A 144179-nucleotide genomic window follows, 5' to 3' on the forward strand; every position below is an offset into this window, starting at 1 on the left:
TGTAATCTATGAATGAAAGCAAAATAGAGAACCTTCACCACACGTAACTCAGTATTTTTAAAGATGTCTAACTCTACCCCTTCTGTTTCAGAGGTAAATTCACTTTGAACAGCAAGAAATCGCTTATCAAATGAATTTTTTCCCACTTATGTAAAATAAATCAATAACAAGTCTTGAAAGGAGTAAAATCTTACTAGAAAAAAAAGAAAATAAGGAAAAAAAAATTTGGTCTCAGTGGGGCTTGAACCTACCCCCCACTGAAAATTGCAGTCAAAGTAGGTTTATGGTAGGAATTGAATACTCTTCAGAAAGGAGGTACTCTATTATGGGCCTAATACCTTAAACACCAGCATCAACTTCAGCCGTTGAACACAGCATGAAAAACTAAATTTTAGATGATGGCATTTGTACTTACATATACAATACAGTCAAACCTGCTTAAGAGACCACCTGTATTAAGCAAAAACCTGTTTTATAAGACCATTAGGCTTAGGTCCCTCTATAGTACATTTCATATAGATTGAACCTGTATTAAACAAGAGCTGTCCGTAAGACAGCAGGCTCGACTTTTCTCAGTGCTTGACTCTGAATTAGAGCTTTGCCAGTAAAAACTTTATACCAACCACAATGGCGATGCCGGGGCGAGTGCAATAGCTCAACGTTTTCTTTGAAACATCGAGCTAAAAACAACAGTTACTGTCTTATGCCACCAAGTTTTTGCTCCCCCTTAAAACAGTTTTCACCTGTACTTCAAAGACAGTTAAACAAATTTGACCTAACGCTAAAACTGCCTTCAGTGGAGAAGGTTATACTTGTTGCCGACTTGAATGTGAAGTGTACAAAGGTGGTATAAAACTCTATACATTTTTTTTAAAATCATGTTCAATATATTTAAAGCTCCTACGCTCTTCATGGGATAGATGACCAGCATCATCCCATGATATTTTCATCTAACCACATCACATGACAAAGGCCATGACCTTTGCTTAAGAAACCTCAAGATCAAGATGGTTCATAGGTCAAGTCATTCGGAAAATATAGAGTGGAAAAGTCACTTTGACCTGGAAATTTGATCCACTGACCTCAAAATTAATAGCATTCATCTACTACCCACTGGCAAAGCGCCCTTGAAGTTTGTGGGTAGAAGGTCGAGTTGCTCTCAAAATACTGAGTGGAAACATTTTTAGTACTTGGAGTCAGTCCGACCTTGACCTCTGACCTTATATGTGATGCTTAAGCACTTGTATTCACAATAGGGGTAAAATGACCTCAAGAGGAGGGGTGCGGTCATGACTTTTTGTTACAATAATGCTGTTATTATTATAATTGTCATTTTTCATATTAATATATTGATTATTAATATCATTATGTACAATGCCATTGAATATATCATTGTATAAAAATAGGCGTTTAATCAAATTATTCAGTTTCAGTTCTTTTATGCCCTTAAAAGTGATTATAGTAGTCATCAACTGATAATGTGTTTGACATGCTAGATGATCGTCAGTCAAGGGCTTTTGAAGATATTGAGCAGAAATGTTTTTCTGTGCTAACAGTCACTGAAACCTTGACCTTTGACCAGCTACGTCAAAACCAATAGGGATCATTAACTGTCACTGAGCAATCTGCACATCATGTTTTAATGAACACGGGTCAAAGCATTCTCAAGTTATTGAACAAAACTGTTTCGTATGAACAGTAATTGTGACCTTCGACTTTGATGTACTCAACTCAAGAGTCAATACCTGTAAAACATTGCCCATGAGCAATGAGCATATAAAGTTTGGGGATCACAGTTTAAAGCATTCACAAGTTATAAAGTGGAAATAGATTTATTTTTTTGTTAGGTTTAACGTGGCACTGACACAATTACATGTATAGGTAATATGGCGACTTTCCAGCTTTGATGGTGAAGGAAGACCCCAGTTGCCCCTCTGTGCATTATTTCACCACGAGCGGGCACCTGGGTAGAACCATCGACCTTCCTTAAGCAAGCTGGATGGCTTCCTGAGGCTGACATGAAGACTTTAATGCCCTGAGTGAGACTCGAACCCACATCGATGAGGGGCAAGTGATTTGAAGTCAGTGACCTTAACCACTCGGCCAGGGAGGCCTCTGAAGTGGAAATGGTTTTTGTACTAACAGTCACTGTGACCTTGACCTTTGACACTCTGACCTCATGATCAATAGCGATCATACACTGCCCATGAGCAGTGTGCTTATCCAGTTTTGAAATTACAGGTTGAAGCAGTCTCAAGTTACTGAGAGGAAAGGAGTATAAAGACATACATGTACATACAATGTATACAAACAGTCAGACAGCCTGCACCATCACATAACAGGCATATAACATGAAGTGTTGTACACTGGCTTTTTTAAAGTCATATTATAGTTTTATAGTCATATTTTCAAAGGCAGCCAACAGGAGTGCTTTATCACAGCAGAATAAGACATGATATATGTGATAAATAAAAATACCAAATAATACAATTATCTTTAAGGGTAGTCAATCTCATTTAAACAATATTTTATTACATTTTTCACTGTCATATATTCTGTTGGTGACATATATTTAATCATTAAGGCCAATTACATGGAACTAGATCCTTTTAAAAACCTTGATTTTATTGCCTTTTATTTTTCTACAATAACCCTCACTTTTCTTTTGATAGTTCAATAAACTAAGATATTTTCAATCTATCTTGGTTGCAAGACAATTTAGACAAAAAGAAAGCAGTAATAATTTTAAACAAGAGCACCGCCTTGCGGGTGCTGACGCTCATCTGATTTTTTTTGTGTAATAGAAATATTGTCCTACCCATGATTTTCTAAGTCTAAAAAGGGCCATCATTCTTGCAAAAAGCAGGATAGAGTTATGTTTCTTGATGTACAGTGTCCACTTATGATGGTGAAAAACTGTTGCAAGTTTTAAAGCAATAGCTTTAATAGTTTATGAGAAAAGTTGACTTAAACATAATACTCAACCAAGAAAATGATTTTCTAAGTCCAAAAGGGGCAATAATTATTGCAAAAAGCAGGATGGAGTTATGTTGCTTGCTGTACAGGGTCAGCTTATGATGGTGAACAAGTGTTGCAAGTTTCAAAGCAATAGCTTTGATAGTTTAAGAGAAAAAGTTGACCTAAACATAAAACTTAACCAAGAAATCTGATATTTTCTAAGTCAAAAAGGGGCCATAAATCTTGCAAAAAGCAGGACGGAGTTATGTTTCTTGCTATACAGGGTCAACTTATGATGGTAAACAAGTGTTGCAGGTTTTAAAGCAATAGCTTTGATAGTTTAGGATAAAAGCTGACCTAAACATAAAACTTAACCAAGAAAACTGATTTTCTAAGTCCAAAAGGGGCAATAAATCTTGCAAAAAGCAAGATGGAGTTATGATTCTTGACGTACAGGGTCTGCTTATGATGGTGAACAAGTATTCCAAGTTTCAAAGCAATAGCTTTGATAGTTTAGGAGAAAAGTTGACCTAAACATAAAACTTAACCAAGAAATCTGATATTTTCTAAGTACAAAAGGGGCCATAAATCTTGCAAAAAGCAAGATGGAGTTATGTTTCTTGCTATACAGGGTCAGCTTATGATGGTGAACAAGTATTCCAAGTTTCAAAGCAATAGCTTTGATAGTTTAGGAGAAAAGCTGACCTAAACATAAAACTTAACCAGGCAACGCCGACGCAGACGCCGACGCCGACACCGACGCCGACGCCGACGCCGACAACCGCTCAAGTGATGACAATAACTCATCATTTTTTTTCAAAAAATCAGATGAGCTAAAAAGCAGAAATGCTGCTAAATATGTAAATAACAACTATACATCTGATTCCAAATAAAAAGTAAGTGCAGCGTATTTGTAATTCTACTTCGGTTTAGATTTTTTTTAAATGCCTTGAATAAAAGTCAAACAATAAAGCTGACTGCACAGTGAATATAAATAAATGTAAATGATCGGGTCCTTAAAGTTTCGAAGAAACGACTTACACCATCACAAAAAATCAGACTGACCACCTTTAAAAAGCAGGGACGGATACATGTATACAGAACTAACACAGTCTTCTTATTCTTTCGACAGATCTAGAGTTTTTTCATACTCGGTAAGCTGCTCAACAAATCCTACATTTGGTTTTGCTGACGGACGTTTACTTTTCACATAAGCAAAAGCGTCTTTGAATGTCATATTTTCTGTCTTCATTAAATAGCCTATTGTGAAAGCAGATGCCCTGCTAACACCTGCATTACAGTGAATAAACACACATCCATCCTGCCTACCCTCGTCTATAAACTTGAAAGTCCGATCAAAGTGTCCGAGGACCTTTGTGTCAGGTGTATCATTGACTTTTACGTTTAGGTATTTGACCTTGTTTTCAAAGTAGTTTTTGACATATGTCCCGATGTTAACAATGTGCGTTACACCATATCTCTCAAGTATACCCCATTCTGCTGCCACATCTTGAGAACCTGTAAGAATGAGGAAATGGAATTAATAGGTAACACAAACTATTACTGTTAAATCATTAATATTCTTGGGGTGGGGGACTATTTTTGGTTGATTATGTACGTGTTCAAAGGAAATAAGTGAATTCATATCACTACAAAATAGTCACTTGGGGTCCTGGTTCAAACGGAACCATGGTACTGTATTAGCCAATTAAGAGCATTGGCACCAGACTGATTTGCTTTCTTTATTTAAAAGCATTGTTGAATAACCAAAACAAAGATGAGCTGCTTGTATAACATACAATTATGTCCCTGGTCTGTAATTTCCAGTCTCTATATCCAGTATGCTGTGAGCTTGATCTCTGACCTTGTGTTCTCTGCTGACCACAGACATTCATATATGAGCCGTGCCATGAGAAAACCAACATAGTGGGTTTGCGAACAGCATGGATCCAGACCAGCCTGCACATCCACGCAGTCTGGTCAGGATCCATGCTGTTTGCTAACAGTTTCTCTAATGCCAATAGGCTTTGAAAGCAAACAGCATGGATCCTGACCAGACTGCGTGGATGCGCAGGCTGGTCTGGATCCATGCTGGTCGCATACCCACTATGTTGGTTTTCTCATGGCATGGCTCAATTATGGATTTTGATGACACAAGCATTCCCCTGTTACAGATTCTAAACCTCTCATTGACCTCTGACCTACTGACCCACTCAACAAAATGTTTTATCCAGTGACCATAAAAAATCATCCTATGAAGTTAGACCAAGCACTCTTCAGTTACTGACCAGAAACCAATTTTGCAGTTTTGAGGTCACTGTGACATTTACCTTTGACCTTCACAGCACTTGTTTCCCACAAGTAACAACTTCCAGACATAAATCAGAGGAGAAGGGATTCACTTATAAAACTTATTTACAATTCACACACAAGAATCTAGATAAAACGTGTAAAGTTAACCCTTACCAAGCTAAATTTCAATAATGGACTGGTCCATCTTCCATTTTGGGCAGTACCATTTATCATTTGAAGGGGTGTTTACTGAAAATTTACTGACTGAATAGCGAACAGTGCAGACCATGACCAGACTGCATGGATGTGCAGGCTGATCTTGGTCTACACTGGTCGCAAAGGCAGAATCAATCGTGTCCAGCATGGTTAGGATTAACATGCAATCATAACTTACCGAATATAAGATTGTCCCTAATTTCTCCAACTTGAAAATCCATAAGCACATCTGGGACAAACCCATACTGTTTTTTATTTGTGACCTCTGTTCTACAGTTCCCTGAATCGTCTCGGAACTCTCGAATTATTTTACCATCCTCAGTTTTTATAGCAGTGTCTATAATAAAATATTAAATTAAATTTTGTAACATTTACTCCATATTATTAAAGATAAACAGATTTGACATAATGAAAAACAATGCTGAATGCTTATATGTAACACTAAAGACCACGTATAATACGTTTAAGTGTTTATTTAACCACTTTGAAGCATGTTTGAAGACCTATCCTGGAAAAACTTGTACATGCAGAGAATTAAAAAAAAGTGCTTGCATGTTCTTAAATATTATATAATAAAATGAAAAACAAACTTTATAAGTATCAGTTGCCATGCTAACTTTTGTACTTTGTCTATTTTTAGAACATCTAACAGTTGGTATCTCATTAAACAAGAGGGTCATGATGACCCTGGATTGCTAACCAGAGTAATATGAGCTACATGTTTCAAATGTCAAACTGATGATTTTTAGAAATTTTTTGGAAAATTTTCCGATGTACAATCAAGTAACCCCTGGGGCAAGAGTCAATTTTACCCTGTGGGGTCATGATTTGAACAAAGTTTGTAGAAGTCTAATAGGCAATGTTACATATCGAATATCTAAGATCTAGACCTTCTGGTTTATTTTAAGCAAATTTATGAAGATTTCCCTATGTACAATCAAGTAACCCCTGGGGCTGGGTCAATTTGACGCTGGGGGGTGGGGGGGTCAAGATTTGAACAAATTTTGTAGAGGTCCACTAGGCAATGCTACATGTCAAATATCTAAGCTCTAGGCCTTCTGGTTTATTTTTAGAAAATTTTGAAGATTTTTCTATGTACAATCAAGTAACCCCATGGGGCGGGGTCAATTTGACCTCGGGGGTCATGATTTGAAGAAATTTTGCAGAAGTCTACTAGGCAATGCTACATGTCAAATATCTAAGATCTAGGCCTTTTGGTTTATTTTTAGAAATTTTTTGAAGATTTTCCTATGTAAAATCAAGTGACCCCTGGGGCGGGGTCAATTTTGACCCTGGGGGTCATGATTTGAACAAATGTTGTAGAGGTCCACTAGGCAATGCTACAAGTGAAATATCTAAGCTCTAAGCCTTCTGGTTTATTTTAAGAAAATTTTTTGAAGATTTTCATAATTTATGTAAAATCAAGTGACCCCCAGGGCGGGGTCAATTTTGACCCCGGGGTCATGATTTGAACAACTTTAGTAGAAATCCACTAGGCAATGCTACATTTCAAATATCTAAGCTCTAGGGCTTCTGCTTTTTGATAAGATTTTTTAAGATTTTCCTATGTAAAATCAAGTGAACCCTGTGGCGGGGTCAATTTTGACACCGGGGGTCATGATTTGAATAAATTTTGTAGAGGTCCACTAGGCAATGCTACATGTGAAATATCTAAGCTCTAGGCCTTCTGGTTTATTTTTAGAAATTTTTTGAAGATTTTCATATGTAAAATCAAGTGACCCCTGGGGCGGGGTCAATTTTGACCCCGGGGTCATGATTTGAACAACTTTAGTAGAGGTTTGCTAGGCAATGCTACATGTCAAATATCTAAGGTCTAGGGCTTCTGGTTTTCGAGAAGAAGATTTTTAAAGATTTTTCTATGTAAAATCAAGTGACCCCTGGGGCGGGGTCAATTTTGACCCCGGGGTCATGATTTGAACAAAATTGGTAGAGGTCCACTAGGCAATGCTTCACACCAAATATCTAAGCTCTAGGGCTCCTGGTTTTTGAGAAGAAGATTTTTAAAGTTTTTCCTTTCGGTTGCCATGGCAACCAGAGTTCTGCATAGAATTCAATTCTTTGAACAATTTTTAAAGAAGACCATCCAAGGAACATCCCTGTGAAGTTTCATCAAAATTGGCCGGTTGGTTTAGGAGGAGATGTTGTTTAAAGGAAAGTGTGGACGGACGGACGGACGACGGATGGACGGTGAGTGTTCACAATACCTCACCCTGAGCACTTTATGCTCAGGTGAGCTAAAAAGGGCAAACAAATATTTGTTACCCAATTATTCACATAAAGAGATGTCAAGTATTAATATCAGAAATCCACGTTATATGGCCATTTAAAATTATTTGCAAAATTTTAACATAATAAATTCTAGGTACATGTACCTGTTTTGTTAAGACTTTTCTTGTTGAAATGTTGCAGCTGTGACAAGAGGCTGGACTTACCTCCTCCCTCTGAACTACTTGGTGATTCTGAAATTGAATAAGCAAATTACTGTAAGTTTAACCTAATCTCTTCCTTCTTTCATTATCTAGTCTTCCCACTTCCTACTGTAGTCATGCTATTCCATCCATTAAATATATGATAAATCATAATCCAGTTTGAAATTACTGTAATTTTCTCAAGACTGAAATCCAAATAATAGTTGCCATCCATTTTTTCATCCTATGAAGTTATGCTGAAGCATACTTAAGCTATTGGTCAGAAACCTTGTTCATTCTGAAGGTTGCTGCGACCTTTAACTTTGACATAATGGACTCAGCAACCCAGTTTTGACTCAAGATGATCAAGTTGCGATCTCGGCCTAGATAACACATACACTTGTAACCATTTTGATCTAGTTTCATGCAGATAAGGCAATAACTAGAGCTGCTTTTGAGAAAAGCGCATGTCTCCCACAAATGCAATTCCCAATCAGACTTTCAGCGCTTTATCAAAAACAATGTTTCAAGGGCCATAACTCCAAAGTGCCTGGGCCGATTTGGCTAGTTATCAAACCTGCCCGAGGACTTATTGGCAAACCCATTTTGTTCAAGTTCAGTGAAGATTGAATGAGAACTGTTCCACTTAGAGCGCAGACAAGATTTGTGACAGATGGACGGACACAGAGACAGGAGTAAATCAATATGTCTCCCACCACAGTGGTGTGGGAAGCTAGAGATATCACAGGAGTGATGAATTATGCCCCCATAAAATGGTCTTGTCACAGAAGTAAGCCAATGTCAAAGTTGAACCTCAAAATCAATAGGGTCATCTGCTGGTCATGATCAACCTCCCTATTAAGTTTGGTGATCCTAGGCCCAAGCATTCTCAAGTTATCGTCTGGAAATGGTTTAAATATTCCGGGTCACTGTTACCTTGACCTTTGACCTACTTGATCCTAGACCCAAGTTTTCATGTTTAATTGTTCTGGGTCATAGTCAAACTTGACCTGTATTTTATGATGTTACACTTGTATAAACATACCAACGCGTGAAGCATTCTCAAATTATCATCTGGAAATGGTTTAACTATTCCGGGTCACTGTGACCTTGACCTTTTGACCTCAAAATCCATATGTTTCATCTGCTGGTCATGATCAACCTTTCTATTAATTTTCATGACCCTTGGCCCAAGCGCTCACAACTTATCACCTAAAAATTGCTTAAGTGTTCTGGGTCACTGTGACCTTGACCTTTGACCTACTGACCTCAAAATTAGTACGGGTCATCTGCTGGTCATGATTAACCTTTCTATTCAAATTCGTGATCCAGGGCCCAAGTATTCTCAAGTTATTGTCCGGAAACGGTTTAACTGTTCAGGGTCACTGTGACCTTGACCTCTGACCTAGTGATCTCAAAATCCATAGGTTTCGTCTGCTGGTCATGACCAACATTCATATAAACTTTCATGATCCTAGGCCCAAGCCTTCTCAAGTTATCATCCGAAAATGGTTTAACTGTTCCGGGTCACTGTGACCTTGACCATTAACCTACTGATCTCAATATCAATAAGAGTCATCTGCTGGTTATGACCAACCTCCCTATCAATTTTCATGATCCTACGCCCAAGTGTTCTCAAGTTATCATAAGGAAACCATTTAATTTTTCCGGGTCATTGTGACCTTGAACCTTGACATACAGACCTCAAAGTCGAACTTGACCTGTCTTTTATGATATTACACTTGTGTATCAAAATTTATGATCATATGCCCAAACAATCTCTAGTTATCATCTAAAAACCGATTAACTGTTCCGGATCATTGTGACCTTGACCTTTGACCTACTGACCTCAAAGTCTAACTTGACCTGTATTTTACGATGTTACACCTGTGTACAAAAAAAATTATTTATTATTAAATCTGGCAAGCCTTTCATGAGTTATTGTCCGGGAACCATGAAAACCAACAGACAGACCAACCGACAAGCTCACTCTTATATACCTCCCCAAACTTCGTTTTGTGGGGATACAATAAATTGTCTCAAGAGGGGGCCTCCGTGGCCGAGTGGTTAGAGTCGTTGACTTCAAACCATTTGCCCCTCATCGATGTGGGTTCGAAACCTCATTTGAGGCGTAGAATTCTTCACGTGAGGAAGCCATCCAGCTGGCTTACGGAAGGTCGGTGGTTCTACCCAGGTACCCGCTCATGATGAAATTATGCACGGAGGGGCACCTGGGGCCTTCCTCCACCATTAAAGCTGGAAAGTCGCCATATGACCTAAAATTGTGTCGGTGCGACGTTAAACCCAACAAAATAAATAAAATAAAATAAACAAGAGGGTTTAAATGGCCTTTTCTATGATTTAGACTCAAGAGATATGCTCATGTTGGTAAAAACAAATGTGATATTTCAGTATTACAAGCGATTTTGTGAAATGTGCTTAGTTTGTGTGCTCGAGTATAGCAGAAATAATACAAGTATAACAAGGCAGTCTGAACGACAGCTAAATCCCCCGCCACTGCTATGGATAGTGAAAGGGTAAACCTTTGATTTTAGCTGTGACCTTGACCTTGAACTGACACGGCTGACTCATGAATTCTGCACAACGTCTTGATGAGGTGATCATTTGACCCAAGTTTCATGAAAATCCTTCAAGGGGTTTAGGAGATACAGAGCTGAAACCTTTGACCTTCAGTTGTGACCTTGACCTTGAGTTGACATGGCTGACTCATGAGTTCTTGATGAGGTGATCATCTGACCCAAGTTTGATGAAAATCCTTCAAGGGGTTTAGGAGATACAGAGTGGACACCAAATGGAAGACTCAAACCTTCTACCCTTAGTTGTGACCTTGACCTTGAGCTTGCATGGTTGACTCATAATTTCTTTACATCGTTCTGATGAGGTAATCATTTGACCCAAGTTTTATAAAATTCCTTCAAGGGGTTTAGGAGATATAGAGCGGACACAAAATGGAAGGCTCAAACCTTTGACCTTCAGTTGTGACCTTGACCTTGAGCCGACACGGCTGACTCATAAGTTCTGCACATCGCCTTGATGAGGTGATCGTTTGACCCAAGTTTGATGAAAATCTTTCAAGGGGTTTAGGAGATATAGAGCGGACACAAAATGGAAGGCTCAAACCTTTGACCCTAAGTTGTGACCTTGACCTTGAGCCGGCATGACTGACTCATGGGTTCTGCACATCGTCTTGATGAGGTGATCATTTGACCCAAGTTTTATAAAATTCCATCAAGGGGTTTAAGAGATATAGAGCGGACACAAAATGGAAGGCTCAAACCTTTGACCCTGAGTTGTGACCTTGACCTTGAACTGGCATGGCTGACTCATGGGTTCTGCACATCATCTTGATGAGGTGATCATTTGACCCAAGTTTTATAAAATTCCTTTAAGGGGTTTAGGAGATATAGAGCGGACACAAAATGGCAGGCTCGAACCTTTGACCTTGAGTTGTGACCTTGACCTTGAACCGACAAGGCTGACTCGTGGGTTCTGCACATCGTCTTGATGAGGTGATCATTTGACCCAAGTTTGATGAAAATCCTTCAAGGGGTTTAGGAGATATGGAGCGGACACGAAAGTGTTACGGACGGAAGGACAGACGGAAGGACGGACGGAAGGACGCACGGAAGGACGCAGACCATTCCTATAATCCCTCCGCCACGGCGGGGGATTAAAAATAGCCTTAAACATAACAGAGAAAGATGTGTGCTAGCCAGAGGAAATCACACCTTCACGAATGTTTGGGTTTTATTGCCTGTTGTATCAGACTGGAGATATTGAAACTTGGTGACTTACAAATGTGAATTTATTGATGTATGAACAAATTTATCACACAAACAAGACATTTATCATCTGACATTCATTAATTAATCAATTTACTAACCGTACGATTTACCAAACACGACAAGCAGATTACAGATATTTATAGTAACATTTGTTATTTGCGATGCGCCTTTGGTAATTTGTGCAGGGCAAATTTATCCTGTGCAATGAATGATAAATTATTGTGCAGATAACCAACCGACAAAAATTTGTTATATGCGCTGCCCGTTTAGTAAATCATGCAGACTGTTTATTTGAGCTTAACATAAACATATGGCTCATGGACCCATATTGTACCTTAGATATGTTACTTCCACCTGTGTATTACTTCACTTGTTCTACGCAAAATTTACTACTCAAACTACATAGTAGATTCTACAGGATAATGTAAATAATATTGGAACTACTTGATTTGATAAAGCTATGGCCAGTAAGATGCTTGGGTCTAAACCCTGGGAGAGAAAATACCAAGGTCCATGCAGCTGTGCCTATAACCCCGGACATAGTGATCCGTAGGCAGACACTAACCACATTGCTAACAGGTTAACCCAACAGCATGGCTGTTGGAAGTGGTCTATAAACCTGCTATCACTACACTTATCCCTGGGGTGTGGAATTCCTATGTCCGACTTGTCAGACTCCGGACCCTTTGCTGGCGGACAAGTGCATTTTTTCATTCCGTTTGTCCGTGGACAAGGATACATTTTCAGGTATAAATTGAGCAAAAAGCAAGAATAATTTAGTGACGTTGTTGCTTGAAGTTAATGGAGGTGATAAAATAACGAAATCCATGTTTTACCAACTGAGGGCCTCTCGATTGCTGCAGTTTTGGAAAAAACAAACACTTATGTCTAAATTTAGGATCTTTTTCTGGGTTCTTTTTGGCTCTTGGTCTCGGTCTTGCGTGATTTTGCACACGATAACTCTACGAATAGAAACCGGAAATGTAAACAATTCTGGCAACCTTTTTGACAAATTCGTTAATAGAACGTTGGTAGTTGATAGACGGGTAATAACAAAACTAAAAAGCATAGAGAGATCGCGAGAACGATTCAAAACAAGTCAGATCATTTCAAGAGTTTCAGCTGGCTTCGCACGGGCAATGTTTCGGCCTGGCATTTTTGTTTTACTGAATCTGTTGAAGGTTCCCCAGTCTCGACTTCAGCCTAGTATAATTATATGCAAAAGTGTTAATAGCTTTTTTTGTCACAGTTACAGTAATACACTGTATTAGGTTTGCTTCTGTTTCAACCTGTAGATAATAAAAACAGTTGCCCGAAATAATGAATAACTGGCAGTTTAGTGCAAGTTTTAATGTTGAAAATCTGGACAAGTAAATTTTGACTGCGGGCAAGTGGACTTTTATATCTCATTTGTACGTGGACAAGTGAAAAATATTGGGATTTCCACACCCCTGTATCCCTTTACTTTTCAGAGCTCACCAGCTCTCTAGGATGACACTCCACGCCCACTGCATGAGACTGATGAGTCCGTTAAACGCATTAATATAAACTCTGGGAGAGAAAATACCAAAGTCCCTTCTGTGGCTCAAATCCCTGGCCTTGTGATTCGTAGGTGGACACTCTAACCACATCGATAACGGGCTAACCCTACAGCAACCCAACAACAAGGCTGTTGGAAGTGGACTAGTATGAAAATACTATCCTCGATATCCCTATAGGGTCGAATAAATTTGTCTATTACACAGGTGGCAGTAACGTACCTAGGATACATTATGAGTCCATGAGCTATGCACTTAAATATATTACAATTAAAATGTTTTCTTAGAAAAAAAAAAGCCAAAAAATCATTTTGAACTTTTTTTGCCCTGTGACAATGAGCCATTAGAAAGGTCTTTATGAGCATTTTGATATGTATGTTGCTTGTAAGTCCATATTTTTTTCCAAAAAATATTTCTTGATAAATGGTTGGCCGTCTTTTGGGTAAGTGATACCTTTAGGATAGGATGATTCAGAACTCTGGTGGAAGGGTGTAAAACCCTTTTTAAGCCCCTCTTCTTATGGAATTGCTGCTGTATGGCTAAATTTGTTTCTTCACAGTGTATTTATTTAAATGGTGTCAGATCTGTTTATACTGTCACTATAGCTGTAAAATCAGTTTACTGCCCAGTGTTTTAGTGTCTTATTTTGTATGGAGTTTTTCCCTGCCAGTGCTTATCTAGCCTTATTTTGAAGTCATTAACAGTTTTCGCATATACTGTTTTTATACAACATACTGTGGTAATTCATTCCATAGTTTGATAACACAACGAGAAAACTGGCATTTCAAGTTTTAGGTTATTCACCATATCGACATTATTGATAAATCCCATTTTCCGGTATTTCCGTACATCGTGGCCTCAACGTGAAACTAGTCTATCTGCTTCTATTTCTATATACACATAGACTAGTTTCGCGTTGAGGCCACGACATAGGGTCAGGGGGGTCGGCGAGATTAACCGATATAAAGACCGTGTACACTATGAGCGATTATTTTTGCCAGAAGATAAGAATTTATGAAAGATCTTACTTTCTCACAATGGAAATACTATTCTACGACTTCGGCAACATTGTTTTTTGCAAAAATAATCTGTTTATCTTGAACAATGCAAAAAATTTCACACCTTCGGTATCGAGCCACGGAAGCGGCAGTGTAGAATAAAAGATAAAATTTCAAAAATAAAGTAAACTTTGAGGATATTTTTGCTATATCTTAAATACAACAATGTTTAATGATAATCTGCAATACTTTTTTTATTCATTTTCTTTGTTTAAAACTTTAAAAAAGGATAATCTAAACACTACCGCCATGTAGCGTAATGGCCGATACCCCCCTCACCGTGAAAACGGGAACGGGCGTTTATTAGTGGTTTATACCGGAAAACGGGATTTTATCTATAATGTCGATATCGTGAATGACCTCTTGTTGAAAAATCTCTCAAAAGGTCAGTCATCTATTCCTTTAACGATTTTAAAAACCTGTTTTAAGTCACCTCTTAATCTGCGATGAGAAAGACTGGGTAATTTCAATTTTTCCAACCGGTATGTACCGTATTTTGGTGTGTATAGGTCGCACTTTTTCTACCCATTTTGCTGCCTGAAAAAGTTCCTGCGACCTATACGACAGAACATTGCCAGCAGAGTTTTTTTTCGGGCCAATTTTCTGACCGTAGCTCTCGCAAAATTACGTGCATCTGTCACGAACGAACAAAATGGATAAAAAATATCAATTAAAATTAAAATTACGAATTGCTTTAATTCAAAGATGTTTTTGCAATTTCAGTTACGTTTGTTTCTACTTTCGTTTTACTGGACGCCATTGACATGTACTCCGGGTTGGATAAAATCCGGACAGATCCGTCATCCATTCCAAACATTGTTTATACTAATTCTTAGCGTATTAAAAAACTTAAAAGATAATTTTTTACTTTTGATTTTTAAATAAAAGAAAAAAATCCAAAAAGAGATATTTTGTTAATCTCAGAATCAAAAGAACGCGGTTAATTACATGATGCGGAAAGGTGTTATAATTGCTGTGCAAACAATTCACATTTAAACTTGCATAATTACAGAATATAAACGCAAACCGTCTGCTGCCAATTAGTGTCAAAAAGCCGCTTTTCTTTGATGTAGTCTGTTACCGATACTACTGTTGGTATAAAACTATTGGGATCGAAAATAACACAGTCCGATTTCCACCAATCAGGTTCTGATAATAATTCAGTCCGCGGCATCAATATGGCCGCCGCCATACTTTTTTGCCGGTAAATATTAAATATTGCTGGGTAAAAAATCCGAAACTTAACTGCGACTAATACGCTAGAACTTAAATTTTCCGACCATTTCCAGAGCAAAAATTAGATGCGGACTATACATTACCGCGACCTATACACACCAAAATACGGTATGCCCTTTTCTCGTTATTCCGAGCCCCTTAACCGGTATTTCAGTGCTGGTCAGTAACAGCTTTAAGTTTCAAAAGTGTTTTTGCTATAGTTTGATACTCCAACATCTAAACTTAAAAAATCCCCATGAAGAAAAATTCTAAAGATTGTCGTAAATGAATAATCCAGGCTTTCACATGATGACCCTAATCCTCTGAAACAGCCAGATTCTTTCTCGTTGAACCGAGACTTGCGATCATTTGTACTAGCTCTGAAAAAATAAGGCTTTTTTTGAAAAAGTTCTTTTTTAAAATTAAGAACAGATACATTATAGTGTTTGTGGACAAAAAAGTTTTAAAATATGTGGTTTCTGTTTTCTGTAAGAAGGTTATATATTACCCCAGTGATTTTAGATAAGCAAATTTTGTGCCAAAATTTTCTGTTGTGTATATTTCTATTTTAATGCAAGTAATACTATTTTCTTTTTGTTTAATTGTCTTATGATTTGCCACAACATACATAAAATTTAGAAACAGGAAATAGCTGCAAGTGCAAATTTTCCAAAGGCTCGGATCAATGAGAAGGCTCGGAATTACGAGAAAGAGTCATATATGTTAATTCTTTCAAAGATTGAACAAGATTTGTTGCTCTCTTTTGAAGTCTTTCTAGACTGTCTATGTTCTTAAGTAAATATAAAGACTCTTCCAGAAAATTCTTTTGGGTTGAAATTTTTTGGGATGGCAACATACCTGTCATTTTAGTTTTGAACAATAAAAACTAACGAAATAAGATTAGTTCTATACAAATGGCGTTTCTAATAAAAGGGAGCTAATCTACACAACCGAATATAACCTGACTAACTCCCGTATACTCAGGTAAAATACCGTATTTCTTACTTCCTGACCGTAAGCTAATATAGCTTTCTGTTAATTCTGTAAATTCACAATGAAAGTGGTCTTGATCTTTCTCAATACAGTAAGCAATATAACTAGACCAAAATATAACTTTCACATGCTTATATGACTCATTATTCCATATTCATCAACAGCAACTACATTTTGGACTACTTTACATGTAACACTGAGTTTTTACTTTAATTGTGGTGTAAACAGTCCTATTATTTGGAAGAGGGAGCGGTGGTCTAGTGGTTATTGTGTCGACTGCTCAATCCAGTGGTCGTGGGTTCGAACCTCAGTGGGGTCACGACCATGACTTCTCATATAAAGGTAAAGGTAAAGGTAAATTTTATTTACCGTCGCTTTCTGAAACAATGAACATAAGCTCTGTAGAGCTTTTTGAGCGACCTATTTTAAGAACAGTTAAAACCAATTATACCTTACACCAAGAAATTTGCTGGTACCCATTTACAGCTGGGTCGCCTGAGGCAATCATGATAAAGTACCTTGTCAAAGTGGGAGTAGCCAGGAATCAAACCAGGGGCCTTCACCTCCGTAGGAAAGCGTCTTAGCCCTCTCGACCAATGCGTCCACCAGTATACTGGGTTTTCCAGGAAGCGGACTCGAGAGTGGTTCAAATAAGCTAAAAGCTTTCATCACAATCGAGCTAAAATAAATAGTAAAGTAATATTTGGAAGCGTTTGATGGCGATGACACTCTGACAAAGATAGTTGTCACGGTAAGGACTCGGTCGGGTAAGGGGAGGATATGTGTCAGGCAGCCGGTTTGCTCGCTTGGTAGGCTCACTTGCCTTGTAAGCGAGGGGTCCCGGGTTCGAGCCCTGCACTGACTTCACATTTTTCCTCTCCCTCTGACATTTGGCGCCCAACAGGGGATCATAGCATTCTTAAATTGTTTGGTCTGTCTTACGATGCTTGCATTTGTATGTGCCTCCAGAATTCGAGGACGAATTTCTAGTTTGTGGGATGTGATGTCACGGTACGGACTTGGTCCCTTAAGAGGAGAAATGTGTCAGACAGACTGTTTGCTCGGTCTGTAGAGCACTTGCCTTGTAATCGAGGGGTTTCGGGTTCCAGCCCCAGACTAACTGCACATTTTTCTCACACTGTGACATATTGTTCGCTTATATCTTAAGTTGATGAATCGGCTAGAATTATTTGCCTTAATGTAATATTGTTAATATGGTTTGGTCAATCTATTTCTTTTGATATTGAAACCCAAAGTATTAAGCGGCATCGGTCTTGTTTAGTTTAATGCCACGTAAAATGTTGTCAAAATACGATTTTTTTTCAGTCCTATCCACAACACCTCATAATTATCTAGGTTCAATTCCATAACCATATATCTTGTTTTCACCACTCATTGGTCATTTTGTAGGATTTGGAACTCTGATGAAGAGTCGACGGTTATACAATTAAACACCCTGTGAACAACATTGCTTTACATTTTATTGAATCAGGAGGCCGTTTTGTAATCTCTCACACAGCGTAGAATAAATTTCACTTGTTAGTTTGAAACACGGACATGGGCAGCGTCACATTGGATACGTCAGTGATCGCAAATGTAGTCATATACAATTCTTCGACAGCGTTCCCTTATGGAATACTTTATCTACCAAGATGCCTGCTAGAGGACGGACTCCCAACTTATCAAACTTACAAATTAGTTATTGTGACACTAAGAATGTACTGGAAAAGTTTGCAACATTAAAGAACGTTTGCGATATCTTAACTTGATTTATTGAATTCTATAAAGTTGTCAGGGTGAATCATTTAATGAATGCAAGCAGCTTAGTAAACATTACTCACTGAGTGAGTGCGGATAATCCCACGCTTTTAGTGACTGATATTCAGTTAGCATTTCTCGTAGAACTGAAAAAACTTTTAAATGTTTACAACTTCTTGCCCCGCGTTTATCACAATCATCAACCTCTTTACAAATTCCAGTGACTAATTTACGAAAACAAATATTTATAGAACAAGTCAAAGCAAAAGAACTTAATATGAATGCATTTTTGCCTGATGGTACAGATGTATTGCGTATTACTAAAAGCACAAAGAAACTGGAATTAGATTGGGTCTTTATAATTTCATCTCATTTTGATAAAGTAAAGCACTTTTCTACTTCACATTTGCAAAAGGCTTCAAGGCTAATGTTACATTATACATGAACATATTGTTGTTATTATTAAAGCTCTTAGACACATATCCTTTCTTTGAAAGAACTGACTATAACAGGTATTGTATAACCCATACGTACGTTATATTTACCTAAAGTTCTTGCAGAGGTTCGTTGCAGCCAAACAGTTACGACACCTACAACCATTGACAGACGTTTATATCATAGTTCGGACATATGAAACGCCGTCAACTTTAAAATGTTAGTACACCAGTGTAATATCAAAAATTCGATATGGCGTTATTTCAATCCTACGACTTCAAGCATGTGATAAACCTAATTCTATGTGGGTTAAATGTTGAAAATGTTCGTACCTACTACTGGATATGATTTGTTAAAGCTCCACATAATTATTGGAACGAGAAACAGTGTAGTTTTATGAAATTAATTTGCTATTATTCTATTAAATGTACTGGTATTATGAACAACATTCTAGTCACTAGACATACGACTCGATAATGCAAGTTTCAAAATTAATAAGTTTATCCATTTTTTAAAATTACATTTATCAATATTGTGTATTTACAATTTATAAACACTAAATGTCTGCAAAAATATATTAATATGTTTCAAAATAGTCTATATGTGTTTTAAACAATTAAAGGATGTAATAACTAAAATAAATACAGAAGCCAGTTTAATAATATATAAAATACAATACATAACATCATTTAATTTTAGTGACAAAAACTGCATAATTTAGCTTCTGTCAGTTTTCAAAACACACTAAGATTTCAAACACATCAACAAAACCCATAATTTAAAAAAGTACATTGTCTACTTCTCCAACACCAATATGTACATCTGTATATGTTTTTATCGATATAGAACAAACAAACACATACAAGTGTTGAAATTTAACTTCCATGAAGTGTTGTGTTTTTTTTACTGGAAGACATATCCCAGCTGGCACTATTTACAATCCTATATAATACGAAAACGCAATTAAAATTATTTATGCCTCCTGCCTTTTTCCTTAGAAACAAGGTAGAGCGAAATTAAAGACGTCATACTTCAATACCGAAGATACATCTTTTTAAAGTCAAATTTGACGGTTATAGACGGAAGAAATTCGCTGTGACCGATGCTCATTATGATAACTTTTCTGGACATATTATCAAAAGCACCTTTTATCGTTTAAGTTTTTCTTATTTAAGACAATAAACGTCAGCTTTATCTGAGCGTCGCTCCGTTAGTACAAGGAATGATCCATCATCCCGGTTTGATATATGAATGTGTTGTGGGCGTGTCAAGCCTAGATCACGTGAAAGTATCGTCATCACTGAAGCTCCACCTTCTGACAACAAAAGGACGTTTGCTGAACGAATGGCGGTGACGTAGACATTATCCTCTCGGTCGACAGCGGTGCTATAAGGACGGTCTAGCTCCTTGTGCGTAAAGACGTACAACACATCGCCTCGGGTTGACATTCGAACAAGAGATCCTTTTGTTCCAGATTGTCCTTCACAGCAAATGTACAGCACGTGGTCTGTCCGGGCACGAGTAACTGAAACAGGTCTCAATATATTTGGATTTTCTCTGGAAGCAAAGTTGATTACTTGAAGTTCTCTACCAGTGTCATCTAGGAATGATACCTGATTTCCGTCATCTTTTGTCGTCACGACAAGATTTCCATCGACAATAGCAATTCCCCAACATTCACGCCGTGTTACTATGCATCGTTGTGTACACATTGACGATCCCGACACGCGGATAATGTGGATGGTTTTCTCAAGCGGAACTGTCACGGCTATTTCACTAGACGATATACTCGCTACATTCCATGGCTCCTTAGCCATATCCAAATGGCAGACATATGTGAAATCGGCATTGAATAGTTTTATACGGCTATTATTACAGTCCACGAGAATAAGCCTTTTGTCTGGAAGCTCGACGGAGCCTGTAATTGTGCATTCTCTTGAGTCACCTTCAACCTTTATAACAATGCTCTTTAGTTTTGTGCATTGTTTCGGTGTGGTGTTGCTACTAGTTAAAGGTTCAAAAGTCAACGTTTTGAAATTTGATTTATTCTGAGAAGAACTGGCTGAGCACATTGATGAGTTTTCGTAGACTGGCGAAGGAGAGTTTTCTTCGGTTTGTGGCTTCCTAAATATACGGGCAATTTGACTGACGGCAGAAGATATGACTGGTTTACTTTCGGGACTGACACTTGACGCAGATGAAGATCTATGCCGGAAGAGGAATTTCATGTTTTCTTGGTTACTAACACTGTCCGTATTTTCTGAGCTTTCCGAGATTCGTCTATTGCTAGATATATCCCCAACACCCGACATGACGTTTACATAATGCCAGACGCGGTTTTTAGGTTTTTCGCTCGTTGGTGGTTTTGTTGATGTTCCTGTAAAGGTCTTTGTCGCTCCATCAACTAAAGTCTCACTCTCATTAACATCGCCAGCACCGGGAGTGGATTTTCCTTCGTTTTGAACATCAGAAAATACGGATCCATCGTCATCGTTCAAATCAACAGCATTTTCCCTTATTTCGGTTTTCGACGTTTCGCCTCGTTCGGTAGTGCCATTATAATCTTGACAACGCACCGGGCTGGAGCAAGATCTCGGCAGAAAATGACGTATTCCATGGATATCTGGGCGTTCGGGACGCGGGCGAACAACTGGTGTTGGGGCAGTAGATTCAATTGGTACGGTTTTTGGTCGCTTTGGTTCTTTCTGAGTACGCTGAGGTCTTTGCTCCGTATTAATCCCCGACTGGTTTGCAGCTGCTTCATTTAATGGAGGGCGTGTTATGAGTATTGCTCTTGGTGAGACGTGACGAATGGGAGAACGAGAGAGAACATCATCAGCAGAAACGTCCCTAGGCGACGGAATGAATGATTCGTTTAGTGTATTTCCCCTTGACATTAATTCAGGAGGTTCATGTAGATTGGACTCAAACTGGTTGACATTGACACTGCCAAGTTTACTAAATGAATTTAGAAAGGCAAGAAGCTGATTTTCAATGGCGAATTCTACTTTGATTACTTTGATATTTGAATGGCATCCATGTATGAACGAAGACTGACTTTTGATATCATTTTCAATCGTCGTTATCATCTCAAGAGACTGTGAAGACACCGGAAGTTCGCTTAAAGTTTTTCCGGAAGTTTCAATCTCTGCCTTAATACGTTCGTATTTTTCACACTGAGCTTTTAAAACGACAACTTCTCCGTCATGCTGCACATTTACTTGATCTTTTATATCAGTCTCGAAGGAATTCAGCAACGCTTCTACTTTTCCACGGAAATCTTTTACTTCCGTCATGATTGATGACTTTTCCGTAGACAACTGCTCTATGTTTGACTTCAGATGCAATATAGCCTCATTTAGATATCCTAAAAGATTTTCAACGTCTGTTTTCACTATGGTGAATCTGGACGTGAATTCAACATGCTCTTCGATGTCAAGTATATCGCACTGTCGGTGGCCATTCTTGAAGCATTTACTGCATAGCTTGACATTGTGTTCAACACAGAAGAATTCAATAACTTTACCAGCGTGTTCTGCACATCTCTCAGTTGTTGAAGGTGTTTCGCGCTTTTCGAGCATTTCATGAAAGCTTGAATCTAGCAAAGAAACTAGAAGATGGTTGAGAGGAAACAAACTAGACCATGTGTCTATACGGGTAAACGCACGTGGTGCGGGTGTAATGGCGCGGCACACTGGACAGGGAAAATCGGACACCAGGACCCTCTCGCGGGATTTGTTTACGATATACGAGTGAAGGCAGGATTCACATAGCGTGTGTTGACATGGTAACATGCGCGGTGTCTTGTAGATGTCCATACATATTGGACAACACAGTAGGTTGTCTTGCGGAGATTGACTCGACTTTGTGGTAGCCATCCGTACAAGTTCTGTGTCAGGTACTTTACTGCATATCACTTCTTCATAGGACTTAATTGGTGAACTTTACAAGGCACCTGAAAGAAAATAAAAGAATGAGCAGGATAATATAAGAATTGTACAAGTCCGATAGGAAACTATCAAACGTGTATGCAGACATGCGGTCAATGTTAAAACAGGCATGAATGAATAGCGCTTAGGCCGACGACAGTGTTCAGTATTATGAAATAGCAGCTTGGGAAGTTTGAGGGTATATATTTTAGCCATACACCTATCTTGCGTGTAATGTCAGCTATGTTGGTCTATTGGCTTAGTTTTGAAAATACGTCGATGAATTAAGTTTTATTTTTCGATTAAAATGGACGGCAATATCAACAATAATAATTATCCAACCTGAATATAATGAAAACAACTCCATAAGCAAAAGCAAACAAAATAAAGATATTTTGTTTGTATAATCATCGGGAGTGTGGATTTTTCCCTATTCAGGCAAAGATTACATTAATATTGCAACATTGAAACATCATAAATTGATTAAAATAATTATGATTGTAATTGTAAAATATCTAAATGAAACAGTCATTTCTTAACTACCTTCACAACAATTTCATGTTTATCTCAATAATAATTGAGATCAAATTATCTGATAATAGCACTTTTTGAGAATTAAGTCTGCATCCCCTGCTCACTTATCTACTAGTTTATCGAAAGTAATTTTTCCTAATCTGACAGATAGGCCATCGGTAAGCATTCTTTAAATATCTGCGGTCCTCCAAGCAGCTACTTCAGCACGATCCCCACTGGGATTCGAGTAATCGACCTTCCGCTCCCGAAGCGGATGCCTTAAGCGCTAGGGGATAGGGAACGTTACATATTCAAAATACTTAATTCAAAGTCTTACATCCTGTAAATGTATTTATCTTTATATATACACACACATATATATATACTTTTTTTTATCAGACTCTGTTCTTTACGGAATTCCGCCAAATGTTATTATGAGATTCTCCCTCGGCCTTAATTCCTGACAAATATCGATTTTCATAACAGACAAAGGAGCATTTGGTATTCATTAATTTTTTTTCAACAATCAATACAGGTGATTTTATTGCACGCAGATGTGTTTTCATGACTCTCTAAAATCCTTTTATGTAATATGAGGGCTTTTTCCGTTAAAGTATTATTTTATTTCCTTGACAAAACTATGAAATCATTATCGTGTGCATAAAAATTGGTTGTTATGCCCAAAACGGCTATTTATTTGGGATATGCCTTCGCGGAATTTCACTAATCAAGATAAAAAGAAGAAAGGGAACTTTGCTTGGTCGTTTGAATTGACTGACGCAACAACGAAATGTGCTGGAATTTGTCAATGAATTTGCAATTATAGAACCACCACTAGCCCTCCGGCAAACTATACGCATTTGCAGACACACGGTCAATGTTAGCATAGCGAAAAAAGTTTTCAATTTCAGCCGACGACAATGTTCAGTGCTGTATAATAGTAGTTTTCTTGTAAAAGAGCGCTAAATCAAAGCGATATAACTATCTTGAGTGTAAAGTTATGTTTTAGTTTTGAAAATAAGCCAATGAAAAAAGTATCTTTTTCGATTATAGACGGCACTATTTACATTTATTTCCAACCTAAATATAACGAAAACAACACTCTTACCAAACACAAAAGAAAGATACAAATTTGTTTGATTGATCGAAGTGTGATTGTATCTAGTTCAAATATATCTTTACATCCCGTTTCGCTCGATTTTTTAAAACCATATTCAGACAAAAATAACATTAATTACTGCAACTTTGAAACATCATAAATTGATTAAAGCTGTTAAGATAAAACATGCAACACTTATCTCTTAACTAGTGCGCAGCTCTTTGATGTTTAATTCAATTAATATGGACATGAAATGATCTGATAATAATAATCTCGTGAGAATTAAATCTGTATCCCATGCTAACTTATCTATTATATTAGTTTTTCTTGTTGACGATATCGAAAGTTATCTCCCTGTTAATGTAAAAGGATAGATACGTTAGATGAATTACTAAATTGACTAAAATTTAACTTAAAATATTACGAAGTCTTAAGCGACAGTTAGATAACAGTTTCGCATTTAATTTAAGAAAAATAAAATTACACAAACTTGCTTTGAACAGCGAATTTTTACGAAATGAGAGTCAAATAGGATTATGACTATGCCGTATAAAGCATCATAATAAAAGTTTTAACGATAAAAAACTTGTGTATTTTATCATTTAGTATAATAGTATTTTCAGTTATCAAAATGGGAAAAACTTACGCTGTAATCCAACTATAACTTCAACTACAAATATAAAACATGTAAAATGCATGCTACTTTTACTATATCGTGCGCACGTGACGCAACGTAGTCTGCGAGTAAATGTGAGATATTGTCCAACTTTGTCTCTTGGCTGATCTCTAGAGACACGAGAAAAAATTCCAATAATTTGCATAAAACCTAAGGAGCAAATTGTGCAGACGAATGACTCACTATTAGGGGATGCATTGCATGAAATTACGTTGACTTCCAGCATGAAAACAAACGCGAGTAAGCTCTAAAAATAGCACAGAATCATGGTCGATAGACAGAAGCAGTTGCCAGGCCAGAGCAAACAAAGACTTGAAATAATGGACAAGGACAGGAGATATATAACTTATTTTTTGGTTATTGTACCTTTCGAAGAAATGCAACAACTGCGTTTGTTTCTAATGCAGTTATCTTTGCTAAACAGGATTAAATTATGTAGATTTATTTTGTATAAATCAAGTATACTATGTAAATAAGTAAAAAATACCCGGGTATATTTTCTTTATACTGTTTCACGCACTACTAGAAAGTATTTATTAGTTGTAATTATTGATTACTTAGGTTTACACTTTATATTTTATAAAATCTTTTCAATCTTACAGTTTTATCACATTTAGCATATTTAAATGACAATCGTTTATAAATTTACTTTGCAAAGTCGTTCAAATGTTAAAATATGTGCTTTTCTAACGACTGTACTGTGAATAATTACGACAAGACTACTGTAATTGATGTTTCCTCTTGGAAAAAAATATAAAAGTAAGAAACAGCATTACTCAACTTTCGCTTGAAGAACCTCATTCGAGGCTTTTGCAGTTTGGCCCCATACATTTACATCACATTTTTAGCCGTTTCCTAGGTCACTGAATCAGTCTTTTGTCAACAGGTTCAGGTTAACTGTGTGGTTTAATTTGCACTCGAAGTTTAACATCGGCATAAGATAATTATAATGGTCAAATACAGATATGTTTCATACAGCAGTTCAGAGAAATTAATGTAATTAAAATTGTTTTTGAACGTATATTTCATGAGTAAAAACCAAACATGTCTCCATGGGTATTGACCTTGAATTTAGACAAACATGATAAACAAGAAGCAAACATTTGTCCTCGGTTATTAGCAACTAAGCCTGCCATTTTCCAAATGATTCATTTGCTGACATAAGAATTAAGAAGCAAAATGATCCGGTGAATGCAAGACAGGTACCGACATCAGAATCTCTAGAAGGACAAGAACCGCACATTTGTCCTCGCTTATTAGCTACTAAGCCTGCCACTTCGATTACTTGTTTTTCCAAATGATTCATACTTGCTGACATAATAATTAAGACGCAAAATGACCCAGTGAATGCAGGGCAAGTTCCGATATCGGATTCTCTAGTACGATTATGTTATTGTTTTGTTTTGAAACTGATATTTTCCTATTTAACCAACGTTGATATGATCTACAAGGTTTGTCTATTCATCCGCGTGTTTAATGATACTAAACAATGCAATGTTTATATAATAGTTGCTTTCATCTGGATGATCAGTTTACTTGAAGTTTCAGAAATACAGGGAATAAATAAATGGATGTACTACCGTAATTAACTTGATAAATTTTAAAGCGCTTGTATGCACACGTTTTCTTCAAGAAGGATCAAACGTTTGAACATTTCTGTCGTTTTAACGTTGACGTTATTCTTTACAAAATATTCACTTTAATGCAATGAATTGATTTTAGTTTTAGCGGAAGTCCAATGGTTTTGCTACCCGAAGGATTTTTAATCGAATGCGAATCGTTTACATGATCAGCCGACACAACTGAAAATACATAATTGTCAACATCTATGAAAATGACATTTATCTCTGCAACTGCGCAGATGTTATGTCCGCCTATATGAACATGAAAGTAACCTGTATTGAGCAGCATGCGTTCAAATTCATTGAGATGATATTGATTGATGAGTTAGAAAGTATGAGACTGTTTCAATATATGTGTATTGCAATTATTTCTACAGTTACATCCCTTGTGATTGGAGAGAGAGAGAGAGAGAGAGAGAGAGAGCAATTGTTTTGAAAGATTTGCATTGCGAAAGTGCATTAATTCATAATAAGTAACATTTACCTCTTGAATAGCCTTCTCAAAAATCCAACTCTGCTCTTAACATTTTGTCTTCAACAAATGGTTGAATATATCTTCTTTAGATCCAAACAGAGGTATTGATTTGTGACCCAATATCTGATAAATTATAAACATAAAGATATACACTTATTTACTTGTTAAAGCGATAAAGTGGAAAATAAAAACAAAAAAGAATCATAAACAAATACAAAAGGTATGTTAAATCACAACATTCAGCTTGGTCGGACAAAATTGATAATTATTTTAAGTCTTTTTGAATACATGATCACACATAAAACCCGTTTACTTATGGGTCCCTTTGTAAGTCCGTGTGCATAGGTATCACTTTACAGTATCGATACATGTATTGAATGTCCCGAGCAGACTTTAATGTGTTCAATATCTTAACTGCTATGTTTGAAAGTAATTTCATCCACAATATTAAGTATAAAGTGACTGAAAAGTGTCTCGACACATTTTTTTCTCTCATTATTTAACGTCCTGTTCTTTTCTACTATACTCCCACAAAGACGTTTTTTTATACCACTAGACATTCATTCATTGTCTATATAACTATTATAGTAGAATTTAATACCTCATATTGAATATCATGTGTGCAGTTGTATTTGCTCTAACGTATGGAAACTATTGTACAAATGTTAAATGTTAGCAATCAAAGCTTTTATGACTCATGATAATGAACATAAAGTCATCATTAATTAATTAATTGAATGAAATAATACAGTCGCCCAGAGAATTATACAAAAAGGCGAAATATCTATTATTCAACTATATATATATGCATTTAGTATTTTTATTACACACGAGGATTCTTTGAATATACAAAAACAACAATTACACTAATAATGATTATGATAGTAATAATAAAGTATCTATAAGAAAACACAATTATTACAAAATATCACCGATTCAGTAACATGAATATGGAAAGCATGAAATCAATAAAACGTGCTTTGCAGAATGACAAAATGCATTAAAAATTCATAAAGCTTAATAATATTTGAAATGTGACCACCTTCTCCCTCGAAATGGAAGAAAGAAAAACACGACGAACGTTCTAAGTGGCGGCGTGTCAGCTAGCACACTCGGATTTTACTACATGTATATTTATGTATATGGACTTTTACGGAGTTATACGTTTTAAAACTTCGTAAGAACAAATTTTTCGCTAAATTGTTTTTCAAGATGGGCATCCATGATCTATGGTTTATGTATATACTACAGATTTTATAACGTTAATCTATAATACTTAAGGTATTAGGTCACTAATAGTAATGTTTACAAAATGGCCTTTGCTTGGTATATTCTGAAAGGTACAACTTTTACCATGCCGTTTTTTATAAATTTTGAATAACTTATGGTATCGCCTCAAGCTCAAGTAGAGACAAATTTCAAAGTGATAGCCACTATCCAAAACGTTTGCAGAGAACTCATTTTACCATTAATTTCAATAGAAGAAACATCAAACTATTGGTAAACAATTATAAAACACAAAATAAAAATGTCAATATCATTTTTTTCTATGGTGCCTCAAGTAAACGGATTTAATGAGACAGAATTCATACTTTAACATTGAAAAAATAAGGTCGAATGATGTGTTTCTGTTTTGAATTTTGCTTACTCCATTTAAAATTAACCTTAGGGAAGACGTAAATCCTACCTAAATTTCTTCCACAATATATAATCTAAGAGTGAAAGCAAAATAGAGAACTTTCACCGTGCGTAACTCAATATTTTTAAAGGTGTGTAACTCTACCCCTTCTGTTTAAGTAGTAAATTCTCTCTGAACACCAAAAAATCGCTTGTAAGATTCATCTTTTTCCATTTTTGTACAAAACATCAATAATAAGTCTTGAAAGAAGTAAAAACTTACTAGTAAAAAAGGAAAATAAAGAAAAAAAAATTTGGTCCCAGTAGGGCTTGAACCTATACCCCACTAAGAATTGCAGTAAAAGTAGGTTTATTGTAGGAATTAAATACTCTTCAAAAAGGAGGTTCTCTATTAGTGACCTAATACCTTAACACAAAAAGCGTAGTGTAGTATTTCCCTTTTTTTTAAACAAAATATTTGTTCACCGTTTAAGTCACATAATCAGATTTATAAAGCTTTGTGTGTCATAAAAATAGAACATGTGGGTCAGAGCGACTTTCGTCATCAAAAGATTGTCATCATGGAATATTTGAGAATGAATAAAATGGTATTCTCTTTAATTTTAGTCCCGACAAAATGATTACGGAAGAAATCGCGGCAAATGACAATAGAAAAATCTATTAATTAGTGTCCTCCTTTGAGGGCGGATACAAGCGTTTTTTCTCTTTTTTCCGATCTGATTTTAGCGTCTAACGCCGCCACAGATGAAAGATATCATCGACATTGCTATGCTAAATCTATCTCCCGCTTTCTCATGTGAGACCTCTTGGCAGCATTCATGGAAGCTTCTGAGAAAATTTGTTAACAATCCAATTAAGGTTACACCTCCTATTTTAAAGATTTTTGAGTCCCTGAGTCTACTTTATGTCAAGAGCTATAAAATGACCCTTTTACCTTTAGTGATGCACGGGAAATATTAGCATTCACCTATTCGAAAAGACATGAACCTTTGTTATTGCTGGAAATACTAGCCAAGAGAAAAGTCACTTTATGGTTAAAATATAAGGCTCTGATATTCTAATTATCGTACACTGTAGGTAAATATCGAAATACATATCTAAATTATTGGGGGTTTACTGGAATATTTATATACAGTCAAATCCGTCCGTAAAGGACTCTCTTGGGAAATGAAAATATTGGTCTCTGTTGACAGGTGGTCTCTTAAAATGTTTTATGACTTTTATTCGGAGGTTTCTACAGCACAGTTTTGACTGTTCATGTTTTTGAAAAAGATATGCTCCACTGATATCTGATGTCTCAGCCATGTTTTAGGTGTGGGAGTTAGTTAAGAGGAGTTCGTCACTGACTTCGTAGGACACAACTGAATTAACAAATAGCATAACAAATAACCAAACAAGAATATGTGGGGTAAGACCGTGACGTTATTATACATTTTAAAATGAAAATAATGGCGTTTGTCAATATACGTATAACATGGTATATTGTGAAAATAATGAGAAAATATGAAAAACATTGCCCCAGTGAAGATGCTTGGAAGCAACATAGAAACGCGAAAGTGGAGAAAACTGATAATATACGCAGAATACACTAGGCCCATTAGAAAATTGAAGGTTCCAGATATTCTGAATATAGAGTAAACGAGGGAATATGGACTGTTATATTAGACTGTTGAGCATCTTTTTTCTTCTTTTCTTGTTTGGTTTTTGTCGCACCGACACAGTTATAGGTCAATTATAGGAGGAAGACCCCAGGTGCCCCTCCGTGCATTATTCATCACGAGTGGGCACCCGGGTAGGACCACCGACCTTCCGTAAGCCAGCTGGATGGCTTCGTCACAAGAAGAATCCAACGCCCCAAGTAAGGCTCGAACCCACATCGGTGAGTGATTTGAAGTCAGCGACCTTAACAACTCGGCCACGGAGGCCCCTGCTGAGCATCTTTGTACAGAGCGAAAGTTAAACAATTGAAACAGTTAGTGTTTTTGAAATGTATAGAAGAAGTACTGAAAAGTCGCTTTTGTGCAGAAAAAATAACACCCATAGAGAGATAAATAATACTTGACCTTCATATAATCACAATGCATTCTCGCTACAAAGTCTTTGTCTGCAGGACAACAACTGATTTTCTGAACTGTATGTGGGTGTAGAGTTGTTATATAGAAATATAGTACACTTAATATCAGATGTTATTAACAATTGTGACAATCCTTTCGAAAGAGAATATTGCTGTCTAGCAGATCTGTTTTTGTAATGAAATTAAAGGCTAGCGCCTGGTAGTCTCTCCGACTTGACGCTTTGTCATAGTTTGCTTGTTTCCAACCAGAGATCCCGAAGATTTTGTATTGATTTATTCATTCCTGATCAGATTCTGGCTTATCGCCTCTGCGTTGTTGTTGGACGCGCAAACCCGTACGATTCTGAAAGGTTATCTCGCAACTGCATTTTACGTTTATACAGTAAATGTCTCTCGTGTCCATGTACTAGTATTTCCTTAGGGCCACCCATATTATCAGTACCACCAGTATCACTATCATATACCTGTACCTATACTGAGGAATGTTATAACATACAAATAATTACCTTGGCGATTTGTCCGTGTGCTGATATTAGATATACAAGTAAACCTGTCGCTGACAATGGAAATGATTCATCTAAAAGCAAACACTCATTCGTATAAGGCTTAACAAAAAAGTTTATTTTCGATAACATGCTAAAAAAATTAGGGTTGGTAGGTCGGTAATTTTTTTGAATATTTTTTTTATTAAGTGGTACTTTCCGGATATTTTTTGTGTCAAAAAATGAATACAAACAAGGGGGTTATACCTCTAGAGCATCAGTAAGTTGATTTCTAACATCAATGACCAGGTTTTAAGCATAAAAAGTGCAGTTTTGCAATTTTTTGTTAAAAAGTCTCCAAGGCCATAAAACATTTTGGGTGGGACAAAAATTTAGGATAGGTCAGGATACCGGAAACAAACAATTGTTTAGGCCTAAACCCTTTAGCAGAGCATAAATTGAAAAAAGCAGAGTGTGCTTTTACAACAGCGTTTTCATTCTGTTTTCATCATGTATATATGTTCATTTAAATTTACTCCAACACCTTCTGACTAGGTATAGTCAAAGGTTAGTTAACATGATTATTGATCTTACCAGATTACCAATTGCAGAAGGCGGTATATTGTTTCTTTACGTCATTCATTTAATAAAAACCATGGAAACGCGCTTACCTAGTTAATCTTGCGATTTATTTGATTAATCATTGATATTGAACAACTATCTTTAATCAAATTAAAAGTACTGCGAGATGGTATCTTGTTGCTCTGCAAATATTCTATTCAAACGTGTTTGAAAGTGTTTACTGACTGCAATTTGAGCGTGTTTGTGTAAAACACTGAAATAAAGAGGCCTTTAAGCACGAACATATTTGAGAGCCTGCGAAAGAAAAAACAATGTTAAATAATAATATTATTTGGACTGAGCGCAAAACTTAACATATATAGATATTAAAAAAGAACACGATATTATACAATTGCTTCGCGCTCAGCCCTCGAACTGATATTTCAAAACAAGGTAAAGCATGAAATATACAGTAAAGGAACTCAAAGAATTGAAACTCGAACTATTAAAATGAAACTCAAGTAAGGAGGTTTATAGGAACGACGGTGTAGTAACATAGGTGTCGGTCGCTCAGTGCGGAGGTTGTATGTTGGCGCCGCATGTTGGTACCGATCGCAACGTCTTATATGACACTGGTACTGGATTTCGACAGTGCTTCAGACAACTTGATAGCTCTAATCAAAGTCAAGCCATCAAGCTATCGAGCAAGTTTGAATTGATATAAACCTAAATAAGTAACTATAGATGCATTAATTTGATTTTCAACGGAGATATGCGAAGAGTATATTCCTCAGCTGCAATCGTGTAATACGCTCTTGTCCTGTCTACTTAGCATGGGCACTTGATAATTGGGCTAAAAGTAACATGTTACATAAAAGCCTCCTTTACAGGTATTAGTTTTCAATAAATGAAGCTACTTAAGTCAATATATAATCAGTGCCGTGGACATTTACTAGAGAAGTCAGATTAATGCTCGTAAAACAGAGAGAACACGGGCGACTTATAAAAGCAGAGCATGTAACAGTGATACAATTTATTCCACAATTTCACATTTTACCAACGGTATTTCATTCAAAAGGAAGAATTTTGTACAACAATACCTCAGTAAATGTAAAATACCAGCAACGATTGCGGTTGAAATAAATGTCATGCCCATATAGTGATATTTTTTCCTTGAGTATCCGTTTTTCGAAAATGGACCTATGGATTAAACAGCCATGTTATACAGTTATGAAAAAAAGAAATAATATATATTCATGAAAGACAAGGTAGGTCCCTTTATAGAAGAAATTTATACTTAATTTAAAAAGTTTGTGATGTATTTTATATTATTTTATAATTTTCCTTTTAAACAGTTGATCCGTTAAATGCATAAATCGGTCTCTTTGTAATTTTACAAATATGTTAAAACAAAAGGAACTAAAATCTAATAGGCTTATAGACTCAAACTGATACAGACAATCTCATTTTGAAAATTACTGGACGGTTTAAAATTTTGAAACGTAGTTGCCTAATATCTGCGACATTGCATAGATATGCTGTTAGTATTATGAAATATATTGTCATACCCGTGAATTTTCTGTTGGAAGTATCGAATTGCGTTTGAAAGCATTTGAACTTGATTTAATGATAATGTAGCCGCAACTACAAAGTAATTTTACGAGGCACAAGAGCATACGAGGGAATAAGGTTTGTTATGGTGTGTTTAGGTTTAGTCAGATAAACACCAGACAATACTAGCGTTTATATAGGAAAATGCATATTACTGGAAATATAATATTGCTTTAAAGAATCGACGTAATGCCATGTTACACAGATACCAGAGATGCAAAGAGAAATTTAACGCAAATTCCTGGAGTTCAAATGTAAGTTAGTGTCGCACGGCTGTTGATGTTTTGTAAAACTGTTGATGTTTTGTAAAATTGATTTAGTGGCTGTGAAGCACAGTTTGTCATCACCTATATTCGACTTCGAATTATCTAGAGTTTAAAGTAAACTTTTCACCAGTGTATAAATGCATTACATCTTGAACTTGGTTTTCATTTAGAACAACAAATTGTAATGCAAAGTATGGTAGGATTTATCAAGATAAAACCCCTAATGCGGAACATTTATTTTCCCTACAGGAAACAAATCGCATTTAAACTATTCAGTGCGTGCAGATGGTTTTGAAAGTTGATAATAGTCAGTATATTAAGTTTAAACGATCGCAACTTCACAGGTTGTATGTTCCTAGATAAATATCAATCTCCTAAGCCGTGTTCTCCTCTTACAGTTAAGAGACCACTGCATTCACAGTGATCGTTATCGAATTTTGATAATTCGTTTCTTTAATATTTAATACGAGATTGTAATTATTGCAATAATGGGAACTTAATTTTAGTTATTTAAGGCTAATTTGGTTTGATGGTTCGATGTATATCAGATAAAATAAAAAATAAGTAAAACAAGTTTTGGATTGCAACGGTCATGTATTTCCCATGATCCCATGATATGCCCCTATTTGTAACTGGACAATGATTAAGGGGAAGTAATTAATACTGGATTCTATTTTTTAGGGAAATATTGTTACGTTTTGTATAAAATCAAGTAAATATTACTTCATTCTTTATCAATACAGGTTTTCCAGCTATGTGTATCCCAACCCGATTTATGTCTACACCATGTACTGTTAAAATACCTTCACATCTAAAGGTAAATGTAGGTAAAAGTGAATTTTATTTACCGTCGCTTTGTGAAACAATAAACATAAGCTCTGTAGAGCTTTTAAGCAACCCTATTTAAGATTAAAACCCTACCCCATCTATCTATTGGTACGCATTTACAGCTGCGTCGACTGAAGCAAATGCAATAAAGTGCCTGACTTACACAAGGACAAAACGCAACGGGAGAAGCCAGGAATCGAACCCTGGACCTTCACCTCCATAGGAAAGCGTCTTGGTTCTCTCGACCAATGCGCCTACTACATCTGAAGGATATTTGACTTGAATTTGAACTATAATTCTAATGAGCTTTCCGTGAAAATGGAAATCACATGATAACACTACATAGCTTTAGGGCAGAGACTTAAACTCGTTTTAATGTAATAAAGTAGTTTTGTATTTCAAAAACATGTCTTAAAAAGTAATATTTGGATTTAAATTTAACGTTACCGTCATATTTTCTCGTTCTTTGAAATCATGGGCTCCATTCTGCTATCTGTAGATTAATAGAATTTCAATATATGTATATTGTAATAATACTGAGAAAATATGAAAGACATTGCTCGAGCGAAGATGCTTGGAAGCAACAGAGCAATGCAAAAGTGCAAAAAGCTATGATAAAAAGTGCAGATTACACTAGACTTATTAGAAAATTGAAGTTCTAGTTATTCTCACTATAGAGAAAACGACGCGAAGATGCACTCAGAGATCCCTTATATATAAGATGATAACTATGACTGGTAATTTCTAGTAAATTGCATTTTAGAGCATTTCTGTTAAGATGAGGATCCGAGCAAACCAAGATGAAAAGTATAATATAATATAATTATTATATTTTACTGTTAAAAGATAAAGATCTCCGATATTCATCTTTTGAAATCGGAAATAAATTGATGCACAAAATGACACTAAATAGATTGAAATAAAAAAAATTAGCAAAGTTTAAAACGGTGCTTAATTGACTGATATTTAATATGTTTGGAATTGTTGTAATAACTCCTTTGAGTTTGTAGTTTCGTAGAACGTAGTCTTCACTTTTTATAAGTCCGTATCAATTGTATCATTAGAAAATGCTCAGTCATCATTACATTATCACTTTACATCTTTTTTTTCCTCTCGCTCTGGCTGGTTATTTTGATAAACAAACATTTAGAATCAACGTTGTATAGAAATGGCTACCTGGTTCATGCATGTTAACCCATAAAAGTCAATACCTAATCAGGGCTCTGTGTAATTACCGAAGATTCATTACTGCTTCTTAGGAAATTGGATTTTTATCAATACAGATTAAATTCAATTTCTTCTGAAAGCAGAAGGGCTTCTTCACAGCATCTTTTTGATATACTGAAAATGACTTGTATGTCTGTTGAGCTGAATTTTTGTTTTGATATATAGAATTAGTACTGCAGAATCGCTTGTTTACAGAAAAAATAAGCGTCTAGAGAAATAAAGAATATTTGACCTTGACCACAGTGCATTCTAGCTACAAAGACTTTTTCTGTTATTAGGGTGTAGAGTTGTTTTTATCAAAATGTTATATGCTGAATATCAGACGATATTAATTTGTCTAACATAGATGAGATTTATTATGACAATCATTTTGAAAGAGAATATTGCTACATCAGTTTTTGTAATGAAATTAAAGGCTGCCGCCTGTTCGTCTCCCCGGTTGTCATTATTTTTTCTAATGTGTAGTGCCAGGCATTTTGCGTTATTGATTTCAGATTTATACCCAATAAAAAAATCTAGGTCAAACAAATTTTCACTAAATCCTCCTATCTGAAGTCTTTGGCAAGTTGATAGTTGGTTTCCAGTCTTTTCCTGCCTTGTTGCATTGGACATTTTTATCTGCTGACACAGGGTCAGATCAACTTAATTGTGAGCAAGTGGCATAGAGCACCGATTGGCACTATGCCATTATTTGCCTGCTTCGAAAAAGAGATCCCGAAGATTTTGCACTCATTCATTCCTGATCATGATTCTTTCGCTTTTTGCCATGCTTAACGCATAAGCTGTGATGAACTCGAAAACCCGCACGATTCTGAAAGCTTATTTCACATTTGCATCTCACACATTTCTACAGCAAGCAAAGGTTTGACTGTTCATGTTTTTGAAAAAGAGCTACATATGCTCCACTGATATCTGATGTCTCAGCCATGTTTTAGGTGTGGGAGTTAGTTAAGAGCAGTTCGTCACTGACTTCTTAGGACACAATTAAATTAACAAATAGCATTACAAATAACCAAACAATGTTATGTGGGGTTAGACCGTGACGTTTTTATACATTTTAAAATGAAAATTATGGCGTGTGTCAATATACGTATAACATGGTATATTGTGAAAATAATGAGAAAATATGAAAAACATTGCCCCAGTGAAGATGCGATGAACTAAATGTATTAAAAAAGACTCACACTATCATAGAGAAACTTAAAGTAAGAAGCTTTAAGTGAATGACGGTGTAGTGATTTAGGTGGGTTAGCACCACATTTGGCACAGACCACACCGTCTTATATGACACTAGTACTGGTTTTCATCAGTGATTCAATTAAGCTGACTGCTCTGATCACATTCAAGCTATCGAGCAAATATGAATTTATATAAACTAAGTAAGAAACTGTTGATGCATTAATTTGTTTTTCTATGGAGATATTCAAAGAGTTTTTTTCTTCCACAGCAAATCGTGTAAAACGCTCTTATTGTCCTGACTACTTAATTAGCATGGGCACTTGATAGATTGATGGTTTGGTGAGAAGAAACATGTTATATAAAAGCGTCCTTAACAGGCATTAATATTCAACAAATGATGACTCCGTGTCTGTGAAGCCACTAAAGTCAATATCTAATCAGTGTCGTGGACATTTACTCGAGACGTCAGATTAACCCTTAGCCTGCTGGCGGCGATTGGTTTTGCCTTTGCGACCAGTGCAGACCAAGATCAGCCTGCACATCCGTGCAGGCTGATCATGGCCTGCACTGTTCGCTATTCAGTTAGAAAATTTTCAGTGAACACCCCTTCGAATAATAAATGGTATTGCCCAAACTGAATGATGGAAAAGTCCATTTTAGAAATTTAGCAAGCTAAGGGTTAATGCTCGTAAAACAGAGAGAACACAGGAGACTTATAAAACAGAGCAGGTAACAGTGATTCAGTTTATTCCACAAGCTCGAGAATATGGTTACTGTGTCACATATTACAAGCTTTTTTGTACAACCAGAGAAAACTTAGATTCTTCAATAAAATACTGGTAACGTCTGGTTTCTAAGTTTGCGTTTGAAAAACATGTCATGCTGACATAGGAATATGTTTTCACTGAGGGGCATATTGATTAAAACAACCATGTTATACAACTATGAGAAAGGAATATATATCAATGAAAGGCAAGGTAGGTCCCTTTACAGAAGAAATTTTTACTGTAGTTATATGATTGAGCTGTATAAATTTTTTATATGATTATTTTACTTTTGAACAGTTTACCTGTGCTTATGCTTAAATTGGTCTCATTGAAAGTTTCACAATTTGACTAGATTGTTGTTTACGTTAAAGAAAAAAACTAAAATAGATTTTAATACGTTTGAATTGGTAAGGACAAATCACTGTCACCAGACCAGAAAGAAAATGCCACTGTACATGTTATACCCTACCCCTAGGTATACTATAAGAACCATGGTCATGAACGGGAAAATATACTTACCCATTTCAATCGCGCATTTCTCACCTAAAACGCACAGTTCGGTAAAATGTACTATGGATATTGAACAAGTGATAATTTATCTTCCATTGTGTACCGGTCACATTCCTTCTTGGATGAACTTCACTAATGAAGTTCCGGTCTAGATTAAAAATTATTCTGATATGAAAAAGTATGTCAGTCGTCGTTTAAGTAATGGTGTACGTATACAAGGTGAATTAAATAAACAATATGTTCGTTTTTTCTGAAAGAATATCTTAGACTTCCTTTGGCAATTATATGCTAAGAAGAATCATAACCGCTTCCAAAGAATCATACCAACACCTACCGAATCATAACACCGAATAACTGCATCATTTCTCTCATAAACTATATTCTCAGAACTTTTTGCGAGGACAAATTGAAACGTTTGTGTATCATTAATCGATTTACGCCGACTAATTACCAAGAAAACTGAACATGTTCGAAAACACTAGCAGAACGCGATAATATTGGTACTGAGTCGCTGAAATGTCACCATGTGTGCAATTTCTAAAATTATCAGGAAGCAAATAGTTGGTCGCTACACGGAAAATCTTATATGGCTGTAGTCGTTGTTTAATCGTGCATCGAATAGCATCCGCTGATTTTTCATTTGCAGTTATATTAGAAAAATACGTAACATTTGCTTACCTGTGTCAATGTTTTCATACTAGACCAATCATAACCGCAAACTACAACAGAAGTATTTCCATACATAACCGACTGGTGTTACTTGATTTTGTTGAAATTTTGATTAAGAAATGATTTTTGTTTTTGTTTTTCGGTGTTCATGCGAAATGAACGACAGAATAGGATCGGCAAATCTACGAATCGCGCTAGCGATTCATGTTTAATTTGCCCGGTTCATTTCGCATGAACTCCAAAACAATTAATTAATTTCTTAAACTTACATTATACTTATACTATTTACTTCCCATTTGTAAACAAGGTTATATTATAAATTGCACACATTTTGATGCATTTACTAGTAACATTAAAATCATCTTCCCTGCTATTCTGTTCAAAAGACGGAGCAACTGCGAAGATATCTAAGGAACGTTCTCGCTGACTATACGCTGACGTCGTTATCATGGAGCAGCGTTGTCTAACTTTGGCAGTTTTCCTTTTGCTGTTCATGCAAAATGAACGTCATAATTTTCAATTGAAAAGGATAGGGTGAATGTAAATATTATTTCTAACGACGTAGTTGCACGGATGTGCTGTATAGTATTATGAAAGATACTGCCAAAAATATGGAGGGGTTTAGATTAGTGTATATTGCCATTGTACATATAAGTGATTTTGACACTTTTGAGTACAAAATATGTATAAGTGCGTGACTGTATTTAGAAAACCCAGCCAAATGGTTGAGATGTTTAAAGCTAAACGAGTATACACTAGTTGACGATTGAAGAGTTTTTTTCCCATTTGGCGCAGACCGAACATACTATTACTTTATTCTGATAAAAGCATTTGAACTTGATTTAATGACACTGCAGCCGACACTACAAAGGAATTTTACGAGGCACAAGTGCGAACGAGGAAACATGAATTATATTATTGTTTTTAGACTTAGTCATTATTTTAGGATCTGATGAACACTAGACAATACTAGTTATTATCTAGAAACGTGCATATTACTGCAAAAATGTAATACTGCTTTAAAGAATCGATAATAATTTTATGCCGCACAGAAACCAGAGACGCGAAGAGATATTTAATGCGAATTCCTGAACGCAAATGTACAATTAGTGTCGCGCGGCTGTTGATGTTTTTGTTTAGTAAAACTATTTTTACTTGAGATTCAGTGCGTGTGAAAGCACAGTTTGTCATTTCCTAGACATTTGTGTTAAAATTTCACTTGCAATAAATCTATCTGAACCCTAAATTACTTTTTGTTTGCCATACAGTATATTTTGTCAGCCTGATTAAAGATTCGTCTTCCTCACCATTTATTTTGTTAGTCTGAATACAACCTAAGTGATTCTGTTTTCTTAAGTTTTGTATCACATTTTAGTTTCGTACTTATATTCGATAGTATACATCTTGGGTCAAAGATCAGCGGCTGATTTAGCTTTTTTCTCCATTGCAGTTAGACATAAATAACATACTTACAGGTTTATATAAAATCACGCCACAAGACACATATTTTCTTCTTAAACTGCCATAAATAGAGCTTGTAGAAATGAAAAAGGATAATTAAAAGATCAGATAAACGTGAAAATGTCCATTTAACAAGGGAAACTACATAAGGAAAATTAAATATCTGGAAGATTTTAGGCCAAGAACACCAACCGAGGGTTTTAGTTTAATTTTTACTATAAACACTAGTCATTCTTTAGAATTATGATAAAACAGTTCGTACTTCAAAAACAATTGTTAATTACTGAAACGATTTATAAGTTACATTTTTGAACTTTACAATCAAGAGCTGAGAAAAATATAATATAAAGAGTACTAGCAATTTCGCTTTCTCCGTCCTTGTGGGTTAAGTCAAATTGAAGATCATTTCGAAATACGAAACATAGCCAGGCAAAATAGTAACAGAGTGGATCTGAGTGATAATGCCCTTGAAAGGACATGGAATGTGCAACATCTCTTATCCCATATACCTTTCATCGGCTTATGTGGAAGGAACTATTTTGTACAGATACATTCAAAATAGACTCCACAATTTCAATTTCAACATGCTTATTGCTGATATAAACACGCCTACATTTCAATGACGTCACATAAACGAGCAATGACGTCAATATTTTTGTTGCGACCAAGAAAGAGCGCTACTATATCTTATCATCTGTTTTAGATAAATGGCATATTAGAATCCAAATAATGTACAGCAAAATAGTGTTTTACTTAAATCAATACACTCTAAATCGGTTATACGCCGCTCAGGCTACGCCCTCGTGAAATTATTCCGCGGACGTATAATTTCTGTTTCGTGTATTAATAACGTCTTTTTTCGTAAGAGCTAAATATGATATACGTATTTTGAATGCAGGCTTTGAAAACAAACTACCTGAAAATAATACAAGCTCTTAGATAGCTCTTGTAGATGATTTATTTTAACGTTTTGATAGACATACTGTATTGTTTATACTAAAAAATCGACTAAATTGCTTTAGAAATGACACTACAGAAATGTTTCTGCCGAACTTCATGTGTTAATTTTTCATGTTTGCCTATTAGCACATGACTACTGTACAATTATGTATTGTTTGGATATTATAACGTACGCTTTAATTCTTCACGTATTTCACTGCGCAATTGCTTTTCGAAGAAAAGACTGTTGTTTATAACATTATAATTCCCGCTAACGAGTAAGTTGAGTTACGGTACAATTTTTACTGTCATTCTTACATTCAATCATCTTAGCTTTGAGGAAATAGAACAAAAGCATTTTAATAGAAACATAAATTGCTACGACAGACATGTTTTATCTCCAAGATGTTATACTGCTGACTTTATAGCCGGGATTATTGCTTGCAGAGACATCTTGAAATATATTTTCCCGTTTGAATAACGTAAGAGAACATTAGTTTTAAGTGATGTATTCTTTTAATACGTATATTATATTGTTTTTAGATAATCTTCAGTCGCATAACTATTACTTTACATAGACAAGACTAAAAGTACTGTCGCAAGTCAAGTCATGTAAAAGTTAATGTTTATTTACAACAAGACAAAACAAGTTTTAAGTGAACGTTTGATACCCCCTGACATATACAGGACAGTGTTAGAGAAGCACACTGGTATAACAGGAAACACATATACAAGATAATCAGTAAATAGGTAGGGTGTCGGCCCAGTACAATTTCTCCTTCTTTGCTGTATAGTAAAACAAGCACTTTTGGACATGGATTGTGAATTTCACAACAAAATTGCAGCATTGACAGCTCTGTATTTCTGAAGAGTAATACTATCCCAGTCAATATATCACAGAAAAACACCACCATCAGCGATGAACTTTTTTACTACACATCAAAGTATTTAGTCCATGTTTAAATTTCCCACTGACATCTGTCATGGTCACCAGTCTGGTGTAGTTTTTTAATCCTTCCGCACAGAAATGTAATCCTGAAAAACACACATAAAACAACTGTTAAAGACATCAGAAATGACAAAAAAATGTACACAGTATCAATAAATACATTTGGAATATAACATGTCAAAGTAGGGATAGCGTTAAATTGGGAACTTCAAAATTTCAAAGAACTACTTTCTACTATACCGGGGTGACACCGTAGATAAATAAATGGAAAAATAAATAAAATGAATAAGTATCATATAACAGTGCACTACTACTTAATAAAAGTTATGTGAGAAATTCAAATTCAAATACAATTGTAAATAAACTGAAACAGTTTTAATCACATATGAGTGTAAAATTGGCTTATCAAGTGTATTTCATGAAAATTATTAATGACCGGTAATGAAACAAAGCAGAATACAGGCAATGACAGTGCTGTAGATGACAACTGTCAGTTAGATCACTACACAGTTATACAATAAAAATATGTTGTACAGAAAACTGAATGTAAATTCAAAGTTTGAAATTCAGAATCAGAATATAAGATGAGTTTATGGAGATATATCACGCACAAGTAGACTCCAAGTATTCGACATGCTATTGAAGATTTTTGTTGAAAGGGCAATTAAACATCAGATTCCACTCAGTAGTTACAGAAACCATGACTGTCTTCTATAGCTCTTACATTCCTTTTTGTGTTTCATATTAACCTACGTGTACACTTAAATTTCAGCATGACGGTGACAGTTGATGGTTTGTCCCATGCGAATTTTAATATAAAGCATTGTTGACATTAAAAGATTTCATTTTCTTGAGAACAGTTTAACAGTTAATATCTAATTTCAAGATAACACTCTTAGAGGTTAAGAATTTTGTTCTTCCTATACACCTTCATCTAATTCAAAGATTTTGATCCAATTGCTGTTTGCTTCTTAACATTATTCCCAAGAGTTTCATCAGCTTTCGTTTCTTCCCACATTGACAGTAAACACATTTAAACTCTAGAAGTAAAACAAATTACTTTAAAAGCCTCTAAAGTTAATTGTAACTGCATCCTGGTGATTATGATTAACGACCGATAATTAAAAATAAAACAAACAGAAATTGTTCAGAAGCCATCTATTTGATACATATCATACGTTTTCTTGTATATGTTTCTATATCTGTGGGATGACATAGTTTTACAAAGACTTTCAACTTAAGTTCTCATACACTTACATTAAAAAGCTCAACAAGTTGTAAGGCAGATTTTCGCAAGTTATATCAAGTCTTCACAGAGAACAAATCCCATCTAAACTATTCAGTGTGTGCAGATGTTTTTGAAAGTTGATACAGTCAACTTATATATTAAGTAACAAACGATTATAAGTTTGGTATGAAATTCACAGGAAATGTTTCTATAAATGGCAGTCTCCTACGCACGTATGTCCCCTTACAGTAAAGAGCCTCTGCAACAACAAGCGTCGTTAGCAAATTTTGATAAATATTTCTTCAACTCTTGATATTAGATTGCAATTATTGACATTATGTGGCTACTTTTTAGATATTTTAGGCTTATTTGGTTGATTTATGAAAAAAACTAAACGAAAATAAGAAAACAATTCATTTTTAATTGCAGTAGTCATGGTCACGTGGTATTTTTAACTTGGTGTTGATGAAGGGGAGGTAATAGTTGCTGTATTCTATTCATTTATGACACTGGTATTACTTGTTGGATAAAATAGATTAAATAATTTCATCTTTTATCAGAACAAGTTTTCCAGCTATATGTACCCTAACCCGATTTAAATCTACAATATACACTGTCAAAATACCCTCACATTTGAGGGAATTTGGAATGGACTTAAACTACCACTGAATAATGAATAATCCCGTTAAACATGAAATCACTACATAGATTGTAAGTAGCGACTGAACTCGTTTAAATGTATAAAGTATTATTCAGTCCAAAATTATATCTTCAAATGTAAGGTCTGGATTTCAATAAAACGTTCTTTATATCAGTGTTTGCTGGTCTTTTGAAATGATGGACTCCATTCGATTATCTATATATCAATAGAATTACTTTTAAACCGTTGCTATGGGAAGTGGGGTTAGAGGAGGTGTTGCATAAGTTTAAAAGCTCTCATAAAGAGACTCAGTAAAATCGGTCTGCTATTATTTTGCTTGGCTGTATTCTGAAGGTGTCGTCAATTCAGACAAGAATATGAACATGCACATCCGTACAGACTGGTCAAGTTATGCCCTGTTCGCCATTTAGTCAGTATCTTTTTGGTAAGCATCCGTTTTAACATGTAATGGTACTGATGGACAAGCTCATTATAGAAATTTAAGAGGCGACCTAAATATTGAAATAATGTAAATAACATCAACCATTTTAATGTTTCTTCTGTGTAACAGGACTTTCTTGTTATTGCGATGCTTACATGTAGGTAACAAAAATACTAAATCAAATTTTATAAACTATTTTGAACTTGCGATTTATCTTCTAACACAAGACGGACGGACGGATAGACGGACAGAATACAATACGGTCATTAACTTTATAACTTTTGTCAAAAATAATATTATAGAAATTTAGTTTGTCACATACGATTGTAAGTATAAATATGTTTTACATGATCATACTTTATTAGGGAGGGTAAATCGTTAAGCACATAACTACTTTTGAAATGTCCAGTGGTTAAGGCAGATCACTACCAAATGAAATGTAAGCCTCCGCTGTAGTCCAAATATAAATGATAATCTTTCTCGCTTTCTTCGTGCCCTTTCTCAATAGCATTGTGTTTTCTTTTACTGTACCACGTTTCAGTATGTATCACTTAGCATTCTATCGAAATCGCATTAAGTTAAAAATGGCGGCGTAAGAATTCGATGTCTCGAAAAGGGAAATTGAAAGAAGCGAAAAGGAGTAAATTCAGCAGGTTGTATTTAACGAACTGTAGTTTTCTTATATAAAAGTTAACACCCCTTTTCTTTTTGTTTTTCTAAAGTCTCCTTGGGAATATAAGTCTCTGAAAATCTGATATGCTAAAAATGTCGAAAAACCGTTATAAAATAAGTGGTTTTTATATGAAATAAAGAACACCCGGATATAGTGGTGTTCAGCCTTAAACTTCAGTGCCTCTTGACAGCATTCTTTTAACAACTGACTACCTAAACTAAAAGGTAGATCGTTATGCACTTTGAAAATGAAGTTGTTTTAAGTACATGTATAATAAAGGTATTCTTAATAACATAAGTCATGGTGAGTGAAGTTTCATAAATTGAATATTACTGAGTACTCCAAATATAACATAACCTGAACTTTCTCTATAATCATCGTAAAAGGTTTAAACAATAAAATAATTCAACGCTGCTACCCCAAAGATACAATACTTTACACTGATTATATAGCCCGCAGAAATAGGTGCGGTTTTTATATACTCTTTACGTCATTAAGTAAAAATACACTTCTTTCACTGATTAATCTTCGATTTCTTTTATCTTTTAAATTAATCAAATTAAAGGTTTCGCAAGCTGTATATACATGTTTAAGAAATTTTCCAGACTGTTGTTTAAACATGGCTATCAATAACTTGTACTAAAGAATATGTCCTATCAGATGCAAAGTGTTGATCATAATAGATAATATAAAATTGGATTACTCGGAATTAACAATTATAAAGAAATTTAATATATGACAATGTGTGAAATGTAAACACAAATCAAGACACATTTGATGCATTTCTGTTTTCGCTCATATCTATTGCACCATATAGATGCAGCAGTCACACTGTGATGAATATTGAGTCTTAACATGAAAGTGTCGTACCAGGCATGAACCTTTAACAAATGTGATCATTTTCTGCCTGTGAAGCTGCTAAAGTCAATATCTAATCAGTGTCGTGGACATTTACTCGAGATATCGGATTAATGCTCGTAAAACACAGAACACAGGAGACTTATAAAAGCAGAACTTGTAACAGTGATTCAATTTATTCCACAAGCTCGAGAATAAATTCAAAATATCACATTATACCAACCGTAATTTATTTCTTGGAAGAATTGAAAAACGAAACGGTTTCACTGAAAACAATATGAAAGAGGTTCAATTCTCGAAAATTTTCAATTCTATCATTCAGATTGAAGTACGAATACGAATTTCTCTTAACAGATTTGAAAAAAATATAATCTTTTATAACAGTGGCATATATACATTTCTATATTAGGAATTCAGCAAGGAATGCTGGTTGTGAAAAATATTTATTTATACCCAAGAATTAACTGATTTCCTGCGGACATAAGATTGTGACTTGATTCTGCCACAGGGACATATGGATAAAATCAGCCATGTCATGTGACTGATTGAAAATAAATATCTATACACTCAAAGAAAAGGTAGGTCCATTTTCTTTAATGATTTATTTAATAAGGTTTCGATGTATAATATTATACAAGTTTTGAATGGCTTGCTAGTCAATAGTCTAAACTCAGTAGTCCAAACTAAGAATAAATAAGGCAAACGAAATTCTTTCTTTGTAGCATTCTGTCTTGTAAGCGTGGAAAGTAAAGATCCGTAAACAGAAATGACTTCATAACGTTTTCAAAGACGCACAACAAAGTTCCTTTTTAAATGTATTGGTTGCAGCGTAGCGTTTATTTCGTATTTTTAAAGAAATATGGTATAAAGAACAATGTCTCTGATTTTATTGAATTTTACATAAACAATATATAACCAATGCATGAATCGTTATTTGACATAAGAGAGTCACCTGACATGAGGGTGTGCCAGAAGGGTTTTGCCGGTATTTTCACTTGCAACATCCGGCCATGCAAACCGTTGTATTCTAATGATATAAAACTCGCAATTAAACTGTAACATTGTCATTTGAATAAGACAGATTACTTAACCTTTAGCCTGCTGGCGGCAATATTTCAGCCTTTGCGACCAGTGCAGACCAAGATCAGCCTGCACATCCGTGCAGTCTGATCATGGTCTGCACTGTTCGCTATTCAGTTAGTAAATTTTCAGTGAACACCCCTTCAAATAATAAATGGTATTGCCCAAATTGAATGATGGACCAGTCCATTTAGGAAATTTAGCAGGCTAAGGGTTAATAAAATCGCACATTTATTACTTAGTAATAAACTCGGCAGAGTCTCATTACCGCCAAAACAATTTTTTCCCGAATCGGATATTCCTACCCACATCTACAACCAGTGACATATTAACCTTTAGCATGCTAGATAAATTGTCGTCTGCTGGAAATTTCGTCTGCTAAAATTGTAAAGTTCATTCAATTTGCTCCAAAATTGGAAGAAATATTGTCAGAGTAGCAAACAGCTTGGAACCTGATCAGACGCCGATTTAATCGGCGTCTGATCTGGTTCCAAGCTGTTTGCAAAGGCTGTTAATTCGCCTGCAGCAGGCTAAGGGTTAATTGAGCTAGTTACGGCATGAATTGCATTAATCTATGTCGTGGACTGGAGAGTTGACGTACACCTCTTACTTTAATGTATTGTAATTATGTGATTGATTTCAGTTATTGACCTTTACGTCCAAGGAGAGCCCATTTACTACAAGTTTGTGACATGTATAAGTGCTCTTGTTGATAATGCAGCCAGCATTACCTCATGCACGTACATGTACTCGAGGAAAACAAGACGATGTCTGAATAGTTTGCAGATGCTGAGCTATTGCTTTAAAAGTAAAAACAATATTGTTTTCATTCAGACAGTCAGCTTTAAAACTTTTTATAATGACGTTCCGTTTGCAACTTTAAAGTTATTTTACTATGTACACATGCGAACGATTACGCGGTGTTTACTTTATTTACGTTTATTTACTGTATATGTAGTTTAAAACATTTAAGAATGCGTTGAATCTAAGACAAATTAAAATTGTTAAAAGGATAAAAATGTAATATTCAATTTGCCAGTTGAATATAAATGCTTATTATTCAGAAAACATACCCGGGCTAAAATTCAGTTTTAAATATTAAACGTGATACGGCACGGATTTAACAGTAATAGGTGTCGGTGGAAAGCGCCTAGCATCAGCTAGACACGGATACCTTAGATTTTGTGCTAAGCAAAATTGAGTGCCCAGGGCAGTCTTGTGAATATAAAGCTATCATAAAATCATGGCTGTAAACTGGTGATAGTTATCTTCTTGTAAATGATGGAATTTTACCTTGATGAAAACAAGCTATATAATAAATTAAGGCCTAATTCACAGTGACAGTCCACAGACAGGCCAGTATAATTAACAGAATGCTATATAATACAGGGAGGACACACCGTTTATGAACCATATAAGACATTTAAATAGAAAAACGATGGGGCATTGGATGGTAAACGTGAAAATACCGCTAAAAGTGCGTTGATAACATTGAACCGGGAAAATCTCATGAAACGAGAGAATTTGGAAAATTGGAAAATAATAAATAACACATTCAAAGTACTTTAATTGCATTGCATTTTTTTTCACGATAAAAGACAAGCAAAATGTTAATTCCAGGACACTAGATTATAACTCTGAAATGTCCCAAAATGCGCGCCTAGTAAAATCTCGTATTATGTGCAAGTGACTGACCTATAACATATACATATTATGTACGCAATATGTATAGAAATGTGTCCCGTAAATAATTCTGCTTTTCGCAAAGTGAGCTTAATGTAATTGGATTGGGGACCGATTCCGTCTTGAGTGGCTTCCCATCCATCAGGAACTATTTAAGTCGCGTTCGCATCTAAGGAAATCGGGAAATTGATGTAAACATTCATTCATTTTACACAAAAACTACTTATTTTCGGAATCTTTGGTTCTATTTACATGTCAAATTACCAGTTGAACATAAATGCCTATAAAATACACCCGTCTCCTTTATTCAGAAAACGTGCTCTAGCCTAAATATGCTTTATTAGACGTGATGCCGATAGAATAAATGAAGTTCTATCTTTTGACGAAGGCGGAGCCTGAGGATAAATTCATATAACATATTTTCCTTCTCTTCTCAGAACAGAAATTTACAACTTTATAAAGTGTTTGAAGTGATTCAATTTCTTTTAGTTTATTTGCGAAGGAAATTGCATAAATATCATTTCTTTCAAGAGTTGCCTATAAAAGTTTATCACAGCTGTGTAATAAATTAAACCATTTTTAAATCATATAATTTTTAATTCAGTGAGGAAGGAAACGGATACCCAAAAATAACTGATTTCTGTGTAACTCCTTTTTCTAACAAGTTAGATAGTTTGGTAGTTTATGGGACTCCCACCCAGCACATAAAATTTTGTCTCATTGGAACTATTGATAACAGTTGAATCTAGTTGAAGAGAACAATAGAGTTTTACATATTTTGTGACTTTACACATAAAATCTTATTAAAGTAGTACCATTGTATAGCCTTATCTTTCTGCTGCTGCATTGCATGCTTATTCTTTGGAAATGTGGAAGAAAAACATGTTAAAGCAATACACCCATCACTGCTTAGTATGTCCATAACTTTTTATATCCAAAATATCTCTTTGCATTAACAATATCATCACTGACAGTTACATGTTTGATCTTTTTAAGAAAAATGTCTCTTTTATGATTTTGTTCTTTATAACGTGAAGCAATATGTAAAGAATATGGTGAATCCATGAAGTTTATAATTCAAATTTATGAAATAAAGAAGTTCTTTATAAGTACTTTTTCCAACAAAACGGATATCAAAAAAGCGTGTAATTTTGCTTTTCAAGTTTGTTAGACATGACTTCCAGTCTTTCGACATAGACTGCCAAGTAAGAGTGAATGATTCTATTTGAATCAATATAGTGAACAATTTCTCAAAGATTTACACAGATAAGGAAACTGATGTAAAACATTAACTTCCCCCGTTGGAAACAAATTGAAAATAAATTCAGTGTGCGCAGATGTTTTAGAATACGTACATTGTACACAGTCTGATAATGTATCAGGAGATCATATATTAACTGTGCCTGTTTTGTATAATCTTCATAGAATTTTTACATACTTATTGAATAATTGATATATCTCTTTGTAAATACGGCTGTTTTCTATCAAAAACAGAGCATTCTATTGAGATATTGCACTCTCGATTATATGAAAATATTACTTTGTTTATATTAATAACAATACGATAGTTTATAGGATATGTATGTTCTTTGTAAATATGATAATTTAAATGCTTACATTGGATTACTATATGATATTAGCAATATGTGTTCGGCTTTGATCAGAGTGAATTCATTCCCTAGCTTACGATTATCACAGTCCAGTTATCATCTACTCTAAACGAGAGGCTTTGTAATACCCTAATATCGGAAGATATTTTAGACAAAATGTTTCTAAAACTCAAGAATCAGTTAACCGCCCCTGTTAGATAATGGAATACAATACACTTGTTATGCACAGAGTATCACTGGTGATTTCATACTGTTCCTAACGAAATAATTTATAACTTATGGATTTTGTTACAAATACAAAGACAATTAAAGTACACTTCGCGAACAGTTTTTATAATTTTTCAAGTATTTCTTTTATTTTACGAGTTCAATACATTTGCATTTAAATTTTAGCGAGACTGTTACAATTACCTTTTTTTTATCGTGTGGTTTTCATAAATGTTTTATTTTAAATCTGCGTAAGTTCGGATTTTTACTTTTAACAGTACAAAGAAAATAAAACATATCGAACATTGATTTTACAACATACAAGGACATATCAACAAAGGCAGTTTCGAACCTATTTTGTCCACTGTTGCTTATATTGCAAGTTCCCAGTTTATTATTACGTTACGTATACATAAGGTAGTCCATGTTCAGACCTACGGGCTTCTTCAGTTGTAGTGACAATGTGCAAAGTTGTCCAATACACAGTCAATATCAACAGCAGGTACATTTTACTTCCAAACTGAAAACTACATATTAGGTCAAAGGGCATCTCATTGCGTTGCATTCCATTATATCAATCTTCCTTGATGAACAACAAAACAGTCACAGCTTGAAACCAGGGCTCATTGCTGTAGTCCTGTTTATACTAGTTTATACTAGGACATTGACTGTAAATTGTATTTATGACCTAGTAACATTAAGAAACCTCTGTTCTACTGTATCATGCTACAGGACTTGATGAAGTAATATATAAAATAGATTTACCTTTTTCCGTTCAAGCATCTGCTGAGTTTATTTCATGCTTTTAGGGAAGGTACTATTTGAGCGCAAATGTATTTTTATAAAATGATATCATACTATAATAAAGAAAGGGACCTTTTATACAAACCTTGACCTTTCTCTCAGATTCATAATGTAAGAGCCGCTTTTAATATTCACAAATTCAAGTTGACATTTATAAATATCAAAACTGGATCGTTCGGAGACACACTAATGAATAAAAACGCAGTCGACCACATAACGAAACGACATTTCCTCAATAAAATTCAAAAGTACATGCAAATCAAGATTGATTTTAAATTTCCGTCGACATTTACAGTTTAACATATTAATATATCCTACAAAGAAGAAAAAAATAGTATAAAAACGGAAATTTACGAAGAGGCCTGATCTGGTAAATGTCAAGATTCAACCAGTAACCTTGACTACTTGAGAAGTCTGATGAGACAAAAACATTAAAACGAACGAGGCAAGAAATAACGGCTTTATTAAGAGGATTTGTCTGTGGCATTTTCCGTTAGATTAATGCTTCAGTTCAATAGCCGATTAGACTCTGAGAAACATCTCGTTTTAAAGTCATTTGACTGGTATTTTGACAGATATTTTTAATTTATTGTGTCTTGTCACAGTTTCTTTGCAGACTGCTTTTGGATGATGTACATGCTCTTTGTATGTTATATAATGTGTTATCAAGGAAACCAGAAAAATACATTTATAGAAGACTAGAAAATAATATTTATTCTTCTAAAATAAGGGAGATGACGCTGCATAGTTTTACGAAAAACAGAAAAGTCTGAATTTCTCATTCTTTTCTGAAATTATAATTAAATCAAATTATAACGAAAGGGCCAAGATGGCCCTAGGTCGGTCACCTGAGTAACACACCATAACAGTGTAAACATGCTTGATCTAGAGATTTTATGGAGGCAAATATTCTGACCAATTTTCATTAAGATTGGATAAAAATGTGGCCTCTTGATTGTAAACAAGCATTTTCTTTGATTTGACGTAGTGATCTAGTTTTTAACCCCACATGATTCAGATTCATACTTGTCCAAGATTTTATAAAAGCAAACATTCTGACAAAGTTTTAGGAAGGTTCGAGCAAAAGAGTGGCCTCTAGAATGTAATCAAGCTTGTTCTTTGATTTGACCATATGACCTAGTTTTTGACCCAACATAACCCAGATTTGTACTTGACCTAACAGTTATCGAGATAAACATTCTGATTAATTCTCATGAGTTTCAAACTTACTCTGTGGAATCTAGAATATTAACATTTTCCTTTGATCTGGCCTAGTGACCTAGTTTTTGACCCCACATGACGCATTTTAGATTGAGTCGCAACTGTGACCTCTTGTGTTCACAAGCTTTTATATTCCAGATTTAAAGCTGACCTAGAAGTCATCAAGAAAAACATTCTGACCAGTTCTCATGAGTTTCAAACTAAAATTATGGTCTCTAGAATGTTAACAAGATTTTCCTTTAATCTGGCCTAGTAACCTAGTTTTAGACCCCACAAAGCCCAGTTTCAAACTTGCCTAGAGATCATCAAAACAAACATTCTGACAAAGTTTCATAAAAGTTGAGTCTCAACTGTTGCCGCTAGAATATTAACAAGCTTTTCCTTTAAAATTTGATTTGACCGGGTGACATAGTTTTTGACCCCACATAACCCAGATTTGTACTTGACCTAGAAGTCAAGAGACAAACATTCTGACCAATTCTCATGAGTTTCAAACTTAAGATGTGGTCTCTAGAGTGTTCACAAGATTTTCCTTCCATCTGGCCTAGTGACCTAATTTTTGACCCCATATTATCAAGTTTCAAACTTGACCTAGAGCCTATCAAGATAAACATTCTGACTATGTTTCATAAAGATTGAATTACAACAGTGGTCTCTACAGTGTTCACAAGCTTTTCCTTTGATTTGACTGTCTGACATAGTTTTTGACCCCACATAAGCCAGATTTGAACTTGACCTAGAAATTATCAACTTGAAGACAACATTTTTGGAGTGTTAACAAGATTTTCCTTTGATCTGTCCTACAGAACTAGTTTTTGAACCCAAATATCCGAGTTTCAAACTTGACTTAGAGATTATCAAGACAAACGTTCTGACAAAGTATCATAAAGATTAAATCACAACTGTGGCCTATAGAGTGTTCACAAGTTTTTCCTTTGATTTGACCGAGTGACCTAGTTTTTGATTCAATATAACCCAGATTTAAACTTGGTATAGAAATCGTCAAGACAAACATTCTGACAAAGCTTCATAATAAAAGATTAAATCACAACTGTAGCCTCTGGAGTGTTCACAAGCTTTTTCTTTCATTTGACCAAGTGACCTAGTTTTTGACTCCATATAACCCAGATTTAAAGCTGATCTAGAAATCATCAAGAGAAACATTCTGACAAAGTTTCATAAACATTAAATTACAACTGTGGCCTCCAGAGTGTTCACAAGCTTTTCCTTTGATTTGACCGAGTGACCTAGTTTTTGACCCCATATAACCATGATTTAAACTTGATCTAGAAATTATCAAGACGAACATTCTGACCAAGTTTCATAAAGAGTGTTCGCAGGCTTTTCCTTTGATCTGGCCTACTGACATAGTTTTTAACTCCACATGACTCAGTTTCAAAGCTGACCTAGAGATCATCAAGGCAAACATTCTGATAAAGCTAAAAATTTGAGAAATAGTATATAAAGAAAATAAATTGAGTTCATGGCCTCCTCATGCAGCGTTTAGTTATCATAAATCCATCAAGCTTTCTTCAGTATGTACAAAATCATTTTCCTTGAATTAAGTGAATAAAAGGAGATATTTTGAAAACTCATCTGGATTGATTTATGGTTTTATGGTTCTTTTAATGTGCATTCTTTCAATTTATTTCTGTGTTTATTCCAAGTGTCAAAGAAATATCTTCAGTAAATTTATAGAGTTAGGTTCCATTAATGTAAAATTAGTTTCACAAAGGGTGATAATTTGAAAAGTATTCAATGTAGGACTATCGCGAACACTCTGTATTTTCACTTACTGATTGATACATATACATATTAAGTTTTCAATGAAATCCATACAGTACTTTTGAAGTTACATTTACATATTCCAGACAAAGAAAGACAAATTGCAAAGGGGAAAAAAGCACTGTTAAAAAGACAAACGGCGTAGAGGTAATAATGTTTTGGCGCATGGAAAAATCATAATTAAACAGGATGTACAGACAGAATTGGATATGCATCTATGAACACATGGCTCATTTGCAAATATTTCAACTAATTAGCAAACTTAAATGATCAATATGTATCCTTTAAGTAAAAGAAGGTCAAAATGATTCGACGTCCTGTGCTGAATCTAAAATAATTTCCCAAAAGTACCCACTAGCACAATATCTCGACCCAGACTACAGTTACAACCATCCACCACTCATTCATATGAAAGCGAGGTACGCAACGGGGAAAGAAGTGTACTTTCAATTTCTCTTGAGATGATAAATTACTTAAGGCTTTAAAGTTAGAATAAATCATTTTAGTTTTGGGTTAAAATGACTAAATATCCTCTATTTAATATGTGCCTTCTAATATTCAATGTTATTTAAGACTTAGTAATAAATGGTTAATCTTTTCATCGCGCACCTGTTCCGTGCCCCGCTTACTATAGAATATTGGTCAAAATCCATGTTATTCAGCTACGCCGAAAAATAGATCGAGTAACTACACATTATAAAGTTATGGGCGTTGCATACTGTAGTCCTATATTGATTATCTACAAAAGCAATTCAACTTAAGTTTCATATGCACTGCACATACTGATATATATATCTGTACAGCTGTGTTAAAACGTATCAATTTACCATCCTAATGTTCCAAAATAAATTTTTGCGCATTACGTCAATTTTGAATGAAATTCACAACCGTTATGGCAAAAAGTAAAAGCATTATTTCTACGATAGTGACACAATACAAAGGCATTTACCACTTTTTCGGGGGGTACAATTATAACTGATATTGATATATCAACGAGACCAGTCGAAGTTATTTGTCTTTGATGATCTGAAATAACAATATACACATTTTGTCCTTGGTGGGGTGAGCCAAGTTCAAGTGCATTACAAAATATATGTGTCAATATTTTCTTATACTTAAACTATGGCAACATCAACGATGTTTGATTCATTTTTCTTTTTATACATAATGATCTTTTTTTACAATTCCTGTTCCTTACTAATTTTACACAGGATAACGGTGTTTTTAATCATAGTAACATTCTTCAATTGTATAAATTGACTAAGCTTTCGTTATAAATATGGGCTGTATACAGATAATTTAAAGTTATCAAATGTTGTTTCATCATAATAAATCAAATAAAAGGCATGGGAATGCCACCTGCATGACCCGAGAGGCTGTTTTGTAAGGGTCAGACGCACTAATTTCCTACTTCTTATTTAAATTGCAGAGCGGATAGACGAATTCCAAATTCATATTATTTGAATTTTTTTAGAAGATTCCAGACACTGTAAAATCTATGATCCTTGTAAAATAATTGAAATAGCAAGAAAACGCCGTTGGTATTTCAATAGCTAAGATATTATAGAATATAATAATACATTTTAGCAATACAATTATATCATCGTACAATGGCGTAAAGCTGAATATTAAAAATCAAGCATTGTTGCCTAGCTTCAGTGTCACACTAAAGTTCAGTTCAGTAGTACGAAAAGATAATTGTATCACTTTGGTAGAAATATTTTCCAAAACTATTGCCTTTTACCCTTATCATGCTGGACACGATTGATTACGCCTTTGCTACCAGTACAGACCATGATCAGTCTGTACATCCGTGCAGTCTTTTTAATTCCATACGTCATGTTTTTATTTCGATGTAAATGAGATATGAAACCAAAATTTGTAGTCCTGTTTGGCGCCATATAACCTATGCTGTGTTGGTGCACCGTAAAACCTAAATAAATAAATACATCCGTGCAGTCTGATCATGATCTGCACTGTTCGCCATTTAGTCAATATCGTTTTGGTATGCACCCCTTTTAACTGTTAATGGTACTGTCTAAATTGAAAGAGGGACAAGCTCATTATAGAACTTTAGCAGGGTAAGAATTAAAATGCCGGCTGTGTACAATTTATTTTATACATTAGATAGGAATCATGCTGTATTGTACGTTTCACTGAAATATCTTTGATTCTTTTAGAGTTATGATCTGGACATGACAAAACCAACTACAAAAGGAAGATAATTTGTCAAATATTGAAAGCCAGTTTTGGATCCTATGCACTGCACTGCTCTCCCTCTAATCGATATGTACTTAAATTTCAGACATTCAGACAGACAGATAAACACACGTGTCGGACATATATGTTCATTCTTCGATGAGTCTGAAATTCGATATAAAACTAAAAGGGTATCGTCAATAATAGTATTCCCTCGACTAGTTATTTAAATGATCCAAACTAAACAGGCAAAGTGGCTGACTTTGTGAGAACCGTTAGAACATTGTTGCGGTCAGTTTGAAATAAAAGTAGTTTTGAACGCTATCTAAATTGATATATATGTAACTGTGTTTGTCTCAGGATTCAACTTGGCACTTTCGCGTATGACCGTTCTTCTAATAAACGTGTACCTAAATGGAGCACGTTACCAGAGTCCGTTTTCTTACATTTAAGACGGTCAAATTATTTCGCCTTAAAAAACTCTGCGACTGTTAACATATTTGCGAGGTGTTCAAGAAGTCATACAATATGCTTAAATGTACGTGGGCGAATATGAGAAAATATTAAATAATATAGTAAGCGGAAACTTCTTTTGGAAAATGATCTAGCAAAAAAGCTGATTAGTCTTGTTTACAAATGAAACAACGGTTGCTTGCAATATTTGATATATCATTCTAAAATGCATGTATTTGCCGATCGATACTTTAGAAGCGATTTTAGTTTTCTTTTTTTTTTTGTAAGATAGTGTATGACGAACAAACAGTCTAAATTGGAATCCTATTACGTTAACTTACCCGTACACTGAATGAATGGTAAAATATCTTTCACTTTTAAACATTTTACGTCATGTACAGACTGAGCAACCTTTTACATATTAATAATGTCTGTACTACAATTTAAATTTGTACAATTTAAAAAAAAAAGTTCATGAGGGGCAAACATTACTTGTACAAAAGGCTCATTGCTTAGAACTGGTTTAAGAAAATTTCTGAAGTCATACATATATTACTGTTTATGCTGGTAATGCTGGTAAATTACTGAAAAATAAGGGTGAAATGATTTGGTCTGTGAACAGCAAAAAAATGTCAGATATAGGTTTCGCTATTACGGAACTACAAAATCGGTAAAATTTAGTAAAACCGATTAAAAAGACTTGAATTGAAAAAGAAAATGTATTTGTTTTACAAGTAATGTCAAACTATATTTCACTCGTAAACACCAAATCTTATATTTTCACTCATTCCTACGCCATTCATGAAAATACTGCATCTGGCTGACATTTTCAAGGAAGAAACAAATATTTTCTGCATAGTAACTTTATATTTTAGAAAGAAAATGTTTATACAGCATAGACAAATTTCAAGCATTTTGTAAACGATCGTCGGTAATTCACTGATAGTAAATGATCAAATAATCAATTTTACTCCGTTAATGATATCTGATCTCTAATTCCTGGCGAGTCGATATATAAGTTTACAACTTAAAAGTAATCGTCTGTATACATATTTTTTTTTCAGTTCAGATTAATATTCAGAAAATTTCATAAATCACAAACTGAAATATGCACAGGAAAAGAGAATGACCGGAGCTTTTCAGATCCACATAATTTCTAGAGCCTTTTCCTGGAAGTAGTTTACAATATGTTCGTACTTTAGAGTTTCCACTCAAAGAAACAAGACTTCACAATTACAAAAATACTTCGGAAGAATGTTTGTCTGTGTGACTTAATTTACAAGTTTAAAAACAAAATATGTTCATATTCTTTTTCAATTACGAGGATTATACTGATTTTTTCATAAATCATAAGCTGAAATAAGCGCAGGAGAAGAAAATGACAGGAAGATATTTCTTCAACTTCATTTCTAGAGTTCTTCATTAGTTTAAACATGTTCGCACTTAAGAGATTCTACTAAAAACAAGACTACACAATTATAAATAATTCGGAAGAATGTTTGTTTGTATGGTTTCATTAATGTGAACTTGTTCAGTAATGTATGAATATATGCGTCGGAAATTTTGCGGCTTATTTTAGAGTCAATTTAATCAAATATCTGTTTTGAAACCTTACACGCATATTGCAAATATTTGTTTAATAAAGTGCAAAAGATATCAAATTGAAAACGTCTTTAAACACTGAATTTTAATCAGACAGAGAGAAAACAGAGAAACGTGGATGCATTAACTTCGAAATACATAAAAACTAAGAATTAGCATGATAACAAACGAGCCGCGCCATGAGAAACCCAAAATAGTGCGTTTGCGACCATGGATTCAGACCAGCCTGCGCATCCGCGCAGTCTGGTTAGGATCCATGCTGTTCGCTTTCAAAGCCTATTGCAATTAGACAAACCGTTAGCGAACAGCACGCATCCCGACCAGACTGCGCGGATGCGCAGGCTGGTCTGGATCCATGCTGGTCGCAAAGGCACTATGTTGGTTTTCTCATGGCGCGGCTCAAATGATAAAACTGGAAATGCATTTAATTTCAGGAGATTCGTAAATGAAATCCTTGATATCTGAACTTAAACCGAGGAATTTTAATCGACTTTCGCATCAGTAGATTAGACCAATTATACCCTCTCTTTTGTAATGTATTTCTTATCCGTTCGTTCAATTTATTTCAAACAATCTAGTTTTTACAAAAATCAACCGTGTTATTTTGACTCCGTATTTGTAAGGCTTATAAAGACAAGAGACAACCACTACCATGAACAAATACTGAATATTTCTTAAACAGACAAAATGTTGATTTGATAAATTGATTCTATCAGCACAACAGTCACCTGCGATTGTCTTTTGCAAGCACAAAGATATAGCTACAGTTTATCAAGCTGAGATTAACACAGTTAACCCTTTGCCTGCTAAATTTCTAAAATGGACTGGTCCATCATTCAATTTGGGCAGTGCCACTTCTTATTCAAAGGAGTGTTCACTGAAAATGTACTGACTGAATAGCGAATAGTGCAGACCATGATCAGCCTGCACGGACGTACAGGCTGATCTTGGTCTGCACGGGTCGCAAAGGCAAAACCACTTGCCGCCAGCAGGCTGTAGTTAAGAGATATATTTCAAAAGTTGACGTTTAGTGCAGGGATGAATGTTTTTATATTTGCTTTTGCCGGCATATGACTGATATGACTGATTTGTATGGATATCAAGTGGGGACTTATAGACAATTTTCTGAGGGCGGAGTTGGAGTTCAGGTTGAGCAAGGAGAGATAATCCTTCTAAAAATGTTCTAGGTAGGTCGGTTTTCATTTACGGAAAATATATATCAACCTCATTTAATTATAGTTGTTTTCCTTTTTCGTATAATGTTCTGCTGAACCCCAGCAGTTCTTAATGTATGTAATGATTTATTATAAAGGTCAGTTTTAAATAGTCTTTTGAAAGAAACCAAGTCTTCCACAGAAATACAGGCAACGTTTAAGATAACAAAATTATCAATATGCAATACATGTGGAAAATTAGCTGCGTCACATAATACTTTATATTTGAAGCGAAAAATGTTTACTCAACAACTTTTCTAACTCCACACTTTGTGCTTTTTTTCTCTTTGTTACAATCTCTGCCAAAGTTTGACTAATTGAAAAGTGGACATTCTGTTTAATAAGCAGTTAGGCTGAATAAAACATAACAGTGATAATAGTTGGGCGTAAATTCATTGAAACGTGACAGTTTCAATAAGGTAACCCTAAAATAAAAAAGGCACCAAATAATTGGAACTCACTGATGGTCGCTATGCGACCGAGTGTCATATGCAGGAGTACAGCAATGTATAGAATATGCTCTTATCCCGATATTTGATTCAACGACCCGTGCTTTATACCCCAGTCACACATACGGCGCGGATAGCTACGTCTAGCCACGGATAGAAACGTTGTAATCCGTATCGATTCGTACCTGAGCCGTACCGTAACGTAGTAACCCGTATCAATCCGTACCAATCCGTACGGCTCAGGTACGGATCGATACGGAATACTACGTTTCTGTCCGTAGCTAAACGTAGCTATCCGCGCCGTATGTGTGACTGTGGTATTAAGGAGGCACGTTTAAAGTTTCCAAGTCTTATCTATGTGTGCTCATGTTGTCACAAAAATAAAAGCATTAGTAGCAACTGGTACATGCATTCCCAGGAAATCGTCTTTTCATGAATTTGCTTTTAACCTTTCTTAGCTTATCGTATGGACTGACATTCAAACTTTATCTGCAGTACGTTTTCATGTGTTTTGCAAGTATATGCAACTTTGGTTGAAAAAAAAAGTTGCATATTTTCTGTTAGCACTCTTTGTTTACGCCTTACATTGATTATAACTAGTATGTCAAATTGTTATTGCATAATCACTATTCGAAACAGCTAGAGCATATAGAATCAGGATCTGAAGCAGTCGAAATACGTTACAGCCAGAATAGACCTGCTTCCAGAACCTTCTGTTTCATTTTACCCCATTGATAATCTATATCTAACTTTACCCTGCTTTTCTACAATGAACTTGTCCATCTTTCAATTTGGACAGTACCATTAACTGTTAAAAGGGATGCTTTCCAAAAAGATACTTACTGAATGGCGAACAGTGCAGACCGATGTGCAGGCTGATCTTGGTCTGCACTGGTCGCAAAGGCAGAATCACTTGCAGCCAGCATGCTAAGAATTAATAATATTTTATTACTCTTTGGTATGAAGTAAGTACAATAACAATTTCAACATATATAATTAAAGGACAAAAGGGTCGGACAACAAGTTCTGACAACATTAGAGACTGTCCTTCCCTTTTGATAAGTAAATATAACAGAAATGAGTGATATAATGCGTTCTATAAAAATAGTTAAAGATCAAATTTTGTTTAATCCTGTCACGTGTTGCCTCAGTTATATGACAGAAAAAAACGGATGTGGGTGCAATGGAAGAAATATTACTGTTTACGTTAACTTACCTGTAAACTCGAAACATAAATGTTTCAGTTCTAGACATGATACGTTGCATTTATAGATCGACTTAGATACGGTTGTGTGGTGACGGTACGGCTTTACTCTATACATAACAGGTTTGTGGCTCTCGCAACTTGTTTGTCTAATTAATCAATCATGTGTTAATAGGAAGACGGTTTTTCTGAAGGCCGGTCTTCCTGTCTGTAGACTGAAAAAGAAAAACGTAGTAGCATAAAATGGAGAAATTTTGATGCATGAAAAACAAATCATGGAGACATTTTATGAATCATTTTCAGCAAACAAAAATGCGGTTACCTTTCGACATACGCATGTTTTATATATTTACTAGGTCACAGCCACGCACATTCTTTGTGGTATAACATGTTAGAATGGAAATGGGGTGTGGGGGTGGGGGTATTTTACAAATCAAGCGATGATCAGCAGCACACTGTCCTTGATTAAATTTTCGGTCGAGACAATAGCAAGAGCTAAAATCTATCTTGTTCTGTGTTTGATTCATCATTCTGATAGATTAACATTATCGAGAGAATGAGATACGAAAACGAGATGTATCTGAGTTCACTGTGTGGGCATCCTCTTGAACACCATTTCATTGTTTCTTCTTGAAGACAAAGTAGTGTAGATATGCCACATCGAGTTTACCTAAGCATCTGTCATAATATCGTAAATAGAGTGACAAGTAACTCTTCTGTTCAATCTGACTAAAGTACTTGATCTTCTAAACGAAGATCTGAGAACGACCCATTCACATACGTCTTCTGTATATTTTGGATTTCCATTATTGCTATTTTTATGTTATCCAATCAGACGACTTGTTCGATTGTCAAAGAGTAAGAAAAATATGCAGTTATTCTAGGACTCGAACCCGGGACCCCTCACTTACAAAGCAAGTGGCCTACCGACTGAGCTAACCGGCTATCTGATACACTACGACATAAGAATTATAAATATCAAAAGTCAATGCTACAGGTAGATTTGCAAGATGTTGTAAGCTAGGCTCTGATTGGCTAGTGAAAGGGCCGTCAGAACGAGGCAATGAATAGGTCGTTTTCAGATCCTATGCGTAGCGTAATAGGAGATGTACTTTAGTCAGATTGCTCTTCTGTTTTTAATCATCGATTTCTTGCTATCAAACGTTATCTTTCCTGTAATATGGCGGGAACATAATCAATGTTCAGCGCTAAAATAGAACCCCTTATCATACCGTAAAAGCGCATATTTTCGCTGGGTCAAAATTTCGCGTATGTTTGCGAGGTTGCAATGAGGAACTATCAAGGTATTTGATTTTTATCCTGCTTTACGTAAAAAATAATTACTGCACGAAATTACCGCATGGATGTAGTTTTTTTTTTTATATAATTATGTCATTTACATCACGAGAGTCTTGGGTGTAAGATGGAGTTTTCCAGCACAGGTGAAAGCACCGGAAATCCCAGTCCGGTATGACAAAGTTTTATAAACAGAAGAGAATTTATATTAGAATAACAAATAACCACCACCTTTCATGATTTATGCGCTTTCAACATATTCTTTAACGAGCTTTTATAAATAGCTGTTGCTTATCACTTACTTAATCAGTTACTCGTATGACTACCATTTATCAAAAGAACGCAATTTCTAAATTTCAGATATATCTGACAAAGATCAAGAATCTTAATTATCATGTTAATAATTAATCTCCTACACTGTGCCATCACACATACATTCATATCAAGATATCAAGATTTTGATTCATCGTTTTTTTTTTCGTCATTTCATCGGATATTAGATTTCAGTTTTTGAAACTGTTTAAATTATGTTTTAGAGATTTTATGCTAATGAGGGTGATAACATGAAAAAATAAAACCAAAAGTAAAATATCATAAATATCTGAATTTCTTTTCAACGGGCATGTGATTTACGTATTTGTGACGTAGCGCTAGAGGAGGTAATCGCTGCTTGGATTATTGTTATAAATTTACCATTATAATTGCGGAAAGAATCCGGTGTAAAAATTTTGAGTATTTGAATAAACGTTAATGTCAGATGCCGCAAAAGTTTGCATACACGCTTTATGGATTGTCGTCAATGTCCTGTTGGAAACAACGGAAAATACAGGATAAGATAAACATAACAATTTGTTTACCACATGCTATTTATCTAAGAGATTTATCAAGATAAAGAAATTTGGGGAAGGAGGCTTAGACATTATTTCTGATTTATATCCGCAGATGCACCTTTCAATTTCTTCAGCTAATGCATCTAAGACGAAGAAAAGTTTTGTTATGTTTTTTGTTATTCAGGGTCGTATCATCTAAAGGTGTATCGTATAAAACAGCGTCTGCAACACTTATAATAAAAGCACTGGACAATATGAATTTCTTGATTGTATTTCAACGGATTGTATTACACTACACTTATTCTTTAAATAACGCCAATCTATGTTGTCCAAGTGATGGATTTGTTCGAAACTGTAATGTCTGATCATATGTAATCATTTATGTTCACCGGACGCTAGATGTCCGTTATTCTTTTTTCATGAAATTATATTTTTGATGTTCTAGTTTACTTTCCAAACGTTCCTGTAATTTTCATGGCCACGTGGAATTTGTAATATATAGCACCGGGGAGATATTTGATTAAAAACGTACCATTGTTTTTCCCGGTGGAAAAAATTGAATATTTCATTAAACATTAGTGTCAGATGCCGCAAAAAATGTTCATAAGTGTTTTATGGATTGTCGACAATGTCCTCTTAGAAATAATTGAAAATACAGAATAAACTGAACAACGCAACAATAGGTTTACCACATGTTATTTATCTAAAAGATTTATCAAGATGAAGCAATCTGTGGAAAGGAAGTTGATACTTTATTTCTGATTTACATCTGCAGATGCTGCTTTCAGTTTCTACAGCTTGTGCACCAAAGTCAAAGAAAAAGGTATTGCTAAAGCTGCTGCATAGTCTGCATCAATGATTATAAGATATTGGTCAATACGAATTTCTTGATACTATATCGTCACCTCAGTGCAAAAAGTGGATAACCCCATTGACTTCTTATTCTATAAAGGTTGTCAATCTGCCTTTCTCCTATCGAAACTATATCGTCTGCCTATTTACACTTAATTATGTTCATGAAAACTTCATGCGTGTTAGTCTTTTGCTAGAAGTATATTTTATTGTTCTATCTTGGTTGCCCAGCAAAGATAAAGCATTTTGCTTATGTATAAATTTGATTAATACTTTGTCTAAGGTGTGATACGAATACATGAACAAATGTATGTTTTTCAAAGATATGAATAGAGAAATACTTCTGCCCAAGATGAAAATAATGGAGTCAAAATTGTCAACTGAAAATAAAATCTTGAAAATATGATATTTTTTAAGACATCTAAAAGTTATATAGTATTGTGACGAAATAGACAACTGCACTATTGCATGCGAGTATTCTGCTCTACAAAAGGAAAATGTTTATACTAAATGTCTTATTGAGCGTTTCAGGAAGGCAATAAATGTCAATAAATTCTGTGAAAAGTTCCTTTGCAAGCATAGACCTCAACTTAGCTACATGTAGCAGACCGGGAGAAAAGTATATAAAACAGTGAAAAGTAAATGTACAGTGTTATCACCATATCAAAAACAAGCATTTCCAAAAAAGTATAAGAAATGCCCATGCGAAAGTAAACCACAATAATGAATTTGAAAACAAACATATCCTCGGCCTCCACTCTGACAATCCATTGTCCGACAATCCATTGTCCATCCGCGCTTAACAGACTTCTTATGGTTGAAAATGCACATCAGAACTGTATCTATAACATGTCCATAAATTGTCCTCTAATTTTAAAACCAGCATTTCGAAATATTATGATTGTCAAAAGTCCTATGCCGTAGTCGCGATGTCGAAGCGCGAATCTCACACGAAGTTTTTACCATGATCGTAGTTTCGCGCTTCACCATAGCAGCTTATACTAATTAAGCATGTACAAATGATGAATATCTGTCTCTTGTCTGTGAATATACATTAGTCAATATCAAATCAGTGCCATGGACAATTACTTAAGAAATAAGATTGATTCTTTGCATGAGACAAAAATCCCGAATCAGAAAGCTTCTGGAAGCGTAGTTTCTTCTGCAAACTTATCTATAGATGCCATCACAGTTTTTTCCGATTGTATTGTTTTGCAAGTTTCGACAGTTGTTGGTGGAAGTTAAATGTTGAAAAATAAAAGGATAAACTCTCGAGTTTATTGCTTAAATATTTCAATTAGGGTTTTGAATTAATATTGAAGATAATAATAATCTTTGTTTACGGAGGAATTCTATCAAAGAAACAAAAACTGGACTGTTTAATTCTGCCGGCATAGAATGTTCATTCAGTAAAACAGATGGATTCTTAAGATCGTTTTTTTGTTGCAAAACAAATATTTTAGGAAAAGGTAGGTCGGCTTTCTTTCCTGATGATAGAAGTAAAAGATAGTTAACGATAATTTTCATCGGACTGTTACTAATAAATGTAACGAAAAATTTTAAGTTTATAACATGTGACTGTAATATGTTTCTTAAAAATACGATTTTACAAACGAAATCATGCGCATTCTATTTTTGTATATGTCCCCACTTCTTTGTAAAACCAGCTGTAAAATAAAATGATTAGTAAATAATTTGATCGTGAAACACTGCATAATAAATAACTGTAAAAAATCACGATATTCTCTTAGAGTTCACTTAGATGTAGGAAGAAATAATATTACCTGTATAAATTACCCCACCTTTGAATATTTTGTTTTATAACCACAACTACACGTGCTTACGTTTGTGCTTTACCAATGAAACCATAAATTTAATTTTGATGTTTATTATATTAATTGCCTCAACAGCTGCTGATTGCGTCATATATGTATACATTTAGATGTAAAAAGATTGTTTACGTTTGTGCTTTGACAATGAAACCATAAATTTAATTTTGATGTTTATTGTATTCATTGCCTCAACAGCTGTTGATTGCGTCATATATGTATACATTTAGATGTAAAAAGATTTTTTATTAAATTTTAGTTATGCTTACGTATTAATGATATGAGGACTAATGACGTTTGAATCTTAACCCTTACCATGCTAAATTTCTATAATCGACTGGTCCATCTTTCAATTTGGGCAGTACCATTTATCATTTGAAGGGGAGTTTACTGAAAATTTACTGACTGAATAGCGAACAGTGCAGACCATGATCAGACTGCACGGATGTGCAGGCTGATCTTGGTCTGCACTGGTCGCAAAGGCAGGATCATCTGCCGCCAGCAGGTTTAGGGTTAAAGTTACTGGTATGGTGAATTGAATCCAAGGAAAGTTATTTTTACTTATCTTTATGGATTTGATTGGTTTAAATATTTATCGATGTACTAGTTTTGTCAGACTTGGTTTACATTATCCCCTCTGTTTTTTGAAGAAGGTAGTGTCTTAAAGTGGCGTATAAAGCTTTATGAAATTTTATTCTCTGCAAGTTGTGTTTCATCCGTTCTGAAATTTAAAAAACTGTACAAGTTTATCCACTTTTTAAATGTAATAAAAGAGATATAGATTCTATGCCTTTGAAGATTTTGGGAATATAATTTCATAAAAGTGTAACAGAAGTGCAGTTAAGTATTATTACTTTGTTCAATCGAACAGAGACAAATCTGTCAAATCGATTACTTTCTTCCTGGCAAAGCTGTTTCAACGTTTGCATAATTGATACTTCCAGGAATTGTAGTACGACCTCGTTTTCTAAGTAGGTAACAGAAGGAGGATTTAGGTAGACTGGCTCCCATCCCTATACTTGTTCTGTGAAATTGAGCATAACTAAGTTTTATTTTGTTTTTGATAACAGTAGAGCAGTGGAGGTAACACCACATGGATTGTTTCTGTATTGGCATTTTATTGTTCTTTGCTACATAGTACGAACTTAAGAATGCTTGAGACTTCAGATGAAAATATGCTGTTTAAGAGACTTAGAAGTTTTTACAACATGTGTACTTAGTGTATCTACTGAATAGTATTTAGATGGTTTAGTTTTGCTTTATGTATACAATGCCAGTTTAGGAGGACCGTTTTATCAAGTATAGGTCAGTTTTCAATATTAAGCATTTTCAAATTTAATTGGCTGAGGGCATCGCAGATTAGTGCTTGAAATTGGTCTTTTGTTTTCAGACTGAGATAGTCGATTTACTAAGTCATTGGTGATTAAATATTAAGCATATTTCGCTGATTAATCTGTCTAAATTTCCCAAGATGTTTGAAAAAATTCTGAAATCCAATTGGACAAAAGGTAATTTCAAAAAATTAAACAGCATTAAAATCCGAGTTAACGAGTAAAACGAGATATCCCTCTCGTATTCGTAATCAATAAAACCGTTGGGACTCTTGTTCGCAATGCATTCAATATCTGTCGCATGTTTATTGGGAGTAAGGAATAAGGATGTAGCGTCAGATATGAGGATATGACAGAATGATTACAAATATGTGTGTAATTTGTTTACGTTTGGTAATGTGAAATATTAATGGCTTATGATAACAGAGGAAAAATATTGATGGGAATAAGGATAAATACCTGACAAATAAGCCATCAGCTGATTCGAAATATGTCTTATTAATAGATGCATTTTAGCCGAAGGTTGATTTAATTTTGTTCTTTAAGTTTTGCTTTTCATATAAGATGCATGTGCCCGAAGCTAACTTGGGACAAAGTTAGAACTTACTAGGTTGTTCGACGAAAATCATTTATTAATAAGTAGTGTTGGTTATACTATTCGGGTTTTCACAGAACATGAGAAGAACAAATACACGATTGTTATTTGATAGTTTTATCGTTACACCTTTTTTATCATATTAATAATATTCCGTATTAAAAGTCCGTTCTTTGGTGAGAATTTCGGAGGAAACTTATTAGGCCTTATATCTTTATATTCATTCGCACCATGTAGACATAGAGGAATATAATCAAATACATACAATTTTATAAACAACCGTATCATAATCTTTATTACATATTACAATCGGATAAATGCACGATTGAATTAATTGTAAAATCAATTTTAGAACTAATGCCATTGAATAAGATGATAACTTTTCCTGCGGTTTAGTTTGCAAAACTTAAGCGATCGAAGTGAAAAAAAGTAAAAAAATGCATGTTTCCTTTGTTGGAAATCAATATATGATATTTTTTACGGTGCCGATTTAACTAATCAATTATTGAAGAACATAGGGTTCTGAATAATTCATACCCTGACATACATGCATGGACAGATAGTCAACATAAACAATGTGAATAACTGTTCGTTAATCTGCTGTCATCGACTGCTATAGGAAAACATGTTTTCATTTCAACAGCTGGCGTACAGTTCAAGACGATGTAAAAATTTAAGGAAAATTATGTGCTGATGATTACATAGAAATAGGGTATAATATACCTCTCCGTAGACAGGAAGACTAGAGCAGGATCTGTTAGAGTAAACTTTCTAAGAAAACTTTTAATGCTTTTTACTTATTTAAAATATGCGTTTTAGGGACTTATTGGAATATTAGAGTGGAATATACGATAATGCGAAATCTACACTGGTAAGAAACTATTAAATGAGTAAAATCTAGTTAAAACATGATACAAAAATAACTGTGTTGTACGTGTAACATCAGACAATCATTCAGTTGTGATCGATATCTTACATCTGCAGCTCATAACTTTGTCACACGTGAAAAAGTTCCACCTATTGTTCAGTCTATGAAAGCCTTTTTGATCTCACACTGAATCTAACAAATATCTTCTACATATTTAATGGCATGATTTGCTAGGCGCCGACTGTTTGATATTATAAGTGATGGGGGTTTCCTGAGATTTGTATATTAAAAAAAATCTGATTTTTGTTAAGCGTGAAGACGATATACTGGCTTCAACATATTGAAAAAAAAAATTGGCTCCAAAATCAATGGGAAAAAAAAAAACAACCGAAACAATCTGGCTCGTGGTCAGATTAAAAGCAAACAGTTTCATTTCTCTGAAGGAAATATTTTTGTTTTGCTTTTAACTTTTTTTCGGATTTAATATTTTATAGTAATAGAACATCATGATTATATACACAGCATTTCCATCGAGGTTTAAATGTTTAACTCTAACAAAAGTACAAGATTCAGCTGAAAGTATAAACAAACCAAAGACAAATATCAAACAGGGAATGCCACGTACCAAAATCAAAGGTGTATAATGTAATTTTGGCTGCATTATCTTACATTAAATATTCAATATAGAAACGATTCTCTTACAAAATAGTATACTTACGCGTAAGAGCAGAGAGGTGGTGACATTAGATTTTGAAGACAATTCTTACACAGCACAGCTCAGCATATTACATTACATTACATACATACATATAGAGATAGACCCTAAAATTTTCAATGATAGAAATATATTAAATAAAGTCTAGAAGTTGATTTAAAATCATTGAAATAAACAAAAATATTTCACAAATGTGAAATGGTGATAGTTTTGTTAATATCAATAACAGAAGTTTTAAATATTTAATTTAAAGTTGTGATCCGCAAAGAATGACAACTCTTGCCTTGAGCTAGTATTTATAAGCAGAGATATCTATAAGTTTACTTCCCTTGCAATTACACAGTTGAGTGGAAAATGTAAACGGTTTAAGACACAATATCATACTTTTTTTACACTACAAAAACATTTAGGATTTATTCATATGTGTTTTATTTACCCCTCAAAGCCTGCTTCCTATGATTTTGTCAACTTACTTATGGTAAAAAATGAACTTTTAACAAGCCGATAATAAAATAAAATACCAGTAAGTATTTAATAGTGCAGATAATAGTTTTGCTTGTATCAAAATGTCACAATAGAAGTATTTTTGTAATACAGAACTCCTGGTAGGGTTAGTAAAGGTGCAATTATATTGATCTTTATTTCCTATGCCTAATACATACAAATATACATACATGTTATAAAAGCATTGTTTTCGTCTGAAAATTCTCTGGCCTTCAAAAATCCTGACTGATATACGAAGACAGGCTCCAACTAAAATCGAGATCATCTCTTCCCACGGAAGTCCAAACAGTCAGACCCTTAATTTATACAATTTTCAATTTTACACGACTATTGAATAAAAAGTACATGCTAAAATTATTACTAGCAGTGTAAGGAAAATAAGTATGTATTTTCTGATACATTGAAATTGTACCAGTACTTTCTTAACGATTTCCTTTAACTGGGAAAAACATTTGGCATTGAAACAATCAGTGCAATGCGTTCTTATTTAATAGAAATTTCACACCGCGCATGCGCTGAAGAGGACCGTTTCTCATTTGATTACTTTTTGTTACTGTGTGGGTGTAGAAATTTCATACTATATTGAATATGAGACATAATTCGAGATATCGAGGAACCAGCGAAGTAATGACAATATTGCCTCGTCATAACAGGATCAAAGCAGACGTATCGCTTACCTGGGAATATGATAACAGTTGTTGCTTAAAAACATAAAACGTTTGTTTATTGGAATATATTTTTAAAAAATGAATTGTGAGTAAAGTATTAACTGCATCTTAAAAAGTTTGCACTTGCAACCACATTTTAGTGGCTTTTGCTAGTTAAAAAGGCAAAGGTTTAGAGAGTAATGTTTTATTTCTTTAACAGTTTTAAACTGAAAAGAAAATCGCACAGAGTTGAAATCAGCAAATAATTCAACATCTGAGAAATGCGCCGTCGAGATTAACACTCTACGTAATAAATGCCAATGTACAACATGGTGTGTACATTTAATTTGCTGTCTTACATGCTATCAGGTTCTGTTTCCCAGATGGAATGATGTTTATTTTGATATTTCAGATTCCACTTAATGAAAGGACAATGATCTAAACAAACACAGTGCTTCTGGGAACATATCAAATACTCTTCATTTAGAAGGCTGTAACTTCCGGAATTGCATCTGATCTTGGATTGTATTTGATCGATCGAAAAGATAAAATAATGTTTATTCACGTAATTAATGGAACATGTCAGTGACGAAATAATTGATGAGTTTCGTAATTTATGCTATAAACAAAGATCTATAGCTTATTTAAGTGTCAGATTTGCTTCTCCGTGAAAACCACTGATGATGTCGTGCGCGCAATGTGTGGGTTGCAGACTAGCCATCTGTAATCCTGGGCTGTACGGATTAAATTGTAATAAAACTTGTAATCCCAACTGCCGTGCGGTTCCCTGTTCTTCGTGCTCGTGTGAAGTGTGTAACCAGCTCAACGGAAACTGTACAAATGGTTGTGATTCAGGATGGTTCGGTGCTAAATGCGAGACAATATGTCCAGACAAGTGCATGTACATGGAAGGACATTTAGAAATATGTAATCGTGAAACAGGGAACTGTTTGTTCGGGTGCCAAAACGGTTACTATGGAGATATGTGCAATAACACGTGTCATATTGGATGCACGGATTCATTATGTGAAAAACCAAATGGAACTTGTGTTAAAGGATGTCTGGATGGTTATAAAGGGGATTTCTGTGGTGGTTCATGTAAGTTAAAATAATTTAGATTATATGTTTGATAAAAATTTCAAGTATTCTAAACTGAATTTCTGTGTTCAATATCAGTGTCTTCACACCTTTGCCCGAATTCTAATAATCCACCGAAATTAAAGATATATTTAGGTATTTTGTTTGCAGTTGTTGGTGAATAATAAAATGTGTTCTTTTCAAAATTTCTAGATCAATACTGTTACAATGACTTTCACACTAATTTTTTTTTACTGCCCTAAACTGTTTACTAAAAATGACAGCTAAAGCTATCTTTTATACTGATAATTTATATACTTTTTATCCAAAATTATATCTTTATATATATGTTTGCTCGGTTAAAAAGGGATACTTGAAGATTTCAATTCACTCTCTGTCTTGCAGAATATCTAAAATGATATTATTTTTTTTGCAAAAAGAGAGTAAATAATGCTCTTATTGAATATCAGTGGTCAAACTATTCCCTCAAATTAGAGAAATAGTTTTGACGTTTGACCGGCAAACCATTTACTAAATAAATTTTACATAGCATTAAAAAATTCACTGATCATTTATCAAGATTTAACTTCAGCCCTACAAGCATGCGTTGAATATAGAACGGTATATTATGTAGCTTAAACTATGGGAGATTATTATTACAATGATGTAGGGAGTCGTCTGGTAGTGATCAAGATACAGGCTAAAATGAAAAGACATGTGTTTTACTTTCGGCATATCAGTAACAATTTAACGGCTTTAAATCGAGTTGCTTTAAGTTGAGGGATTTTGATTTATCTACTGTATATAACATATATCAAATTATTTTCTGCAGAGACAAGAATAATTTTTCTATTTAAATTTATACGCAGAAGGGAAAAGGTTAAAGTGCCTGAAAGTTATCCCTAAGCTTGTAATTTACTGAAACTTTTTTAAATAGGAAGTCAGAAATTCGAATTATGGTTCTTTTTGCTAGAGATCCAACGTCAAACCATCAAATAATAAACAGCAAAAGGAAAATCACCCAGAGGTCTAGTCCAAATAATAGAATGTTTCGGGACATCGTAATAACTTTTGACAGTAGCTGTCCCGTCACGTCCAGACTTATTCTGTATATATCTGTTAGGAAATCCCCAATGAAATCCGTTGGGAACTTTACAATGTATTTGTAATGATTACATCTCTGATAATGCATTTATGTTGACATTAAAGCATAAAATTGCCTCGCTGACATTTTGTGAATGTATATTTTGTGTTTGCTTTCTGCAATTTACTATCATCGGCAGTCTGAAACCGGTACCTGTTCACATCATATTTTTGAAGGAATTATTTTAAATTATGAGAAATATTCAACCTAATTATTGGAGCAAGTAAATCTGACCATTATTTTATGACAGTAAAATGCAGATACGGGTAACGGATGACAACTATGAAATATCAGATCATAAAATAAGTCACATCCTGGTAAGCCGAATGAGTAAATCTAGCAGAGGTCCTTTTTATTTATTACAGCTCCTGATGAAGGTGGTCTGAACAATGATGAAATTGCTGGGGCCCTCGGGGGAGCGTTTGTCGTCATGTTGTGGGCAACCGTAGTTATTGTTCTCATCTTCGTCATTTGGAGGTACGTATGCTGTCTTTTTGTTATTCTTGTATATGTAATACTTAATTAACTTATAAAATCTGGAAGTGTGTATTTTCTAATACATGTATATTTCACGAAGGCGTTTTGTAGTTTATCGAAATCTTGAAGATTGAATACTGCTTAAGCAGGTGCTAGGGGGCGTGGGCAGTGTTGCATTTTCAATTACTGCTCATGAACAGACTCAATCAAACCGAGTCTGCAATTTTCACTGTTTGCCTTGTTCTCGGTGATTCCGAGGTATCTACTTTTCAGATTTTATTCATTATTTTAACACGTGTTATGTTTAATATACCAGTCTTTGTGATATATAGACGTCTGTATCATAACACTGTTGCTGTCTCAATCTGCGTTGTCATGGTATACTGTAGATTCGGTAATTTATGCATACGCTCTGTCTAGTACCAAGTTTGTGGTTAACAGCCGAATTTGCGGCTAAAAGAATTCACGAAACATGAGGATTATTTGTGTGTGTGGGTTTTAGGACTTGATGCAGATTAATGTTTACGAATCTTTTTAATTCGCGAGTGGAGTTATTCTCGAATATTTACAAAAATAAACATCATGAATATTATCGAGTTTAAGTAGTATGTGTTTGTGCTATCTGTGCTATCTTAACGTTTGCAAACACCTAATGTTTGAAAACATATGTTATTGTGATCGGTGTCTTGCAGTATTTACAACCATAACGTGTGCCATATGAATGTAGATATCACCTGAATGTATGCAGTGCCCTTATCTCTCGTATGAAACGTCATCGACGTCGGCGTATTCGGTTAATGCATTCCCTTTGCCGGTGTCAACTGCAAATATTTAGTTCTTTTATTTAATTCATACGCATATTAACATATGTTATAACACATCAGAAGATCGATCATAAAACGTTTAATTTATTTTGCTTACACATTTGTATGTCTGCATAAAGAGTTTTTTAAGACTTTTCACGGACATTTGCAGTAAAACAAAAAATGCAAATAAAAAATGTATCGACAACCAAACAAATAAAAAACAGAAACAAATATTCTGTATTGACAGACAACTTCTCCATGGAAGACAAATGACTTTAGCCGAAGGGGAGTTAAATTACACTAAATAATGTAGTTTCTAACGATTTATTCTTTTTTTTCAGAACGCACTTATTTTCAGCAAGGTCTTGCATTTTATTATTATTTTAGTTTTCCTTTCAGTAGTTGCGTACTTAACAAATGGAATGAAACAGGCACACTAGTAAAACTAATTAAGTTTATCATAGAGTTTTGCCTACCCTACATTCAGAAATAGGTTCACAAATGAAATGAGATAAAGCAAATATGCCTGTGTTATGTAAATCTTATCACAGACATGTGCTTAGTATATCAATAATACGATTCAATGCAATTAATGTGTCTGAAAGGATAAATATGTCTGAAATGTTCTCATTTTCCGAACAATTTTTAGAGAGGTAAACGAAATGAATGATTGGTCTCGGTGGCAATTTGACTTATAAGCCGTCTTGGTATTACGAAAGATAATGATTAATTAAGCGGAATAGCTTTGACACAAGTTCTTTGCATTATACATTACTTTTTTCACTGATGTCTCTTCCAAATGACTTTTAATCAGTTTCCCCAGAACCGTACATGACGCCTGCATTATAGCCAATATGTATGTCTTCGGACAAGATATTTCAAATTCTATTTTGTGGTACAGAAATAATTCGAATATTCATACGGAGAAACTTGTCAGCTAGAAAAAGAAATTTGATTGACTAGTCAAAGCTATTATTACCAAGTAATCGCAGTTGTTATTTGATAAAATTGTCTAGCCTTTCGTTGAATGCAGCAAATGTTTGAATAAAGCTATTGGTCTTTACGATCTGGTGGTATCTATTCACAGATGACCTTTATCACATTTTTGACAGCTTCATACACGCTATCAATTACCCCCATGCATAGTGTTGAGTGTTGCGGTAGACGCCAATGCGTTTGATATAAATACATATTTCCTAAAATATGTACAAATTGGCGCCACATTGAAGATATAAATGAAGATGAATATAAATCATTTTCATAGCAGAGTATTTGTTTAATTCTATAATATCACCAAAGTACTAAATGAACACCAGAGCATCTGGAAAACTCGCAAACTTAGTATTGTTTAATTCTATATTCATCACGGTATTTTAGTGAACATTAATGCATTTGGAAAACAGAAAAATATTATGATGTTAAATTCTGTATATCAGCATGATCAATGCATCTGGAAAACTGACAAATATTATAATGTTTAATGCTATACATGTATATCATCACAATCTTTTAATGAACATTCTAACGTGGCTCGATTTGATTGCCAGTTAAACAAAGAGAAGGTAAAGTGCTCAACAATGGTTGATGCGCGGACCGTCATCTGGTTCATTACTGCTGGATGAATGAATTCCAACATATATTTTATCAAAAGATATCATGTGCATGTTAGAATGAAAGTAAATGCCTTTTTGTAGTTTATCGTATAATTTAACACTGGTCAGTTAGAGGCTTGGATATTTAACCACTCGGGCTAACGCCCTCGTGATTCAATTTCTGCGCTTCTGAACTTTGAACCGTGATAAATTAGACGACAAACCACTCGAAGGCCTTGATTATTAATTAGTCAGTGCAACAGGAAAACTGACAAACGTTGTGCCGTTTTATCATATATATCATCACAGTTTTAGACGAACATAAAATCATCTGGAACACTGGCAGGCAGTGTGATTTTTAATTTCATTACTTATTAAGTCTTTCCATATTTGTAGGAGACGTTTGAAAAACTACGAAGTTTTTAATCGAAATGACAACTTCGGAAATGACTCAAACAGAAGCTCAAGCAGACGACGTTTACGGCGACACAGCAGTAGTTCGTCTGTTAGTGGAACAGCAAACCATATCCTTGCCGAGGAACAACAATTAACAGAAGGCCAGGTATATAGCAATGGAAACCAAAGATCTAATTATTCCGTTTTGTCTATAAATAAATATTCTAGCTAGGTTTTTCATTTATCGTATTGATAATGTCTTGTTTTTAGTTTGCTGTAATTAAGATATTACGAGTTCATTTGAATATGCATGCTAATTACAAAGGATTATTTTCATGCTCCGAGGGACCAAGTGGCCAAGCACAAAGTTACCAATATTGTTTCAAAAATGAAAACGAATTAAAACAGAAACATCACCGATGCACGTAACTAAGTCTGTATTCAGACCCAATGTTTTTGTTCATAGGATATATATATATTGAAGTTATTCAAATTTTATGTAAATTAAATAATACCCATTTTCTAAGTCAGTAGCCAGACTATACGCAGTTTTGTTGAAGCCATTTCGAAACAGCATGATAAAAGAAAATTTATTTCGAATGTAATCTCTTAATGCTGTCGGAAAGAAATTGAAATTTTCGCTCCTTTGATTGTTTGTACAATACTTCAGCGAATGCTGCATGTCTCTTCCAATGACAGCTTTTAGTTTTATAATAAGCGATTTATCAAACAACCCTAGTATTCCATTGTAGAGATTGGTTCCTGTTCATATCAACAAACACAGACCTTTGATCGAGAAAAGATCAGTGACCTTCGATACGGACTCACCAGTACACTGCACGTGCACATATGGCGGATCATCACGAGACTTTTATGTATGCCGAGGGGCAGGGATGGAACAGGATGAATATGAACAAGATCTACAAAATCATTTGCACGAATTTCACGTGCATTTTACAAATGAACATGACACTGGACACTTTCCAACGAGAAGAGCTTCGTCGGAGGGCGATATTAGTGAATTATCAGCTGTGTGGAAGCCTATACGATATTGAACCACGGGAGGTACTTATTTAAAGCAAGAGATGTACTTGAGTAATGTTGAAGTATTTGTGGAAGACGTTCAAATTCCATTCCAATAATTAACGATGCCATTCAAAACTGATATTGCTCAGTATTTCTACATAACAATTCGTTCTGTAAATTGTTTGCTTAACTGCTAAATACTGCATCTGGCGTGTTATGTTCTATATGAAGTTTTGTATAATGGAATCGTTAAAAGAAATCGTGTGGTAAATGAGAATAGGTAGTGAATATAAAATGTGCGTTAGTAAAATTATGGAACAACAACTCAAAGTTTACGATTTAGAAGTTCCTAAAATGACAGCACACCCTCACTCCGTTTTATTGTAATTAACAACCTGTATATTATTGTAAACAACTAGGCAATTTACATTAAAGAAACTAATGTCCTAGGCCAATACTTTGGATGCATTCAAGTTTTTACTTTGTTTTGTTTTGTTTAGAGTCACACCGATACAATAAAGGTCAAACGGCAGATTTTCCAGCTTTTAGTGGTGGAAGACCTTAGTGACAGGGAAGATCACTAGGGATGGCTTCCTTAAATGAAGAATTCTACTCAAATTTTACTGTCTTGCATCATGGTACTCTAAAAGAGCAAAAACTTGTTCGAAACGTCATTCCTGACACATGGAATTTTTCACATCCAGTTGTAAAAACACTGGGCACTTTTCTACAAATACTGGACAAATAAACTAAAAACATGATAGTCAGGAGGCGGTTCATCACCATTACCTTGTGACCTTGCTTCTGTCGAGGTTTGGTAAACATTCATCAGGCGGATTGAGAAAATATAATTTCAGTTATTTTAAGTTTTGTTCTAAATTTGGTTCTGACTGCCTATTAGTGCATTTAAACGGGTCAGGTTTAAAAAAAACTTTAGAAAGACCAATGCAAAGATGCTATTGTATTAAAGCAAAGCAGATTATAATCAGTCTCGTACAATTTTCTGACCTTAAAATCTTATTACATGCTAATATTTCATTGTCACAGCAGTATGCATTGTCCTACATAGAGACATTCGATACAAGATTAATTAACTATATGAGTACATATAGATTTAGAATTCTCAGGCGACGAAATTATGAAATTATATACGCCAGAAATTAATGAGAACACAATATTGGAAGGAAAATATAGTGATATCATATAGACATGGTCTTGCTGAACGACAATTTTCATGATTCGCAACTACCATTTACATCCTTCTCTACAAAAAGACTGTTTAATGACTGACTCCCTACAATATGGATATTACCTTACAGTACAGGCATCAACTCGTTGTGAACTAAAAGTTCAGAATCTGATTTAATACGAAAGAAAAATCTTTACTACATGTAAACAGAACAGTCAAAAAATCCGCCCACATGCAAATATAATTTGCCTTACGACGATAAAGCAGCTCCTGGTTTATCTAAAATACCGTTAAGGGGATGCATATTGCTACATTCACAGTTCATACAGAAATGTGGAAGGGGTGCATATTCAAGAAATCGATGGTGGGAAAATAAAAAACATATTCCTAAACTGATATAATACTGATGGACACCTGTAATATTCAGTGTTTTGTGGATAAGGATGTGGTACTATGAATGTAACAGGAAAAAAGGTCTTTGTGAAAGTACATTCAACACAAAATATTAAGCTTTTGTATAAGGAAAAAACAGGTTTTTTACAATAACAATGTTCCAAATAATGTTAAAGGGATGAGATTTTCTTTCTAACACACCAGGTTTGCTTAAACATGTAAAAATTTAACGCCACATCATTTCAGCTCGGTATGGACGCCATATTTCTCATTGATAAAAATGTAAACAAAAAAAGTCAGAGTGGGATTAGCATTGCAAGGGCATAACATGACATTCTACACAATGAATACCTTAGAACAGATATCTTAGATGCTACACAGGTCAGGCGGGTTAAATGCATAATGGCGATCACTTGAAACTCATCTTGAAAAGGTGGTTAATTTTAGTTTATTTACATGGTTTTTAATTTTCCCACGACTTCTCGGCGATTCACTGCAAATGTATAACTGCGCCGGACGAAAGGTAACTCTAATAAACAACGGGAGACAACTTAGGTGTCAGCACGTGTACGATTTTTAAAAAAAGCATGTGGATGATTATAATTTCTTATCAAATAATGAATCCTATTCAGATATTCGTCTTTAATATTAGAAAATTATTAATTTCTGTGGACATTTGTCAAAAAATATTACTTACATTGGACTACTTTGCGCATCAAACTGGTTTCCGCTTCAGTTGTGAGGCACTTCCATTATACTTTTTGACAACAATAACAAAACACAAAATGAATCAATAAAGTCACTTATAAACCGACTGCTACTTAAATCAGTGTAAGTAAAGTTGTTGTTACAACATTATAAATGTTCGTTACGTTATGAGATAAAGTTCATCTTGAACTGCATAATCCATTAATTACGTTTAGATGATATTGCATTTACAATTTATTTGACCCCATTTTTTACGTGAATGACAGCATTCTCGTGCAACTCGTGCAAACAGAGTTATGAAAAGTATGGTGGAGAATTCAAGCACAAATTATAAATGACATTAAAGTGAGGATAATAGTATATTCGTCCAGTTTTGATCATTGACATGCCTGCTGTGTATTAGTAACTTTTGTGAACAAGATTAGAATGTTACTTTTGCACATATATACACATTGATTGGACCTCTCAACCAAATTTCATACTTTATTTTAGGGATTTTTAAGACAATACATTTTCAAAAGTTTGTTGAATGTGTTTTGATATTTAAGTGCATTGTAGTTCATGAATACCAAGTTAAAAATTAATAATGGCAACATTTCTAGGCCCTTATTGTAAGCCACTAGACTTCTGTAACGATAAATGTTTAATGTATTAAGGGGAATATACTCTTTTAGTTTTGGAATGTGGCATTCCTTGACAACCGTATCTTTTCTTATGCACTACTTTGTAAACAAACTAAATAATGTGTTTTAGCTTACATATGCGAATTGAAAAGCAAGACATTGACCATATTTCACATTCTTTCTTTAAATTAGAATCTGTAGGACATTGATAAATGTTTGGACAAGGTGAAACACTATTATTTTCGCACCAAAAAGTCTTAATTGTTGACTTTGAATGTACACAATAAGTCTTATGTAATTCAACAATAACTTTCTTGTTTCAGTTTTCTCATTTTTATTTTAGTGAGCAATCCTTTATGTACTTATAACAGTTGAAACAGTATCCATTTCATGTACCAAAACCTTGTACTTTTTTGCAGGTAAATTTTATCATACCCCACCCACTTTTTTCTAATTTCAAAGTATGCGTCCCCTTAAATCTAGTTAAAAAGATATAGTCATGTCGATTGACTTTACATATTTTCTGTCAGAAAAAGTATTTTTAGCTATAATTTCAATGATCTGAAATTTTGGTGTCCAGTTCACTGGCACCTGATCAGAAAGAAAATGCCTCCGTACGTGTTACACCCTACCCCTAGGTATTCTATAAGAACCATGGTCGTGAACGGGAAAATATACTAACCCATTTCAATCGCGTATTTCATATCTAAAACACGCAGTTCAGTAAATGTGTACTATTGATATTAAACAAGTGGTAATTTATCTTCCGTTGTGTACCGGTCACATTTCATCAGTAGTTCTTATCTTAGAAAAACAACGTGTAGTTTACAGTTTTTTCACAGGTACTCAAAAAACTTGCTTGAACTTCCCTGGTGAAGTTCCGTTCTAGTTTATAGACACACTCTGATTGGCTGATATGAAAATGTATGTCAGTCGTCATTTTACTACACGTGTACGCTAAAATGTTTATATGCAGCATAAATGTGCAAAATGAATTAAATAAACAGAATAGATGTATAACTATGCATGATTTCAAATTCAAAACCATATACAAGATGAATTTCATTCATCATTTCGAGTCTTATCGTAAAACTGTGAATATATTGCATTCTGTTTTTGTTTGTTTACATTTCGCTTAACATGTGCACACTGTCGTGACCTCTAGACCGGATGTTCATTAGGGAAGTTCACGCAAGTTTTTTCTGTAACGTTGACTAAAGCATAAAATATACGGAGCATCTCTGCAATATGGAATATTGAGACAAGGTGACTGGTGCACGATTGAAGATAAATTATCGCTTGTTTAATATCAGTAGTACACATTTACTGACCTGCGTGTTTTAGGTATGAAATACGCGATTGAAATGGGTTAGTATATTTTCCCGTTCATGACCATGGTTCTTATAGAATACCTAGGGGTAGGGTGTAACACGTACGGAGGCATTTTCTTTCTGATCAGGTGCCAGTGGTCCAGTTTTGAAAGAAATGTTCGAACGGCGCCATTTTTTTCATGCTTTTTTCTGAAAGAAATCAGACTGCACATGCATATCGTGGAAAGTGTTATCCATGATATTATTATGATACACCATTGTTGTTTATACAAAAGTAGACGCTTATTTCTTTTCAGACAGATACACAATGAATGCAAATATTAAGAGATAAACCCTGAGAGATATGCTCCTTGGGGATTTGTATTCAGATATTACTTAAAACACTTACTGGAATTTAAAGAAATATTAAAGAGGATTTTGTTTGTTTCATCTAATAATGGATCATATCCTCGGAATATAAATCAAATGATAATTTAATCCTGTAGACGAACTGATATTTTTCTGAAAATAATCAGAATCCAATTACTGTAAAATGGATTATATGACTGGAAAATTTTTGGAAGAGGTGAGCTGGTTAGAAATAAAGCGTGAAATTAGTAATCTGCAGTTTATAATAGCATACTCTTGAATTTACTTTTTCTTGCATAAACAAAGAAAACAAATGACATTCGTACACTATTGACACACTTGAAATTCTAGAATAATTAAGGATAATTGGTATTGACAATAGATGAGTCGTGCATGTATCTATAGGTAATACATAATAGTAATAAATTGTGCTATATGTTCTATATAGAATAAACAATCTTCTGAGAGCTGTAACATATAGCCAGGTTCATTTTGAAAAATAATTACTAACCTTATATTCACAAATGACCTTATAAACCATAAAAAAACAGCAAAAAAAAAAAAAAAAAAAAGAAGGGGACATGTATCTTTTAAGAGAGATTTGTGTCTGACAGGTCAACATTAGTAAACATCCTTCAAACTGACGGCTAAAATATGGATATAAACACATGTGAAATATGGTTTGTTTACCTTTGCATAAATACAAATAGGTCTACAAATGAATAAAAAAAGAAACTGGATTACATTACACAAGAAAATCCTACTTTTCCTGGGAAAATTGAGGATTTTTTCTTTCCGCCATTATCCCTCCGGAAGTGCTGCTTGATTGCTTATTTAGTTCTATTATATATCTATACAATATTGATACATTTGAAATTTCATTATACAAGAAAAATGATGTAGATAAAAGAACATTTATATATATATATATATATATATATAAAAAATGTAAAAGTTTGTACCGGATCAAGTATATTATAAAGAAAAAATAAACAACATTACATGAGTAACATTATATTTGCCTACCGGTTTCGTTTATACTCATCAGGGCAAATAAAACAATATGGCGTCAATAAATGTGTAATTGCTAAGCAACGTCATTTTTGCGTACACATGTGTACACAACGTTAATATTGTAACGTCATCAGTTTTGGTTAAGTTTCGGTTTAAAAATATCAATGAAATAGCGTTCTTTAGATAACCTAGCTGAAACATCATTACTATGAAATTTGTAAAAAGGAAATATAGAAAATTTAGGAACGGTTTTAGAGCATAAATCTAAATGAGTACTTAAAGGTAATTGTCTTGTTGATGGGTCTCTTATTTGTTGGTCATGTACTGTCCTTCTATTTCTGAGTTTATCTCCTGTTTGACCAATATAAAATTCATTACATCCATTACAAACCAATACATATAATACATTTCGAACAGTACAGTCCATGCTTTCTTTAACATGAAATATTTTATTATTTAAACTGAAAGATGACCCTTCAATAATACAAATACATAAACTACATCTAGGGTCATTACATTTTTGTACTGATGGAAAAGACAATTACCTTTAAGTACTCATTTAGATTTATGCTCTAAAACCGTTCCTAAATTTTCTATATTTCCTTTTTACAAATTTCATAGTAATGATGTTTCAGCTAGGTTATCTAAAGAACGCTATTTCATTGATATTTTTAAACCGAAACTTAACCAAAACTGATGACGTTACAATATTAACGTTGTGTACACATGTGTACGCAAAAATGACGTTGCTTAGCAATTACACATTTATTGACGCCATATTGTTTTATTTGCCCTGATGAGTATAAACGAAACCGGTAGGCAAATATAATGTTACTCATGTAATGTTGTTTATTTTTTCTATATATATATATATATATATAAACAAAATGGATGCTTTGAAATTTTAACATAGAAAACAAATTATATTTGACAGAGAAGAGTCGTACAGGTATACTTTGGAAACTCAATTGTTTTTAATGTTAGAAGCTACAGCATACTAATTCATAACTGTGTATTCTAATTTAATCATAATTCTAATCATGAGAGTAGTCTTTACAAGTTGTTAAATGTGGAAGTGGGTCATTTTCGAAGCAAATACTGCCAGTTATTTCATTTTTTTCTATATAAATTGTTTTAACAATTTTCACTTGTAGATAAAATCCTATCAACTATCAACATTTTTTTTGTGCGTTTTCAAAAATCGATTATATTTATCCTGGAAATACCAACTAAACAATTCATAATTAAAAACTGCCGGAAGTGGGTTCCATGACTTTTTTCTATATCAAATATCATGATAATGATGCTAGTATTTACGCGGATATGTAGTAAGTGAAAGTGAATATTTATCTCCATTTCGTAATCAATAAAACGGTTTTTTAACATGAGTTGCATCAACACTTGCCAGTGAGATATGAGAATTTAGCGTGATGTAAAGGGATTTGCCAGCATGTAGTATTTGATAGATATTTGAGTTATTTCTAACGTTTGGTTATTTAAATTATGTATAGTTACGAGACATGTTTGCACGGATAAAGGGCAATAACTTACGAAGAATCCACTACTGGATTTCAAATTCTTTTTACACAAATTGTTTTTTGGTATATGTATATTAGCTGTAGATTTTTATTTTCAGTAACGGTTAGCCCTATATTTGTTAAAAAACTCTTCAAAAAACACCAAATCATAGAAAGAAAGGGTTGTTTATACATGAAAATTAAATAACATATAAAACATGTATTCCTTTACGAAACAATTGTCAGTTTACTGATAATGACATTGAATTCCGGAAAAGGAGTCCAAAAGGGGCAACACTTCCGGACAGTTCAAAACACACCACTATCAAAGAACTGTTACATACATTTGTGCTTTGATGCATTTACAACAATGACCCAGTGCTGAAAATTCACATAACTAGGTAGAACGTAATTTTCAGCAATTGTCTATTTTTATTTCTTTACAAATTAAAGGAAGACAACTTCATACGCTGCTATTTGTTTCATTTTATTTCTTTTATTAATTGAAGAATACGGTTTGCAAGAAAATGATTCTGTCACTAGTTAAGGTGCGGCTCAAGGGTTACTGTTTCGCGATAAGTCGGCTCGCAACTTCAACAAGTAAAAGATTCTGATTTGAAGATTGAATACTGCTTAAGCCGTTGCCAGGGGGCGTGGGCAGTGTTGCATTTTCCATTACTGCTCATGAACAGACTCAATCAAACCGAGTCTGTAATTTTCACTGTTTGCCTTGTTCTCAGTGCTTCCGAGAGATCTACTTTTCAGATTATATTTACTTCATAACAGCGGGTGTTTAGTGCTGTATGGCGGCCGTAAGAAGTCGGCCCGACTTCATCTCTGTGTTGTTATATTTTCTGGTCCTTCGGGATCATTGATTTCAACTCATTTAGATTTGAAAATTGAATACTGCTTAAGCCGGTGTTAGGGGGCGTGTGCAGTGTGCATTTTCCATTACTGCTCAAGAGCAGACTCAATCAAACCGAGTCTGCAATTTTCACTGTTTGTCTTGTTCTCGGTGCTTCCGAGGGATCTACTTTTCAGATTATATTATATTCTAAATATTAAATACTGTATTTGCAAATATTTATATTCATTTCCGTATTGTAAATGGGATATACATGCACATCAAAGAGACATATACTGTAAAATTGCCTATTTCGCAGGGTCATTATGTTGTATTTTCCAACACTTGTTTAAACAGAGCAACGGGCAACAAGCAAGGAGAATTTATCAGGCAGTCTGCAAAATGCAAAAGACCAACAACACACACGATATTTGTTTGTTTCAGCGTAAGATCGCTTTGTTTTTCTCTAGCTGAGTAAACACTAGATACAATATTTTCGTGATATGGTAAAGTCACGTATGGAAACGTAACATCTGGTGATAATTGGTCTTACATGAAAGAAATTGTTTTTTATTTTATATTTTATGATCATATCTCAATGGCTTTGTGCAATCATTATCAGTTCTGTTGTTCTGTACCAGTACAAAAACATTCTGTGATATTATATAAATATTGCATTCCTTAGACAATGAAGTTCACGTGTATGCTTTTTTCTTTCTTTTTTTTTTAGCTACTGTTACGCGGAATAAGCTAAAAAATATCATCTGTTCACAAGATGAATATATTACATAAGGCAAATTAAAAGACTTTACTTGTTGAGCCTTAAAATTTATGTTCGACTAGGAATCACTAATGATTTTAAAACAAAGGGGAATGTGATATATTATTCATACGGTGGCACAGAGGTGACATTCGCAACACTATATTTATGTTGTGGCCACAACTTAGTAAATTATGGCCACAATTTAGTAACTTGTGGCCACAACTTAGTAAATTGTGGCCACAACTTAGTCAATCGTGGCCACAATTTAGTACCTTGTGGCCACAACTTAGAAAATCGTAGCCACAATTTACAACTTATTAAATTGTGGCCACAACCTAGTAAATCGTGGCCTCAACTTAGTAAATAAGGGCCACAATTTACTAAATTGTGGCCATAACTTAGTTAAATTGTGTCCACAATTTGATAAGCTGTGGCCACAATATAATAACTCGTGACCACGACTTATATCAGCCAATCGAAACTATAGATAGATGGATAGATGGACGGACAGATGAATAGATTGGATGGTACCTACGTACCTACCTACTTATTTATTTGTCAGCATTCCGCCGTCTATCTATCTTCCATTTCCGGTCTTACCCTTTGCAGTGACGTAGACATTTTTATGCGTCCATTCGTATGGTTGCTGATTTTCCATTTTTGTTTATCTCCCTGCGACCCTTTCGAGCGAAAACACGAATTTTAACGAGTTAAAATCGGGGATGCAGGCTGAAAACATCTCTATTGGGGAAGCGGAGCGAAAACCAGATAATTACCGGGTCCACGGGTGAGAATTAGTTCTGGTATATCAGGGTGGGGAGCGAAAACACGATAATAGCGGCTTAAACGTAGTGTTTCCGAACGCGCCCCGACAATAGTTACCAATTTCACCCGCGATCTTGTTAATCATCATGTTTCTGCTCCTTGCCCCCACGAAATAACGAGTTATCACCCCGAACCCCATCATTTTAACTTGTAAATTTCACGTGTTTTCGCTCGGCGCGGTCACCAGGCGAAAACTCGTACGTTTAAGCAGTGCTAAATATCGTGTTTTTGCACCGCGACCCAGACATACCAGTTACTAAATCGCTCTTGCGGGGTTTCGGACTGCGTTCTCGACAGTTTAACTTGTTAATTCTCGTGTATTCGCTCGACGGGGCCCCGGGTCGAAAACACGATAATTAGATCTGCTTAAACGTTCACTAGCGATTTTTCGCCTGGTGACCCCGCCGAGCGAAAATACGTGAAATTTACAACTTTTAATGGCAGGGGTTCGGGGCGGTAACTCGCTATTTAGCGAGCGAGAGCGGAAACATTATAATAGCAAGATCGGGGTGAATTTGCAACTGAATGTCGGGCGCGGTTCGAGAACACTACGTTTAAGCGCTAATCTCGTTTTCGCTCCCATCCCTACATACCAATTACACTATTCTCAACCCTTGTAAAATATCGTTTTCGCTCGCGTCCTGCTAAAATAGAATTTTTTACCAGTCCAGCATTTTAATTGTTAATCTCGTGTTTTCCCTCTACAAGTTGCGGAGATAACGCAAATGCAGAAATCAGCAACCATACGAAATGAACCACAAAATGTGTATATATACGTTACTGCAAGTGTGATTACAGAATGAGATAGAGATGACGACGGAAGTACAGTCAAATAATAAGTAGGTAGGTACGTAGGTACCATCCAATCTATTCATCGTCCGTCCGTCCATCCATCTATATTTCGATTGGCTGATATAAGTCGTGGTTACGAGTTATTATATTGTGGCCGCAATTTACTAAGTTGTGGCCACGATTTACTAAGTTGAGGCCACTATTTACTAAGTTGTGGCCACGATTTACTAAGTTGCGGCTACAATTTACTAAGTTGAGGCCTCGATTTACTAAGTTGTGGCCACAGTTTAATAAGTTGTGGCCACAATTTACTAACTTGTTGCCACAATTTACTTAGTTGTGGCCACAATATGAATAAAGTGTTGCGGATGTTACCTCTGTGCCACCGTATATTCAAGTTAACCTAATTGGAACTTTGCATTGGGCATTTATTTTAGGTATAGTAACAGAAGATAGATTTCATCCTGATGTTTGAATAATTCACTGAAATAGGCAATGTGACAACATATGGTAGAGCTTTATGGACTGTGGCATAATAGACTGATAATAGGTTAATTGTTAAGGACCATAGACCAAAAATGACGTCTCATATTCATAGCTGGCCAATAATAACTGGTTATTATGACCGCTGCATTTCAAGTTATATGGCCTGGGTTACAAGATGCAGTTTGCTACTATTTATAGTAAGGTATATAATAAAGAAAGTGATATCGCTTCAAGGGAATGATATGTTATATCACTGTATAAGGATAACTGTATTCCCTTTTCCCTTGTTTTTCAGTGGGTTACTGGAGTGTTAGAGCGCTTTGAGAGATGTAATAAAACGCTCGCGACTCGCAGATGTATACTTTATTTGCTTTCCTATACGTGCTATCAGGTTTTAATTCCCAGAGGAATACTGTTATTTTGATATTTAAGAAAGGACAATAGTCTGAACACGCAAGCTTCCAGGAAGTTGGTAAATACTCTTCGTTTAGAAAGTAATAACTTCCGGATGATATCGGATTATATCTATTAGATCAAAAAGATAGATAACATTTGTTCACGTAATTAATCAACACGCCAGAAACAAAATCATATTTATATTTATCACATGTTTGACGTCGTTGGAGAGAAATAAAGCTATTACATAAATTTAAAGCCTTATGGACCTTTAAGAAGGCACGTTTAAAAGTTCCCAAATTGTATCTATGTACATTTTGTATGTTTATCTTGTTACAAAAAAAAGAGCATAAGCAGCAACTGTTACAAGCATTCCAAGAAAATAATAGTAAAATAATATATGTTAGATTGGAAATGGTGTGTGTGTGGGGGGGGGGGGGGGGGGGGGGGGGGGGGGGGGGGGGGGGGGGAGGTATTTTACAAATCAAGCGATGATCAGCAGCACATTGTCCTTTACTAATTTTTCGACCAAGACAACTAAACGGCAAGAGTAAAAATCTATCTTGTTCTGCATAAGACTTAAAAAGTAGGATCAAATAATCTGTAATTATGTTAATTTCTTTCTTTATACCAACACTTATATTTTCTCAGAAAACCATTTTCTCCCTAGGCTCTTCCCATTAGAGTCAAAGTTAAGAGATATTGTAAATTTTCAAGAAAGTGCTTTTAAAAAGGATTTTATGGTAGTGATATTTATTTTGAAGGACTCTTTCGACAGATGCCAGTCTAGGTCTGCACTTGATTCATCATCCTGATAGATCAACATTATCGAGAGAATAAGACATGAAAACAAAATGTTTTAGAACATCATTTCGTTGTTTCTTCTTGAAGACAAAGTAGTGTAGATATGTCACATCGAGTTTACCTAAGCATCTGTCATAATATCGTAAACAGAGTTGATGACAAGTAACTCTTCTGTTTTTAATCATCGATTTCTTGCTATCAACGTTATCTTTCCTGTAACATGGCGGTAACATAATCAACAGCGCTAAAATAGAACCTCTTATTATAATCAATGTAAAATGCAATCGTAGATATATGGCTACTCTTGCCAGCTGAATTTAAGATAAAAAGTAAAATATGCGTTTTTTCCTTTAATCCAGAAAAATATTATAAACAACAATGAGGAACTATCAAGGTATTTGATCTTTATCCTGCTTTGAGTAAAAATAATTACTACACGAAATTACCACATGAATGTAGTTTGTTTTATGTCATTTACAGCACGAGAGTCTTGGGTGTAAGATGGAGTTTTCCAGCACCGATTAAAGCACCGGAAATCCCAATCCGGTATGCCATCAAAATTTTAAAAGTTTTTTTAAACAGAAGAGAACTTTTTGAATAACAAATAACCGCCACCTTTCATGATTTATGCGCTTTTGGGCGTTGCTTTACAACCTATTATTTAATGAGCGTTTATAAATTACTGTTGCTTATCACTTACTTAATCACTTGCTCATATTATTACTACTATACATCAAAAGTATATATCAAAATATCTAAATTTAAGGTACATCTGACAAAGATCAATAATCAATTATCATGTAAGAAATTAATCTCCTACACAGTGCCATCACACACACACATTTATATCAAGATTTTGATTCATCGTTTTTTTTTCGTCATTTGATATTAGATTTCAGTTTTTGAAACTGTTTTAAGTATCATTTTAGAGATTTTATGCTAATGAGGATGAAATAAAAAAATAAAACCAAAAATAAAATATCATAAATATATGATTTTTTTTTTTCAACGGGCATGTGATTTAAGTTTTTGTGACGTAGCGCTAGGGTAGATAATTGCTGCTTGGAGTATTGTTAAAAATGTACCATTATATTTGCGGAAAGAATCCGCTGTAAACATTTTGAGTATTTGATTAAACGTTAATCTCAGATGCCGTAAACATTTGCATACATGCTTTATGGATTGTCGTCAATGTCTTCTTGGAAATAACGGAAAATACAGGATAAGATAAACATAACAATTTGTTTACCACATGCTATTTATCTAAGAGATTTATCAAGATAAAGAAATTTGGGGAAGGAGGCTTAGACCTTATTTCTGATTTATATCCGCAGATGCACCTTTCAATTTCTTCAGCTAATGCATCTAAGACGAAGAAAAGTTTTGTTATGTTTTTAATGTTCTAAACACTTCCCTAAAGAAGGTAGAGTATTTTAGCCTATTTATAAATTTTATGAATATTTTGCAAAAAAATGATACGAACAAATGAACAAATGTACATTTGCAAAAGAAATAAATGGAAACATATTGATGCACTTGACTGTTGGACAATTACTTAAGTCATGATGAAAAGTATGGTGTCACAAGTGTGAATTGATAATGAAATCTATAAAATGATAATGTTAGAATCTATATGTTATATGAGGTATTGTGGTGAATTAAACAACTGCATTACCGCAAGCGTGTATACTGCAAACAGTTTATACTAAATGTCTTATTAATGTTTCAGATATGCAATAATTGTCAAGTTTTAATTGTTGAAGCTCCACAGAATCCATAACGATGCCTTCACCCACTTGGCTGTAAAACTGGTGGCTCTTGACAAAATAGCATTCTCTTTATCCATAACATGTGTTGATACTGAAATTATATAAAACAGCGAAAAGTAACAGCACATTTCTGTTGCCATATTTTTCAAAACAGTGACAAGAAATAAGATTGCTTCTTTGCATAAGACAAAAATCCCGAAACAGAAAGCTTCCGGAAGCGTAGTTTTCTCTACAAGCGTACAGATGCACATTTTAAAATTATTTTGTAAGATTCAACAATTGTAGGAGAAAAATAAATGTTTAAAGAGCGAAGGAAAAAACCTCTTGGGTTCATTATTTTGATATTTCAATAAGGGTTTAAATCAACTCGGAAGATATCTTTGTTTACGAAGAAATTTTATTGACGATAAAAAAATCGGACTGATTATTTAATTTTGCCGGCACAGAGTGTACATTCAGCTTTTTTGTTGCAAAACAAATATGGGGAAATTTTGTAACAAAAGTAGATCGGTTTTCTTCCCTGATAATGACAGTAAAAAAAAAGTACCGATACGTTTCCTTTATTGTCGTTATACACTTGTATTTCTTTCGATTTGTTAACAAAAATGAAAAAAAACAACAACAAAAAAAAAAAACAAAATCAGCCAACAAACAAACAAACAAACAAACTGAAATTACATGTATACAACATCGATATACTTTCAATTCTCAAAACTGCATTGAACTCATCGAACAAATACTGATACATTGTTTAAAAGTTCTCGACTGCAAAATGGATTCTTTTTATCAAAAATACGATTTTTACAAACGAAATGATGCGCATTTTTGTGTATGTCTCCACTTCCTGATAAAACAGAATATTTAGTAAATACTTTGCTAATCAAACACCGCGTAATAAATAGCTAGAAGAATACTATGATTATCTACGAAAGACCGATGAAAACTTCACACTTCAGACTTCAGACATAACACTTCAGACTTCACACTTCCCACTTCATACTTCAGACCTCAAGCTTCAGATTCCACACTTCTAACTTCACATTTCAGACTTCAAACTTCACACTTCACACTTCAGACTTTTCTATTATTTGTATGTGTATTCTCCTTTGAAATATCCGTTTTAAAACCATGTTTACGTTTTGAAAATTACTGTGGGTGTAATCAGTCAAACCGTGATTTTGATTTTGGGGTTAATTGTATTAATTGCAACAGCAGATGCAACTTACGGTAAGAAACTGCAATAGGAGATGTAAATAATTTTTTTTTATTATCATTATTTTTGGGTGGGGCAGGGGGAAGTATAATGTCACACCGAGACAATCATTAATTATATGGCCACTTTCTAGCACTGCATGGTGGAGGAAGACCTGAGGTGCCCCTCGAACGCACGAACCACTTTGTCGGGGAAAAGTGATTCAATGTCAGCGACTTTTACCACCCAACCACGGAGGCCCACTATAAACAAGTGAATCATTTTCAAATATATGGTGTCTTTAACAGAAGGAGGGCTTTTCGGAAGCGGTCTCCTTGTTTGTTCACTGAAAAAGATATGAACTGTTGATATAGGAGAGTATATAGGGTGTGCAAGGAGGAGGTGGGCGGATGAGGGGTCGGGGAGTGTTCAGAAACTAGAAACAGGTTATCCTCGATCTACATAAAGCATGGGGTTTTCAGAGAAAAAGTAGAAAATGAAGAAGTTGTGATACATGAAAAGTAAACAAACCATGATTCTGATATTTTATACATCATTTTCAGCGAAAGAAATACGGTAACCTTTCGATATATGTGCTGCACCTTACTTTATTAGGTAAAAGCCACGCACATACTTTGTGATATATTCAAATGTTGGGAAGTATTTTATAAATCAATCATTATAGGCATGACGGTAGTAATACGCCGGACATTCCTACGTGAATTAGTCCCTGACACATTATACATGTAGTTCGAATTTGTTTGGGGGTGAAAAAGCCATTTTAATGCTATGTATTGCTTTTATTTTCAATTTGACCAGTAATCATATCCTTATAGAGTATTTTAGAAGAGGTCAGATATATGGAGCTTGGTAATATATAGTTTAAGGCTGTTGTTTAGTGACAGCTGAGGATGCTAGGGAAGTTTGCGGGAGAATACATTGTTTACAATAGTGATGTCATTCAAAATTAGCCTGTGCTCTTGCATTATGGTCGACATATTGATTTTTTTCTATGTTTTAAATAGCATTCGGATTATTTTTACAAGAGACATGGTCTGGCAACAAGTGAAAGAATGAATGAAAAAATAGAATAAAACACTGTAGACTTTATGAAGCAATGATCAACAACACATTGTCCCTGATACACTTTGCGCGAGACCCTGGCACAAGCAAATATCTTTAATGTTTAGCATTGATTCATTATTGTGATTGATTAAAATGGCGAGAAAGTGAACTTTTTTTCTGACTTCGCTGTGTTGATATTTTCTTGAACACCACTTTTATTGTTCTTCTTAAAGAGAAAGGTCATATTATAATGTTATGATAATCTAAGCAATGCCCATGTAAATAGTTTGAATGACAAGATTCCGTTATCGATTACTTGTTATATGACGCGATGTTTCCTGTAATATGGCGGTAACATAATCAACACCAGTAATATAGAATGGCGGTAACATAATCAACAGCTTTAATATAGAATGGCGGTAACATAATCAACAGCAGAAATATGGCATTGCGGAAACATAATCAACAGCAGTAATATAAAATGGAGGTAACATAATCAACAGCTATAATATAGAATGGCGGTGACATAATCAACATCAGTAATATAGAATGGCGGTAACATAATCGACAGCTGTAATATAGAATGACGGTAACATAAACAACAGCTGTAATATAGAATGACGGTAACATATTCATCATCGGTAATATAGAAAGGCGATAACATAATCAACAGCGTTAATATAGAATGGCGGTAACATAACAGCGGTACTATAGAATTGCGGTAAAATCCTCAACAACAGTAATATTGAATGGCGGTAACATAATCAACAGCGGTAATAAATAATGGCGGTAACATAATCAACAACAGTTAAATAGAATGGCGGTAACATAATCAACAGCGGTAATATAGAATGGCGGTAACATAATAAACAGCGATACTATAGAATTGCGGTAACATGATCAACATCAGATAAATAGAACGTCTTATTATAATCAAATAGTATGCAATCAAATCTATATTGCCATTCTTGCCAAATAAAGGTATTTTGTCACCAAAAACATTTGTTAAAAACGGAAGTGAACTGTTATCAAAATAAAACTTGAAAATCATCGTCGACTTTCGTGAATTATACGTTTTTGGCGCCACTTTTTAACATATTCTATAGACTTAATTTCATAAAGAACTCAAATAATCAATTACTCGTTTTTACCCTTTTAAAAAAGAAAACAGTTTCTAAATTTTGAATATATCTGACATAGATCATTAAGCATAATCATCTTGTTACCCCTTGCCCAGCTAAATTTCTGAAATGGACAGGTCCATCTTTCAATTTAGACAGTACCATTTTATTGTTAAAAGGGGTGAATGCCAAAAAAAGATACTGACAGAATAGCGAACAGCGGAGATCATTATCAGACTGCACGGATGTGCAGGCTGATCATGATCTACACTGGTCGCAAAGGCAGAATCAATCGTGTTCAGCATGGTAAGGGTTAAAATCAATCTCCTACGCAGTTGTTTTCAATTACAAATATTTCTATATTGATTTTGATAAGTGGTTTATTGAATCATTTAATATTATATTGCAGTTATTTAAACTGGTTTTAGCATTTAAGAGATTTAATGTTAATGTTGATTATCAAATGATAAAAAACGGAGAGAGAAAAAAGAAAAGAATACAACGTTCATGTGATATTCATGGTCACGTGGAATTTGTAAGATATAACACTAGGGGCGATAATAATTTCTTGGAGTTTGGTTGAAAACGCACCATTGTTTTTCCCAAAGGAATCCTGCGGGAGAAAAATTAGTAATTGATTAAACATTAGTGCTAGATGCCGCAAATAATGTTCATACATGTTTTAAGGATTGTCGTCAATATCCTCTTAGAAATAATTGAAAATACAGGATTAAGCTAAATAACACAACAATAGGTTTACCACATGTTATTTATCTAAAAGATTTATCAAGATAAAGTGTGGAAAGGAAGCCGATACTTTGTTTCTGATTTATATCTGCAGATGCTGCTTTCAGTTTCTACAGCTAATGCACAAAAGTCGAAGAAAAAACGTATCACCTAAGGCACTGCTATTACATACGTTACTGCGTATAAATCAACGTCTGCTACAGTAACTATAAAACTATTGGTCTATATGAATTTCTCGATTGTATATATAGATCTTATAAAGTTACACTACACTTATTCTATAGCGGTTGTCAATCTGACTTTCACCTAGTGAAAGATTTGTTCGAAACTATTTACAAAAAACGTCTCATCATTTCCACTTAATTATGTTCATGAACAGATCGCGCGTGTTCGTCTTTTATTGGAAGTATATGTTAATGTTCTATCCTGGTTGCCCACAACAAAGACAGAGCATTTTTGCCTATGTGTAAATTTGATTAATACTTTGTCTAAGGTATGATATCAATACATGAACAAATGTACGTTTGTCAAATATATGAAAAGAGAAATTCTTCTGCCCAGTAATGATGAAAAAATGGAGTCCAAATATTCAGATGAAAATAAAATCTTGAAAATAATGTTGTTAAGACATCTAAAAGTAATATGGTATTGAAGCGAAATAGACAACTGAATTTTAGCATGCTAATATGCTACATTACAAATGCAAACTGTTTATACTAAATGCCTTCTTGAACGTTTCAGGTAGGCAATAAATATCAATAAAATCTTTGGAAAGAATCGTTGGGAGTATAGAACTCAACCAAGCTACATAATAACAGATCTGGCGTGTTGATGCTAAAAAGTATATAAAACAGTGAAAAGTAAATGTGCAGGGTTATTACAATGTCAAAAACAAGCATTTGCAAAAAATGTATAAGAAATGCCCATGCGATACGAATTTGAAAGAAAACCAACACAGTGATCTCCCTAGACTGATTCAAGACGATCTTTAATTGTTCACGTTTTCATACACCAGTAATTGATGCTGTACTTTATAAACTTCAAGTGTCTAAAAGACAGTTTCAAATGGACGAACAACAAACATATCCTCGGCCTCAACTCTGACAATCCATTGTCCGTTCGCGCTTAACATTTGGAAATTTGATAAAATTGCGTGTGTTATATCTTTGTGCAGTAAACCTTAAATGAACCTAAGCCCCGTGCTGATTCAATAAAATGTCGTGCAGAAATTAACTCTCAGTTAACAAAGCGAGAAAAGAGCAAGAAACGGTATAAACCTTTTATGTTCTTATAGAAAAGGTACGAATTATGCGACTTTGATAACATAACATTTTATTGCCACTACAAATACATTCGATACCTGCTAAAATATACGTTGTTTAAATATTTTTTTAGACCTGCTAAAGAGAAAATGATATTGGACGTCGCTAATAATGCCGCATTACACTACGCCATTCCCTTTGGATCAGCGCATAATCCCTAAAAGTATATACACGCGAAGGGCAAATGTCCTATGCCGAGATTACGATGCCAAAGCGCGAATCTCACACGAAGCTTTTACAAACGTAGCTTCGCGCTTCACCATAGCAGCTTATACTAATCAAGCATGTACAAATGATGAGTATCCGTCGCTTGTCTGTGAAGATACATTAGTCAATATCAGATCAGTGCCATGTACAATTACTTAAGAAATAGGATTGTTTCTTTGCGTAAGACAAAAATCCCGACCAGAAAGCTTCTGGAAGCGTATAGATGCCATCTCAGTTTTTCTGATTGTAAATATTTTTGCAAATTTCGAGATTTGTAGGAGAAAGTTAAATGTTGAAAGTCTGGAGTTTATTTAGACATTTCAATTAGGGTTTTAAATTAATATTAAAGATATCTTTGTTTACGAAGGAATTCTTTCGAAGAAACAAAAACTGGACCGTTTATTTAATCATGCCGGCATAGAATATTCATTCAGCAAAAACAGATGGAATTTTACCGCTTTTTTGTTGCAAAACAAATGTGGGGAAATTTTTGGAAAAGGTAGGTCGGTTTCTTTCCTAATAATAAAACTAAAAAAGTTACCGATAATTTTCCTTTATTATCACTTTTTATCAGACAAATACTAATAAAGTAACATTATGTAGAACATGTGACTGCAAAATGAAATGGATGTTTCTTAAAAATACAATTCTACAAACGAAATCATGCGCATTTTTTGTATATTTCCCCACTTTTTTTTTATAAATCCTGCTTTAGGATAGAATAATTAGTAAAATTATTTGATCATGAAACACTTAAAAATCCACGTATTTCTCTAAAAGAGTTCACTTGGATGTAGGAAGAAATGGTTTACCAAGATAAATTACTCCACCTTTGAAGTTTTTGTCTTTTAACCACAACTACACGTGTTTACATTTGTGCTTGATCAATTAAACCACAAGTTTAATTTTGATGTTCACAGTATTCATTATCTCAACAGCTGCAGATTGCGGCCACATTTGCAGATGTAAAAGTGAATAATTTAAAAAATTTTAGTTATGCTTACAGGTGGTTGGAGACTACAACTCATATGAGGACTAATGAATTCTCAAACTTAAAGTTGAAGCAAAAAAAATATGAGCCGCGCCATGAGAAAACCAACATAGTGGCTTTGCGACCAGCATGGATCCGCGCAGTCTGGTCAGGATCCATGCTGTTCGCTAACAGTTTCTCTAATTGCAATAGACTTTGAAAGCGAACAGCATGGATCCTGACCAGACTGCGCGGATCCATGCTTGTCGCAAAACCACTATGTTGGTTTTCTCATGGCGTGGCTCATGTGTTTTACTTATTTTTATGGATTAAATTGTCTTAATTATATTTATCACAGTACTAGTTTTGTCGGATTGGTCGATGGTTAAACCACTACATTATCCTCTCTGTTTTGAGGAAGATAATATGTTAACGTGACGTATAAAAGCATTATAAAATTGTATTATCTGTAAGTTGTGTCCTGAAATAAAATTAAGTACAGGTGATACAAGTCTTTGAAGATTGTTGGGGAATGAAATTTCATAAAAGTGTCTACCTTTTATGAAACAGAAGTGCAGTTAGATATTGTTATTTTGCTTAATCGAAAATCACACAAATAGGTTACTTTCTTCGTAGCAAAGCTGTTTAAACATGTTTGCATAACTGATAACTCCAGGAACTGTAGTTCGATCTCGTGTTCTAATCATGTACTTATTAATAATAGAAAAAGGATTTAGGTAGGCTGGCTCCCGTCTATATGTTTGTTCTGTCAAATCGCGCATAACTAAGTTGTGTTATTTTCATAACAGTAGCAATGGAGGTAATACCACACGGATTGTTTCTGTATTGACATTTTTATTGATCTTTGTTACATGATACAAAACAAATGAACGATTTAGACTTCAGATGAAAATATGATATTTTTGAGAATTAGAATTTTCTTAAAACATGGTTGAAGTATCTACTGCAAATAACCATTCAGTCTGCGAGCCTGACTAGGATTTAGTTTTGCTTTAATGTGTACACAATGTCAGTTTAGGAGGACCGTTTTATTAAGTATAGGTCAGTCTTTAATAGAAAGCATTTACAAATTTATTTGGCTGGGGGTATTGAAATTGGTCTTTTGCTGACTGATTTAAATAGTCGATTAACTTAGTTATTACTGATTAAATATTAAACAATTAACGCTGATTAACCTAACTAAATTTCCAAAGATATTTGAAAAAAAAATCTGAAATCCCATTGGACTAAAGGTAATTTCAATTACTAAACAACATTAAAATCGAAGTATTAACAAGTAAAATGAAATATCCCTCTCGTATTCGTAATCAATAAAACGGTTGGAAGTCTTGTTTGCAGTGCAATACCATCTGTCGCATGTTCATTGGGAGTGAAGAATAAGGATGTGGCGTGAGATATGAGGATATGACAGAATGATTTCACATATGTGAGTAATTTGTTTACGTTTGGTAATGTAAAATATTAATGGCTTATGATAACAGTGGAAAAATATTGATGGGAATAAGGATAAATACCTGACAAATAACCCATCAGCCGATTCGAAATATGTCTTATGAATAGATGTATTTTAGCCGAAGGTTGACTGTTTTTGTTCTTTAAGTTTTGCTTTTCATATAACATACATGTGCCCGGCTTACAAAGCTAACTTAGGACAAAGTTAGATCTTAGGGTGTTTCACGAAAATCACTTTAAATACTGTTTGATTTACTCTTCGGTTTTTCACAGAACATGAGCAGAACAAATATATGATTGTTACATGATAGTTATATTTTAACATCTTCTTAATGATATTAATAATAATATTCTATTTTAGAAGTCCATACTTAGGTGAGAACATCGGTTGAAACTTATAAGGCTCTATTTATCTTTATATTCATTCGCATCATTTAGAATCAAATACATAAAATTTAATATACAACCGTGTCATAATCTTTATTACATATTACAATCGGATAAATGTACGACTGCATTAATTGTAAAATGAATTTTAGAACTAATGACATTGAATTAGATGATTACTTTTCCTGCGGTTTAGCTTGCAAAATGAAAGCGGTAAAAAGAAATGCGTGTTTCCTTTGGTGGAAATCAATATATGATATTTTACTACGGTGCCGATTTAACTAATTAATTATTAAAGAACATAGGGTTCTGAATAATTCATACTCTGACATACATGCATGGACAGATAGTCAACATAAACAATGTGAATAACAGTTCATTATCCTGCTCAAGTTTAACATCAACGACTGCTATTATAGGAAAACATGTCATTTCAGCAGCTGGCGTACAATTCAGGACAACGTAAAGATTTAAGGACAATTATGTGCTGATGATTATAAAGAAATTGGATATAATACATATTTTCGTATAGAAGAAGACTAGAGCAGGATACTAATATGTAAGATAACACTTTCTAAGAACAATTGTAATGCATTTTATGTGTTTATATTAATACATGCATTTTAGTGACTTATTGGAATATTAGAGTGAAATATGTGAGTATTGTATATATGGTACTTTCACAGTGAAAAATATGAAATATATTTTTCATTTGTAAGAAACTATAGAATGAGTAACATCTAGTTAAAACATGATACAAAAAATAATTGTGTTGTACGTGCAACATTAGACAATCATTCACGCGTGAGATCGATATCTTACATCAGCAACTCGTGGCTTTGTCACACGTGAAAAGGTTCCATCTTTTGTTCAGTCTATGAAAGCTTTTTTTTTTTATCTCATACTGAAACTAACAAACATATTCTACATATTTAATGGCCGTGTCATAATTTGTAAGGCACCAACTATTTGATATTATAAGGGTTGGGGGATTTCTCAGATTTGTATGAAAAACCCGACTTTTGATATGCTTGAAAAAGATATACTGGCTTCAAAATATTGACCAAAAATCTGACTCCCAAATGATTTAAAAAAAATATCTGGCTCGTAATCAGATTAAAAGCAAACAGTTTCATTTATCTTAAGGAAATATAACAGAACATCATAATTATATAAACAACATTTCGACCGAGGTTAAAATGTTTAGCTCTAACAAAGAGTACAAGATTTATTTGAAAGTATTAAAGCTGTATAGAGTAATTGTTGCTGCATGATATTACATCAAAATTCAATGTAAAAACAATACTCTTACAATACACACTTGTAAGAGCAAAGAGGTGATGACTTCAGATTTTAAAGACAGCACAGCACAGCACAGCACATACGCACAGCATATACATATATAACACAATATTACATATTAAATAAACATTGTATTTTTTTCTGAAAACTCTCTGGCCTTCAAAAAAATTCTGACTGATATACGAAGACAATTTCCAAGAAAAATCGAGATCATCTCTCCCCACTCCAAATAGTCAGAGCCTTAATTAATACGACTTTCCATTTTACATGTTACATGTTTTTTAAATAAAAAGTATATGCTGAAATTACTTAAAATATAAATTAGAGAAATATCGTTTTACTGATATAATGAAACTCAAAGTACCAGTACTTTCTTAACGATTTCCGTTAGCTGGGAAAAAAACAACAACATTTGGCATTGAAATAATCAGTGTAATGCACTGTTATTTATAGAAATTTCACATCACTCATGCGCTGATGAGGACCATTTCTCATTTGCTTACTTTTGTTACTGTGTGTGTGTAGAAATTTTACACTATACTGAAAATAAGACATAATTTGAGATATAGGAACCAGCAAAGTAATGACAATATTGCCTCGTCATAACAGTATCAAAGCAGACGTATCGCTTACCTGGAAATATGTTGGCAGCTGTTTCTTAAAAACATAAAACGTTTGTTTATTGGAATATATTTTAAAAAAATGAATTGCGAGTAAAGTATTACTGCATCTTAAAAATGCACTTGTAAACACATTTTAGTGGCTTTTTGCTAGTTAAGAAAGCAAAGGTTTAGAGAGTATAGTTTTATTTCTTTAACAGTTTTAAACTGAAAAGAAAATCGCACAGAGTTGAAATCAGCAAATAATTCAACATCTGAGAAATGCGCCGTCGTGATTAACGCGTAATAAATCCCAATGTACAACATGGTGTGTACATTTAATTTGCTGTCTTACATGCTATCAGGTTCTGTTTCCCAGATGGAATGATGTTTATTTTGATATTTCAGATTCCACTTAATGAAAGGACAATGATCTAAACAAACGCACATGCTTCCGGGAAGATATCAAATACTCTTCATTTAGAAGGCTGTAACTTCCGGAATTGCATTCTATCTGATCCTGATCTCGGATTGTATTTGATCGATCGAAAAGATAAAATAATGTTTGTTCACGTAATTAATGGAACATGTCAGTGACGAAATAATTGATAAGTTTCGTAATTTATGTTACAAACAAAGATCTAAAGCTTATTTAAGTGTCAGATTTGCTTCTCAGTGAATACCACTGATGATGTTGTGCGCGCAATGTGTTGGTTGCAGACAAGCCGTCTGTGATCCTGGGTTTTACGGATTAAATTGTAATGAAACTTGTAATCCCAACTGCCGTGCTGTTCCCTGTTCTTCGTGCTCGTGTGAAGTGTGTAACCAGCTCAACGGAAACTGTACAAACGGTTGTGATTCGGGATGGTTCGGTGCTAGATGCGAGACAATATGTCCAGACAAGTGCATGTACATGGAAGGACATTTAGAAATTTGTAATCGTGAAACAGGGAACTGTTTGTTTGGGTGTCAAAACGATTACTATGGAGATATGTGCAATAACACGTGTCATATTGGATGCACGGATTCATTATGTGAAAAACCAAATGGAACTTGTGTTAAAGGATGTCTGGATGGTTACAAAGGGGATTTTTGTGGTGGTTCATGTAAGTTAGAATAATTTAGATTATATGTTTGATAAAATTTCAAGTACTCTTAACTTAATTTCTATGTTGATATCAATGTCTTTACACTTTTGCCCGAATTCTAATAACCCACTGAAATTAAAAGATATATTTAGGTATTTTGTTTGCAGTTGTTGGTGGGTGATAAAATATCTGATTTTTCAAAATTTCTAGATCGAAACTGTTACAATACTTCCATATTAAAATATATTTTACTGCCCTTAAATATTTTCTAAAAATGAAAACCAAAGCTATCGTTAATACTAAAAAAATATGCTTTATATCCAAATATCTTTATATATATTTTTGCTCGGTTAAAAATGGGACACTTGAAGGCTCAAGCTTGCAAAGTACGTAAAAGGATAAAAAAGAATTTTGGAAAAAGAGATTAAATAATAATTATGCTCTTATTGATTATCAGAAGTCATACTATTATAATATGTCGATAAGCTGTTATATGCTTAAGACTAATAAATACATGTTCTGTTCAGTTCTGTTCTAATATTTCCTCAAATTAGAGAAATAGTTTTCACGTTTGACCGGCAAACCATTCACTAAATAAATTTTACAAGGCATTAAGAAATTTCACTGATTTTTTCCCAAATTTAACTTCAGCCCTATACAAACACGCGTTGAACTTAGAACGGCTATGTAGCTTAAACTATGGTACATTAATGTAGGGTGTCATCAGATAATACATACTGGTAGCGAGCAAGATAACGGCTAAAATGAAAATACATGTGTTTTACTTTCGGCATTTTAGTAACAATTTAACGGCTTTAAATCGAGTTGCTACAAAATAAGTAATAGATAATGTTGAGGGATTTTGATTTATCTTCTGTATATAACATATAGCAAATTAATTTCTGCAGAGACGAGAATAATTTTTCAGTATAAATTTATATACGGAAGGGAAAAGGTCAAAGTGCATAAAAGTAATCCCTTATTCTGAACGCGATTTCGGCTAAAAGTAAGTTTGTAATTTACTAAAACGTTTTAGCAAGCTAGAAATTCGAATTATGGTTCTTTTTGCTATAGATCCAGTTTTACCTCAGATTATGTTAAAACGTCAAATCCATCAAATAATAAACAGCAATAAGGTCTAGTCCGTCACGTTCAAAGTTATCAGTCTGCATATTTCTTTTAGGAAATGCCCAATAAAATCAGTTGGGAGCGTTTTCTGGTACATGTACAATCAATGTATTTATAATTATTACATCTCTGATAATGATCGAGTTCATGTTGACATTAAAGCATAGAATTGCCTCACTGACATTTTGTGAATGTATACTTTGTGTTTTGTTTCTGCAATTTAGTATCATCGCCAGTCCGCTGTGCATGTTTTGAAACCCGTGTTGGGGTAGATATCTCCCCGCACCTGTTCACATCATCTTTCCGAAGAAATTATTTAAAATTATGAGTTATATTCAATACACTTAAAGTTCTATATGACTATTAATGTTTAATTTATCGGAGCAAGTAAGTCTGACCAGTATTTTATGACTTTTTTTGGATTTTTAATGCCTTCTTTAACAGTAAAATGCAGATACGGGTAAGGCTTAGAGGGATGACAACTATAAACTATCAGATCATAAAATAAGTCATCCTGATAAGTCAAATGAGAAACGTTACCAGGGGTCATTCTTGTGTATTACAGCTCCAGATGAAGGTGGTCTGAACAATGATGAAATTGCCGGGGCCCTCGGGGGAGCGTTTGTTGTCATCTTGTGGGCAACCGTAGTTATTGTTCTCATCTTCGTTATTTGGAGGTATGTATGTTGTCTTTTTGATATTCTTGTGTATGTAATACCTAATTAACTTCTGGAACTTCTGGAAGTGTGTATTTTCTAATATTTTCATTATTTTAACACGTGTCATGTTTAATATCCCAATCTTTGTAATATATAAACGTCTGTATCAGGACACTGTTCTTGCATCCATTTGCGTTGTCTTTGTGTACTGTAGACTTGGTAAGTTTTGCGTAGGCTTTGTCTACTGAGTTCGTCATTAGCAGCCTACTTCGCGGAACACGAGTGTTTGTGTTTTAGGGCTTGATGCAGATTAATGTTCACGAATAATTTTAATTCGCGAGTGCAGTTATTCGCGAATATTAACAGAAACAAACCGTCATGAATATTACCGAATTTACAGTATGTAGTTGTGCTATCTGTGCTATCTAAACGTGTGTATACGCGTAACTATGTTTAAACACAGATGTGATAGTGATCTGTGTCTTGATAGTATATACAACCATAACCTGTGCCATATGAATGTAGATATCACCTGAATGTATGCAGTACCGTAATCTTTACCGTATGGAACGTCGTCGACGTCGGCGTATTCGCTTAATGCATTCCCTTTGTCTGTGTCAACTTTAAATATTTAGTTCTTTTATATAATTCATACGCATTTACCCATTTATGTTGCTAGTGTCATCTGCAAATATGTATTTCAGCTATCTGTGTCATCTGTATGCACTTATTTTTCTTATCCGTGCCATCTGCAAGAACTGTTGTCCCTTATATGTATAATCTGCAAGTACTTATTTTACTTGAAGTTTCATATGTAAATAAGTAATTTACCATATCTAAGTTAGCTGGAAGAACGTTTTCCTCATATATGTGTCATTCGTAAGTACGCATTTTCTTTAAGTGTGTCAGCATTTCCCATGTCGTTGTCATCTGAAATTAAGTACGATTTTTTACCACATGTTTTTGCACGTTGATAGAGGAATGTTATGGAATGCAAAGTAGTTGTTTTCAGTTTTATATACTTTCGTTCAATGTCTTTTAGCTATAAGCCGGCCAAAGGTCAAGGTCAAAGTGACCTCGAGACAGAAAGTGGTTCACAACTTAAGTACACTTTGGCCTGATGTCGTCAAAGTTCATAGGGTGATTCCTTGTGGTCAGCATATGACCTGTCTTACTTTGGGAGTAAGTAAATATAAGGTGAAGATCACAGTGACCTCGAGACTGAACACTATTTCTGCCCAACAACTAACGAACACTTTGCCCTTCAGTCGTCCAACTTCTTAGGATACTTGGTTGTGGTCAGTAAACTTCTCTGTAGTTTTTTTTGGTCAATAGGGCAAAGATCAAGGTGACAGTGACCTCGTAACTGAAAACGGTTTCAGTTCAGTAACTAAAGAACGAATTGACATACAGTCATCAAACTTTATTGGATGATTGACTATTGATAGTAGATTGCCCCTATTACGTTTTAAGATCAATAGGTCAAAGGTTAAGGTCAAAGTGATCTCGGGACTGAAAATGGGACAGACCATTATGCTGCGGGGAATGGTAGCGTTTTGAGCATACATGTTATAACATGTATGATAACACGTCAGAAGATCGATTAGTAAAGGTCTAATTATTTTGCTTACACATTTGTATGTCTGCATAAAGTGATTTTAAGACGTCTAAAGGACATTTGCAGTGAAACAAAAAACAATGCAAATAAAAGATGTACATTTGTATAAACAACCAACAAATAAACAAACAGAAACATATTTTCTGTAATGATTGACAACTTCTCCATGGAAGACAAAATGACTTTAGCTGAAGGGGAGTAAAATTACACTAAATAATGTTGTTTCTAACGATTTATTCTTGTTTTCTCACCCATTTATTTTCAGCAATGTCTTGAATTCTACCTTAATATTATGTTTTGGGGCCTCCGTGGCCGAGTGGTTAGAGTCGTTGACTTCAAACCATTTGCCCCTCATCGATGTGGGTTCGAAACCTCATTTGGGGCGTAGAATTCTTCACGTGAGGAAGCCATCCAGCTGGCTTACGGAAGGTCGGTGGTTCTACCCAGGTGCCCGCTCGTGATGAAATAGTGCACGGAGGGGCACCTGGGGTCTTCCTCCACCATTAAAGCTGGAAAGTCGCCATATGACCTAAAATTGTGTCGGTGCGACGTTAAACCCAACAAAATAAATAAATAATATTATGTTTTTGCTTTCAGTATTTGTATCTTATAACATAGAATTGAATGCACTTGCGTTTTTAAGTAGTTAACAAATGGAATGAAAAAAAAAAAACGCACTGGTAAAACTATGTTTAACACAGCATTTTACCTACATTCAGGAATATATTCAGAAATGAAATGAGATAAAACAAAAAATAAATACTTATGATATATAAAGTTTTGCATGGAAAGATGTGTGCTTGCAACACAGAAATGTGCTTAGTATATCAATAATACGATTCAATGCAACTAATGTGTCTGAAAGGATAAATATGTCTGAAATGTTCTCATTTACCGAACAATCTTCAGAGAGGAAAACGAAATGAATGATTGGTCTCGGTGGCAATTTGACTAATAAGCCGTCTTAGTATTACGAAAGATAGTGATTAATTAAGCGGAATTGCTTTGACACAAGTTCTTTGCATTATACATTACTTTTTTCACTGATGTCTCTTCTACATGACTTTTAATCAGTTTCCCCAGAACCGTACATGGGGGTCGAAATACTTCATTACACCGGCACATAAATAATTTTATGGCACATAAAATACATATATGTCTTCGGACGAGATATTTCAAAGTCTCATATTTCTTTTATTTTGTGGTATAGTAAAAATTGGAATATTAATACAACTTGTCAGCTAGAAAAAGAAATTTGATTGACTTTTCTTGCTAAATTCAAAGCTATTATTACCATATAATCACAGTTGTTATTTGATAAAGTGTTTAGTCTTTCGTCGAACGCATTAAATGTTTGAATAAAACTATTGGTCTTTACGATCTGGCGGTATTCACAGATGACCTTTAGCACATATTTGACAGCTTCATACATGCTATCAGTTACCCCCATGCATAGTGTTGAGTGTTGCGGGAGACGCCAATGCGTTTGATATAATACATATTTCCTGTATTTGTTTAATTCTATAATATCATAATCTGATGAACACCAGAGCATCTGGAAAACTCGCAAACGTAGTGCTGTTTAATTCTATATTCATCACGGTATTTTAATGAACATTAATTCATCTGGAAAACAGACAAATGTTGTGATGTTTAATTCTATATATCATCATGGTTTTTTATTGAAGATCAATGCATCTGGAAAACTAACAAATATTGTGATGTTAAATGCTATATATCATCTTGGTTTTTCAATGAACATCAATGCATCTGAAAAACTGAAAAATATTGTGATGTTTAATGCTATACATGTATATCATTACAGTCTTTTAGTGAACATTCTAACATGGCTCGATTAGATTCCCAATTAAACAAAAAAGAAGGTAAAGCGGTCAACAATAGATGATGCGCGGACCGTCAAATTGCGCATCACATCTGGTTCATTACTTCTCGAATGAAAGAAGTCCAGCATATTTCTTTCATCAAAATATATCAATGTGCATGTTAGAATGAAAGTCAAGGCCTTCTTGTTGTGTTTATCGTCTAATTTAACACCTGTCATTGTTAAGAAGCTTGGATATTTAACCACTTGATCTAACGCCCTGATGGTTAATTCCAGCGCATCTGTAGTTTGAACAGTGATAAATTAGACGATAAACCACTCGATGGCCTTGATTATTTGATAATGAGTGCATCTGGAAAACTGACAGGCAGTGTGATTTTTAATTTCATTTGAGTAACTTGTGGTAATAATGTGGCTGAACTGACTTTTACTAGACATGACATCTGGTTACTTATTAAGTCTTTCCATATTTTTAGGAGACGTTTAAAAGACTACGAAGTTTTTAACCGAAATGACAATTTTGGAAATGATTCAAACAGAAGCTCAAGCAGACGACGTTTACGGCGACAAAGCAGTAGTTCGTCTGTTAGCGGAACAGCAAACCATATCCTTGCCGAGGAACAACAATTAACGGAAGGCCAGGTACGATATAGCAGCCGGTGTTCTAATTATTCCGTTTTTGTCTATGAGTAGATATTCAATTAACATCCAGCTAGGTCTTTCATTTATCGTATTGATAATGTCTTTTTTTTTTAGTTTGCTCTAATTGAAATTTGACGGTCATGTCACAAGAGCATGCTAATAACTAAGTATTATTTTCATGCTCCGAAGGACAAGTGGCCAAGGCACAAAGTAACCGATAAAATGAAAAAAGAAAAAGAAAAAAGAAAACAGAAACAATACCTGTGCACGTAACTAAGTCTGTATTCAGACCCCATGTTTTTGTTCATAGGAGATAAATATTTAGGCTATTCAAATTTTATGTAATAATACCTTTTTTTCTAAGTTTGTAGCCAGATTACAGGTACTTTTGCTGAAGACAGTTCGAACCAGCATGATAAAAGAAATGTAATGTATGTTCGAATGTAATCTCTTAATGCTGTTGAAAAGAAATGGAAATTTTCGCTCCTTTGATTGTTTTAAAATACTTTAGCACATGCAGCATGTCTCTTCCAATGACAGCTTTTAGTTTTATATTAAGCGATTTTTTAAACAACTATAGTATGCCCTTGTAGAGTTTGGTTCCTGTTCATATGAACAAACACAGACCTTTGATTGAGAAAAGATCAGTGACATTCGATACAGATTCGCCGGTACACTGCACGTGCACTTATGGCGGATCATCACGAGACTTTTATGTTTGCCGAGGGGCAGGGATGGAACAGGATGAATATGAACAAGAACTACAAAACCATTTGCACGAATTCCACGTACATTTTACAAATGAGCATGATACTGGACAATTTCCAACGAGAAGAGCTTCGTCAGAGGGCGATATTAGTGAATTATCAGCTGTGTGGAAGCCTATACGATATTAAATCACGGGAGGTACTTATTTAAAGAAAGAGAGGTACTTAAGTAATATGGAATTATTTTTGGAAGGCGTTCAAATTCCATTCCAATAATTAATGATGACATTCAAAACTGATATTGCTCAGTATTTCTACATGACAATTCGTTCAGTAAATTGTTTGCTTAAATGCTAAATATAACTGCCCCTGTCGTATGATGTTCTATAGGAAAGTTTAGTATGATTGAATCGTTAAAAGAAATCGTGTGGTAAATGAGAATAAATAAAGAATATACAATGTGCTTAAATAAAATTATGGTTTAACAATCTGAAGATTGTGATACAGAAGTTCCTAAAATGATAGCACATCCTCACTGCATTTTAGTGTTTACCAACCTGTATAACATTGTAAACCACTAGGCAATATACATTCAAGCAACTAATGTCTGTGGCCAATACTTTGGATGCAGCTTCAAGTTTTTACTGTACTGCATTACGATACACTGAAACAGCAAAACCTTATTCGAAACGTCATTCCTGAAACATGGAATATTTAAAATCCAGTTGTAAAACATTGCGCACTTTCTACAAATGCTGGACATAGAAACTAAAAACATGACGGCCAGGAGACCGCTCATCACCTTAACCTTATTACCTTGCTTCTGTCGAGGATTGATAAACATCTATCAGCCGGTTTTAGAAAATATCATTCAATCATTTTAAGTTTTACCGTATAGCGGGTTATTTCTGCGGTCAAAATATTCTGCGTTTTGGCCCCAAAAATTGTGAAACAAATTTCTGCGTGATTAATTTCTGCGTTTTCACATAAAAGGAAGAGAAATTTCTGCGTTTATGATGCCAAATAGGAGGTAGTTCCTCGCATGATCGGGCGTTGTGAGAATGATAGCGTATGAAAACAATAAACTAAATTACCGGTAACTGTTGTAAAATAACTTTGCATTTAATGAAAACATTGTAGGATACAATAACATGTGAATTGAAAAAATATAAGTACAACAACAATTGCACAAACAACAACTGCAAGCTACGGTATATCGGCATAACGGTTATACTTATATAAAGGTTATTAAAGTATAGTTCGGAAGATATCTATTACAAGTGTTTAATAAGAATAACACAACTGAAATTCACTCAATTATTTCATTCACAGAAGAAAAATGTTTTCTGAGGGATAAACAGTTAGGGCTTTGATTGACCATCACACCTAATTATACAATTATCGGTAATTGTCAGATTGCGACGGTAATTTCCAATAATTACTTCGGATTACCTAGGGAAACATAACATGAAACAACGTTGGGGAAAAATGCAGTTTTTTTTGCGTTTAAATTTTTGCTGGATGAATATTCTGCTGGAAATATTTTTGCAATTCTACCGAGAGACCGCAGAAACGCAGAAATATTCCCCCCGTAGAAATAACCCGCTATACGGTATTATAAATTTAGTTTTTACTGCCTTTGAGTGTTATCAAACGGATCAATTTGAACAAACTTTCAAAGGCCAGCCAAGGATGCTAATGTATTATAGCAAAGCAGATTATAAGCAGTCGTAAAGAATAGGTACACTTTTCTGATCTTAAGATCTTAATATTTCATTGTCACAGTAAATAGTGTGCATGTCCTACAAGGAGATATTCTATACAAGATTTATTAACTATTTGAGTATGTAGATGTAGAATTCTCCGACGACGAAATTAGGAAATTGTATACGCCACAAATTAATGAGAACACAATATTGGAAGGAAAATATAGTGATATCACACAGATACGTTGTTGCTGAAGGACAGTTTTCATGATTCACGACTACCATTTACATCCTTCTATATATCCTTTCCGCAGCCTTAACGTACTAAAACGTATTAGCGTCTGATGGCCCTTTAACGCTTCCGTAGAAACAACATTTATTACACGAAACTTATTTTGAAAAGATTTCTGAAATGTCTAGGTCTGCAGCTCTCAAATACCGGTATATCTTACATCTGAGGCATATACTGACACTCTCAGCCAACATCAAAAATGACATTTTGAGCGATTTGATGAAGTTCCAAAATTATCGATGTACCCTTGGTCCGTTACGGACCCCTGTGGGATTTCTGTTTATCATGAGCTCAAATATTTTTTCATAGATTAAAAGTTGACATGCTATACTAAAGCCCAGGTAATTTCAATTCGTAATAAAGTGCTGAAAATTGGCTCCCCAATAGAAAAAAAAAAAAAAAAAAAGAAGAAGTCCACGCGCATACATTTAGACGGGGTGACCCCTGCGCGTGACCCCTGACTATCTACGAATCAAAATGCGGCTTTCTTTTTCAAGTTTAGCATTTCTACTTTCATTTTATTTACTTCCGGAAATAGCTGAAGGTCGAGTGACATCATTTTCTGTGTTGTCAAAAACATACATGTGCCTGGCGAGATTGCATAAATATGTGCTGACCCTAAGGATATATAAATAAGAAACTGTGTTAACCCTTATCATGTTGGACACGGTTGATTCTGACTTTGCGGCCAGTGTAGATCTTGATCAACATCCGAGCAGTCTGATCATGACTTGAACTGTTCACTATTCAGTCAGTATTTGTATGCACCCCTTTTAACAGTTAATGGTACTTTCCAAATTGAAAGATGGACAAGTCCATTATAGAAATTAAAGGGAGAAATGGTTAATGACAGCTTTATTTTATTTTATTTATCATAGACATTACCTTGCAGCATAGACATCTACTACTCCCGCACGATAATTTATTGCTCTCATACTAAGAGTCGAACCCATATATCTTTTTATTCTGCTAGTCTCAACAATTTCCTTCCCCAGACTCCACTGGAATTAAACGTAAGAAATTATACGAAATATGTTAAGTTAATCAGAAGTATTGCTTCTAATATTTACAATAATATTTTGCTGAAAGCCAAAAAGTTCTGAGCTTATAGTCTGGGCGGGATTCTGATTTAGAGGCGTTCAGTCATAATCCCTCAGATGGTAACTTCGCACCATTGCCCTATCGGGCAAGCACCTAAACCAAATGTCTGAACCTGCGGTTCCTCTCGTACTGAGCTTTAAACGACAGCATGTTTATATTATTGTTTGATTGTTATGTTTCTCATGCATCATTGAACACAAAAAGCTTGTCAATGTTAGAAGTTAAGTGTATACTGTAATGTTATATAACAATATTTTCTGTCTTGAAACGTTTTTACGAAGAAAAATCATAATTATCAAACATGATATCGTTTGAGTTATCGTGCGGGATTTATACCCATTGTGAACAAAAAGCTCATGTTTGATATGGAAAAAAACAATTAATCTGTACCATAAACAGAAAATAAAAAATCATGAAATGTTTGTCTCCTAATATATGAATAAAAAATAAAACGTTTTTGTTCTGAAACAAATGAAGCATTTCCTTTACGGTTTATTTTCATTTAGCATAGGTAATTTTGTAAAAAAATTGTCAGAAAACAAAATAGTTTTACTAATCAACCATATATAATAGATGAAAATGTGCTGTTACATGTCTGTGAAGCAAACGGAGTCAATATAAGAGCAATAAGCAATTACTAAGGAAAACAGATCGGTTCTCGCATGAAACTAAATCACCCAAACTAGAAATGTTTTCAAGAACACTGTAACTTCTGGGTTTTGTCTGCAAGCGTTAGAGTATATCTCTAGTCTTTCTTAACCTTGAACCTGCTAACTTTCTAAAATGGACTGGCCCATCATTCAATTTTGGCAATACCATTTATTATTTATAGGGGTGTTTACTGAAAACTCACTGACTGAATAGCGAACAGTGCAGACCATGATCAGACTGCACGGATGTGCAGACTGTCTTGGTCTGCGCTAGTCGCAAATGCAGAATCACTTGCCGACAGCAGGCTAAAGGTTAATGCAACTGATTTGTAAAGTTTCTAGATGTTTGGAATGCTTATGTAAAAACAATATTTAAGAATCAAATGCTGTTTTTATGCTTTTATAGGGGTATAATCCACATTAGCATTTCTTGCAAATCAATGAATCGCGTAAGAGATTCTTGGGTTAATTGCAAGAAGTGTGATTTATTTCCTTTTAAACGCACAAAGATAGCATGCAGTACTTATATTTACATTTTTACAATAGTTTGTTACAAAATAAGTGGCTTGATTTCCATAAGTATCAAAAAATCAAAATAAATGTCATGATATCGATCTTTTCAACATGTAAATAGAACAGTCAAAAAGATCCGCCCACGGGTAAATGTAATTTGCCGGTCTAGAAAAGTGGTATATTTACAGATTATCTGTAAATATACAGTCAGATAATCTATAAATTTACAGATTGTATGTATGAAGACTGATGAAATAACATTTATTATCAAAACCACAGTTTGAAATTAATTGGTTTATTTACCTTTAAAATGCATAAATTAAGGTCATTTGTGAGTTTCATCTATTTCTGTTGACTTTGAGTTTTTGGCATTTCCAGAAAAGTCAACAGAAATGACTGAAAGTTTCAATTGACCTCTATTTATGCATACCATAAGTAAATCAATTAATTTCGAACTGCGACTTTGAGTCTAAATATAATTTTAGAAGTTTTCAAATACTTGATCTGTCAATTTATAGATTGAAAAATCTGTAAATTTATAGATTATCTGAAAATTTACAGATAATCTTTAAATATACCATTTTCCCAGACCTGATTTTCCTTACGATGATAATGCAGCTCCTGTTTAATATCTAAAATACCGATAAATCTAGTTAAAACATAGTCATGTCGTTTTAAGATTTGATCTTGACTGTCAGAAAAAGTAGTTTTAGCTATAATGATCTTATTGAAATTTTGGTGTCCAATATTAAAAGAAATTTTCGAACGGCGCCATTTTATTTATGTGTTTTTTTCTGAATGAAGTCAGACTGCAACTGCACGTGCATCTCGTGGATAGTGAAATCAATGATATTACTACACCAATGTTGTTTATACGAAAGTAAACGCTTATTTCTTTTCAGACTGCAAATATTAAGAGATAAACTCTAAGAAATATGATCCTTGGGGATTTGAATTCAGACATTGTTTCTTAAAACACTTACTGGGATTTAAAGAAATATTAAAGAGGATTTTGTTTGTTTCATCTAATAATAGATCCTATCCGCGGAATATAAATCAAATGATAATATAATCCTGCAGACGAAGTGATATTTTCTGGAATCTAATTGCTGTAAATCGATTATATGACTGGAGTTTTTGGAAGAAGTGAGCTGGTAAAAAATATAACGTGAAATTAGAAATATGCATTTTGTAATAACATACTCTTGATTTTTCTTTTTCTTGCATAAACAAAGAAGACAAATGAGATTCGTACAATACTGACACACTTGAAATTCTAGAATTCAAGATAATTAAAATATAAAAAGCAAGAAAAGAAGGGACGTGTATCTTTTAAAAGGGATTTTTTGTCAGACAGGTCAATATTATGGAACATCTTTCAAATTGACGGCTAAAATGTTGATATGAACATGTGTAATATGGACTTTTACAATTTCATATAAATACAAATAGGTCTACAATTAAATAAAAACAGAAATGGCTTACATTAGGCAAGAAAATGCCACTTTTCCTGCGAAAAAGTTGAGGATTTGTTCTTTCCGCAATCATCCTCCAGGAAGTGCAGCTTGATTGCTTATTATGTGTTATTATATCTCTACAATATTGATTTATTTGAAATTTCATGATACAAGAAAAATGATGTAGACAGAAGGATATTCGTATATACAAACAAACCTGCATTTGAAATTTTAACATAGAAGACAAATGATATTGACAAAGAAAGAGACTTGCAGGTATTCGCTGGAAACTCAATTGTTTAGAAGAAGCTACAGCATACTAATTCATATCTGTTTATTCTAATTTAGTCAGTATATATATCATAATAATAGTCTCCAAAGGTTGTTTAATGTGAAAGTGGGTCAGTTTCGAAGCATCTTCTATAAGCAAAACTTCTGACAGTTATTTCACTTTTTTTTTTCTATATAAATTGTTTTAACAATGTTCACTTGAAGATAAAATCCTATCAACTGTAAACATTATTTTGCATTTTCAAAAATCGATTATAATTATCCTGGAAATGCATAATTGATAACTGCTTGAAGTGGGTTGCATGACTCTGTTCAATATAAAATATCATGATAATGGTGCGAGTATTTACGCCGCAATGTAGTAAGTGAAGGTGACTATTTATCTCCATTTCGTAATCAATTAAACGGCTTTTTAACATGAGTTGCATAAACATTTGCCGGTGAGATGTGAGAATTTAGCGTGAAATAAGGGAATTTGACAGCATGTTTTTTATGTAGTATTTGATAAATAAATAATTATGTGAGTTATTTCTTACGTTTGACGAATTATGTATAGTGTTAGTTAACCGACGAGACATGTTTGCACGGATAAAGGTCAACATTTCACAAAGAAGGCCAGCTGATTTATTTCGCCATGTCAAAGTCATTTTACACCTATAATATTTTGGTATATGCATAGTAGTTGTATATTTTTTTCCGTAACGGTTAGCCCTATTTTTTGAGAAAAAACTATTCAGACAACACCAAATCATAAAAAGAAAGGTTTCTTTTACATGAAAATCGAACAGCATATAAAATATAAGATGATAAGTGGATGGGAAAGTACGTTAGAATATGTCAGAGACAGATAGATCGTTGGTAAAGATGTTGTTTGTTTTTTGTTAATATCTCTGCGTCCTAAACCTTAAACACCATCTTTACAAATGATATAATATCTTCATATTCATTTGCGTCTTACAAATGGGACATACATCAAGTAGACATATACTATAAAATTGCCTACATCACAGGGCCATTATATTGTATATTCTAACACGTGTTTAAACAGAGCAATGCCCAAACGAGTATTCATCATGCAGTCTGCAAAATGCAAAAGATCAACAATAAACACACGATATTTGTTTGTTTCAGTATAAGATGGCATTGTCTTCCACTAGCTGAGTAAACACTAGATACAATATTTTCGTGATGCGGTAATGTCACGTTTGGAAATACGACATCTGGTTTTCACGGACGGGAGATAATTGATCTTACATGTGAAAACAATCTTCTTTATTAAGTTATCTCAATGGTTTTGTGCATATTGTTTAACCAATTCTGTATTTCCGTACCAGTGTAAAACATTATGTGATATTATATAAATATTGCATGCCTGAGAGGGTGATGTTCACGCATATACGGGTTTTATGCAGAATAAGCTTAAAAATTAAACATGTTAAAAGATCCTTTGGAAGCACAGAATACAACCAAGCAGGATAATAGCAGACTCGGTTTGATTGGGCCTGTTCATGAGAGGTAATGGAATATACAACATCCCTTACGCCAATTTCCACCGGCTTAAGTGGAATTCTATTACAGTATAACTGAGTGTACGCCATGATCCCAAAGGACCAGAAAAATATAACAACATTGAGGCCAAGAACTTATCTGTTCCAAGATAAATACATTACCTACAACAAATTTAAAAGCTTTACTCGAGCTCGTTTCTTTTATTTCTTGAGCTTACAATTTATGTTCGTCTAAGAATTACTAACAATTACACCGGTTTTCAGATGTGGCTGTGGTGGACGTAATATCACACTGAAATGAAATGAAAGCGATAATTACGTTACGAGTTAGTAGTATGCCCAGAATTTTCAAAATTGTGACTTACGTAGGCATTTTCTGAAGATGGATGACTACCATGTTAAACGTTATCTACTAGGTGCCACAAGAAAGATTTGCCCGGTAGTCACCCTTGAGAGGCCCTTTATAGTGAAATAAACGAGGTCAAAGGTCATTCGGTGCATATGTTCATGTGTTACATAAAAGACGTTGTATCTTGGTCATTTTCCGGTGTAGAATAACAACAATGGTATCAAAATGAAGCCAGGGCTTTGTACATTTATCACAAATACTTACTCAAAGATTTTCTCATATACATACTTATGAATATTCATGAAATCTTAAAAATGGGCAGATAATTCGTTAAAAATGATGTTTTCAAATAATACGAAGGTCAAATCTTCACTATTTGTGTTTATAAATGGACAAAAAAAAAGCAATATTACATTTGAAACATTACTTTATATAAATATATATCTGTTTGTAGCATAATTTATTGTTTCCAAGAGTTAATTCTGTCAAAAGTGGGTGGGGTATATTAATAATTAAGAAAACAAGTTTTAAAAAAAATGACAATATTTACATAACTCACATATAAAACATATTTTGAGATAGTAATTTGTTTTGATTTTGTAGTAATGTTCTTCATAAGTATTAACTAGGAGTTTTTCAGCTCATTTGCATACTCATGAATAATAATTTAAACGTATCAAATATGTGTTTAAAACGTTCATTTAGTATACATATATCTGTACTTAACCATTGATAAGAATCTTATCAGTTTTATTAATGTCCAAGTAAAGCTTGTAAATATTCCATGCATTAAGAATATAAGTAGTGTCTAACACTTATTCAAATACTGCACAACGTAGTTCACACAGTTCAATCTTGTTTATAGTATTTTCTCTATATACAATACCAGAGAATATTGTTTTAAAAATGTCACAACTTTATTGTATTCGTTGCCATAAACATTTCTACAGTTTGTATATAAAGAGCCTCTCATGCACATTCAAAAATGCAAACCTGGTAGGATCGGTAGCATTTGCACATTGAACTGCCACATTTCGTCTTGCAATCCACATTAGTATAATATGATATGTTACTTTGGGTATTATAGGAATACAGTCATACATGTCATCCGTGGTATCCTTTGTATGCAAACTTAGATCCATTATTTTACGCTATCGATTCAAAGTTGTGAAGCTTAATTAGTATATGACAAAAACTGGCATGTATAGCTATGATGGTCTGTCTGTATACACAGGATACACACGTGGTCAATCTGTATAACACTGATACACAAAATGGCTGCATCTATACATGCCAGTCTTTTTGTATACCAAAAATATCCGTATTAGCATATACATATAGCCCTGATAGCCTGTATCTATACAATGAATACCACAAGAAGCCTGTTTGTACACCTATGATACCCATAGTTTCCTTTATATATAGCCAGGAAGACCTGCATATCCAGTATACCCAGAGTGGTTTTATTTAAAACAAGTTTACAAAAAGCGGTACCCAGGATCCAATAGTGGCCTGTATTTATAGCCAAGAAGACCAGACAGTATACCAAGGATACCCAGATACACCTGCCTCTATACCTAGGGTACACCGGTGGCATGTATTTATACCCAGCATATTCATATTGGTGACATTAAGTAAACGGTCAGGATGGCCTGTTTTTATACCCAGGATACCCAAGGTGGCCTACCAAGGATGCACTCAGGTTACCTGTCTATATACCAATTATACTCAACGCATATACTGGCCTAGTGTATAGCAACGATGGTCTGCCTGTATACCCAGGTTCTTTTTTACCCAGAAAGGCTTATATGTAAAACCGGGATATCCATAGTTGCCAGTATATACGGCCAAGATGACATGTACGATATCCAGACTACACAGAATGGCATGACTCTATACCTTGGATACATAGGTAACCTGTCTTTATACCAATGTCATCCAAAGTGACCTGAATGTATAGTCGTGATAACATGTCTATATACCTAAGATACCCAGAATGGTGTGTATGTAAATCGAAGATACTCTAAGTAGCCAATATATACAACTGTATAGCCAGGATGACATGCCTGTATACTCAGAATATCCAGAGTTGCAAGGAAACTCGGTAGGACCTTCTGTATGTCCAGAATACCCAGAATTGCCTTTCTGTACATTCTGTACATAGTGACCTGTATGTATAGCCAAGGTACCCTTAGTGGACTTGATGCATAGCCAGGGTGGCTATACATGTATGCACAAAACACGCAGAGTGAATGATTATATAACTAAGATACCCATAGTGGAATGTACATGTATGTATACCCATGATAGTTTTCCCGTATAACTAGAATACCAATTTTATCTGTCTCTATATCCAGGCTACCTACTGTTGCATATATATATAGCCAGGTTTTCCCTAGATGTCTGTTTGTATAGCAAGAAGGGCCAATCTGTATACACAGGATACCCAGAGTGGCATGCATGAATACCCTCGATACCGATAGTGGCATCAATATTTAGCCCGGATGGCGTGTCTGTAAACAAATGATACCAAAAATGGCCTGACTATATATCACTGTGCAACTATGTAAAGTCTATAATGCATGCAAAGAAACCTTTACATATTGACTTTTGGTAGCCAAGTTGAAAAATGAGCGCCATATTGGTTATCTGAGGTTGCCTACATGGTGTAGGGTCTTATTAGTTGTATATATCAATCTAAATACTGCAATAAATTACATTAAAACATATGTACACGCTCATATATATGCATACTTTTGAACATACTTACCTTGGTGGTCATCTTGGTCGCCATTTTGAAAAAAATGGCAGCCATATCGGCTGTGTGACATAGGTTAATATTTTGAAATACTAGTAGTCGGTAGATATGTACCTAATAAAAAAAATGCCTTGCTATTGTGAAAACAAATACACAATTGTGCTAAAGATAACTATTGGGCAGAAGTCAACTCACCCCACCCACATCAAGCAGTATCTACACATAAAACATATGATGGCGATATAAAACAGTTGCGTTTATCAATAGATATTTATCCCACATATCATTTGCTACCTTTCTGTTTTTCAAATCATGAAAATTATATATAAAGCTATGGATATTGTACAGCTGTACATGCATGCCAATTTCCATCGTAATTTTGTACAATTTTGCCGCTTTCATTAACATCAATTAATATGCAAATGAGCTACTTTGCACATAGTTATTTTATTTCATAGTTAAATACATTCGCTTCAATTAAATACCATTTTTGCTCACTTATTTCATCAAATGGCGAAGACATGATGCCAATTAAGTGAAATTTGTAAAAATTGCAATTAATGACCTTTGACCTAATTTCTTGGCCTCAATTTGACCTTAGGATTGTGACTACCGGCAGCAATGAACTACTTATATCATATACTTGACATATAACACATAAAAGTTGCATATTCACGAAATGCCAACGTAGGTGTTATCCAGCCATATATATGAAAATAATTGGTAAACTATAGACTACATATCACGGGAGATATGAAAAAAGTCAATTGCGCAGGAAACCAAAATAGCGCTGCTGCGCATGCGATATTATATCAGTAGGGAATATGAAATATTATTCAAGTTGAACTGATGGAGCATTTGCATTTGTATTGGGCATTTATGTGAGGTATAATAACAGGTGACATATTTTACACTGATGTTTGAATAATTCTCTGAAATAGGCAATGTAACAAAATATAGTAGGTTAATAGGTTAATTGTTGAAGAACATAGACCAAAAAGACGCCACATATCCATAGCGGGTCAATTACCGGATATTGTGCCCACTTCCATTTATATTGCGCTGTTCCAGTTATTTGGCCTGGGTTACAAGGTTCTTTCCTATGCAGTTTTGTTACTATTTATAGTAAGGTATATAACGAAAGTGATATCGCTTCAAGGGAAACAAGGCCACGAAACAATATGTTTTATCACTATATAAGGATGATTGTATTCCGTTTTCACCTGATTTTCAGTGATTTACTGGAATGTAACAGTAATATATGTCTGGAAATATACCTTCACACGTAAGAATATATAAAATGTGTGAAATTTAATTAAAACATGAAACTAAAAAAGAAAATATGTTATATTTTATATATAAGATCTCTGAACTCCACATCTTTCATTTTCACCAGTGGCGTTCTTACGAGGAAAAATATTACGATAGAAAAATAAACATCCACCGTTTACATCAAGCGGTCGTGTCATAAGTTGCTAATGTAAGAATTATATACAATCTATTGGCCTGTTCTGTGTTCACTCATACTACTAAATAAGCTGATATCCTCAAAATAATTCCTTAAAAAAGCAAAACAATAATTTTTCTTAATGCGTTGTTATTTAATTTAAAATGTCATAACACGCATGTGCTGTACGAGAACATTCATTTTCTTTAATTGTTAATTTTTTTTTGCAATTGTTACGATGCAGAAATATCAAATTATACAGAAAATGAGGCATAATTTCTAGAAAATGTAAATTACTGAGAATGTCACTGCGTTATAATAACATAACAAGGGAAAAATATTATTTTCCTCTTGAACAATTCCTTGACAAAGGGACAAAATGTTTCAAATGATTTTTCCCATCAGCTTTTTCTAAAACAGACAGAGAAATTCGAAACTGTGATTAGCGCTTTGAGAGATGTAATAAAACACGCTTGCGACTCTCAGATGTATCCTTTATTTGCTTTCTTATACGTGCTATCAGTTTTTAATTTCCAGATGGAATACTGTTATTTTGATATTTAAGAAAGGACAATAGTCTGAACACGCAAGCTTTCAGGAAGTGGGTAAATACTCTTCGTTCAGAAAATAATAACTTCCAGATGATATCGGATAATATCTATTAGATCAAAAAGGTAGATAATATTTGTTCTCGTAATTAATCAAACACGCCAGAAACGAAAACATATTTATATTAGCTAAGAGGCCTGTACTGGTTTGTAACGATACCCGAAGTCTCAGCTGCAGCGCGGTCCCTTTGTCAAAATGCTCGTTTGAAGTGTGTAAACATGTACAATGGGTTGCGATTCGCTTTGATTTATTGTCATGCATGTTGATATGTAATTGCTTTTGTCTCTTTCATTTAAAAAAAAATGGAAAAGGTTTTGAAAAGTAAATGTTTTATAAAGATATTGCATGTAATTTATTTGTACCTAGCAAAGCAGTTTGAAGGTGAGGTACATAATTTATACAACGTATTGCATGACCTCGTTCTCTATTAATATCTCAGAGTCTGAAACAAAGGTACAGAATTTCAGTTTAATTAAGGCAATAGGTTTGGATTGCTCTACTTTTATATTTTATGTAATATAAAAGACCATTTTATTAAAAGACATTAAAATGCAAGTATTAAAGTGGACATATAGTAAGACAAACTGAATACCTCTCTTTTGTCCGTAAATAAAACGTCGATTTGTAAATTATTGTATGAATTGCTTGACGGTCATTAAATGAGACCCTATTTTTTTATAAAATTTTCTGGCCCTTTGGTGTCATGGAGTATGTTAAATGTTGCTGTCTGAAAGGGGTTCGTTTAAGTCGGTGCTAGGTGGCGTGAGATGTGTTACAAATTTCAATACCTGAGCCGCGCCATGAGAAAACCAACATAGTGGCTTTGCGACCAGCATGGATCCAGACCAGCCTGCGCATCCGCGCAGTCTGGTCAGGATCCATGCTGTTCGCTTTCAAAGCCTATTGCACTTAGAGAAACTGTTAGCGAATAGCATGGATCCTGACCAGACTGCGCGGATGCGCAGGCTGGTCTGGATCCATGCTGGCCGCAAAGCCACTATGTTGGTTTTCTCATGGTGCGGCTCACCTTTCATCAACATACTACGTAAAAATGAGTTTTCTACTATTTTGCGTGTGTGCGTTCTATGCTTCCAAAATATTTCATAGATTTTATTGCATTAAGGACACTCGAAGCTGTGAACCGGGCGTTTTCATCTGTAAAAATGTCTGAATAATGAATGAATTCTCAACGAGTTAAATTAATACGTAGATAAAGATGTCTGATTAATGTTGATAGAACAGCCTGTAACGAAGGAGGCCCAAACATATATTTCATTAAATACTTGTTTTCTTATTTTCTCCGAATGAAATTGATGTATCTGAAGCCATCAAATTCCTTTATTTATGATAAAAAATTGCATATATGTTGGTACTTCATGGAAATCCACACAACATACAAAAAAATGACACATTATAAATATTGGTGAGATAGTTGAATAAATTTAAAAGCAACACTGCAGTTTTACGTATTTTATAGTCTTGAATGTTAAAGAAAATTTTTTTACATTTATATCAAATGGTACCGTTTTCAGGCTCAGTATGTCTCCTTTATACCAGTGTGCAAGATGACATCGTTATCCTTAAAAATATGGAGAATAATCATGCTTAACCCTTAGCCTGCTGGCGGCAAGTGGTTTTGCCTTTGCGATCAGTGCAGACCGTCCGTGCAGGCTGATCATGATCTGCACTGTTCGCTATTGTCAGTAAATTTTCAGTGAACACCCCTTTAAATAATAAGTGATACTGCCCAAATTGAATGATTGACCAGTCCATTTTAGAAATTTAACAGGGTAAGGGCTCAGCAAGGCACCCTTCCACTGCACTGAGTGCCCTTTACATCAGCCGCTTGTTAAATTGGGAGTACGAAATGAGGAATCAGCATGAGATATGAGGGTTTAGTGAGGATATAGCGGACTTAACATGCAATATGAGAATTGGCAGATTGATTTTACATGTCTGAATGTACATGATTTATGGGTTCTAACTACCGTCGAGACATATTGATACGGATTTTTCCAAGAAATGTACATAAGTCCTTTAAATAATAGTAGCCGTACGTGATATTGTATCTTTGCCCTTACATACGAGGTATATGGCCTTATATTCATTGGAATATTGCAGACAAGGCCACTTACAATCTAAAATCGTGCTACTGTCGCTAATTCTTATCAAAAGCGAACAAATGCAAGGATGATTTGAAAGTAAACAATTTCAGAAATATTGCTCTACAGTACAAAGCAACAGGCATATAATATTTTGTGTTTCGTGTAGAAGATTTGCCGCTCAAAAACATATGACACATTATAACGGTATTTTGCTAAATCAGTCTTTGTGTTCATTACACACATAAGCTTATGAATAAAAAAGTTCATTTACTGATGTCCCTAAAGTATCCAAGCTTGAACAATGTTTACAACAGTCAATATCCCTTTCCAAACGTTATCCACAGCTCCATTTTCTTTAGCGTGATATAGCATTTTTGCTCAATAGCTTGTTTTACATCTACGACCTTACTTAATTATGTGCAGATACGGCATCCGAAACTTCATCTTGAAGACAGGATGTCGATTTCTAATTACTGTATTCCGCAATGTTATGAATAGTATTTCAGGTAAGTTTAAATGAAATAAGGAAGGGGATACATTGTTATTACCACAGGCGCTTGAAGCTCTATCAATAAATGTATGCATTATCATATCCCACCCACCTAATATTCTATGAAATAGTACTGGATCTCTTTCAGAGATCTACGATCTCTTCAAGAGATCTAACCTGCATATATATTTCACTGATAGATCTTCAAACACCTGTGATATGACGCTATGTTTCCTGTAACATGGCGGTAACATAATCAACAGCGCTAATATAGAACCTCTTATTATAATCGAAATAATATGCAATCATATCTAGGTTGCCATTCTTGCCAAATAAAGGTATTGTTCACCAAAAACGTTTGTTTAAAATGGAAGTGAACTTGTATTAAAATAACAAATTATCGTCACCTTTCTGAGTTATACGCTTTAGGGTGCCTCTTTTTAACATATTCTAAAGACTAAATGAGCTTTAATAAAGAACTCTCAGACACATAATCATATACTCGTATTTTAACCCTTTTAAAAAAGAAATCAATTTCTAAATTTTGAAAATATATAGATCATAAGGCATAATTATCTCGTTAAAAATCAATCTCCTACGCAATAGTTTCCAAATTACAAATATTTCTAATATACAGATTTTGATAAATGGTTAATTGCATCATTTGATGTTAGATTTCAGTAATTTGAACTGGTTTGAGCATTTAGAGATTGAATGTTAATATGGATTATCAAATGAAAAAAAAATCGAAAAAAAAATAGATAAGAAAATAGTACAACGTTCATGTGATTTTCATGGTCACGTGGAATTTGTAATATAGCACTGGGGGAGATAATCATTGCTGGGGTTTTTGTTAAAAACGTACCATTTTATTTCCCGAAGAAATCTGATGGAAAAAAATTGAGTATTTGATTAGCAATAGTGTCAGGTGCCGCAAATAATGTTCATACATGTTTTATCACTTTTGTGGATTGTCGTGAATGTCCTCTTAGAAATATTTGAAAATACTGGCTAATCTAAACAACACAACACAATAGGTTTACCACATGCTATTTATCTAAAATATTTATCAAGATAAAGCAATCTGTGGAAAGGAAGCTGATAACATGTAGATGCTGCTTTCAGTTTCTACAGCTAATGCATCAAAGTCGGAGAAAAGTTTTGGTTTCCGCTGTTTTTGGTTATTCGTTGTATCATCTAAAGGTATTGCTATTTAATAATTTACTGCATATCGTATAAAACAACGTCTGCATCAATGATTATAAAAATATTGGTCAATATGAATTTCTTGATACTATAATATATATTATAAAGTTACACTACACTTATTCTATGAAGGTTGTCAATCTAACTTTCTCCTAGCGAAACTATAACGTCTGACCATTTACACTTTATTATGTTCATGAACACTTCGTGCGTGTTAGTCTTTGCTGGAAGTATATTTTAATGTTCTATCCTGGTTGCCCAGATAGAGAAGTTTTGCACCAAAGATAGAGCAGTTTTGCCTATGTATAAATTTGATTAATACTTTATCTAAGGTATGATACGAATACATGAACAAATGTTTATTTGTCAAAGATATGATAGAGAAATACGTCTGCCCAGTATTTTAGTCATGGTGAAAATAATGGAGTCACAATTGTCAACTGAAAATAAAATCTTAAAAATGATATTTTTAAGACATCTAAAAGTAATATAGTATTGTAGCGAAATAGGCAACTGCATTATTGCATGCGAATATGCTGCACTACATATGCAAAATGTTTATACTAAATGTCTTATTGAACGTTTCAGGTAGGCAATAAATGTCAATAAAATCTTTGGAAAGAATCTTTGCGAGCATAGAACTCAACTTAGCTACATAATAGCAGACCTGGTGTGTTGATACTGAAAAGTATATAAAACACTGAAAAGTAAATGTACAGAGTCATTGCCATGCCAGAAACAACCATTTGCCAAAATATATAAGAAAAGCCTATGCGAAAGTAAACCACAATAACGAATTTGAAAGTAAACCAACACAGTGATCTGTCTAGATTTATTCTAGACAAATCAATAAATGTATACGTTTTCATACACCGGTAATTTATGTAGCATTTTATAAACTTCAAAAGTGTCTAACAAACTGTTTCCTTTTGACGAACAACATATATATTCTTGGCGTCACCTCGGACAATTAATTTTCCATCCGCGATGTTGAAAATGCACAACTGTACTTTATCTGTAACATGTCCATAAACTGTCCTCTAATTTTGAAACTAGCATTTCGAATTATTATGTTAAATTATGTACTATTCTTCAAAAAGAATCATGTTGACTTTCTCTGCTTAGTTTACTTAGTATAATCTATCATCATTTCAAATTTTGGTGGACTTGCGTGTGTTGTGTCTTTGTGCAGTAAACCTCAAATAAACCTAGGCCCGCGTTGTTTCACGAAAACGTCATGTAGAAATTTAATCTCAGTATAAACAATGCTAGAAAAGAGCAAGAAACGGTATAAACTTTCTATGTTCTTATAAATCAGGTACAGGACTTTGATAACGTAGCATTTCATTGCCACAGCAAATGCATTCGATACGCTCCTCAAATAAACATTGGTTTAGAAATTTCAGACCCTGTTAAACATGAGAATATCATAATGGAGGTCGCTAACACAATTACCTTTGGATCAGCGCGTGATTCCTAAAAGTATGTAAACTCGAAGGGCAAAGGTCATATGCCGAAGCGTAAAGTTACGATGGCGAACGCGAAGCTCGCTAGTCTGTATTAAGACCCGATGTTTTGTTCACAGGAGATAACTCCTGAGACTATTCAAATTTTGCATAATTATATCCCTTTTGGTCAAGAAAGCCTGGTCATAATATATAAGAGTAATGATTGAAAAGAATTAAAAGGATTCCAGACTAAGTTTTAACCATCGTAACTTCGCGCTTCACCAAGGCAGCTTTTACAATCAGTCATGTACAAATAATGGATATCCGTCGCTTGTCTGTGAAGATACATTAGTCAATATCAAACAGTGCCATATACAATTACTTAAGAAAAAAGATTGCGTCTTTGCGTAAGACAAAAACCCCGAACCGGAAAGCTTCTTGAAGTATAGTTTTCTCTGCAAGCGTACAGATGCCACTGTAAATTATTGTGGAAGTTTCGAAGTTAATGGGAAAAATTAAATGTTGAAAGAGAAAAAAAAGACATTTGGAGTTGATTATTTAAATATTTTAATTAGGGTTTTGAATTAATATTGTAGATAACTCTGTGTAGTAAATTACGAAGGAATTCTATCGAAGAAAAAAATCTGGACCATTTATTTAATCCTGCCAGCATAATGTTCATTCAGCAAAACGGATGGAATCTTACCGCTTTTTTGTTGCAAAACAAATGTGGGGAAATATTGGGAAAAGGTAGGTCGGTTTTCTTTCCTGATGATAAAAGTAAAAAATAGATACCGATAATTTTCCATTATTATCACTATTCATCGGTCTAATACTAATAATGTAACATTGTTGAAAAGTTTGAAGTTTAGGGCACGAGACTGCAAAATGGATGTTTCTTAAAAAATACGATTTCACAAACGAAATCATGCGCATTATTTTTTTGTATATTTTCTCACTTCTTTATAAAACCTGCTTAGAATATTAAGTAAATAATTTGATCATGAAACATTACATAGTAAATAACTGTAAAAATCCATGATTTTCTCTAAAAGAGTTCACTTGGATGTAGGAAGAAATAGTTCACCAGTATGAATAAATTCACCTTTGAAGTTTTTGTTTTGTAACCACAACTACACTTGTTTACGTTTGTGCTTTATCAATTAAACCATAAAATTTAATTTAGATGTTCTTGCCTCAACAGCTGCAGATTGCGGTCATATTTGTAGATGAAAAAGTGAATGATTTTCAGTTTTTAGTTATGCTTACGGGTGGTTGGAGACTAAAACTCATATGGGGACTAATAAACTCTCAAACTTAAAGTTATAATTGTTACAATTATGGTGAATGGAAGCCATGGAAAATTATGTTTTTCTTATTTTTATGGATCTAATTGTATTAAATATTTATCACAGTGCTCGTTTTGTCAGATTGGTCGATGGTTAAACAACTACATTTCCCCCTCTGTTTTGAAGAAGATAATATGAGCCATGCCATGAGAAAACCAACATAGTGGGTATGCGACCAGCATGGATCCAGACCAGCCTGCGCATCCGCGCAGTCTGGTCAGGCTCCATGCTGTTCGCTTTTAAAGCCTATTGGAATTGGAGAAACTATTAGCGAACAGCATGGATCCTGACCAGACTGCGCGGATGCGCAGGCTGGTCTGGATCTATGCTGGTCGCATACCCACTATGTTGGTTTTCTCATGGCATGGCTCATATGTTAACGTGACGTATAAAGCATTATAAACCTGTATTCTCTGTAAGTTGTATTTCATCCGTTCTGAGATTAAAAGATGTACAGGTTCATACCTTTTCTAAATGAAATAAAACAGATACAAGCCTTTGAATATTTTTGGGGAATAAAATTTCAGAAAAGTGTCTACTAGAACAGTTAAATATTGTTACTTTGCTAGATGCTATCATTTTCTTCACACAAATCGATTACTTTCTTCCTAGCAAAGCTGTTTAAACATAAATTCCAGGAACTGTGGTACGACCTCGTTTTCTAAGTATGTAACAAAAGAAGGATTTAGGTAGATTGGCTCCCGCAATGCTTTTTCTGTCAAATTGAGCATATATCAGTTTTTTTCCTTAACAGTGGAACAGTGGAGGTAACACCACAAGGATTGTTTCTGTATTGACATTTTTATTGCTCTTTGCTACATGCTACAAACTAACGAATGGTTTAGACTTTAGATGAAAATATGCTGTTTTAGAGACTTAGAATTTTCTTACCACGTGGTTAAAATATCTACTAAAAATAACCATTCAGTCAGAGAGCCAGTCAGTCTTCAGTAGTGAGCATTTACAAATTTAATTGGCTGAGGGCATCGCAGATTAGTGTTTGAAATTGCTCTTTTGTTTTCAGACTTTAATAGTCATTTGCCTTGTTATAATTGATGATTAAATATTAAACATTTAACGCTGATTAATCAAATTAAATTTCCCAAAATGTTTGAAAAAAATCTGAAATCCCATTGGACAAAAGGTAATTTCAAACATTAAACAGCATTAATATCAAAGTATTAACAAGTAAAACGAGATATCCCTCTCGTACTCGTAATCAATAACATAGTTGGAACTGTTGTTCGCAGTGCATTACCATCTGTCGCATGTTCACTGGGAGTAAGGAATAAGGATGTAGCGTGAGATATGAGGATATGACAGAATGATTTCAAATATGTGAGTAATTTGCTTACGTTTGGTAGCGTAAAATATAAATGGCATGTGTTAACAGAGGAAACATATTGATGTAACTAAAGATAAATACCTGGCAGATAAGCCAGCTGCTGATTCGAAATACCGGTATGTCTTATGAATAGATGCATTTTAACTGTAGGTTAATTTCTGTTTTGTTTTTTAAGTTTTGCTTTTCATATAAGACAAATGTGCCCGATTTACGAAGCAAACTTAGGACAAAGTTAGATCTTAGGTTGTTTCACGAAAATCACTTTAAGAACTGTTGGTTTTACTCTTCGGTTTTTCACAAACATGAGCAGAACAAATATATGATTGTTACATGATAGTTTTATCGTAACATATTTTTTAACCATATCAATAATATTCCGTATTAAAAGTCCATTCTTAGGTGAGAATTTCGGATGAAACTTATGAACTTTGTGAAACAGGCCTTAATTATCTTTATATTCATTCGCATCATGTAGACATAGAGGCACATGATCAAATACTTAAAACTTGATATACAACCATGCCATAACCTTTATTGCATAATACAAACGAATAAATGTACGGCTGGATTGATTATAAAATTAGAAATAATGTCATTCAATAAGATGATTACTTTCTTGTAAAATGAAATCGATCGAAGTGAAAAAGTAAAAAAAAAAATGCGTGTTTCCTTTGGTGGAAATCAATATATTATAATATTTTACTACGGTGCCGATATAAGATATCAATTATTGAAGAACACAGGGTTATGAATAATTCATACCCTGACATACATGCATAGACATATAGTCAACATAAACAATGTGAATAACAGTTCATTATCCTGCTCAAGTTTAACATAATCGACTGCTATAGGAAAACATGTTTTCATTTCAGCAGCTGGCGTACAATTTAAGACAATGTATAGAATTAAGGAAACTTATGTGTTGATGATTATATAGAAATTGGATATAATATATATCTTCGTAGACAGGAAGACTAGAGCAGGATATGCAAGATTACATTTTCTAAGAATGGTTGTATTGTTGTTTATGTATTTAATACATACCTTTTAGTGACTTATTGGAATATTAGAGTGGAATATACGATATATGGTACTTTCATGGTGAGATATATGAAATACACTTTTCACCGGTAAGAAACTATAAAATGAGTAAAATCTAGTTAAAACATGATACAAAAATAATTGTGTTGTACGTGTAACATCAGATAATCATTCACTCGTGAAATTCATATCTCACAACTCGTGGCTTTGTCACACATGAAAAGGTTGTATCTGGTGTTCAGTCCGTGAAAACCTTTTTGAGCTCATACTGAAACTAACAAATATCTTCTACATATTTAATGGCCGTGTCATAATTTGTTAGCCGCCGACAATTTGATATTCTAGGGGTTGAGGGATGCCTGAGATTTGAATGAAAAAATCTGACTTTTGATATACTTGAAAAAGATAATACTGGCTTCAAAATATTGAAAAATATTCTGACTCCCAAATTATTAAAAATAATATCTGGCTCGTGGTCAGATTAAAAACAAACAGTTTCATTTCTCTGAAGGAAATATAACAGAACATCATAATTATATATACAACATTTCGATCGAGGTTTAAATGTTTAACTCTGACAAAGAGTACAAGATTTTTTTGAAAGTATCAAAGCTGTATAGTGTAATTTTGGCTGCATTATATTACATAAAAAATCAATGTAAAAACAATACTCTTACAATATAGTGTACATACGCGTAAGAGCAGAGAGGTGGTGACATCAGATTTTGAAGACAGTTCTTACAGCACAGCACAGCACATCACATCACAACACAACACAACATACATTACATTACATTACAAATTACAGCAAAGGAAAGCAAAGCAAACCACATCACAGGATACATTACATTACAAAGCACAGCACAGCAGCACAGCAGAGCACAGCACAGGACAGCACAGGACAGCACAGCATATACATAAGACAACATAACATATTAAAAAAACATTGTTTTTTCTTAAAACTCTCTGGCCTTTAAAAAATCTTACTGACATACGAACACAATGTCTCTCCACGGAAGTCCAAATAGTCAGACCCTTAATTAATACAACTTTTCATTTTAAATGACTTTTGAATAAAAGTGTATGCTGAAATTGCTTAAAATATAAATAAGAGAAATATCTTTTTGCCGATACAATGAAACTCAAAGTGCAAGTACTTTCTTAATGATTTCCGTTAACTGGGAAAAAAAATCAAAAACCTTTGGCATTGAAATAATCAGTGAAATGCGTATTTATTTAATAGAAATTTCACACCACGCATGCGCTGAAGCGGACCATTTCTCATTTGATTACTTTTGTTACTGTGTTGGTGTAGAAATTTTATACTATACTGAAAATGAAACATAATTCGAGATATCGAGGAACCAGCAAAGTAACGACAATATTGCCTCGTCATAACAGGATCAAAGCAGACGTATCGCTTACCTGGAAATATGTTGGCAACTGTTTCTTAAAAAATAAAACGTTTGTTTATTGGAATATATTTTTTAAAAATGAATTGTGGGTAAAGTATTAACTGCACCTTAAAAATATGCACCTGTAAACACATTTCAGCGGCTTTTTTGCTAGTTAACAAAGCAAATGTTTAGAGAGTATAGTTTTTTCTTTAACAGTTTTAAACTGAAAAGAAATCACACAGAGTTGAAATCAGCAAATAATTCAACATCTGAGAAATGCGCCGTCGTGATTAACGCGTAATAAATCCCAATGTACAACATGGTGTGTAAATTTAATTTGCTGTCTTACATGCTATCTGGTTCTGTTTCCCAGATGTAATGATGTTTATTTTGATATTTCAGATTCCAGTTAATGAAAGGACAATGACCTGAACAAACACACATACTTCCCGGAAGATATCAAATACTCTTCATTTAGAAGGCTGTAACTTCCGGAATTGCATTCTATCTGATCTCGGGTTGTATTTGATCGATCGAAAAGATAAAATAATGTTTGTTCACGTAATTAATAGAACATGTCAGTGACGAAATAATTGATAAATTTCATAATTTATGTTATAAATAAGACCTAAAGCTTATTTCTGTGTCAGGTTTGCTTCCCAGTGCTGATGTCGTGCGCGCAATGTGCGGGTTGCAGACTAGCCCTCTGTAATCCTGGGCTGTACGGATTAAATTGTAATGAAACGTGTAATCCTAACTGCCGTGCGGTTCCATGTTCTTCGTGTTCGTGTGAAGTGTGTAACCAGTTCAACGGAAACTGTACAAACGGTTGTGATTCGGGATGGTTCGGTGCTAAATGCGAAACAATATGTCCAGACAAGTGCATGTACATGGAAGGACATTTAGAAATTTGTAATCGTGAAACAGGGAACTGTTTGTTCGGGTGCCAAAACGGTTACTATGGAGATATGTGCAATAACACGTGTCATATTGGATGCACGGATTCATTATGTGAAAACCCAAATGGAACTTGTGTTAAAGGGTGTCTGGATGGTTATAAAGGGGATTTTTGTGGTTCATGTAAGTTAAAATAATTTAGATTATAATATATATATTTGATAAAAAATTCAATTATTCTAAACTGAATTTCTGCGTTGATATCAATGTCTTCACACCTTTGCCCGAGTTCTTATAACCCGCTGAAATTAAAGATAAATTTAGGTATTTTGTTTGTTGGTGGATATTAAAATAATCTTAATTTTCAAAATTTCTAGATTGTAACTGTTACAATGACTTTCATATTTAAATACATTTTACTGTCCTTAAATATTTGCTAAAAATGAAAACCAAAGCTAACTTTAATACTAAAAAATTATATACATTCAAATATCTTAATATATATTTTTGCTCGGTTAAAAAAAGGGAAACTTGAAAGTTTTAATTCACTCTCTAGCTTGCAGAATATTTAAAAGGATTTTTTTTTTTTGCAAAAAGAGAGTAAATAATGCTCTGGTCAAACTATTTCCTCAAATTAGAGAAATAGTTTTGACGTTTGATCGGCAAACCATTCACTAAATAAATTTTACATGGCCTTAAGAATTTCACTGATTTTTAACTTGTTGAATATAGAATGGCTATGTAGCTTATACTATGGTACAATAAGGTAGTGAGTCATCAGATATTACATACTGGTAGCGAGCAAAATAAAAGCTAAAATGAAAATGCATGTGTTTTATTTCGGCATATCAATAACAATTTAACGGCTTTATATCGAGTTGCTACAAAACAAGTAATAGATAAAGGAAATTCTTTAAGTTGAGGGATTTTGATTTATCTTCTGTATACAACATATAGCAAATTAATTTCTGCAGAGACGAGAATAATTTTTCTGTATGAATTTATAAACGGAAGGGAAAAGGTCAAAGTGCATGAAAGTAATCCCTAATTCTGAACTCGATTTCGACTAAAATTAAGCTTGTAATTTACTGAAACTTTTTTTTAATAGCAAGTTAGGAATTCGAATTATGGTTCTTTTTGCTAGAGATCCAGTTTTACCTCAGATTATGTTAAAAACGTCAAACCATCAAATAAAAAAAGCAAAAATGTCTAGTCCGTCACGCCCAAACTTATTCTGCATATTTCTGTTAGGAAATCTCCAATGAAATCCGCTGGGAACGTTTTCTGGTACATGTACAATGTATTTGTAATAATTACATCTCTGTTGACATTAAAGCATAAAATTGCCTCGCTGACATTTTTTGAATGTGTATTTTGTGTTTTGTTTCTGCAGTTTAGTATCATCGGCAGTCCGCTGTGTATGTTTTGAAACCGGTGTTGGGGTAGATATCTCCTCCTCGCACCTGTTCACATCGTATTTCCGAAAAAAATATTTAAAATTATGAATTATATTCAACCCATTTGAAGTTCTACATGAATATCAATGTTTCATTTTTTGGAGCAAGTAAGTCTGACCAGTATTTTATGACTTTTTATTTATTGCCAGTAAAATGCAGACACGGATAAGGCTTAAGAGGGATGGCAACTATAAAATATCAGATCATAAAATAAGTCATCCCGATAAACCAAATGAGTAAGGCTACCAGAGGTCCTTCTTGTGTATTACAGCTCCAGATGAAGGTGGTCTGAACAATGATGAAATTGCCGGGGCCCTCGGGGGAGCGTTTGTCGTCATCTTGTGGGCAACCGTAGTTATTGTTCTCATCTTTGTTATTTGGAGGTACGTATGTTGTCCTTTTGTTATTCTTGTGTATGTAATATCTAATTAGTTTCTGGAACTTCTGGAAGTGTGTATTTTCTAATATGTTTCACGAGGGTGTTTTGTTGTTTACCAAATCTTCATTATTTTAACACGTGTCAAGTTTAATATCCCACTCTTTGTGATATGTAAACGGCTGTATCACGACACTGTTGTTTCCTCCGTTTGCGTTGTCTTGGTGTACTGTAGACTTGATGCAGATTATTGTTCACGAATATTTTTAATTCACGAGTGCAGTTATTCGCGAATATTAACAAAAACAAACCGTCATGAATATAACCGAATATACAGTGTGTAGGTGTGCTATCTGTGCTATCTAAACGTGTGTATACGCTTAACTATGTTTGAACACAGATGCGATAGTGATCTGTGTTTTGATAGTCTATACAACCATAACCCTTGCCATATGAATGTAGATATCACCTGAATGTATGCAGTACCCTTATCTTTATCGTAGGAAACGTTGTCGACGTCGGCGTATTCGCTTAATGTATTCCCTTTGTCTGTGTCAACTTTAAATATTTAGTTCTTTTATTTAATTCATACGCATGTACCCATTTATGCTGCTAGTGTCATCTGCAAATATGTATTTCATTTATCTGTGTCATCTGTACGCACTTATTTTTCTTATCTATGCCATCTGCAAGTACTGTTTTCCCTTATATGTATAATCTGCAAGTACGTATTTTGCTTAGATGTTTCATATGTAAATAAGTAATTTACCATATCTAAGTTAGCTTGAAGAACGTTTTCACCATATATGTGTCATCTGTAATACGCATTTTCTTTAAGTGTGTCAGCTGCCAATATCTACATTTCCCATGTCGTTGCCATCTGAAATTAAGTATTACTACAATTTTTGTTAAGCTCTAGAAGTATGCGTCACCAGTCTGTGTGTACTTCGTTGTGTAAGTTGAAAGTGCAATTATCCAAATATGTATTAAAATTATCAGTAATTGTCTTTTTTATCTTAAAATATCTTTTATGCAATAGAAAGAAGAATCAAGAAACAAAATCACGCAGTTTCGCTGGAAAATTATAGAAGCTGGAAACTGCACGGACATTTATTATGCAATTAGTAAAATGCGCCATATAACTATTAATTAGGCTCGCCTTTGAAAGCAGTTTCTGCAGGGAATTTTAGATGAAAACTGTATGATTTTCCCTGATGAATTTTAAGCGTTGGCTTTGTAGAATATAGTACATGTATACTGATAGGAAGTCGTTGATAGGGGAGTGTTATGGAATGCAAAGCAGTTGTTTTCAGTTTTATATATACTTTCGTTCAATGTCAAGAACGCATGATCAATAACCAGTGAATGCTTGGTCTTACAGTGGCCAAACTTCAAGGGATGACTGCCTGTGATAAATAGATGACTGTTAATAGGTCAAAGGTGAAAGTGAAATGACCTTGCGACTGAAGACTGTTTCCGTTGAAGGTGTGGCCGCAATAGAATGATTGCCTGTGACAGGAAAGGCCGTACCGGCGACAGTAACCATCAAAACAAATCAACACCCTTTACAATATTTACAAATTTATTTACATAAGATGATTATTAACAATGAATAGATATGAAAAGAAAAAAAAAAACTGATTATAAGAAAGAAAAAAAAGAAAGTTCAGTATCTCTAGATACAAAAGTTCTTATAGTCCATTCTAATCTGACGTGACACAGGTCTTTAATGTAATTGTGAACTTTAAGTAGCACAAACAAAACATAGCTTCTAAATTCAGTCCCTTTAAACCGTGAATACGTTGATTCCGTGTTGGCTCCCTATGGTGGTAGGTGATTGCATCCCTGATCTGACTTCAGAGGATAACAAAAATCATCGTCTTTGCGGTTTACGGCACAACCATGGGACGAAAGCTCTGCGCTGGGAATATCACATCCAGGCGAGTGAAGACAAGTGAACCTCGGGCATTGTACTTCCGGGTTATGACATCACCAGGAAAATCGTCTGGCGGAAGAAGCTAAAATATAAACATATTGTAAGCACCATAGCAAAACAAATAAGTCAGGGCATAAAACTGCTCCTTTGGGTACACCATACCTCCGTAGGCTCCATAAATAATACGTGCTACTTATACAAAATATATGTGCTACTAAGTTCAGACGTCACATGATTAAAATACGTCACTTATTACTTCCATTATTACAAAAATTACTTACTTAAAAGACTAAAGTTAAAGTATGAGAAAAATATGAAAAGTATATGATGACACATTATAGATACGGACATGATAAACTGCAGCCATTATTTACAACTACAAATTAACAAAATTCAATGTAAATCAAACGTTATATGATAGTTGGCATCCATATAATATCTAATGCCATACAACAAAACGGACATTGTATGTGTATGCAATAGACTGTCACACAATTTCATATTACAATAATATATTACATACATGGTACTAGACTTGCCATATAGAGTTATACATAACAATACAGTGCAGTGATGGCGTTCCATAATTAATTTCCATTGTGACAGGAAAGGCCGTACCGGCGACAGTAACCATCAAAACAAATCAACACCCTTTACAATATTTACAAATTTATTTACATAAGATGATTATTAACAATGAATAGATATGAAAAGAAAAGAAAACTGAATATAAGAAAGAAAAAAAAAAGAAAGTTCAGTATCTCTAGATACAAAAGTTCTTATAGATCCATTCTAATCTGACGTGACACAGTTCTTTAATGTAATTGTGAACTTTAAGTAGCACAAACAAAACGTAGCTTCTAAATTCAGTCCCTTTAAACCGTGAATACGTTGATTCCGTGTTGGCTCCCTATGGTGGTAGGTGATTGCATCCCTGAGCTGACTTCAGAGGATAACAAAAATCATCGTCTTTGCGGTTTACGGCACAACCATGGGACGAAAGCTCTGCGCTGGGAATATCACATCCAGGCGAGTGAAGACAAGTGAACCTCGGGCATTGTACTTCCGGGTTATGACATCACCAGGAAAATCGTCTGGCGGAAGAAGCTAAAATATATAACATATGGTAAGCACCATAGCAAAACAAATAAGTCAGGGCATAAAACTGCTCCTTTGGGTACACCATACCTCCGTAGGCTCCCATAAATAATACGTGCTACTTATACAAAATATATGTGCTACTAAGTTCAAACGTCACATGATTAAAATACGTCACTTATTACTTCCATTATTACAAAGATTACTTACTTAAAACACTAAAGTTAAAGTATGAAAAAGATATGAAAAGTATATGATGAAACATTATAGATACGGACATGATAAACTGCAGCTATTATTTACAACTACAAATTAACAAAATTCAATATAAATCAAACGTTATATGATAGTTGGCATCCATATAATATCAAATGCCATACACTACAACGGACATTAATTAGATGTGCTATAGACTGGCACACAATTACAAATTACAATAATATATTACAAACATGGCACTAGACTTGCCATATAGATTTATACATAACCATACAATGCAGTAATGGCGTTCCATAATTAACAAAAATGTTTGACATAAGTTTTTGAAACAAAGTACTTTATAAATATCATGTTACAAATTTCAGTATAAATCTAACATCTTATATAAATGAAACATTTAGACTCCTCTTTCTAAATCATTTACAGAAGTCTGAAAAATTTAATAAATTATCCTGATATACCGAAACTAGCCAAAATCACATGCCGAAAAGTAAATGTTACAAAATTCTGTAGACTGAACAAAAATTTACCAAATAAAAATCGTAATGCAAAAATCATACAAAAATCTAACAAATAAATTTCTTACCTCGATCGAGCATAAATTTCTAGCAAGAAAATAATTCAGACATAGATTCGTCTATAATGTCGTAAGGTGGTGTGCGCAAGGCATATCTATTTCAGTCTATTTAAAGGATAATGTCCCGCCAAATACTAAATTTCATGGGATTCACAGCTAAGCCGTGGACTCCGACTATTGTCATTTTCACGGGATTCACGATATAGCCGGGGAATCTAACTACTTTGGCGCGAATTTAAATTGACAATTTGAGGCCCATTATAGTGGTTTTGGGGATAAAAACACGAATTACTGAAGTTTATAAAATATCAACTTTCTTATTACTGAACAGAATTCAATGAAATTTACATGGAAATTTAAGTTATGAAATACAGAAAAACATGAGAGGTATTTTATGCGTGAAATCTGACATTTACCTCAATAACTCAAAAATTTACAAAAAGATGATGCAATACCTGCATTTACAATACAGATAAAATAAGGCCCGTATGTCAATTTGTGACAGTAGATGACCCGTATTCTTTTGACTATAAGCCGGCCGAAGGTCAAGGTCAAAGTGACCTCGAGACAGAAAATGGTTCACAACTTAAGAACACTTTGGCCTGATTTCGTCAGATTTCATAGGTGATTCCGTGTGGTCAGTATATGACCTGTCTTACTTTGGGAGTAAGTAAATTAAGACGAAGGTCACAGTGACCTCGAGACTGAAAACTATTTCTACTCAATAACTAACGAACACTTTGACCTGCAGTCGTCCAACTTCATAGGATGATTACTTGTGGTCAGTAAATTTCCCTGTAGTTTTTGGGGTCAATAGGTCAAAGGTCAAAGTGACAGTATCCTCGTAATTGAAAACGGTTTAAGTTCAGTAGCTAAAGAACCAATTGACATACAGTCATCAAACTTCATTGGATGATTGTCTGTTAATAGTAGATTGCCCCTATTACGTTTAAGGTATTAGAGCACTAATAGTAATGTTTACAAAATGGCCTTTGCTTGGTATATTCTGAAAGGTAACGGTGTTTTACATATTTTTTTTCAATTTTTAAACAACTTTTACCGTGCCGTTTTTTTTATAAATTTTGTATAACTTATGGTATCTCCTCAAGCTCAAGTACAGACAAATTTCAAAGTGATGGCCACTATCCAAAATGTTTGCAGAGAACTCATTTTACCATTAATTTTAATAAAAGAAACATCAAACTATTGGTAAACAGTTATAAAACACAAAATAAAAGTCAATATCATTTTTTCTATGGTGCCTCAAGTAAACGGTTTTAATGAGACAGAATTCATACTTCAACATTGAAAAAATAAGGTCGAATGCTATGTTTTTAGTTTTGAATTTTGCTTACTCCATTTAAAAATAACTTTACGGGAGACGTAAAACCTACCTAAATTTCTTCCACAATATATAATCTAAAAGTGAAAGCAAAATAGAGAACTTTCACTGTGTGTAACTCAATATTTTTAAAGATGTGTAACTCTACCCCTTCTGTTTAAGTAGTAAATTAACTTTGAACACCAAGAAATCGCTTATAAGATTCATCTTTTTCCATTTTTGTACAAGAAAACAATAATAAGTCTTGAAAGAAGTAAAACCTTACTAAAAAAATGAAAATAAGAGGAAAAAAATTGGTCCTAGTAGGGCTTGAACCTACGCCCCCCTAAGAATTGCTGTCAAAGTAGGTTTATGGTAGGAATTGAATACTCTTCAAAAAGGAGGTTCTCTATTAGTGATCTAATACCTTAAGAACAATAGGTCAAAGGCTAAAGTCAAAGTAATCTCGGGACTGGAAATCGGACAGGCCAGGCGGGGGGATGGTAGCTTTTTTTGGCTCACGTGTTATAACATGTGTTATAACACGTCAGAAGATCGATCAGAAAACGTCTAATTATTTCGCTTACACATTTGTATGTCTGCATAAAGAGATTTTAAGACGTCTAAAGAACATTTGCAGTGAAACAAAACAATTAAATGCAAATAAAAGATGTATCAACAACCAAACAAATAGACAAGCAAAAATAAATATACAAATTTTCTGTAATGATTGACAACTTTTCCATGGAAGACAAATGACTTTAGCCGAAGGGGAGTAAAATTACACTTATGTCTAATGATATTGTTTCTAACGATTTTTTCTTTTCTTTTCTCAGAACGCACTTATTTTCAGCAAGGTCTTGAATTTTATTATTATTATTTTTGCTTCCAGTAGTTGCGTACTTGTAACATATAACATAGAAATGAATGCACTTGCTTTCTAAGTAGTTGACAAATGGAATGAAAAGGGCGCATGCATAAGTAAAACTAAGTTTAACATAGAATTTTGCCTACTTTCTGAAATAGGTTCACAAATGAAATGAGATAAAACAAACAAAAAATGCCTAGGTTATGTAAATCGTAGCACGGAAAAATGTGTGCTTGCAACACATAAATGTGCTTAGTATATCAATAATACGATTCAATGCAATTAATGTGTCTGAAAGGATAAATATGTCTGAAATGTTCTCATTTTCCGAACAATCTTCAGAGAGGAAAACGAAATAAATGATTGGTCTCGGTGGCAATTTGACTAATAAGCCGTCTTGGTATTACGAAAGATAGTGATTAAGCGGAATTGCTTTGACACAAGTTCTTTGCATTATACATTACTTTTTTCACTGATGTCTCTTCCAAATGACTTTTAATCAGTTTCCCCAGAGCCGTACATGACGCCTGCATTATAGCCACAGTACTATATATATGTCTTCGGATGAGATATTTCAAAGTCCCATATTTCTTTTATTTTGTGGTACAGGAGTTATTGGAATATTCATATGGAGAAACTTGTCAGCTAGAAAAAGAAATTTGATCGACTTTTCCTAGTCAAAGCTATTATTACCAAGAAATCACAGTTGCTATTTGATAAAATTGTCCAGTCTTTCGTCGCCAAAAAATTATGAAGAACACAGCAAATGTTTCAATGAAATATAAGATTATTGGTCTTTACGGCCTGGTGGTATTTGTTCAGAGGTGACCTACAGCATCATAGATGATAGTAATTACCCCCATGTATAGTGTTGAGTGTTGTGGAAGAACAATGAAGCTGAATACAGTTCATGCTCATGTCAGATTATTTGTTTACTTCTATATAATACACCTGTCTTTAATGCAAATCAATGGATCTGGAAAACTGGCAAACGTCTGTATATCATCACGTATTCTAATGATCATTAATGCATCTGGAAAACAGAAAAACGTTGTGTCGTTTTTATTCTATATATCACAGCTTTTAAATGAACATCAATGCGTCTGGAAAATTGGAAAACCTTATTTTGTATTAAGCTGATTTGAAAATGTGACAGTACGAGTTTTTACTGGACATTACGTCGGGTTACGTTACTAATTCTTTACTCTTTCCATTTTTATAGGAGACGTTTGAAAGACTATGAAGTCTTTAACCGAAATGACAATTTCGGAAATGATTCAAACAGAAGCTCAAGCAGACGGCGTTTACGGCGACATAGCAGTAGTTCGTCTGTAAGTGGAACAGCAAACCATATCCTTGCCGAGGAGCATCAATTCACGGAAGGCCAGGTATATAGCAACCGATGTTCTGATTTTTTCATTTTTTGTCTATAAATAGATATTCAATTAATATCCAGCTAGGTTCTTCATTTATCGTATTGATAATATCTTATTTTGTTTTTAGTTTGCTGTAATTGAAATATTACGATCATGACACAGGATTACATTCGCATATGCATGCAAGCTCCGAGGGTCAAGTGGCAAAATAAAGAAAACAAATTAAAAACAAAATCATCACCAGTGCACGTAACTAAGTCTGTATTCAGACCCCATGTTTTGTTCATAGGAGATAAATACTAAAGTTATTCAAAATGTAATAATATCCTTTTTCTAAGTCTGTAGCCAGACTATACGCAGTTTTGTTGAAGGCAGTTCGAACCAGTATGATAAAATACAATTTATGTTCAAATATGAACTATTAATGCTCTAAGAAGGAAATAGGAATTTTCGCTACTTTAATAGTTTGTAAAATACTTAAGCGTATGTTTATGTCTCTCCCAATGACAGCTTTTAGTTTTATATCAAGCGATTTACTTAACAACTCTAGAATTCCATTGTAGAGACTGGTTCCTGTTCATGTCAACAAACACAGACCTTTGATTGAGAAAAGATCAGTGACATTCGATACAGACTCGCCAGTACACTGCACGTGCACGTATGGCGGATCATCACGAGACTTTTATGTGTGCCAAGGTGTAGAGATGGAACAGGATGAATATGAACAAGATCTACAAAATCATTTGCACGAATTTCACGTGCATTTTACAAATGAACACGACACTGGACAATTTCCTACGAGAAGAGCTTCGTCGGAGGGCGATATTAGTGAATTATCAGCTGTGTGGAAGCCTATACGATATTAAACCACGGGAGGTACTTATTTAATGCAAGAGAGGTACTTAAGTAATGTGGAATTATTTGTGGAAGACGTTCAAATTCCATTCCAATAATTAACGATGACATTCAAAACTGGTATTGCTCAGTATTTCTACTTAACAATTCGTTCTATAAATTGTTTGCTTAAATGCTAAATACAACTACATCTGTCGTGTGATATAATATGATGGAATTGTTTATAAGAAATCGTGTGGTAAATGAGAATAAATAGTGAATATACAATATGCTTAGTAAAATTATGGAATAACAACTCGAAGCTTATGATGCAGAAGTTCCTAAAATGATAGCACATCCTCACTGAGTTTTATCCTGTATATCATTGTAAACAACTAGGCAATAAACATTAAAGAATACTAATGTCTGAGCCTATACTTTGGATGCAGCTTCAAGTTTTTACTTCTTTTTTATTTTTTGGTTTAGAGTCACACCGATACAATAAAGGTCAGATTGCAAGTTTCCCAGCTTTTGCTGGTGGAGGAAGATCTCAGGTAGGATCACAGGTGATGGGTTCCTCACATAAAGAATTCTACTAAATTTTTACTGTCCTGCATTATGATACACTGAAACAGCTAAAACTTGTTCGAAACGTCATTCCTGAAACATGGAATATTCAAAATCCAGTTGTAAAAACATTGCGCGCTGGGCATAGAAACTAAAAACATGATGGCCAGGAGGCCGCTCATCACTTTTACCTTGTGACCTTGCTT

At 34.2% G+C, this 144179-nt stretch overlaps 5 protein-coding genes across 15 annotated transcripts; 3 read left to right on the forward strand and 2 right to left on the reverse strand.

The window, feature by feature from the left end:
• Nucleotides 1-3798: 3798 nt before the first annotated feature.
• Nucleotides 3799-16487, reverse strand: LOC123531350 (dual specificity protein phosphatase 19-like). Its single transcript, XM_045312213.2, has 4 exons — nt 16371-16487; nt 7860-7946; nt 5645-5803; nt 3799-4476 (listed from the first exon to the last, which is right to left on the reverse strand). Exons 1-4 carry the CDS (start codon nt 16375-16377, stop codon nt 4076-4078), a joined length of 654 nt encoding a protein of 217 aa, XP_045168148.2. The 5' UTR covers nt 16378-16487; the 3' UTR covers nt 3799-4075.
• A 2851-nt stretch (nt 16488-19338) lies between these two features.
• On the reverse strand, nt 19339-27546 carry LOC123531349 (uncharacterized). Of its 2 annotated transcripts, XM_045312210.2 has the most exons (3): nt 27326-27546; nt 27022-27135; nt 19339-22653 (listed from the first exon to the last, which is right to left on the reverse strand). In XM_045312210.2, exon 3 carries the CDS (start codon nt 22574-22576, stop codon nt 19865-19867), a length of 2712 nt encoding a protein of 903 aa, XP_045168145.2. In that variant the 5' UTR covers nt 22577-22653; nt 27022-27135; nt 27326-27546; the 3' UTR covers nt 19339-19864. The 2 variants fall into 2 exon arrangements, with proteins under 2 accessions (XP_045168145.2, XP_045168146.2); XM_045312211.2 differs by lacking the exons at nt 27022-27135; nt 27326-27546 and adding an exon at nt 24886-25079.
• A 5347-nt stretch (nt 27547-32893) lies between these two features.
• LOC123532023 (platelet endothelial aggregation receptor 1-like) lies at nt 32894-78372 on the forward strand. Of its 5 annotated transcripts, none has more exons than XM_045313360.2 (5): nt 32894-33035; nt 71405-72090; nt 73579-73690; nt 76485-76650; nt 77237-78372. In XM_045313360.2, exons 2-5 carry the CDS (start codon nt 71673-71675, stop codon nt 77537-77539), a joined length of 999 nt encoding a protein of 332 aa, XP_045169295.1. In that variant the 5' UTR covers nt 32894-33035; nt 71405-71672; the 3' UTR covers nt 77540-78372. The 5 variants fall into 5 exon arrangements, with proteins under 5 accessions (XP_045169295.1, XP_045169293.1, XP_045169291.1 ...); XM_045313358.2 differs by lacking the exon at nt 32894-33035 and adding an exon at nt 46128-46592; XM_045313356.2 differs by lacking the exon at nt 32894-33035 and adding an exon at nt 65675-65972.
• Nucleotides 78373-97079: 18707 nt separating this feature from the next.
• LOC123531559 (cell death abnormality protein 1-like) lies at nt 97080-109841 on the forward strand. 3 transcript variants are annotated; one of them, XM_053517186.1, is made up of 7 exons: nt 97080-97465; nt 99296-99383; nt 100237-100355; nt 102106-102803; nt 104479-104590; nt 108510-108675; nt 109269-109841. In XM_053517186.1, exons 4-7 carry the CDS (start codon nt 102386-102388, stop codon nt 109569-109571), a joined length of 999 nt encoding a protein of 332 aa, XP_053373161.1. In that variant the 5' UTR covers nt 97080-97465; nt 99296-99383; nt 100237-100355; nt 102106-102385; the 3' UTR covers nt 109572-109841. The 3 variants fall into 3 exon arrangements, with proteins under 3 accessions (XP_053373161.1, XP_053373162.1, XP_045168563.2); XM_053517187.1 differs by lacking the exon at nt 100237-100355; XM_045312628.2 differs by lacking the exons at nt 99296-99383; nt 100237-100355.
• Nucleotides 109842-127546: 17705 nt separating this feature from the next.
• On the forward strand, nt 127547-143841 carry LOC128546023 (protein draper-like). Of its 4 annotated transcripts, none has more exons than XM_053517190.1 (5): nt 127547-128062; nt 132850-133527; nt 135073-135184; nt 142419-142584; nt 143136-143841. In XM_053517190.1, exons 2-5 carry the CDS (start codon nt 133116-133118, stop codon nt 143436-143438), a joined length of 993 nt encoding a protein of 330 aa, XP_053373165.1. In that variant the 5' UTR covers nt 127547-128062; nt 132850-133115; the 3' UTR covers nt 143439-143841. The 4 variants fall into 4 exon arrangements, 3 of the variants coding, with proteins under 3 accessions (XP_053373165.1, XP_053373163.1, XP_053373164.1); XR_008366013.1 differs by lacking the exon at nt 127547-128062 and adding an exon at nt 129437-129999 and having other exon boundaries at nt 134951-135184; nt 143136-143275; XM_053517188.1 differs by lacking the exon at nt 127547-128062 and adding an exon at nt 129467-129999.
• The last annotated feature ends 338 nt before the right edge of the window (nt 143842-144179 follow it).

Source organism: Mercenaria mercenaria, chromosome 11, assembly GCF_021730395.1.
Source record: "Mercenaria mercenaria strain notata chromosome 11, MADL_Memer_1, whole genome shotgun sequence".
Taxonomy (NCBI): domain Eukaryota; kingdom Metazoa; phylum Mollusca; class Bivalvia; order Venerida; family Veneridae; genus Mercenaria; species Mercenaria mercenaria.

Bases quoted from the DNA above. Each gene is read 5' to 3' on its own strand.
- LOC123531350 (XM_045312213.2), bottom strand. The intron at 5,804-7,859 runs GTACATGTACCT...ATTTTATTATAG, and splicing joins GAAAAGTCTTAACAAAACAG to ACACTGCTATAAAAACTGAG. The intron at 4,477-5,644 runs GTAAGTTATGAT...TCATTCTTACAG, and splicing joins TAGGGACAATCTTATATTCG to GTTCTCAAGATGTGGCAGCA.
- LOC123531349 (XM_045312210.2), bottom strand. From the start codon at position 22,576: ATGGCTACCACAAAGTCGAGTCAATCTCCGCAAGACAACCTACTGTGT.
- LOC123532023 (XM_045313360.2), top strand. From the start codon at position 71,673: ATGATGTCGTGCGCGCAATGTGTGGGTTGCAGACTAGCCATCTGTAAT. The intron at 72,091-73,578 runs GTAAGTTAAAAT...TATTTATTACAG, and splicing joins GGATTTCTGTGGTGGTTCAT to CTCCTGATGAAGGTGGTCTG. The intron at 76,651-77,236 runs GTATATAGCAAT...ATTCCATTGTAG, and splicing joins AACAATTAACAGAAGGCCAG to AGATTGGTTCCTGTTCATAT.
- LOC123531559 (XM_053517186.1), top strand. From the start codon at position 102,386: ATGATGTTGTGCGCGCAATGTGTTGGTTGCAGACAAGCCGTCTGTGAT. The intron at 104,591-108,509 runs GTATGTATGTTG...CCATATTTTTAG, and splicing joins CTCATCTTCGTTATTTGGAG to GAGACGTTTAAAAGACTACG. The intron at 108,676-109,268 runs GTACGATATAGC...ATGCCCTTGTAG, and splicing joins AACAATTAACGGAAGGCCAG to AGTTTGGTTCCTGTTCATAT.
- LOC128546023 (XM_053517190.1), top strand. From the start codon at position 133,116: ATGTCGTGCGCGCAATGTGCGGGTTGCAGACTAGCCCTCTGTAATCCT. The intron at 135,185-142,418 runs GTACGTATGTTG...CCATTTTTATAG, and splicing joins CTCATCTTTGTTATTTGGAG to GAGACGTTTGAAAGACTATG. The intron at 142,585-143,135 runs GTATATAGCAAC...ATTCCATTGTAG, and splicing joins ATCAATTCACGGAAGGCCAG to AGACTGGTTCCTGTTCATGT.